The sequence below is a fragment of the Spea bombifrons genome, chromosome 1 (genome assembly GCF_027358695.1).
Source record: "Spea bombifrons isolate aSpeBom1 chromosome 1, aSpeBom1.2.pri, whole genome shotgun sequence".
Taxonomy (NCBI): Eukaryota; Metazoa; Chordata; class Amphibia; order Anura; family Pelobatidae; genus Spea; species Spea bombifrons.
The window spans coordinates 86,212,787-86,356,965 of record NC_071087.1 but is presented as its reverse complement, the minus strand read 5'-3'; the positions used below and the strand labels follow the sequence as shown (position 1 = coordinate 86,356,965).

General features: G+C 39.5%; 2 protein-coding genes across 2 annotated transcripts; one reads left to right on the top strand and one right to left on the bottom strand.

Moving 5' to 3' along the window:
* Positions 1 to 63,261: 63,261 nt before the first annotated feature.
* PCGF3 (polycomb group ring finger 3) lies at positions 63,262 to 102,534 on the bottom strand. The gene is made up of 9 exons (XM_053465805.1): positions 102,352 to 102,534; positions 80,113 to 80,230; positions 72,609 to 72,705; positions 67,068 to 67,123; positions 66,412 to 66,522; positions 65,533 to 65,621; positions 64,592 to 64,729; positions 63,590 to 63,670; positions 63,262 to 63,410 (listed from the first exon to the last, which is right to left on the bottom strand). Exons 2-9 carry the CDS (start codon positions 80,219 to 80,221, stop codon positions 63,363 to 63,365), a joined length of 729 nt encoding a protein of 242 aa, XP_053321780.1. The 5' UTR covers positions 80,222 to 80,230; positions 102,352 to 102,534; the 3' UTR covers positions 63,262 to 63,362.
* Positions 102,535 to 126,326: 23,792 nt separating this feature from the next.
* SLC49A3 (solute carrier family 49 member 3) lies at positions 126,327 to 141,310 on the top strand. Its single transcript, XM_053465804.1, has 10 exons — positions 126,327 to 126,761; positions 128,927 to 129,085; positions 131,499 to 131,718; positions 133,014 to 133,090; positions 134,389 to 134,526; positions 135,519 to 135,635; positions 136,535 to 136,687; positions 137,508 to 137,665; positions 138,696 to 138,808; positions 140,988 to 141,310. Exons 1-10 carry the CDS (start codon positions 126,621 to 126,623, stop codon positions 141,122 to 141,124), a joined length of 1,413 nt encoding a protein of 470 aa, XP_053321779.1. The 5' UTR covers positions 126,327 to 126,620; the 3' UTR covers positions 141,125 to 141,310.
* Positions 141,311 to 144,179: the final 2,869 nt, after the last annotated feature.

Below are 144,179 nucleotides of genomic sequence, written 5' to 3'. Positions count from 1 at the left end.
CAAAAAATAACATATTCTATATTCTAAAAAAATGTATTTCTAAACTGAGGACAAATATGAGAATCTATTTTGCGGGTGTTTTTCATTAGCTTTGGTAGATGAGTAAAAAAGTCCCTTTTTCAATTTTTCACGATATATATATATTTTTTATAGTAAATTAGATGATAATGTTATCCAAAGAAAGCTATTTTTAGAGAGAAGAAAATTACAGCTGTTAAAACAGCAATTATCACTTAGGTTGCAAAGAATAAAATACGAAGGGGTTAAAAAACCTCTAGTTTTTTGGTCAACACAAAACAATTTCAAAATATTTTTTTTTTCAAAACTGGTCATTCTGTCCCCATGTGCTATGTTTGGGTGTGAGGTCTGTAGTACGTCTTACCGGAAGGAATCCGAACTGCAGGAATGAATACGCTTACTCGACGTGGAACACGCACTGGGAGACCTGGAGTTAATAACAGGGCACTTCAGCGGTGTAACAGTAAGTACTAAAATTGGCACTGCAAAACAATGTATTTTATTAACTTTTTTTTGTACATGAGCAATAAATACACCATTTGTAGTTAAGAGATGGTAGTTCAGTAATAACTATTTCTGCTGTGCCTTTAAAAGAAATAGAATTTTGTATCCCTTCTCTTTGATTTAAATCACTTTCAGCTAAACTTACATTTGGGGATTTGTTAGCCCAAAGGGGATATGTAACATCTATTTGACTCATACATACAGGGTATTCATCTGCTGTAATATCTGCAGACTCTGATGACTCACTCTGCTGTAAGGTAATCATATTATGTGACCGCAACAATTAGATGACTTTAGCCTAAATTTGTAATGTTAGTAATACTTTTATTTTAGACTACCTTGATTACTACTGAGAAATGCTAACTAAGCCGCACATTGTATAAGCTATTTGTTTCACTTCTACTGCTGGAATAAGCAGTTCCTTATTCTTTTATCTACTTGGATGCAGTTACAGGATGTGTATGTATTGTGATTTAATAGTATTTTAGATTCACAGGTCTCTCTGGACAATGTGAGTGAGATAGCAGAAAAACATCGCCCGGCTTGAGGTGAATTTCACATCCTGGGACAATAATTATATATTTTCATAATATTTTATGTTAGAAATTACAAATTTCTATTCTATACATGCAGGTTTAATTATAATTATTTTATACGAGTAATAAAATTGATTATAACACAAAATAGATTTTTTTTTATTCAGAAGGCACACATGAGACGTTACATGGTCAGTGTTCTAAAATGTCAAAAGGTATATATTTCCTGAAAGCTCACATTGAGGGAAAAAACACAACCTCAATTTTACCTTTTATTATCAAAGCAGTGAGCCACAAACACATTTTAAAATGTTTGTTAGTGTTTTTATTTTGTCTTACATATTCATTTATTTCAGAATTGCACAGTCACAACTCATAATGTGGCTTCAACTTATAAATGTTCACAGTTGAAACAAAAATATCTTGTCTTATTTTTGATAGATTACTATGATTAAACATCAAAATAACCCTGACAGCATATTTATACCCTGAAAATACATCCCCTGAGCACATGAAAGACAACTAACTACCGTATTTGCTCGATTAGCTCCAGGCTCTCTTTTATGTACTGCTCCAGTGCTTCATTCTCCGGTTCCGATAACGGGTAGGTGCGCCCTTGTGGAGACGTGGTACCTGGTAACAAGTGAATGGCACAGTCGTAAGGCCTGTGAGGTGGTAGACGCTTGGTTTGTTTTTGGAAGAACACATCAAGGTACTTCCAATACTGCTTGGGTACCAGAAGCTTGGGGTCTATCGGCTTGACTTCCAGTACAAGGTTTACTCGTTGACAGGGAATAGAACAAAACTGGGGACATTTGTGACTCCAAGCTAGGATCTCTCCTTTTTCCCAATCGATACGTGTTTTGTGTTACCATGTTTTGCAAACATTTATCAAAGAAAAACTAGAAGAAACACTAAAAAGAGTATACCAAATTTAGTGATGCCAACCTTCTTGCAGTTTTAGTAAAATAAGGGATTTCTGCACAATATTGTTTGGGGGGAGTCTAGACAAGATCACCACCTATATATTATGCAGCAGTGGAAGCTATTGGCTTACAAGAAGGAGGCACAAAATGTGGTAGCTTCCATATTAGACATGTTCGATACATTGCCGCCAGGAGTTGTAAAGAAGGATTAAGCAGTTTGGGACTCCAAATTTAATGGAGTCATTCCCTGTCATAAATTGACTCTCTTTTATTAAGTGTGAATCAGAATTGTATGTCACCATTACTCATGGGCTTTCTTTGCATTGTATCGTCTCTCTTTGTCATTTTGATTAACAACAAAAAAACAACAATTTCATCAAAATAAAATATAGTGCACAGTATTAGGAAAAGCAATGACAAAGTAATCTTAGTGAAATAATAAAATGGGTTTAGTGTCAGGGTATAGGGTTAGATGTTACAGTTAGTGTTGATGATAGATTTTAAGGTAGAGATCACAGCCGTCCCCTGTATGGACAACATCCTCATTACTAGATTTGTGCTTTCCTATTTTGGAGAACATGAAAACGAACAGGAACTCGTCAAACCGAATAACAAACAAACGAGTGTGGAGGCGGATAAACGTACATGAAGACCCAAAGGATCTCTGTTTCTTTGTGTTAGTGTTCATATATATACTAGGCTAGCCTATTTGTTAAGACAAAATCCCTAAATACAAGTCACTGCCTCTAGCCTATCTTAAGCCTTCTGTAATATAGCTGGGGTTAATACAGGAATCATTTTTTCCTGGTAATACCAGCAGCCACCCAAGGGAATGTGACAATAGTGAAAATGCCTGAGCAAGGAAATAAAAATATTTCAATCTAGAAGTTATCTATGCCTGCTTAAATTTTTATCATAACAAAAGTTATGGTGCGTAAAGGTGATGGAAAACCTTAAAATTAAGTGGGTAGTAGAAGCATTTTTAAACACTCATCTACAGACACCAGACAAGCCAGAAGTCTTGCCTTTCCCCTCTCATGGTGCTAATTTTTTCTCCAGAGCAAATGAAAAACTTGATACAAAATGAGGGAATCATTTGCATTTCTGACTGCTTTAAGAAAAAAAAGCATTTGATTGACAACCACAGCAAAGTCTTTTGTCTTGTGCATAGAAGACTTTGTTCCAGTTCAGCTCAGCGGGGGATGTAGCATTCCCTTTATGTATGACAAATGAGTGACTGATGAATTATGTACTGTGCCAATCTTTTATATATGTTAGTTTTTTATATTTTGTGTTCCTCTTTGAAGAATGAAATACTATTTTTAGAGGAATAAGGTCATAGTATAACTCCAATTAAAGAAAGAAGTCATCAATGTAGGTCTGGTCTTAGTACCAGTGTGTGCTGGCAGAGGCATATTCTTCCTAGTGAGACAGGTCCAAAGTGGTGGTAGCCATCTGACTACATTACTGGGGACAGATCAACCTATTGGAACTCATATCTCCGTGCCCCTTTTGAGCCCAGTATGTTTGGTGCAAATCTGTATTCTGTATCCCTAAAAGCAAGGCAAAGCAAAAAACATGTTTATAAATTATTAAATTGGGTAAACACATAATCATTGTTTAAAAACCTAATGCTAGGCAACCTCTTGTCTGAGGTCAAGAACCAGTCCAAAATCTTATTCTGTATTATGTACAATAAAAAAACAAAATTAATTTTCAAAATTGTTTGAAATGTGATAATTGAATGTGATAATTACCTCATCTTAAAGAAAAACATAGATAATATATTAAGAAATAATTTATTGCCAACCAGTCAGTCTGCTAGATTTTCTTTCAAGGCTACATACAGCAATGCATTTCTGTTCAAATGAAAAGGTCATTGTCATAAATTGTCTGCCTGATAACAACATTAGAAGAATGGAAGACCAAGAAATCAATTGGAAAACAAGAGTAAGAATAGAAAATCTCATTAGATAGAACATTTAAAATACAATACTAGTAAATAAAAAGTGACAGAACATAAAATAGCATGAAAGCTTATAGAAATCTATATTTATTTACAATTGAAATAATCTATAGCTGCATATCAGAAGAATGTGTGCAAAAGCAGAAGAGAGATTCCATGCCACATTCATTCTGCTGGTCTGTCTAACCTTTTATAAGCCATTCCAGAATTCATGGAAGAAAGAATAAGACGGATGCCTCTAAAGATGCATGTAAAGTAGCTGTTAAGAAGTACCAGACTAACAGATTCTGCAAGGTGAGCATTTATTTCAGCAAATGATTAATACATCTAGTAACAAGCCTGGAGAACTATTCCATATTATAAGGAACTTAACCACCCAATCTACGCTTTCAACTCAGTCTCACACTCAGAGGAAATGTATAGGAAAATACAAGAACACTTTGCATCCATTCAAAGACTCAAAGAAAGAACCACTGTTTCCAAGCCACATTGCATATTGCCTCCTGAGATCCTTCAAAACACCATCTACCAGTGACCTACTCAATATTATAGCTAAGACCAAGTCAACATCATGCAAATTGAACCCTTGCCCAGCAACCCCCCTCAAACCTTGTGCAGCAGCAATAATTGCACCAATCCATACCCATAGTCTGAGTGTTAATCAAATAGGGGTGCTCCCATCATCAGTTAAAAAAGCCATTACCAAACCCATTCTCAAGAAAGCTAACATCTACTTAGATGTCCCTGCAAAATTTAAACCTATCACCAACATCCCATTTGTGGCTTAAGTCGTTACAAAGGTCATCACAACCCAGTTTCAAAAGCGACATCAGGTTGCTTAATACCATGTAAGCCAGGATTTAGACCAAAACACATAACTTAAACTGTGCTGGTTAAAGTCTAGTATGGCATCCAACATCTCCTGCACAATGGCAAGGATGTAACCTTTATTCTCCTAGACTTATCTGCAACATTTGACACCCTAGATCATACAGTGATAATCAGATGCCTAATGGAGGTAGCTGGACTTTGCTGTTCTCAGTTGGGTAATTTCTTTCCTAACTGACTGCACACAGGCTGTGAACAAGGCACTTTTCAAGCTCTAGTCACTGAAATAATTGTGGAGTCCACCTATTGTGCATCTTGTTTAGCATATGCATCAAACCTATTTCAGACCTCATCTGATCAAGAGGACTACTTTCTACTTCTATGTGGAAGACACACAGATATACCTTGGAGCATCAGACCAGCACAGAAAGCATGCCAACATCAATCCTAGAAAACAATCAATATTGGATGAAGGCAAACCTCCTACAATGCAACCCAGAGGAAACTGAACTTATGGTGCTAGAATGTCCATCAAGCACTAAATCCCAACAAGTAGCAGAACTTTGCCCATCCCCAACCACATGTAAAAAAAATCTAGAAGCAGTTTTCAATACAAACCTAAGATTGTAACCAGACACTAGGTTTACAGCTGACCCTTGTTGCAGAGGATGAGCTGTAGACAAAGCAGAGTCAGCAACAGTAGATTAATGAGGCAACCAGAAGAACAAGACAAGTAATGAATATCATAGTCAGGATACATACCATGGTCAAGAGATAAACAAGATCAATGCATGGTACCAGGGTTAAAATGAAACTTGAAGTTTAGGAATTACACAAATAGCCAGGAATCAGCGTATCCAGTGTCCGAATGAGCTCCTTCCATAGGCAAATGGCAAAGGACAATGGGAAATTAAATAGTGCTATTACATCTTACCAACAACAATGCCCTATATGTGGGCATTTCAAATTAGCTGTTCTCCTCACTACAGATAATCCAGAACACTGCACCCAGAATCATCTCTGGGAAATGGAAATTTAATCGCATATCTGTTGAACTGATGAAATTACAATGGCTATCGGTGAAGCAACAATCAACGTTCAAACTCCTCACAATGATACAGCGGGCATTATACAAATGTGGACCATTATATTGATAGGAGAGGTTCACCCTATGCTCTTCCCCTAGAGCCCTCCTCTACAACTGCAAGGAAAAAAGGAGGCCATTTACCTTCTGTGTTAGGTGCACTGCTCTGGAACATCCTCCATCTCTATGTTTCAGGACCACCCCACATTGAGGCAGAAACTAAAAACTTGGCTCTGTTATAAGGCATTCCCAATCATGACCTCTAATCTCGCTCCCCTTACCCTGACAATCCATCCCCTACTCTAGATTCCTTTTCTAACCCCCTTAAGCACATTGAATCAGATGTTACACTGTTTATGTGCTATATAAGGTCAAAGATAGGTAAGATTCATGTTTAGCTATAAGAAGAGAGCAGGTATGGAAGACATGTGTAGGTAGGCAGATGCTCTCACTAAGAACACAAGCTGTTAGTTGAATTAAGGGTCAAGCTGACTGGCATGACTCGACTTATGTAAAAAGCCCTCAGTAAATTACACAAGAAAAAGCAACTTACAAAGCCACTAAGAATTTTTCATTGGAAGTGGTTGGATGTGCGAGAACATAAAAGTAATACATTTTGAGATGTCCAGAGAAGGCTTTAAATTGATTCAGTGGGTTAAAATGCAGTGTAGTCCCACTGATACAGTTCCTTGGTAAACAACATAGCCTTAGGTGTTATTTGAATGGTATTTGCTGGATGTGCTCTGTTTTGTGTTATATGATCAGTACATCAGATAAATTACCTAGATACTCCATCCCCTCACATGAATATTGTTTTCCGAAATGTACATTTAAAACAAAACACTTTCATGCATTTCACCAACATAAGGAAAAGACTTATTACCAGACTAATTTTAATGTAATTGTAATATATCTGTCTACAAATCTGGGGTCCATAATGTTTTAATGTAGATAGTGAGACATTTCCAGAAATGCACTGAACAAGGGTCCTGATAGCAGGTACTTCCGTGCCATGCAAGAGCAGCCACGAGTAGTCAGAGAATGAGCCCCAAGGACAATGCAGTAACGAATGGTCATGGGAAAGGAATTCCAAATTAAAAACGCATAAAACAGTAATCAATACTCAAGGTCACAAAGTCCAGGTTAAGAGAGCAGGCAGCTCAGTATCACAATCAGGGAGGTAGTCCAAGGGTCAATAAAGGCAGGAAATCAAAACAGTAGTCAAAGGGCAAGCAGGTCTGGAAACAAGAGTCATGTAATCCACAATGACTGCCAACTTGCAAGGTGAAGGGACAAAACAACTAAGCAATGAGCTATGGGAGATCTGGGTTTAACACATATGGGTTATCTGGGTTATGACACACAATGTTTCCAAGGTCTTTTCCTTATACAGACAGGTATAAGATAGAAATATTTCATTTTGTTCAGTTTAAATACACGCTAAACTATATAAAATAATTATAATTATATAAAATAATTATACACTTGCCAATTGTAGTTATGCGGAGATGTTCAAACATATCATCATTCTGTAAAGGTAATCAACAATACATGACAGCATAGGCAAGCTGGCATGTGGGGTGGGGGGGCAAGGTATGAAAGCATCATCATTAGTTATCTTCTTTCTAAGTACTTACAAAACTAAGAGGTTCTTCCTGTACAAAATATCCTTAATTCATCTGTTGGACACCTCTACACATCAGGCCACGTGATCATCATGGTCCTGGTCATTGGGTCCTGACCTTGGCACCCTTTGTGGTAGATACAGATTGTGTAGGGTACAGCATGCCATAATGATCTGGAAGTTTGCATTTTTGTTCTTGGGTTTCTGCAGAGCCTGTTTTACTTATAATAATATATGAGACCTAAAAGAACATCCCCTCATTTTAAGCCCCAAATTAGCTTTGGGTGGGTAAATATATTAATTGATGATGACACTTTTGCTAGTCTATTAATCACATATCAATTCTTATGGGGTCTCTTCCAGATTATTTTGTGACATGATATACTTTCCATTGTAACCCTCATAGACTTGGAATCCAGTCAAATCCATGCAAGTTAGTGTCGGTAACTCACATAGATTTTGAGAATTTTTAGGCAAGCAGTGTTTGGTGAATTCATGCTATATCTGTAACAAGGCTTTAGGAAGTCATTGGTGCCTACTTGGATGATGTTACATTGAGCATTTTGGTCACCAGCTATTTTTTCTAAACGCAATTCCAAATTTGGCTACTGGTGTTATTCCTCAGACAGCACTTTAACTTGACTGTATCCTTTTTGTATTGCTTTAGTGAGCTTCAAAATTATAGGGTATTTGTCATCACTGGGTATTGATTCTAATATGGATTGAGCTGCAAATGTTTATTAATTATGAAATAGTGAATCAAAAATAAATAATTGAGAGTTATAGCAGTCACTATTATTTATTTACAAAATAAGTGGAATTGAAAGCCTCCTTTTTAAGTGTAGATATTCTAAAGATTAGTCTAATTTAATCAAATTAATGTGTTGATTTTACTAAGATGAACACAAACTGAAAATAGTGGGGAAAAAAAACTGAAGTGAAAATATCAGAGTTCTTTTTCATTATGTTAAATTAATGGGGCAGAAATAAGATATTCATGCCATGCCTGGTACTACTAACTACAGATGTCAATGCATTATGTCATTAATTTTTCAGTAAGTGAAAAAAATTCAATATATTTGTTATCTCTATATTAACCCTACAAGTTATACCACAATATTATTTTAAATATATATATATATATATATATATATATATATATATATATATATATATCTTTCATATGTATACATGTAGCAGTAATGTATCAAACAATAGTCATTTTAGCTTGGCCCCCATGTGCAGCTAACTCTGCCTCCCCAACATGACCCTAACCCCCCTACACAGAGAAGTAAGGGGCTCCATGCAAGTATAAATTAGTTAAATGAAAGTGAATGTGCTGATCTAAATTATTGACTCATCCCCTACATACCTATAATCTTACCATTATTACCACACTTTGCTTTGTCCTGTATTCCATTATACCCTTTTATACTTAATAACTAACACTCCTCTTATCATAGCTGGAAAAGAGGCATCAAAACTACATTAGAGAAGTGACATGTTATGTGTTCTCACATAATGTTAAACTACGTGCTAAAAACATAAAGTAAAGCACCTTTTGCTATATGCAAACTCAAGACATTAGTTCTTCTGGCTATTTGCAACCATGAGCGCTAAATCTTCCTGGTCAATACTCCTCGATTAAAAGTTTCCTCAAATTTGGCTAATTACCAATTTACCAAATTTTGGCAAATTCAACAATTTGTGTGAAGCCACAAAAATGATGCCAGGCCCCCCAGGAAGCTGAAAACATTTTCTTCTACTTCATCTTTTCTTTCTCCTCTAGAAGATAGAGAGTAGAGAATATAAAAGCGAAAAAATGAAAGAGAGAAGATGAAGGAAATGGGGAAGCAGAAGTGGTTGGCAGAGAAGATAGACAAACGTTTAGAGAGAAAGTGTACAGGAGTGAGAAAGGGAGTGAATACAAGAGAATGTGAGCCGGTACAACAACTTTAGTTCCCAAAATAAAAATGTCCCCTATTTTCGTTCGAACCGAAGTGGCAGGGAACGTATTTTGTTGTCCAAAAACAAATGGGCCAAAATTGAACCAAAAATTGTTTGAAATGTTTTTTGGCCAATTTGCATACGTTTAGGAAATACTATAGGTTTCTATGTAGTACATGCATTAAATAGAGCATGTTCTGAATTTTGTGAATAAATGCAACACGTGAGCTCACATAGACTAAAGTTTTGAATGGAATGACTTTCCTCCAAAAAATAATCATATAATCTATAAATATTTGAGTAGTAGAGAAACAGAAGAAAATGTGTTTTAGAAATAATAGTAACAAAAACGCAGGATACATACTTTTAAAGTTCAATAAGACAACTGAATGGTTGTTTAGGATATGAGGCACAAGTAAATATAACATTTATAATTCTGAGGGATTAAAAAATTGCTATAATGAAACTATGCTTCACTCTATTATAGAAGTGAAATCCCACTCTATCATAGAAGAGATTTCCCATATATCCCCACTAGACCAACAAGACACTAAACGGGAAAAGTATGTGATGTGTTTATCTAGAGGGTGGTCCCTGAATTTGAATAAAACTTGACAGGGTTCATATTTTTAACCTGAATATGAAATCTGAAATATATGTACACAATGGGCGAAGTATTATAGAAGGAATAGTCATTTTTATTATCAAAACAACAATCTCTTTAACCCCTTCATGAGAAAGGCCGATTTCTGTGCTGCTCCTGTTTAGCTGTAATTTTCTTCTTTCCCGTTTACTGAACCCACGCAAGTTTTTCAGGACAAGAAGGGCTTTCTGTAGATGACATTGTTTTGATTGTATCATATTATTTACTATTTAAAAAAGAATAAAGTATGGTGAAAAATATAGAAAAAAAATGACTTTTTCGAAATTTTACTTGAAAAATCTTTTACTCCTCTATAAAAGGTAATGAAAAAATCTGCTAAAAAGATTCAACTATTCGTCCTGAGTTTAGAAATACCCAATGTTTTTATGGATTTTTTTTGCTTTTTTTCTGCAGGTTATGGGGCAATAAGTACAGGTAGTGTTTTGCTATTTCAAAACCACTTTTTTCCAAATCTGGTAATTCTTCCCCCATGTGCTATTTCGGGTATCTTTGAAGCCGACCAATGCAATTTACCCCATCAAACCATATATTTTTGAAAAATAGACATCTCAAGGTATTTCAAATGAAAGTATTTTAACTCTTTCCCTGCACTAATTCTACCACCAGTTTTTGTCAAACTTTGTGGTAGTCATTTTTTGCGTTTATTTTTTCACACACATTTTACTTCAGGTATGGATTAACAGGTCCTGGTATATGTCACTGTCACAATATGTGTTCAGCAACATTTCCTGAGTACAGTGATACCCGACATGAATGGGTTTGCCTGGCTGTTTGGGGGCAAACTTTGGCATTTGGTGAGCTACTGCCCATGCCGAATTTGGTACATCTTTGAGCCTGGCCATTTCATTGTGCCCACATGCACACATTTGTTTGCAGTAGTATTTTTTGTGTGTATTTTTCCCCACACACCTACTTTAGGTATGAATGTACAGCTTCTGGTATATGTCGCTGTCATATGACACCCCAATATGTGTTCAGCAACATTTCCTGAATACAGTGATACCCCACATGCATGGGTGTTTTCTGGAACTAAAAGGCCACATTTGGGACGTGTGCATTTTTCTAATTGGAAATTAGACGTGTGGCCATCCCCCTGTGTTAATTGGGACATTGTTGAACCTGACCAATTCAATTTTCCCCACGGGCATTTAATATGCCAGTATTTTAACTCTTTCCATACGATAATTGTTTTAAGCTAATGTGCTAATTTTAGGACTTGATCACAAAAATATTTTTTTATAGTTTTTATTTTGTTTGCCTTTTTTATTATTTTTTTTTACATTTTTTTGGAACTTGAAGGTTCCCCTGATGGTGACATCAGTGGGAAATTATTTTTACATTTTACTGTTTTTTTTAACAATTTTTTCTTGTTATTATTATTATTATTGCACTGTGATTAGAAAGCTGGGTTCCATTGACTTGCATGGTTGAATGCAGTACCTGTATTCAACCTGCAAGTGGAGCCAGATTCTAAGGAGGGCCTGGAAAGACTCCTGGAAAAATCACTCGCACTGGCGGTTTTGACGGCTCTCCGGATCGGTCACGGCGCATCCTGGGGTGAAGGTTCGGTGTCGCTGAATGCCTCGTGATTGAGGCATTTCAGCGACACCTTTGAAGTTTAGGAGGCGATCGTTGATCGCCTCTTAAACTCTTTTAAAATGGGCGTCCGCCGCCATACACGTTGACGCCCCAGGGAGGGGCCAGACACGGCCCCTGATGCCGATCGCGCTGTTGCTGAATGCCTCGACGTCGAGCCATAACAGCAACACCGTTTGGGTGCAGAAAAGGCTTTGTAAATAAATGCAAAGAACGCTGTGAAAACCTGTGGAATGAACCATAGAGGAGAGTCCACCAGTGTCGACCTTAAAATGTGAAGGATCTTGATAGATTTTGTATGGAGGAATGGTCTCAGATCCCTTGCCATGTATTCTCTAACCTCAACAGGCATTATAGGAGAAGAGTCAGAGCTATTATCTTGGTAAAGGAAGGTAGATCAAAGTATTGACTAAAAGGGTGCCAATCATTTTAACACATATATACTGTATTTCACAATTTATATTTCTCATATCCATGAGAGCAGAGTATGTTTGGAGAAAAGATCCAAGGGTTAAACCATTTTAGGGTTAGACAATTTTTTACAGCATTCTTTGCTCATATTTACCAAGGGTGCCAATATTACCAAGGGTGCCAATATTTATATTTTAAATGCCAATCAATGTCATAAAAGTCCCCGTTGGTGTAATGGTCAGGTGTCCCAATACATTTCTCCAAATAGTGTATGTTAAGTGACAGATCGGTTTCATTTTATGCTGGCAGAAATTACCTAAATGGATAGACAAGGTTAGTAAATTTTTGTACTCATCCTTTTTTATATGTTAAAGAAATGATTTTACTCAACTTGAAGTTTATATGATTATGATGATATGATAGTTTGTTTTTACTTCAAAGCTTATCTGGCTCTTTTTTCTTGTGTTAAACATAGTGATGTATTTCTTAATTAGACACCTCAAGGTTTTTGTGATAAAATTTGCAATGGATAATTACTTGGCATGCAGAAGCCCATGGCAGTGTTTTTGCAGTCTTCACAGAATAGAACCTGATAAAAAATGTAGATATGGGAAAACATGCAAAAGAAGTCACCTTCAGTTGTCCATGTTCTCAACAAAAATGCACTTTTTGCTAGGCAAGTGAGCAATTATAAAGCATTGATGAACTACCCTGTCACACAGATGAAAATGAATGAATTGTGTTTTATATGTGACTGAACTAGAAATGAGTCATACAACAAACAACTTATGTTACCTTATTTAAGGCGTATTAAATATGTATAAGCAATATTCATATTTGTAGTCACTATACTGAAATAACTATAAAATTAACAACACCTAAAGAAATCATGTCTAGTATCTGCTGATAACGAGGTCACAGGGGAACTCTCTGCACATTATATTTTTGTACATTTGAATGCCATCCTAGTAATTTTTTAATGCATTTTTTCCAGATCTACCACTAAAGATTATCAAGGTTTAAATGAATCTATTTGCATTATGTTGTAGCTCCACCTAGAATTTTAACTTTTGATCCTGCCATTCTGTGGGGCATCCTGAATGGGTGGTCTGCAAGGGGTTGATATATAAGGGGGCTGAGTTTGGCAGGCCCTTGGAGGTAATGTGAGGGACTTGGTTGCAGTTAGTTGAAGTAGGTTCATCATTATAGGTTATAGTTTAACCTATTTATATAATAGGTTATTATATATAGTCATACCTAGGAACTCTTCAGGTTTGTGTTTTCCACAATGTCAAGAGTGCCCCTGTCGTCACCAGGAACAGTCCTGGCTGCGTCCCGCAAGAATAGGTTTTGGTTAGGCGAAGTCCACAAGTTCCTAGGTGTGATGATTGATTTGTATTATTGCATTGTGGTGTTTTTTTGTTTCACATTTGAGGGGAAGTTCATAAAAAAAAAAAAAATGGACAAATTTATCCCGTTTAACAAAAGTACACTTATTTGATCAAGATATGTGTACGTTTTTTTCTGGGGCACGGGGTGGGGGGCGTGATTCACTGTACCTTAGTCATTTGCATTTTATGTGTTAACAAAACAGCTTCTACTCCACTTTGTTCCCCTTACATATAAATATATGGTTAATATGAAAAAGAAATTAACATATTTACAATTTACAAACAGTTTTTTAAAAATATTAAAGAGTGTGAAAATGTTTTTAATACATTTCTGAAAATATGATGGAATTCAAATTGAATTCAGAATATTCAGCACTATGTTTTCTATCACTGCACATAAATTACTGGGTATTAATTGGTATTCATAAAATTCCTTTTATTTATTTATTTATTTATTTTTTTAGCAGCCACAAAAATTGAATAAAAATAACGTTGAGGCCTAACCCTTTGTATAACAGGTGTAGCCTGACAACGCAGACCAATTTGCATATGAAGTTGAACTAATGATGTCATCAACATCATTCACATTCCATTATTTCTATATTCTATAAAGCGATTCAGTGGGAAAACCATTTATAGCCCTTATGCTTCATTTCAACATGACAGTTCCCTAGTTACACATGGTAACTAGGGAAAGAAGTAAGAACACACATACAAATACTGAATATTATTTTTTTATGGAACTGGGTTCATGCTATGATATATATATTTCTGTTAAGGACCTTGGAGTGTCTCAGAAATGCTATATAGAGCATTGGAAGGGTGAGTAATATTCTTTATATGCTTAAGACAGACAAAAAAGGGTTTGTCTGATAAGGCATTCTTGAGGGGGTTCACAATGAGCGAAATATATGCCCAACAGCTATTTTGTTTTTTGTGTTACTTGAGAAACAAAATAGATAGAGGGTCTGCTGGGATATAAGAGAGGAACAGAAGGGGTGGTGAAATTAAGGAGGGCGGTGTCAGCTGCGCTGCGAGGGAGTGATGTGGCCAGGTGGCTTGTTCAGGGAACAGAAAAAATATACAATGTAGTTTTCTTTTTGCTTCCTGTGTAAATAAACCCAATTTGTAATGAAATGTGGTTGCATTATGTTTGCCATACCTATAATAAAGTAGGCAAAACATTAAGGATTTTCCTTAATAGCATACTAACATAGTAGTTAAGGTTGAGATCCAAGCTTATCAAGTTTAACCCTTCTACTTGTCCTGCCTGCTTTTCCAAAAGAAGGCAAAAACCCAATTAAGCTATTTTTTACATTTTGCCATGTAGAAGGAAGAATACCTTCCTAACGCCAAAAGAAAATAAAATTTCTCCTTAAATCAACAACCTCTAAAATATGAATGTTATTATTTATAGCTCTGTATGTTCTGCTTTTCTAAAAAAATACATTTATCCTGACCTTATTTGATGGTATCTATAGTATTTGATAGCACCACCTCTCTTGGCAGAGGATTCCACGTCTGTATTGTCCTTACCGTAATAATCCCTTCCTTTCTTGTCTATGAAATATTCCCCTTTTTAGTCTCAGAGGATGACCCCTTCTTCTTTGTATATTTCAGTTAATGAACAGGTTACTGTTATATTGGTCCTGCACTTATTTTTACAATATTATAATATCCCTAATATGACATTTTCCTCATTTTCAGGGTGAGGCCTTACTACTGATTTATAAAGAGGGAGATTATATCATCCACCTATGTATCAATACTCCTTTTATATGTGCCAATATCTTATTTGCCTTTCCAACTTCTATAATTATTCCTAAATCCATTTTATTATTATTTTCACCAGGGAGATACTATTTAAAGTATATGTTGCATTGTAATCTGTTTCTCTGTTATGCTTAACCCCTTAAGGACAATGGGCGGTCACAAAACCCATTGACAACAATGCATTTTGAGCCCGTATATGTACGGGCTTTGTCATTAAGGGGATAACTAAACATTTGTCTGTATTAAACTCAGTTGCCACTTGCCTGTCCAGTCCTGTGTGTCTGAATCCTCCTGCAGGGATGAACATCAAGGTTAGACTGTATTACCCTACCTAATTTAGTGTCACCAACCAACAATATAAAAGAAACTGGTTTCCTTCCATCTGTAAAACTAGTTTCAAAAGAAAATCTTACCTCCAACCTAATCCATTTATTGACCAGCTGCAAACGATGTCTGGGATGAAAGCAGCAGACCATGTTTTAAGCCAAGCATGAGAAAAACAGCACATAAGAGCATAACATAGCAGCTTAATATTTGAGACTTTTATTTTGGATCTGTATTGAAATTTGACTAAAACATTTATTTTTCTCCTTTCAGATTCTATTACTTAGAGAGCTAAGGCATGCAATAGTTGGCTTAAAAAAACCTTTGTGTGACCCCAGGCGATTATTTAGGACATCCATTTTAGAATAACCAAGAAAAGTTTTATCTTCATCACACAGCCCATAGTAACTAACATGTATTTCTGCAGCTAAATGCAAGTAAATTTGCTAACTAATGCAAAATGATTGAAAATAAAATCCAGTGCTGTATACAGCGATGTAGGTTAACATTGGCAGAAACCTGGTTTTATCTCAATTTGTTCCAATAAACTTTCTTTATCTGCAGACCTGCAATTGTTGTTGGCCATGTAATCTTCACCACCGCACCTATTCTTTATTGCAATGCTAATAAAGTCTATTCATCCATACACTTGTTTTATTCAGAGTGTCCAGCTGGGTGATTAAGACTATTTGATTATTCACCTCAAGAAAATGCGTTGAGAAGTTTTCTAGTAGCATACCCCCCAATAATTCAGGTATCAAAATCTGGCGTGGTAAGAGTTGGCAAAAGAGCAGGGCCAGCCTCAGAAGTAGGGGGGAAGGAGGAGGGTGTCTGCCCAGAAGTGGGTGGAATGGGAGGCATGGCCTCCTCCCACCTATCCTGATTAGATACCAACCAATGCTAGAGCTGCAAGGAGTTGTTTTGGAGCTTCAAAGGAGATCTGTGCTACAATTGCTTTTTGACTTTCCAGGGCAGGTTGGGGGAGGTCAGATGGTCTCCTCAAGCGGCCCATGATACCCATTGCCTGCAAAAGGTTGGACAGTGGGATTGCTAGCCAGGATAGCGGGACAGTGCACGTAAGTTGGTTTTGTCCCTAAGTTTTATGTTGTATGTTTTATATTGCATTGATTTAAAGGTGTTTGCTGTGAAACTTAGTTGACCCTCTAAGAATAATGGGTGGGAGGGGCATGAGGATGGGGAAAATTCCCACCAGAAGATAGGTGGATTTAAGATATACACTCACTGGTCACTTTATTAAGTACACCTTGCTAGTACCGGGTTGCACCACCTTTTGCCTTCATTCTTCGTGGCATACTTTCTACAAGGTGCTGGAAACCTTCCTCAGAGATTTTGGTCCATATGGACATGATGGCATCACGCAGTTGCTGAAGATTTGTTGGCTGCACATCCATGATGCAAATATCCCGTTCCACCACATCCCAAAGGTGCTCTATTGGATTGAGATCTGGCGACTGTGGAAGCCATTGGAGTACAGTGAACTCATTTTCATGGTCAAGAAACCAATTTGAGATTATGTGAGCTTTGTGACATGGTTTATTATCCTGCTGGAAGTAACCATCAGAAGATGGGTACACTGTGGTCATAAAGGGATGGACATGGTCAGCAACAATACTTAGGTAGACTGTGGCGTTTAAACGATGCTCAATTGGTACTAAGGGGCACAAAGTGTGCCAAGAAAATGTCCCCCACGCCATTACACCACCGCCAGCCTGAACCATTGATACAAGGCAGGATGGATCCATGCTTTCATGTTTTTACGGCAAAGTCTGACCCTGCCATCTGAATGTCGCAGCTGGAGTCAAGACTCATCAGACCAGGCAACGTTCTTCCAGTCTTCCATTGTCCAATTTTGGCGAGCCTACTTATTCTTCTTCTATTGAGTGTACACCTGTTTGGCACTGCAAAGTATGTTGGTGTGTATTAATTAAGGATATTTATATGTTATATTGCAGTGAGATTATTTTCAGTTTTTTCTTCATTGGCTGTGAGAAAGCGAAAAAAGAAAAAGATAAATATTTAATCTGCATTAGTATTTTCAAACTTTATTTGGTCTCTTCTTAGACTTGGCAAAGTCACTTTTATGGTGGTAATTCCAGGTCAATTTATTTTCTCAATTATGGCTAGTAATGTATTCATATTTTCTGAAGGCAGATTAGATACACCACTTAAACTTGTTAATTCACTTTAATCAATGGCAGTAGGTTTACACAGTACAGTCAAATTCCTATTTCAACTTTGAATTGCTTTAACAACATAACACAGCGTAACATAGCGTCTCTGTCAATTTGCATTTGATTATGGTTTATATATTTGGAATATATTTCTACATGTGGTGAAATTCCAATCCCAAACAAATAGACTTTTCTCTAGGATAATTATTTACTAAACAGATTAACTGGGGAAAGTTGCAGTGAAATTTTATGTAAACATCATCAACATCATATGTATAAAATCAGAACCATCCCCAGCGAGATTGTCTTGCAAAGAGGCCATTGTTGCATTGTTAATTTTGATTATAGATTATGCATGCCAAACTGGCCCTTCTTAAAACAGAAACTCAGAGTGGGCCCTTCTAAGAGTGGGAAACATCTACCTACCCAGAACTAATTCCTTCCCCAGCTTACAGGTATCCATTTCTTCCCAAGCTGCCTTCTAGACAGCCTTGGGGACCGAGAAGCTGCATGGCAACCTTATGTAGGACAAAACTGCATGAGGGGTGACTAAATCTGCTTGAGGGGTGTTTGTTAATCATGGGAGAAGCTCTTCCACATGGCAGCTGAAACATGTCGCACCCACCTGCCATTTTCACTCTAATAGGCTCAGACAGGCTGTAGCACTGCAGTTATTACTGTTAAGCAGTGTCTTAAGGGGTGCCGAATGTGGGGGTGGGGAGGTACAATAAGTCAATAGTCAATTATTTAGGGACAATAAGGCTTGGATGGGAGTAAATTGCAGAGGCGATGCTCTGTCACTGGTGGTTGTTCGAGTCGCCAAGGGTAATGTAAGAATTAGAACTCTCAGGAAGGAAAGTTAAAGATATCAGCAATGTTAAATTTTTTAGTATGGTAAATTTTGGCTCTTTCTACTTTAAATTAGGTTGCCTTTATGCACATTATTAATAAAGGTGTGGCTATCGGCCTGGTGTATTTTGATATTTTAAAGTAAGGATGGTTGGGAGGGTAGTGAAAGCTTTAATATAGAGCAAGGCAGGACAGGTGGCCGATCGGCAGCCCTAGCACTTTAAGTCCAGGGGCTGCCTGATGACTGAGGCAAATAACTGGATATTTGTGTCAGTCAGAGTATGGGGCAACAATGGCCAGAAGTCCACTGGGAACGTGCCACTCTGCCAGATGGCCAGTCCAGGCCAGGGTCGAAGAAGATTACTTATACCCTAACCATAAGAGTAACACCAGCTATTTAGTCCCGCTAAAAACATCTGATTCATTCTGTTACTCTCACTTCTTCAGGTACTTCGTAACCTTGTGAATGCCAAGGGAGTGTGCGATGTGCTGTTAAACAGCAAAAAACATACATAGCAGTTATTATAAAAGTAAGCAGTAAATACAAACACATAATGAAATTAATTAATAATCACAAACAATAACAGAGTAACATTATTAGTTTACGTTTTAGCATGATTTTTAACTTTTTTGTTGTTTTTTACTTATTCATGAGCTGTGGGCAATGGTACTTAACTGCAGCTGGTTAATAAAATGCATTATTCATTACTCTGAGTGCCAGAAGGGTATGCACCAATTCATCAGTGGGACTGAAAAAAAGTTAAAGAAGAAACTTTAAAATAAAGTGAAACAGCTGCTAAGTTGCTAGATGCCAAAAAAAACTACTTTAAGGGGATTTTCAAAGAAGTGCAGCCTTCCACATTGTTTACTCTAGAAAGACTCTTTCAGTTAATAATGAAGTGAACATATTAACTCATTCTTTTTCTGTGCCAGTTTCTGTCCATTTTAATGATTTCAATACTGCTTTTAGGACCATAAAGCGCCCAAGATGAATCAAAAAGAGTCAATTAAGAACTGAAACCTTTAACTACAAATCCAGTTGCTTATATTTTCATTCTTCTGTCTTTACATATCCATGATATACATAAAACAGTGTGAGCTTTTATAGTAAATTATATGATTGTTCACAAATCTTTGTGAAGCAAACACTGTTTGTTTATTGTGTTTATATTCACAAAAAAGGAGATTTTCAAGGCACTAACAACTAACGAGTTTGAGATACTCCAATTTATTCATTATCAGTGGAGCTCACTGGATGGTAAAGACAGTATTAAAAAATAAATGAATTTGCTGTGGCATTGTAGTTGTAATATGCTTAATGGTAGCCTTCTGTGCACTCTCATACTGCCTCCACTGGAAGGTCACCCAGGTTATAAACCAAGTAAATTGCTTAATCAAAATCCTTCTAGCTCTGGAATTCCCTTGGATAATCAGTTATCAGTTAATGACTCAATCCCATGTTTCTTTGTTAACAGAGGTTATCAATCAGCTTTCCTATTGCATGTAGACTTTTATATGTTTTTTCTATATATTTTTTACTTACGTTATTTAATATAATTTACATAAATTATGAACATATATATATATATATTTCTTGGATATGCTCCAATATTTTAAACATTAGATTATAAACAAAATATATCAAATTCTAGCATAGATTGCAAGGGGAAAAAAAATATGTAATTTTTTTTCATTGCAATCTAGGGAAGGATTGCTATTTAATTACTGTTTTCTCTGTTATTGAATCCAGGACATTATTATTTTAAAAGGTATAACATATCTAAGGATGTGAGCTACTTTGACAAGGGCCACATTGTGATGGCTAGATGAGTGGGTCAGAGCATCTCCTAAACTGCAAGTTTTGTGGGATGTTCCAGGTGTTAAAGTGGTCCATGGGCTGTCAATGGGCGGCCAAGGCTCATTGATGCAGGTGGGGGCGAAGGCAGGCCCGTGTGGTCAAATTCAATAGACAAGCTACTGTAGCTTAAATTAGTGAAAAAGTTAATGCAGGTTCTGAAAGAAAGGTGTCAGAACACACAGTGCATCGCTGTTTGCGTATAGGCATGTGTAGCCGGCGACCAGTCAGGATGCCCGTGCTGACCCCTGTCCACTGCCAAAACCGCCTACAATGGGCACATGAGCATAAGAACTGGACCATGGAGCAATGGAAGAAGGTGGCCTGGTCTGATGACTCACCTTTTCTTTTACATCACGAGGATGGCCGGGTGTGTATGGGTCGCTTAACTAGAGGATGCATCCATGGAAGCCCCACCTCGCAATTTACAGGACTTAAAGGATCTGCTGCCACAGCACACCTTCAGAGGTCTAGTGGAGTCAATCCCTTGACAGGTCAGGGCTGTTTTGGAGACAAAGGGGGGACCTATACGATATTAGGCAGGTGGTCATATGCTGATTGGTGTTTATTTATTTAGTTTACGCCTGTACTAGAAATCTAGACATATAATCTGGTAATGCAAAATAATTTTATTTTTGAGAGGTTCCTATAACCATTTAGTTTAATGATTTGTTGTCTGTATTTCATATGCAAAGAAAAAGAGAAAAATCTATGGGGAATATATTGCCCATAAAAAATATGAGGAAATACACTAACTTATGTATTATGTATTTTCTGGATGAATGTCAAGGTTCATTACCTCACATCTATATCCCAAGATTGAGGCAGATTGAGCTAGTAGATGGATAAAGAGGAAACTCCAAAGTGGAAAAAGGGCCATCCAAAATATGTTTTCAGACAATATATATGTAAAAGTAATTTACAGTAAAAGCAGGGTCCCTGGCACTGATGAACATATACCACAGGGGATGAGAAAAGAATATTTGCAAAATATAGCCATGTACCTCTTCATTGTATGTTATATTGACTTTTACTGAAAGAACAGTCATTGGGTTTATTTATTGAAGTGGGAGGTCAGAGTGATTCAGAGGGAGATGGTAAAAGACTAGCGTGTTAGGAAGAAAACTATGACTTTTGGGGATTGACAAAAGTCAATATCTGACAATAGCTATCAGGGATCTGACAAAGTTAATTTTTAGAAGTTTACTAGGTATTCTATTTACCATATTTGCTCGATTATAAGAAAAAGCCAGAATATAAGACGACCCTATAAAAAAAGGTTTACTAGTAAATATAAATTCACATGTAAATAATTTTTCATATTTAATAAAACCTATGATTGAGAAAATGCATTTTTGTTTTTATTTCCTTTTTATTTGCCAACCTCCCCCCAGTTATGCATATCTGCCCTCCAGAAATGCCTTATCCCCCCTTATATGCCACTCTGCCCCCAGAAATGCCTTATACCCCCCTATATGCCACTCTGCTTCCCTGATATGCCTCTTGACCCCCTATTTGCCACTCTGCCTCCCTGATATGCCTCTCGACCCCCTATTTGCCACTGCCCCCCAAATATGCCTTATACCCCCTATATGCTACTCTGCCTCCCTGATATTCCTTTTAACCCCTATATGCCACTCTGCCTCCAGAATGCCCTTATACCAGTACTTCCCTAGACTTCTCCCCGTGCTGCAGATTCCATGGTGTATTCCATGCTGTATAGTATATTTGCTCGAATGCTCTGAAAAATAGCCATTGTCTTATAATCGAGGTCATCTTCTAATCAGACCTCAAATAGAGGTCTGACTACAAGACTAAGATCAAGATCCCCCCAGAGCTGCAGAGGACCTGGATCCTCCTCTCCAGCAGCCAGTGGAGGTCTGTGCAATGCGCACAGACAACTTCCAGTGCTGCTGCCGGGGCTTCTATGAATGAGCACCAGAAGGTCATGTGACACCGGCGCTTCGTCAAAGAAGCCCTGGCAGCAGCGGAGGTTGTCTGCTCGCATTGCACAGACCTCCACCGGCTGAAGAGACTGACAGAGAGGAGAGACGTTAGTAAAGCGATGGGAGAGGATGACAATTGTATGTCAAAAACTTTGTGGTAACGTTTCAGGATGATTGTTCCCTTGTGCACAAAGCAAGGTCCATGGTGTGAAGGAACTCAAGTGGCCAGAACCCTAACCTTAACCCTGCTGGACACCTTTGGGTTGAATTGGAACACAGATTGCAAGCCATGCCTTCTAATCCAACATCAGTGCCTAACCTTAAAAACTCTCTTGTGGCTGAATGGGCACATTACCACAGACATATTCCATATCCTATTTGGGATATCTTTGAAGCCAGTCAGTTCAATTTATCCCATCAAATCATATATATTTGAAAAAAGCGGCCAGCTAAAACAGTGCTTAGGAAGTGACCCGCAATCGCTTCCTAAGCATAATCGGTGTTGCTGACATGCCTCAATATTAATTCATTTCTAAACAATTAGCATATTTGTTTAGAAGAGTGGGTCACAGCCCTGAGGTTTGTAGCAAAAAAAGCATTATTTTTTTTTCTAAAAAGATTACCGTATTTAAGGCATTCTGGAAAGTGCTAAATAAATTCCAGGTTCAGACACATTGGAAAGACGAGCAGACTTTTTCAAATCAATTATACAAACAGCGTTACCTGTTTAAAAAGCATATTGCTTAGTCCTAGAACAAGAAATTAGCTGTGAAATTACTTAAAAAACATTAAGTAAATATTCCTGTAATAGAAGCTGTTGGTGAGACAGAACATGTATAAACGTGTTTGCTCTTCATATGCGTACTACATAGTCAAATTGTCACAGGCCATTTGCATTGGTGGGCGTGGTCCAAGCTATTCCAAATATTTTCTCTTGCACATGTTGTTTGGCGGGAACATTTTTTCATTTGTTTTGTTTTGTTTATTTTGCTTTTCCCTGGAAGTTGTTGTTTCTTTCCTTAATTTTGTTATTTATTTTGTCTCTTTTGTTTTTCTTTATTTTGGTTACAGAGAATATAGGATTCATTACTTTAGTCATTAAATTGGGAAAGGCAGTCCTGGCCATTTAGTTTTTTTTCATTTTGAATATACAGTATGAGGCAAAGAAAAACATGTGTACAACTGGTTGGAACAGTGTAGTAAATCCCAAAAAGTGGAACAGCACATGTGAAATCTTGAAAATGGGAGTGGAAAGAAATAACAGTAGAAGAGAGATATAAATCATTGGAGGAATGAAGAGGGAAGAGAGTCACAGGAGGGGATGGCAGAATAACTATAAGCTCATTCTTGGAGATGTTGACCATCAGATAATGGGGCCCCATTAATGATACAATTCTAGGAAGACAGTCGGTGAGGAAAGTTAGAAGAAAGAGTGAAAGGTCAGGAGAGGAAATGTAGACTAGCGTGTCTTCCACGAATAGATGATGCAAAAAACCAAAGGGAAATATTAGTTTACCAAGGGAAGAGGTGCAGATTGAGAAGAATAGGGGTCATGAGACCGATCCCTGAGGAACACCTAGAGGTAGCCGAAAGGGATGTGAACACATTCCAGAGAAGGAGACACTGAAGGTAGAGTCGGATAGGTATGATTTTGGTAAGGGCTGTGGACAGAGGGTCAAGCTGGACTAGTAGTTTGGAGGCCCGAGGGGAGGGGAAAACAGAACGTCAACTAGATGAGGACATGGGATCAAGGGTAGGTTCCTTTAGAATGGGAGAGATTATAGTATGTTTAAAAGGGGATGGAAATATGCCAATGGAAAGAGGTTAAAAGGATTGGTTAGGGTTAGAAAGAGACAGGAGGATATATGAGAGGACAGGGTCAAGTGGACAGGTGGTGATTTTGGAGAACACAACAACATCACTAACCTTACTAAGGGTGGCAGGACTGAGGCATCTGAGCTTTCAGAACCAAAAAAAATGTATAATCAAACATATGAAGTAACGCAAGCTGTAGTGTAAGAGGGAGATCAACGTGTAGTGTGGTCTCAAGTAAATTAAAAACTTTTTTCCCAAATCTCAAAAATAGAGGGACACACTTGTACCATCTTCCTGGCATCCCTTCCAACAAAGGGGCGAGCAGGAGGTAAACATGTGTGACAATCTCTTCGGGGTAAGATACCATCTACAGGCAATTTTGGGGGTGGTTACCTGATGTCAGGATGGAGTTATAAGGTCATCCTGAGCGTGGATGTGGAGCCAGTTCGGACCATGAGGACAACATTGAACACTTCTGCCCACCTGCCCGTTTTATTGATAGGTGGTTCTGTCACAGCAGCAGGGTGAGTGGATCCTGGAGGAAGATCTGACTTAAGTTATTGGGTTTGTCTGAAAAATATGGCTGGAGTTAGTGTAGCAGCTGACCAGGTGTTGGTAATGAATACATTTGAAAGGGGGCACTCTGAGCTAATGACGGCAGATAGGGGGCTGAAAAAGTGTCTAGATTAACTTGGTGTAAAAAGTTAATCTCCCTAAGGGTGGAGTTAAACCGTAGCCAGGAAGGTTCCTGCTTGTTGTTAATGTTCATTATCATATTTTAATGCATGTATCTTCAGTACTCACAGTGGTTTGTCCATTCAGTTTTACTTATTCACATTATGTATGGTAATAAAACTGTGGCCATCGCAATCTAAACACGTGCCTTTTGTGTTTTATTTCAAGGGGTTGTGTTAATGAGGGGGGAAGCAAGGTGGTTATGTCCTAATCGTGGTGTTGCAGTTTCCCTCCAGTTCAACTCCAGTGCAACTCTTATGTGTCCACTTAATATGAGTCCAGGGTAGCAACATTTCCAACCAAGTGAGGCCTACGAATTGATAGGACTGCCTTACACGTAGTCATATTAGTCTTAACAATTACAATTAGCTAGACAGGCGGGCGCCAAAACTTAAGATATGGAGATAGCCATAATAGAGACATACCAGATGAAAAACAGGTATTGAAGCAGAAGATGAGAGATTCATGGGTGGACCAGATGCAAGGATGATGCAAGTATAAATGTAAGAGAGAAAGATAATGATTGCTAGGTGAGAAGTTTGAGGAAAACATGAAAACTAGAGATGGAAGTCTACATAATCTAGAGTAACTCATCTATCCACTTATGATTGGTCCACTTGGGATGAGGCCCCTGCAGCTACAGTTCCAAGCAAGAGACCATCTAAGCTTGCACCTACTTGTCATTTTTCACTTGTTGAGTGCCTAGCCTTATACTGTTTATGAAAATCCTACTCTTTAAGTGGGATAACGATATCCATAAATGTTTTATGTGTATATTCAAACAATATATTTTGCATTCTCCAGTGTACCAGTTAGACTTATTGATGGATGAGGTGCAAAAGAAGTTTACAACCTAATATTTATATAATGTGGTCTAGTATATAAATAACATATTAGACCACATCATGTCTAAATATAGGTCTCCAATGTTGCCTCTTTTTAGTTTCTTACTTTATAATCTGTAATTTTATTTATGGGTTATTCACCAACATTCTCTAAAGTCAAAACAAATGCTGTTAGGAAAGTGGGGAATAAATTAAAAGAACTTTATTCTCAAAATTACAAGGAATAATAATGAAGCCAAAACATTTTTTTAACATAAATATATTCTTAGAATAAAAAAAGTGAATAGATGTATGTTTTTTTTTTACATTCAGGAGCTGTCAAGCACTTCTGTTTCTAAAAAAAAAAATTTGTTTCCATTTGCCCTTTTTTCAATTGGCTACAGTATTTTATTTTCAGCCCTAGAACAAGGATCTAGTTTAACTTATTATCTGTAAATGTCACTTACATTGACCTCTTTATGTTACCAACATCTAACAAAGCTTAAAAACTTTGCTTAGAATCTTGACTAAACCTTGTAAGCATTTAAAAAGTGCAAGCATACTTGTAATACATTATATTCCTGTCATTTAAATATCACACTAAATGTAATTCTCCCTTTAGTCTGTGTTTTTGCCTAAATATCTTTATTTTAGTAGAGCAGATGCCAGATATATGCCAAGCTGTGACAGAGAGGCTGGAATGTACAAAATAGTAAACTCTAAGTGTTTTGATCACACAGTGAGGGTTGAGCAGGATCAAAGTGCCTCTTTAACTATAAATTACTAGCTGCATGGGACACTTCAGGGCCCTGACATCTTCTCACTAAAACCCATCCCTGACTAGAAACAATGGAATTAAGGACATTGACACTTATTACAGTCTTTTTCCGATCCTACCTGCTTCTTCCCGGTTTCCTAGTCAAAAACCTTTGAGTGTACAGCCCACCTGTTCCTGCCCTCTCTTTTAGTAATTTCATCTTCTGGGGACATCCCTTCTAAACCTGCCCTCCCCCCCCCCCAGAGTATTTCTATGTGTTCTCAACTCAGTAAACCACATACCTCAACCAATATTGTTGTTCAAGCACAATCTGAACAATCTCATATCTACTGCAAACCCCTTTCCCTGTGCATTCTGAAATACCTGCTCTGTATGTGACAAACTGGCTACCATACATGGCTTTAACCTCTGGATCTCCGCCTCTGACGCTACCTCCTGTGTTGCAACAGTGGACTGTGTACAAATGCTTAACTAACTTCTTTTCCTATAATTCCTTCCTCATCTCTCTTCTGTCGTGTTTTAGACCTCTTCACTTTCCTGAAATGGCTCTTAGAAAATATCCAATGACTTGCTCTCTGCCAAAGGTCACTTTATCTGCTAATAGTCCTGGATCTCTCTGCTGTTTTTGATAATGTTAATCATCACCTTCTTCTTGACTCACTGTCTTCTATAGGTATACATGATACAGCCCTCTCCTCGATCTTGTCATATCTTTCTAATTGTTCTTTCTCTGTCACTTTCTCTGGCAAGACAACTTCCACTTTCTGTCGGTGTCCCGCAAGGATCAGTCCTTGGCCCTCTACTGTCCTCTCTTTATACTTCATCTCTTATTTTGCTTTCAGTATCACCTATATGAAGGTGAAATATGCAGCCAAATCTAACTGGTTTCCTCAGATGTATCTACTTTGCTTATGCCCCATACTACTAACTGCTTGTCTGCTATTACTACTTGGATTTTGCAATGCTACCTGATGCACGTTGACATACACACATACGTGTATGTGTGTGTATATATATATATATATTTATATATATATATCTTGTCTTGTCCATTAAGTGGCGGGATATAAGATGCTTGCAGGAACAGAGTACACTGAAAGGCACAACCATGTACCTGGCATTGTTAACAGAAACATCTGCACATGGGCTAAACCCTCCCAAGTCCAAATGGGAGATTCCACAGAAAGTTGTGGACAATAGCAGGGATAAGATCCTGTGGGACTTCCGGATTCAGACGGACAAGTAGGTACTGGCCAATCAACCCAACATCATGGTAGTAGACAAGGGCCAGAAGACAATGGTGATGATATAGATGTAGCGGTGCCAAGTAACAGCAATATCAGGAAAAAGGCGTACGAGAAGCAGGATAAGTACCAGGGCCTGAAAGAAGAACTAAAGAAGACGTGGAGAGTGAAGGTCAAAGTGGTCCCAGTGGTCATACAAGAACTCTGGGCTGTGACTAAGCTAGGAGAGTGGCTCCAACTCTGTTTAGAAGAGTGCAGTGCTAGGAACAACTAAGATACTAAGCAGAACTCTCAGAGTCCCAGGCCTCTGGGAGGACCCGAGGTTAAGGAAGACACATACCACCCATAGAGATGAGAGGGGATTATATATTTAAGTCAGATAACTATTTGGCCTATCCAGTCTGCCCATTTTTCCTGATTATGGTATCCCATAGTTGGGATACATTTATGCCTATCCCATGCATGTTAAAATTACCTTACTGTGTTAGCCTTCACCACTTCTGCATTTATCTACCACTCTCAATGTAAAGTAAAACTTCCTTACATTACATCTAAGCGTCTGACCCCCTATTTTTAGACTATGACCTCTTGTTCTAACATGTATCTGCCTCTCAAGTAAGCTTCCCTCCTGTACTTTGTTGAATCCCCTTGAGTATTCCAATGTTTCTATTACATCCCCCCCTCTCTCTTCTTTCCTCCAACCTATACATATATATACAAGATCCCTTAGTCTTTTCTGGTAATTTTGTATCCAGCAAATCACTTAACATTTTTGAAGCGCTCCTCTGAACTCTGAAACCAGCACTAGTGCTAGCACTGAAGCTGAGGTCTGAAGTGACAGACCTTGTGTTAGTTAGAGGGTCTGGTTAGAGGGAGAGCCATGATCTCCCCAACTGGTCCTGGTCATCTTGTACAGTGGTGCAGTGCACCTCTTGGCACGGCCTTGTAGTCCTAAACGTAGCAGCCTACCAGTGGGCCATTTTGAGTCTGCTTAAAAGCTATGCTGCCTTTAGCAGAACATCTCTAAAAAAGATCAATTTCTCCTGGACTCATCTAAAGATCTCCAGAAAATAAAAGTGTTAGGCCTACCTGGTCCAAGAGAAAAGGAATCTTGTGCAGGAAGGCCAAACCTTGCACTACCCACTAACTAGAAGGTAGACGGTAGACTGCTAGTAGTGAGCTGAGCAGGGAACGGGTTTTAGAGAGTGTAGCACTCCACAGGAACTCTGGTCCTATAGACGTGAGTAGGATGTCAACCAACAGGCACACCGCAGCAGGAGACCAAGGGTTAACGGAGAACTTGGAAAATGTGTCAGTAGTTTATGTAGTCTCAGAAGCCCCTAATTACCTGTCCAATTTCTGCGATGTGGTCCCTTTAAGAGTGCCGGCTACCCGCTGCACAGGTAAGTATCATTCTTAACATTCCCCTCCTCCTAAGGTGTGGCCTCCGGACATGCCCAGGCCCTTGGCGAGTCGGGTGTCTGTGATGAAACTCTCGGGACCATAACCTTTCCAATCCACCAGATATTCAAGATAACCCCTCTGGATGCGGGAATCCAGTATCTTGCTGACCTCAAATTCTTCTGATCCATCTACTAGGACAGGTGCAGGTGGCAAGGGGTGCCGACTGCGGACTGCCACTGGTCCAACTGACTCAAGGATAGCGAAGGGTCCAATATATCTGGGACCCAGCTTCTTCGAAGGATACCACAAACGCATATTAGAGAGCCAAACTCAATCTCCTACCTTATATGGTGGGGAAGCACATCGTTTTCGATCGGCCGCTGCTTTACTAGATGCTTGGTCTCTTGAAAGTGTATCCTTGATTAGAGTGAATTGGTCTTTTAACAATCTTATCCTTTGTAAAATTCCAGGGACTGAAGAGGTCCTGGGTGGGTCAGGGAGCTTAAGCGGATGAAAACCGTAATTAACCTGAAAAGGAGACATCCTAGTGGTCGAGTGAAAATGATTATTGTAGGAAAACTCGGCACATGATAATAGCTGGAACCAATCGTCCTGTAGGTAAGAGGTGTAACATCTGATGTATTGAGGGTTTGAGGGTAGAATGCAGTAGAGAGACAATGTTTGATACACAGCTCATGACAAAAAGCTTCCCAAAAATGCGAGGTGAATTGGACTCCTCTATCGGACACGATGCACTTGGGAAGACCTTGAAGCCTATAAATCTCTCTAAAAGATAATGAAGCGGTAAATATTGCCGAAGGAATGCCTTTGGTGGGAATAAAATGCGCCATGTTAGAAAAACAATCAATTACAACCAGAATAGTGTGAGGATCTTCAGAGGTCAGAAGGTTGACAATCGAGTGCAATGTCCTCCCTTCGGGGAGATCCAGAATAGTATCGGCCTTAAAATGCCTTAAAATGCACGGAAAGCAGCAACAAAGGAGCACGCACCTCGGGCTCCAAAAAATATAAAAAAAATACACATTTATTCTAACAATTGTCTTTATTACTAAGGTAACTGTGACAAACACAAATTATTATAGGTCACCAAAACTGCATGCACCCATCATGACAAAGTCTGTCATGCAGCCACCAGCTGTATTCCCAAGGAAGGGTATCGAAGGATAAAGATCCATTGTCCTGACTCGCGCTACCCTCAAAATCGGGTAGGTGGGCACTTACACAGTCATATAATAGAAAACTGAATAGGAAAAGGAGAGCTCCCTGACACAAAAGTTAAGCATATATTGGTGAGTATGTATTACTCAGTTTGGAACGTGTGGCTGACTGTGTTGTATTTAGCTGAGTGTGTTCTTTCACAATAATGAGATCGGCTATCAACAGATGAATGTGTCAGTTTGCTGGCCACTAGAAATCAATCTTTTAATAACTACTAGTCTAGGGTATGTGACCAGCAACCTCATGAAACCGCAAAGACTCTAGAACATGGTTACTTGTTCATAAACAAATATGCTTGGAATTGGTGCTGGAAGTGATATTTACCCTTAACCCAAGTTACAAAAGAGCTAATATACTGTAAAATAAATGTAATTGCATATGTTGTGTACTGGATTTTATTGAGGTCTGTAACCTTAACACTGCCTTTTGCAAAAACAATGTTGTGCGATGGCTTCAGTTGGCAACTTGAGACACATCACTTTAAGCATCACTGTAAGCTTTCACGCAAGGAGTGAAAAATCTCTTTTGACTTGATGTCTTATTGTTCAATTTTCCGGAAACTGACAAAATGCCTCTTTCTAAATACGTGCCATGAAATTTTCTGTCACAGCTGCTGTAATATGTGTGCAGTAATGTGGAGAACAAATATAATATTGTTTTTTGATATTTTGTAGGCAACACATTTAATATTCATAATATAGTTCATCTTATTTTCTTTCTATAGCCAATAGCATTTTTGTATTACAGCCATAAATAAAATAAAATATGGAGTGTTGGTAATATGTGATTAGCACTAATGTGAAATGTGGTGCAGTGTATGAACCCTTGTCTGTGTGAAGACACATTGGAGTGAAGACTGTATGGCACATTAAATTAAGGAGAAGGTGTTGGTGGAACATCAGGCATTGAGCAATGTTTGTTTGCGGGGCACAATTGGGCGAGGTGAATTTCAGTGGTACTCTTGCTTATGACATCACCTGGTGGCTTGTTATGCACATTTTCTGTTATTTTATGAACTTGCGTGCAGTTCTGCTAACAGCGTATAAAGCATTTTTTTATTGCCTACATTCACGAAGTAATTAATATTTAAGCGACTTAGTGCCTTTTAGGCCTAGGAAGCATTAAAAAATATTCTCTGTGTGGACACTGCACCATAATAATGAAACCATTTACTATCATTTAGTGTCAACACAATGTTATGACGTGAAAATGTCATCTCTGTATTATGCGGTAAGGGTGGTAAGATGGGAGGCCCACATATAGATGCTTGCCCTGGTTTCCATTAATATTACAGATGTTAATGAAGAGTGCATTCTGAAAACTATTTATTACGAAGGAAGGAGTGATGGCTATTATGAGAAGTCTTAAACCGGGGTATAGATTTGGGGATCCAAGCAACTTTCCCATCATGAAAAGATACTGACCATGAATGATCTGTTTATTGAAAGTAAGCATGTCATGCCAGATGAGAAGATGTTTTCGACCTTTATTCTGGCTCTTATATAAGGCTGAATGCAATGAAGGCACAAAAGCATTTGAACATGTGACTTACAGTAAGCATGTCAATTGAAATTTAAAAGTTTGAGGTCACTTAGAAATTTCATTGTTTTGGAGGTGTTCAGAGGTCTTTTATCAGCAACCATCACTCCTGTGTTCCAATGGCACGTGTTCACTAATCCAAGTTTAAGTTTAAAAGACTAATTGATCATTATAAAACCTTTTTTGCAATGTTGCTAGCACAGCTACAAATGTCCTTGTTTTCCACCAGTTTCCCTTTTACCCCTTAAGGACAAAGGACGTAATATTTTGTCCCTGAAAACAGTGATTGGCAGCATGACCACTGCTGCTGGCTGCTTAGAGATTAAGGCAGACCAGCAGCAGCCTACTGGAGCCTCTGCTGTGCATGCAATTACTTGAGGAGCCAATCTCATGCACATTGCCAACAATATCTGTCAACATTGGCAGTGATCTTTGCGTCTCTCTGCCTCATGACCAGTGTCAGCCAGTGAGAAGCAGCGAAAAAAATGTTTTGTTATTTTTAAATCAATTTGACTTTTTTGCTGCTAGATCATTATATTACAGTTGCCCTTTTTAATGCTAAAGGGTTAATTCTTTACACACAGGGTTGGGGTAGGGACATTTCTTATTGCAGATCCACAGATTTAGGGTAAAAATAAATTAAAAAGCATACATATATATAAAAACATGTATAAAATAGTGTCTGTCTCAGACTCTGTTTTCAAAATTACATTTTATCTATTGTTTTAATTGTCATTTCCTTGACAAATAGCTTGTGTCAATATAATATTTATTACATTCCGTTTGTTCCTGTCCAAGTATATTGATTTTTTTTTGAAAGGCAAGGAATAAGATTAAAAACATGTCTCTGCAGATGCTTAGCTGGGGATTTCATTTATTTTTTATGTTGTGGTGACATTTACAAACTGAATTAAACAGATCTGTAAATCACTCATATGTCCACCTATGTTGAATCTTAACAAAAGCCCCAACTAGTCTTTTTCTGTACCTGGAGGTTTAAAAAGTAACCTACCGTATTTGCTCGATTATAAGATGACCCTGATTATAAGACGACCCCCCAAAATCTGAATATTAATTTAGGAAAAAAAGAAAAAGCCTGAATATAAGATGACCCTATAGGAAACAAGTTTTACCAGTAAATGTTAATTCATGTAAACTATTACATTTTTTAATAAAAGCTATGATTGAGAAAAATATTTTTTTGTTTTTATTTCCTTGTATTTTCCAACCTGCCCCCCAGTTACGCACATCTGCCCCCAGGCTTGCCACTCTAATATGGCACTGTGGCCCACGATATGCCTTTGAACCCTCTATATGCCACTGTGCCCCATGATATGCCTTTTAACCCCCTCCAGAAAATGCCTCCAGAAATGCCTTATATCCCTATATGCCACTCTGGCATTTAGGGGGTTAAAAGGCATATTATGGGGCAGAGTGGCATTTAGGGAGGTATAAGGCATTTCAGGAGGCAGAGTGGCGTTCAGGGGGTTAAAAGGCATTTCATAGAGCACTCTGCCTCCAGAAATGTCCTATGCCCCCATTTAACACCCCCCCCACACACACACACACACACACTTACCGGTGCTTCCAATTTCCTGCTGTATACCGGGGCAGCAGTCTTCCTTACGCTGCAGCCGGAAGGAGGTGTGGCTAGCAGTGGGGGTTGTCTGCGTCCATCGCGCAGACCTTCCCCGGCTGTCAGAGACCAGAGTTCCCCGCACCGGCAGTCTGGGAAGGTCTGCGCGATGGACGCAGACAACCCCCGCTGCTAGCCACACCTCCTTCCGGCTGCAGCGGAAGTTGTCTACGCGGATCGCGTGGACGTCAACCCGCTGCCCCGGTATACAGCAGGAAATTGGAAGCACCGGTAAGTATGTGTGGGGTGGGGGGGAGTGTTAAATGGGGGGGAGACAGAAGGATCCAGGTCCCCTGCATCGCTGCGGGGGATCTGGATCTTAGTCTCATAGTCAGACCTCTATTTGAGGTCTGATTATAAAACGACCCCGATTAGAAGACGAGGGGTATTTTTCAGAGCATTTGCTCTGAAAAAAACCTCGTCTTATAATCGAGCAAATACGGTATTTTTGATCATGTTTTATGCTATCTTAATGTAAAAGCAAATATTCATACATAATCACCACCTGTATTGATAATTAAGCAACATGAGTGAGTAATACATATAATACAATAATACAAAAATATACAAAACATATAATCTAACGATCAATTCTTTCACCTAAGAAATAGGAATCTGGCCACTTCTTAAATTTGTAAGGCTGACAGTACTGGCTGGATATGAGCAGCCAATGCTACGTAAGCATAAAACATAACATGCTAAAACTAAAAAAGTGTCGAGACATTCCTGATGTTACTGTATTCGGTAATCTGTTAATTTGCAAGTGAGTTGTGGTTAGTTGAAACATTTCAATTCACCAACTTGATTTTGTTTTATGAAAGGCAATGGTATTGAGAAGGATTGCGCTGGCGCTGTATAAAATACAGTTAAAATTTTGAGATGACATTAAAGATATGTCTCTGCCTAGTTGTTCATAAAACAAGTGGTGTATTTGTAAGTAGCCTGTCCCAGGGCAATGTCCCTGTACCTAGATCCGCAGCCAAAACCATTGCACTAAGTGCTGGCATGTGATGGACGCATTACTAGAGTACAGTGCGCCATGACAATTTAAAAAAATACTAAAATAGAAAGAGGGAAATTAGGGTACACAGAGACATAGTGAAAATGCTTTTTCTCTGTAAAATGCTTTTCTTAAGAGGGTAAACATTAGTACAAATTATTAGGTGTACTGAAGTATAAAATGTAGGATTTGGAAATGTGAGTGATCCATATTAATAATTCATGTTTTTAACTGCAACATATGAAAAAAGGGATTATTTATATTTTCTACTCTGTCAGATTAAACTAGTGTTGTTTCTATGACGTCGCCCAATATGTGCTCCTCATCATTTATGTTGCTAGCTGGTGGGATGCACCTGGTGCTGTGGTGACCTTGGTGAGCTGTTTTTGGGATCTCTGAATATATGTATTGTAACAAACTCCTTTTCAACTGATGACCTATAAGTCCGTTTCTAGGGTTTTAAAGCATGGTCTTATAGGTCAATAAGGATCAAGAACAGCAATATTTTGGCAAACCCCAAAACAAAATCATAATCAAAGCCTAGTGTCCAATTGGAGCCCTCTCTACACTTTGCTGACCCAGATTCACCAGCTAAAATGGTTACTAAATTATCCCTGGCAGACCCAGCTAGGCCAGACCCTGGAAGACCTCCCACAGGCATTGGGAAAATAATACTATGTATGTATATATATATATATATATATATATATATATATATATATATATATATATATATATATATATATATATATACAATCACCAGGAGATAGCTCATGCACATAACCCATTTAGGAGATATGAATACATTAAACACTGCAGTGGGGAAATACGTTCATCATGTATTTAATTATAGTCTTCTTAATTCATAATTTATGTGATCATGATTGAAAAACTCCAAATGTGAGAACAAATCACTATCTGCATTATTAAACCTAAGACAATCAATTAATCCAACGAGTTGCATCTAACTTAATTCCAAGAGTCTAATCTCAACTGATAAATTAACACTCATATACCATGATCCAAAAAAAAGGAAAAAAAGAAATACTGGGGTGAAATTTTTTTACCAAATGACCATTTACATATGCACAGACTACTTGAAATAGTAAAATAACATCACAAAAAAATGACTAAGTTCCGAGACTCTCCCTACTTAAATGTAGCCTATGTAGTCTACTGCCTATGTAGTGGCGCCACTCCAAAAAGAAAAATAATTTCATCGATCCATGATTATAATAAATCAGTTAATCAAATCCTTAACAAATTCATAGAGAAAATTTAGTTTGGGTAGTGTCAATGTTGTATAAACACTGACTACATTTCAAACTTGTGTCCAAGCCACAAACATAACAAAGTACAAAGTGTGCTATACTAATGCTGAGGTCTCAGCGTGGGGCATGCCAAGTAACTAAATGCAGAATTATCTCACCTATTGTGCCAGTTCATTGAGTGGGAGACATCTGAAGTACCATTTACAGGGAAGTGTTCGTGTATTAGTCTAGATATAGTCACTTGTTCCTAAAGGCATAATAAAGATGCTTCCCAAACAGAGGGGGGATAGGCACTAAGGCTGCGCAGATTGAATAGTGCCATCCTTCACAGGTTTTTTAATCATGATCAAATAAATTATGAATTAAGAAGACTATAATTAAATTCATGATGAACTTATTTCCCCACCACAGTGTTTAATGTATTCATATTTCGTAGCTCATAATTATTTTATTTTGTTCCTTTATAGAGAGCAGCTCTCCTAGGTATTTGTCTGTTTGCAGCCTAGAACACGTTCATTTTGAGCACACTTGCACTATGTACTTCTGAACCCTTTCATAAACTTTATTTTTACCTATCACTAGTCCAGCCTTTCAGGGTGGTATAGGACATCTAGCCTTAAATTGACACTAAAATTATTGTTCTTTGCATTTCACCTTTTGTTGCACAGGACATGTGTAATATTTTTCATTTTTTAATCACGGAAAATTGTCATGTTGGAAACAGATATCACAAAGATTCAGTTTTTTTGGTGAGGGAGGTAAGGTACACTATATGGACAAAAGTCTTGGGACACCAGACCAATATACCAACAGGGACTTTTATCACATTGCATTCTAAATACATAGACATTAATACGTAGTTGGTCAGCCCTTTGCAGTCATGCTGAAATAGAAAAGGGTCTTGCTGTGCTTCCTTCTGCCCAGATATCAGCGATTAAACCCTTCAGCGACAGACAAAACCAGCGGTGTAGAGACTGTCCGTGACTCCGTCGCGGTGCCAGCATTTCATTCTGAGCGCCGGAAAATGATGTCATATTCCGGCGCTCAGCTGTGAAACACGCACCGCGGCAGAGCGGGAAGACGGACGCCTTGCGGCCCCACCACAGGACTCCGGCAACAAGGTAAGTAGGGAGAGGGGGTAGATAGTGAGGGGGGGTGCAAAGAGGGGTTAGATAGTGAGAAGTGGGAAAGGGGGTACATAGTGAGAAAGGGGGGAAGGCAGTGAGAAGGGGGAGAGGGTGTAAATACTGATAAGGGGGGACATAGTGAGAAGGGGCAGATAAGAAGGGGTGGAGTAGATGGGGAGAGGGGGTAGTGTGAATGCGTACGAGAATGAATGAATAAATGTGTGGATGAACTGTGTGAATGCGTACGAGAATGAATGAATGAATGTGTGGATGAATTGCTTGAATGATTTGTGAGACTGCATTAATGAATATGTGTAAATGATTTGTGTGAATGAGTGAGTAACTGTGTAAGTGATTGTGTCTATCATGAATGTGTAAGTGATTTGGGGAAATGCAAAAATGGTACATGAAGGGTAGGCTGTTTGCAGACAAAGATGTTTTACACTGGGCTGTTAGGGGACAAAATTGGCTCAGGCTGGGCTGTAATATGTGTGTAATCTGGGTGCTGATCAGGTTCTGTGTGGGCAATGTGGACACCAGGGCTGGCTTTGGGATGTGCAACCTGTGATCTACGCCTGTAATTTATGGGGTTATCTATACCTCATGCTGAGTTTATATGTGAATTCCAATTGATTTATAGCTGCAAATCTGGGTGTCTATACATGCAAGTGATGTTTAAATGTGTTTGATCTATAGTTCACAGGGAGGAAGGAAATGAGAGGGATGGCTTAGTGAATGAGGGACAAAGGGACTGGGAATGATTTCAGGGGAGAGGACCTCTCAAAGTCATGGTCAGGGTGAAAAGGGGGGAATACTGCACCGACTCTCACAGTCTTCCCCTAATCTGCAGTCAGTGTGGCATTTTTTTTTTGGTGTGGTAGCGGAGTGATTGCAGCTAGGGAGCATGGAGCAGGGCTCAAGGAAATGTCAGTGTGGCAGAGCCTGTCCTGGTGTGTGTGTTTGGGTGTCGGTGTGGCAGAGCCTGTCCTGGTGTGTGTGTTTGGGTGTCGGTGTGGCAGAGCCTGTCCTGGTGTGTATTTAGTCATCTGTTTTCTGGCCCTTTACTTTCTGTAGGAATAAACTGAATTATTTAATTTTTACTTATCCAGAGATAAAACGCCCTCCTGCATTTGTATTCACTTCAGAGGACAAAACATTCTAGGCCCAGAAATCAGTGAGAGCAAAAGTAAAGGTATTGTGTTATTTACACTATTTCAACGTGTGTATCTTATTAAAAAGGATTAGTGGCACTAATATGTGGCTTCAGGGGGCCCATGTATGATGACTTTTGCTCCGCCCAGAGGATTGGCTGAGCGCCGCAATTCAGTTGGGGTGGTCTGAGTTTCTTCCCTGCTGTGCTGTGAGTCTGTGACTGACAGACTCACTCGTCGTGAGGGTGATCTGACCAGCCAAGGCCCAAGGACTGCCACTAGTTTTTTTTCTAAGTACCAACTAAATGGTCAAAGATAAGTTACTGTTTTGAATCTTTCATTAAAGATATAGCGCTTTATAAATTGTATGGCGTTATGATTCATTTATTATATATTTATGTAATGCTAATTGATTACAGTGACAAAAGCATGCTGAAATGTAACTAATAGACAACAAGAAATGGTATATTAAATTTGTCAGATTTTGGTTTAATAATAAAAAAAAAAAAAAAAAAAATGGGCTGCTCAGTCTTAAATGCCCGGGCCTATTTTTTGTCCCAGTCCGGGCCTGACCGCTAGGCACCTCCAACAGCAATGAACTGACCAATAAGTTGGGTTATTTTATTGGCCTGCTGTTTGGACATTGACCCCCTGGAGTGCAATGCCCCAAATTCTTCCAGGGTGGGCTGGACATATTGCAGTGCTCTAACCTGCTTTGGTCTTTGGCTGCCAGCACTAGCTGTAGCTGCTATTGGCTCTGAAGCAGCTCTTGGGGTTTTTCCACTCTCTCTGGAGATGGTACTAGTTGTTGTAGTAGTAGTACCATGGCCACCAGCTATGCTGCCTGCCCTACGTTTTTCTGCCTCTTTCCCCAATAACACTGCATTATGTTGAGTGCTGAGGTGATGCTTCATTGCAGTGCTGGTGAAATGTCCACTTTCCCTCTGCTGATTAGCTTCCCACAATGCTTGCACTTTCCATAGTGTCCTTCTTCTACACTTTCATAGTGCTCCCAAATTGGGGCGCGGAGAGCCTTGGACTTGGACTGCCCTTTTAGGTGCTGCTTCTACTGCTCAGGTGTTCTATTTATTCCTACAGTAAGTAAAGTACCAGGAAACAGATGACCAAATACACACCAGGACAGACTCTGCCACACCAACACCCAAACACACACACACCAGCACAGACTCTGCCACACCGACACCCAAACACACACACCAGGACAGGCTCTGCCACACCGACACCCAAACACACATACCAGGACAGGCTCTGCCACACCCCCACACCAAAAAAACACACCAGGACAGGCTCTGCCACACCGACACCCAAACACACACAAATTCAGAGCACATTTGAAAGAGTTTTAAGTTCACAATTAGGCAGGAGAAGGAACACGAGTTTTGCATTAAAATTGACTCCAAGCAGCAATATTTTAACATCTTTCAGAACATTTAAAAGTTACATTTACAACCATGGCCCCTGTACACTATACACATATTGATGTTTTTAACACTAACTTAACACTAAATAATAAACAAGTATGAACTTTGGTATCGGACTAATGTGATAAAATGCTCCAAGCTTTAGGACCTGAGTAGAAACAGACCACATCTTTACACTTTCTGGCTATTGCTAGTTTCATTACCAACAATATGTTAATTAATAATTTCTTAGGACAAAAAGACAAAAATTCTCCAGAAAGAAATTGAGAAAGGCCAACTCTGTTGGGGAAGGCAACTCAAAGCTCAGGATTGAGGGTAAACATTTAAACATGACCAAGTTGAAAGGAGCATTGGGCATGACCACCACATGTATCGTATCTCCCTTTAGGCCACAGTGCCACCAACAATGAGAGGATGCCCCTGGGAACATTGCTGCTAGCTGAGTCTGCATTAAGTAGAACCTATTTAATATATTTTTGTGTTATTAAAATAGGTATTTCCTTTCATGTTCTCATCTGCTTCATACATTGCTGTAAAGGGATACCCTGACTCAAATCTAGCCCCCCCCCATGACCTCATATGGGAGGGGTGCTTACAACAGAGGCTTTCTATGATAAATGAGCAACAACTTGAAATATTTTTCTTGTTCTCTGGAGCCTTTTTCACATAAGATCATAATTAAGTTGGAATATATCTCTTTGCCTTAAAACCCCTAATATAGAACGTATTTGAAAACATGAAAAAGTATCACATAATGCCTGTTGATGTTTTCTTTACAACCCTATCTCAGACCTCTAATGTCAGGCTCATGGTAGGTGGTATCAGAAGACTGAGGCCTTTCCAATTATTGCACCACAAAAAGCAGTTTTACAAAACAGTTCTAGTCAACTCAAGAAACAGTACCTTCTCTCGCATACAAGGATGTTGCTTGAACAAGAATAAGTGTAAGGAAACCCTAGGATACCCCTTGACCCTAGTTAATGTAATGAGGGTGTTTTGAATCTCCCTAAGGAGCATTTTGGGGATTCATATAGGGATTGTAAGCATAGCATGTAATAGGCAGGTGTCACGGTTGGTGTAGGAGCATTAGAAAAGGAGGTGCTACCTTTTTTCAGGCAAGCTTACTGGGTGGACTGCAGTTGTAGGTAAGCAAAACCCCGTAGATAGGAGTAGAAGCACGAAGGTGCAGATAATAAGGGTTTGGCAACAGTCCAAATGGTCCAGGCAGGCAGCAGTCAAAGGAGAATATATCAAGCAGAGGTCAAGGGTACTGACAAACAGGGCAATCCAAGAGACAACAAGAGGTCTGATAACAGGGTAATCCAAAGACACTGTAGCAGGAAGAGTAGATCTGGAAATTGGATCCAAGGATACAAAGGAACCAAAGTTCTGGAACATTGGAGCAAGGTAGAAGGGGTCTGTGGGGTTGTTATAGTGCTGCAGGTTTTCACTCCACCCCTCATCAGACTGGATGGCAGAGGGATGTACTCCTCTGCCTCTTTGACTGGTGGCAGTGCGATTGTGAAGGCATAGTTTCTAAGTTGTTATCTGCATATTGATATGGTACATATATATTCTTGTTATAGCAGTATATAGCTCCAACCAAAACAATGTATTACTAGTATCAGATCTTCAATGTGTTCAATGCACATTAAAATCAGAGATTTTCACAAATAATTCTTGAGAGATCCAACTGGCATGAAATTCACACATCTGAATAAGGTTGTTTAAAGTTGTTGAATTCCAAACAGTACATTATATTAGCACAGCTTCTGATGAAAATAAATGCTGCATCCATTCACATGTTTTCTATAATGAAAGTGGTAATATCTAATTATAGATGCTTATTCACAACCTGAATGCTGACTTGTTGCCCTCATCTGGGTGTAAATGACACCAGGTTATATATATTCAGGGGAGGGCTTGCACCACTAAAATGCCAAGTGACCCTCAGTGCGGCAGCGCCTGCCTGTACTTCCACACACGCTTGAAGAAATCAGACCAGTCCATTTCGTTACACTTTGCGACAGGACGCCCTGTACCCCAACTGGGTACTCCTGCAAGGACACAAGTGGTTAACCCATGCAGCGCCAGACAGAACCAGTGTTGTAGAGAGAAATGCTGCTGCACTGGAGCTGAGTTGGGGCTGTGGCTAGCCGTAACTTAGCGTATTCAGCACATGTGCTGTCCTGAAAAGGACAGTGGGTTATTACACCAGCCCACCCCAAGCATCAGACAGCACCAATGGTGAGGTGAAAACAACACAAGAGTTTTATTAAAAACAGATCCTTAACCTCCCCTATATGCCACTCTGTCCCCTAGATGTGCCTTATACCCCCCATATGCCACTCTGCCCCTTGATATGCCTTATACCCCCTGTGACGGGACCGACCTGTACCCCGACTGGGTACTCCGCCAAATGTTGCTTCCTCCTGCCGGGACACCAACAAGTAACCCCTTCAGCACCAGGCAGAACCAGCGTTGTAGATAGAAGGAGGGACGGCGCTGCACCGAAGCCGCATTGGCACTGTGGCTATCGGAAGCTTAGCTACACAGCGTGGCTACAGCCCACCCCAAACATCAGGCAACACTCATGTTGAGGTGAAAGCAGGACTCATTTATTAAAGCCAAATACAGAACTATATATACACAAGTAGAAAAGGGGCAAGACAAATATCACATGATCTAATTACCATGGCAGGAAGGAAGTAATTAGATCAAATCCTGCAACACAATATCCGGGAGAAGGACAGAATGACATGAGACATAAATAATGACATTAATTGGGGACGTAGACGTGGAATGACGTTAGACATATAATTGGCTTAAGACAGACAATGGCCAGGACACAGGGATAACAGGAGCTTACAGGATTAACAGCTACCTGTTATGTAATGGATAATTAGGTATGCAGCAGTGACACATAGTCATACCTACAGGGGTCTTAAAACAAGGGCTAACTCACACAATAACAGGGGAAACACTTCACACCTATACAATTAACAATGCACAGACAATCAGCCTTCTTCCTACCGCAGGATGTCCAGCTGACGTTACAGTTCTGAGACTCTGAGTGCTAAAACATGGGGTACATCAGCAGACTGAACCCCTGTATCCATACACAGAAGTCTCTACAAGGCCTGGGCCCATAGGGACCCCAGTGATGGAGGGTTCTGTCACACCCCCTATATGCCACTGTGCCTCCCTGATTTAACACTCTGCCCCCGAGATATGCCTTATACCCCCTATATGCCACTCTGCCCCCAGAAATGCCTTATACCCCCCTATATGCTATTCTGCTCCTCAGACTTACCAGTGCATCCCAAGACTTGTTCCTCGTGTTTCAGACTCCTTGTAGTCTAGTGGGGGTAGCTGATGGATGTCTCTGTGATATGCGTAAACAACCTACGCTGCTACCGGATTCTATGAGTGGCGGAAGGTCATGTGCTCCATCATAGAAGCCCCAGTGGAAGTGCATGGATCCTCCTCTCTGGCAGAACCAGGCATTAAAATATATAATATCGGGGAAATTCGGTCCTGATCCCCTGGGCTGCATGTGCCTGCGATGTACCGGTGTCTGCCTGCCCAGGCCCCGTGCTCTACTACTACTGCTTCTGCACCTCTTTCACTGTCTTTACTCTGGAGAACCTTTTTAAAATTTCTATAATGAAAGGTAAGTCCACAAAGTGTCTTATGGGAATGCCCCCGAATGTCTTTCCAAATCAAAAAAGACCTCCGGATTTCATCTGTAATGGCCAGCCGGGAAACTAAATTTGATGCCTGAAAATGAACGTATATGAACACATATACACTGCACTTACAAATGCCCACCACACATCTAGGGGACATTTATTAGCTGTTGCCCTGCTAATTGCTTAGTGGGAATAGGCTTTCCTGTTACTCGCTAGGTTACAGCATCCTGGCATAGAAGCTTAGCCTTTTCAGAAATCTATGACTTCTTGTAGTGATTGTTCTTTAGTTCTGGTTTGATGTTTAACTCTTTCTGTCCAGTTGTTTTTCCTACACAAGTTGGCCAGTTCTGTATACCCCTCCTGTGTCCTTGCCTTCTTAATGACTTTATTTGGTGCATGTGTTTTGACCAGCATTTTTCTTTTCCCCCTTTTGAGCCATCTTATTTTCTCTGGTCTGTAAAATCTTGTATATGTCCAGGGGTGACATAGGTTTTCCGCTAAGCCTGCTGCATGCATGGGTAACATTATATTGCACGTGCCTATCACACACACACACACCCCACCACACTAGCAGAATTAGGACAAATCTTTGACCACAATAGTCTCCGGTAGTTTTGCTATTTCCTACTAGCTGTTGCAAGGTGGAAATTGTTTTCATTAGAACAAATAAGATTTCCACAACATGGATCTGTTTTCTATGCTGACCCAATAAAGGATTACAACCTTTCACTAGAGACTTGTTCTTAAACATGCAAAAAAGAGGCTGGTATGTTGTAATAATTTTATAGAACAAATTAGTGAGTCAATGCTAGCAAGACAGATTAATTCTGTGTATATCAACTGTTCTATTCCAGTCTGTTCCAGTGTAACACAAAAGCTTCAATAGCAGTTTCGAATAAACCTAAAAATGTGCAGATTATGTAGAAGAATAATTATGATGCAAAGGGTAAGCGGGTGCAATCGCCATAGCAACAGACGTTATGTATTCAAACCTTACAATGCAGGGCCATTCGTTAATTCTCTGGAATATTTTGTATTTTTCTTGATGACTACTTTTTTATCGTTTTATGTATTTTATTGATAATTACCAGTTTGTCGCACTAAAAGCACATTATTATGATGAACATCATGTTCTTCTAAAAGAAATATATTCCTACTATGAATTCAAACATTGTCATTTATAAAAGATTAATAGATATTCATGTGGGTAAACAAAGGAAGCCAGTCATTTATTCATACATCCATATTAGATGTTGGAACAATAGTTTGAAAAACAAGCACTTGTTGAATACCTAGAATTGTATGTTTTTTCGAAATGGATGAATAGAAATTTTAGGTAATGAAGACCTGCTGTGGGAATCAAAACTCCCGCACAGAAGACTGCATTATAGAGAAAGAAAGCTTATTGTATTTTAAAGCTATTAGTGTATAATTTATTTTATAATATAGAAATATAGAAAAATAGAAAAACAAAAGCACCTATTTTTTCCCCAAGGGTGTGTTTGATTTATTACAGCTAAGCGGTCAAACATGTTTGGCAAAAGCTGATAAACCTATGAAAGAGTGGCTAAATTTGAATTTAAGTAAATTGGACGAGAGTGTGGTAGCTGCAGTTTATTGTTGATAAATGTAAAATAATGCACTTGGCATGTAAAGGAACAAAAACAAAGACAAGATATAGCATTGGTGGCTCTGTGTTTTCAGTGACAACAGAAGAGAGGGATTTAAAGGGAATAAATATTAAAGTGTAAACAGTAATCCTTGAAAAAAGCAAGCAGGTTGCTGGGTTGTATAGCGGGAGGCATTAGTAGAAGAAGAGGGAGGTGGTTATGCAGCTTTACAGACCTCTGGTCAGACCTCACCTAGAGTATTGTGTACACTTCTGGAGATCAGGAGGGAAGTTTATTTCAAAGAGTATTCTGCACCAATTGCTCTAATGCCCCTGCGTTCTGAGTGGTCCATACCTCTCACCTATCCAATGAAACAGCAACCTTACCAGGTCCCTTTACGTATAGCAATGATCCTCCTGGCTGCAGGCCACAAGGTACACACAGGAAGGTGGAGTATGCGATAAGTAACACATTTGTTCGATTATAAGATAAGGTTTTCCCTGGGTAAAAAAAGAACTCCTCACAGTCGACTAAACCTTTAGGCTTTTAACTCATGCTTTCTCACTCACTCTCTCATGTTTTCTCACTGTTTCAATTCCTCCTTACCTTCTCCTCTAACCGCTTCCGTGTCCGTGTCTTCTTTTCTCCAGCTCCATTTGTTCTCTGCCTCTTCTTGTTCTTCTTTCTTTGTCCACTTCTTTCTGGTATCAGCTCCTTTATACAGATACTACTGCAAAAGAGCACAGCACACCCTATCTCCTTAATGGCTGTCCCCTTGTTCAGAATATTACAGACAGATTCTGCACCTCTGTTTCTTTGTGGAATGTGCCAGCAATATTCTGGATTCTAGAAGTTGATACCAGGGAGTAGTGGACAAAAAAACACAATTTATTACTCTCACTCCTGCACATCTTTTAGTCACATCAATGTGTGTATGAGTGAGTGGCAGACTGTAAGTGTAAATACAGTATGAGTGCGTGGGAGAGTGTAAGTGTGCCCATGAGTAAGTGACAAACCCAGTGTGTGTATATTTTTGTATTATATTTTTTTGTATTGTGTCTATATATGTATGTGTCTATGTATACAGTCATGTGTGTGAGTATGTATTCAGTTATGTAAAAAAGAAACTACATCTGCTTTGAATTTTATGGTTTTACATATCAGGACATAATTACAATCAACAACACATGGCATAACACACAGTGTCATGTTTTATTCAGCAAAAATAAAGCCAAAATGGAGAAGCCATGTGTGAAAAGCTAAGTGCACCATTACTGCTTCCATAGGATTTAAGATGCTAAGTAGCAAACAGGTGCTGCTAATCAAATGCCCTTGATTAATTGATCATCAGCAAGTGCAACCACCTCTATAAAAGCCAAAGTTTTGCAGTTGCTTCAGATTTGTTGGCTGCACACCCATGATGTGAATTTCCTGTTCCACCACATCCGAAAGGTGCTCTATTGGAGCTCTAGGAGAACTAGTGACTGTGGAGGCCATTGGAGTACTGTGAACTCATTGTCATGTTCAAGAAATCAGTTTGAGATGATGTGAGCTTTGTGAAATGGTGCATTATCCTGCTGGAAGTAGCCATCAGAAGATGGGTACACTGTGGTCATAAAGGGATGGACATGGTCAGCAACAATACTCTGGTAGGCTGTCGCGTTAAAACGATATTCAATTGGTACTAAGGTACCCAAAGTGTGCCAAGAAAACACAATCATCAATGTATCTACGGCATAGGACCAGATTCATGCCAAATCCTATGGCGTAGATACATTGATGATTGTGTTTTTTTAAAATGCAACTCCTCAAGTGTCATTTATCTAATTGAATGTCCATGTGAATGCCTCTATATAGGAAGAACCAAAAGAAAACTTAAAATCAGAATTGCTGAGCATATTAGAAATATTAAAAGGGATTTGAGAGTCACAATCTCTCCAGACACTGTAAAGAGTGCAATTCAGCTAATCCAGATGGTCTTAAATTTATGGCTATAGGGGCAGTGCAAACACACTGGAGAGGGAGCAATATAGAAAAAGATCTTGATAAAATTGAAGCTAAATTGATTTTTTCAATGAAATTGCCTAGAGCCATGTAGACTAAATGTTGATTTTGAGCTCAATGCATTTTTATAATAAAGTTAATAATATTTTTATGAATAGTGCAATAGTAGTTTATTTTTTAAGAATTCTTACTGATTTTGCACCTTAAACTATATCTTTGAATTTATCTCCTGCTGTTTATCTATATATATATATATATATATATATATATATATATATATATATATATATATATATATATATATATATATATGTGTGTATGTCTTATATTTATATATGTATATATTCCTTAATCACTTTTTCAATATTCAGTTTCCCCAAATGAAAACTGTATTCAACTATTAATGAAGGTTTTCCATATATCTTAAATAATTTATATGTCCTCACGATTTCCATCAGCCTTATCTCTAACATACTTGCTGCTACACTATGTGTCTCCTTTTATTAAATAGAAGTTTCGATTTTGCAATTTAATTATTTTTGGTCACTTAGTGCTTTTGTCATTTTTGGCCCTTCCCACTTGAACTGTGAGGAAGGGTATTTAAATCCCTTGTACTGGGAGTACAAGTACATGCCTCTGATGAAGTTGAGTTTCCTCTACGAAACGCATAAGGCGGACTATCACACACACAGCATGAACCAGGCAGGTGCTGCAGAGTCAGCGTCCACCTCCCCACAGAGAGACTGAACCAACACTTGGGATCCTGCCGCAACTCCCGGACGAGCCTGGAGTTTAAGCGGATCCAGAGACTACTGTGTGGGGCCCTGTTTCTCACCTGATTTGTGAGTGTTCTTAATCTCGTTTTAACTATGCACTTTTGTTTTTGATTCCAGGTTACCTCCTGCTCCTAGATAGTAATTAATATTAATCTAGGTGTAATGATTGGGTGAGGAGGACCCCAGATGGCGCAGTGAGCCAGGCAAACAGGAACCAGGAGTAGCCAGGAGAGCAGGAACCGAGAATCAGGTCTGGTAAAACTAGCAAAGTGGGAAGCCGATTCAAATCTAGAAGAGTAGTCAAACAAGCCGAGTCGATACCAAACGATCAGAGAACAGGAGCCAAATCAGTAAACAGGAGCGAAGTCAGCAAGCCGGGTCAAACTAATAAATCAGTCACAGTAACTTGCACAGGCAAACAGCAGAATATACCAACCAAGGGTGACGCAGAAGAGGAAGTCCAGGTAAAAATAGGGAGAGGTGGAGGCGTGATCTGCATGGAGAGGTTATAAGAGTTATTAAGTTAGCTGTGTTACCAGTTTGCTGCGAGGTCAGGCACCCGGTGAAGACGCCCCCTGGTAGCGGTGGTACTTGCTGCCCAGGAAGCCGCCTGAGGAGGAAGCGAGGCGGGAGCAGCCACGGAGAGGGACCAGAGAGGCAGGTAAGTCCTTACAGTACCTCCCCCTCGAGAACCTCCCGAATGGGTGACCAGGACCCCTGCCAGGCCTCCCGTCGACCTCAGAGGCAGGCACCCAGGATCTCTCTTCAGGTCCATAACCCTTCCAGTGCACCAGAAGATGCGGGAATCAAGGATGGAATGGATCTCGTAGTCCTCCGAAGAGGTGACAGAAACGGGACCAGGACTGGCCAGAGGATGGGTAAAATGGGAGAACAACACCGGCTTCAGGAGGGTAGGAATACGAAGGGTACGTGGCAAGTTCAGTTCATATGTGACTGGATTAATACGGCGGAGGATGGTCCAATATAGCATGTTGCCAGTTTGCCACGTGGTCGGCCGCGCGGTGAAGACGCCGCCCGGGTAGCGGTCGTACTCACTGCCCGGGAAGCCGCCTGAGGAGGAAGCGTCACGGGGCACCTCTGGTCTGAACTTCTTGGACTTTTTCTCTTAGTTTTACTAAGAGTCAGCTCTATATCAGCAGGCATTTGAATACACAATTACTTTGCCATAAACTATATTGCCGCACATTTCTGCATATCTTCAAAAGTTTGCATAACATTGTTTATTGTATCCTGAAACAGCTGTGGACACAGTGTAACACTTTATGTTACTTGCACATCTATTTATATCCATGGCTGTTTATATTTGACTATATTAATTATCTACACGCTAAAGCACTGTTTGAATGCTTCTGCTTGCTGACATTGTCAGGAATTTGATTTTGTTTTTTTTTCGTTTTCTTCACTATATCTGTGCAATAATTCACATAGAAGGTTATTATATAATTTTTCATTCTTTAACCTTTTTTTGAAGCAAGCTTGATTCTATCACTCCTGCCTCTTCAGTATTTGTTTCCAAATACACATTCCTCAGTTTTTTCATTTGTAGGTTTTGTGGTTACCTCATCAACTGAACGAGTGATCTTTCAGCCACTAGCCCCCTACTCCTCCCCTCCTGTGGTTTTCCTTCAGGAATTTCTCTGTTCTTATAATTGAACAGGTTACCTAATTAAGTGGCCAGTGAGTATATATATATATATATATATATATATATATATATATATATATATATATAGTGTGTGTATGTGTGTATATGTTTGCATGTGTGGGGCAGAATACAAGTAAGAAAAATGTTGAAAGAAAAAAGTGAAAGAAGATGTCAGCATGCGAGGTGCAAATAAAATGAAAGGACAAAAGAAATTGAATTGGCAAAGAGGGGCTTGCTATAGAGCTTGCTAAAGGCTGGAAATCCAGAGAAGGGCCACTTCCTGAGTAATTGGTCCAACGCTCAAAGCTCCTTATTCCAGTCTTGGATCTTAGAGCCAGGGACATTGTACTTACTACTTTTAATCACAGAAAGAGTTCAATAATTAAAGCCAAAGGTCATAGCCAGAGTGTATTGCATGCAAAACAATGGTTAAGTAAAAATGTACAGAAAAGTATTATTGGTTTTTTGAATTATTTTTATGTACAAATAATATATAATGAGCAATTTAGAACAACAAAGAATGATACTACTTCATGCTGAGAGATATTTTCAAGTTTAATTCAGATAAGATGGGCATACAATATTAAATAAATGTGTTTTCATTAATTAAAAATATTGATGGTGATATGGAGACAGGAAATTAAAATACTTCTTATTGATGTCAGAACCACTTTTCCAAGATCATATTTACCAAAAGCGTTACAAATTCATACTAACTAAATGAATTGTAGTCAATGTAAAGACTAGATTAAATATCATCTAAATCAGTTTAATATTTTCACACACAGTTCTCTCATGACAGAATTACTGACGTGCTCTTGGCACATGTCTCACACAGTTAATGAGTTTACTTAGATTTAGGATGACATTTTTAATTGTGTGCATGTTGAAATCCCATATGCAAAGCACTAATAGAATTGAACTCCAAGCCACAGAACACTTGGAGAATAATGAAACTCAATCTGTCTTATAAAAACACCTGTTTATAGTATAATATATTTTTTTTAATGTATATTATCGTTATCTGAGAAATTAACTCTACGAGAATTGCTGGTTTCCTTAGGTTTGAAGATCCACACGTTAACAACCAGGGAGTCATCTTCTAGTTATTTGGTAGCATACAGGTAACCACATTGTTTTATGAAAATGCTGTGTTTGTAAATATATCTTTATATTGAGGTCCAGACTAGAGCCCTGCGCAGGACTACTTTTTTAATCCCGCTCCCGCTGATTTTTTGACCAATCCCGTCCACTCCCGCAATGTGGGTGTTCCGCTCCCGCCACACTTGTGGCCAATCCCGCCCACTCCCGCCAAATTTGTGGCCAATTAAGCCCACCTCCTCACCTGAACTGCAGATTTCCTGCGCAGTCCCGCAAGGCTGCCCTCGAGTTTCTCCCTCACAGCGTCTCTTCTCTTGCTCCGCCCAGGAACAAGGCGGAGTCACGGGAAGTGATGTTACATCACGTGACCCCATTTTGTTCCTGGGCGGAGCAAGATAGGAGACACTGTAAGGGAGCAGCGAGAAGGCAGCCTTGCGGGACTGCGCAGGATTACTGGGACCCGCAGGTACAGTGCCTGACCGCCCGCAGCACCAGCAAGACCGCCCGCGCCCGCAACTTTCTTGGCGGGTCCCGCGGGACTCCCGGGACCTGCCTCCCAATGCAGTCCTCTTGTCCAGACTGATGGTCAGGCACACTAGACAAAGGTGTAACATGCACCTGATGTAAGGAACAATTTTACTGCTCCAGTCCTGTACTGGGTTGACTTAATTTTTAAAAACTATGAAAATTGGCCCAACCTCCCAGAGGCAAAATATATTCCAAGCCCTGGTACTGGAAAGATAATTTAGATCAATGTAGTACTGCTTATGGAGAATGATGAGCCGAGCCCAAAATTAATGGTAGTCCCAGTTACAGGCATACCACTCCGTATGGACCTTCACTTTAGGGACACTAGTAAGTAAAGACAGTTACAGCACAACCATCCCCCTGTTTATGTATGCTCGCTACGCCAGAATGGACACAGCATGATGCCAGCACGTCTGTTCATCTTTTGCATGTCTTTTGAGAGTTTTGCGTTTGTGAGGGAAATGTCCTGAAGCTTGCAGTGCAAAAATTGCATCTGTATAGATTCAACTTAAATCAAAAATATAACAGGAAAGAGTAAGTGCAACAACATATTTTAGCACAGAAAGAAAATTCTCTCAAGTATATGCCATTATAGATGATTCCGAGTGTGCTACTGCAAATACAATCTCCTAAACATGGAATTTTATCGACAAATGGACAAGAATAATAAGGATAACTGTAAAACCCTTTTTCTGTCTACATCTATGAAAATGGATATATTTTAAGTGTTTCCTAAAGTCTCATACAACTGCAGCCATGCTGTATAGCGAATGTGGCTTTTTTTTTTTTTAAACTATCCCGGCCTTTTATTCTACAATGCCCTTTCTATTTCAGTAATGTAGTCTTTTTCAATTTTTAAACATCTCCCATATTTTTTCACCACTGACAATTTTTCAATTAAGTGTTCCTTCAAAATAGCTTAGCAAGCAGTCCATTCAGGCACAGCAGTTTTGATACATAAATTATTCCCTGACACATAGAAATCTATTTCCCTTTCAGTAAATTATATATATATATATATATATATATTATACGTACACAGTATATCACAAAAGTGAGTATACGCCTCACATTTTTTATTTTTGTAAATATTTTATTATATATTTTCATGTGACAACACTGAAGAAATGACACTGCTACAATGTAATGTAGTGAGTGTACAGCCTGTATAACAGTGTACATTTGCTGTCACCTCAAAATAACAATACACAGCCATTAATGTCTAAACCTTGGCAACAAACGTGAGTACACCCCTAAGTGGTGTCCTCTTCCACTACGCCATGACCACATCACAGAGCTTCCGTTTGATGATGCCCCACAGATGCTCAATAGGGTTTAGATCTGGAGACATGCTTGGCCAGACCATCACCCTTTACCCTCAGCTTCTTTAGCAAGGCAGTGGTCGTCTTGGAGATGTGTTTGGGATTGTTATGTTGGAATACTGCCCTGCGGCCCAGTCCGATGGGAGGTGATCATGCTCTGCTTCAGTATGTCACAGTACATGTTGGCATTCATGGTTCCCTCAATAAACTGTAGCTCCCCAGTGCTGACAGCACTCATGCAGGCCCAGACCATGACACTCCCACCACAATGCTTGACTGTAGGTCTTTGTACTCCTCACCTGGTTGCCGCTAAACACGCTTGACAGCATCTGAACCAAATAAGTTTATCTTGGTCTCATCGGACCATAGGACATGGTTTCAACAACAATCCATGTCCTTAGTCTGCTTGTCTTCAGCAAACTGTTTGCAGGCTTCTTTCTGGGATGACATGCAAACCAATTTGATGCAGTGGGCACTGATAGACTGACCCCCCCCCCCAACCCCTGCAGCAATGCTGGCAGCACTAATACATCTACTTCCCACTAAAAACAGACTAATACATCAGTTTTTAGTGTATGTGTGATAGCATGGATGTGTAAGTGAGGGGCATGGCCCAGGGTGGCTGTAAGTGATGTGCAGACCCCATACTGCTGGCAACATCAATACACAAGGGGCATCTAGTCAGGTTTCAGCATGTACTGGCTGATTTGGCATGATAGGAGTGTGATTGCTCACAGCAACCACAGTCCCATCATGCCTCGGTTTCAGCGTTTACTGGTTGCCTGGGTATGATAGGAGTGTCAAATATAATCTAATGTCACGCGCACACACAGAAAAAAAAAAAAAAGGAAAGTGACTGTCCCTGCGCTCTCCCCTTTATACCAGCAACACCTTAATTATGTGGTTTCTCATCTACATACAAATGTGAAAATCACACAAAATAGCTGTTAGCAATCTCAGGCATACAATATATATATATATATATATATATATATATATATATATATATATATATATATATAGTTATTCCATTTTTCGTACAATTTTGGTGTGTAACTATTTCATTTTCACTTATCCAGAATCCTGAATTTGTAGTCACAAAACTTTCCAGGCCCAGCAATCAGTGAGAGGAAAAGTAAAGGTTTTGTGTCATTTACTTTATTTTAATCTGCATATCTTATTAAAGGCTATATTTTCTCACAGTGAAAAATGAGTGCGCCCTCGCACATATACAATTCTGATGAAGTGGCCCACTGCAGAAAAATATTGGACACCCAGATGTAGAGCAACAATTCTTTTATTCAGATCCTCAGAGAGTTCTTTGCCATGAGGTGCCATGTTGAACTTCCATTGACCTTTATGAGAGTGTGTGAGAGCGATAACACCAAATTTAACACACCTGCTCCCCATTTGAGACCTTGTAACACTAACGAGTCACATGACACTGGAGAGGGGAAATGCCTAATTGGGCCCAATTTGGACATTTCCACCTTTTGTTGCCAAGGTTTAGACATTAATGGCTGTGTGTTGAGTTATTTACACTGTTATACAGACTGTACACTCACTGCTTGACATTGTAGCAGAGTGTCATTTCTTCAGTGTTGTCACATGAAAAGATAACACAAAATATTTAGAAAAATGTGAGGGGTGTACTCACTTTTGTGAGATATATATATTCCACAGTGCTGTACAATAATCGTGAGAACTTCCACCACTACTATCATTAACAAGTAACACAGTTTTTTTAAATACTTGGAGGCTTGGAGCCTTGCAAAAGTAACTTTTCAATACATGAAACAGTCTCCAAGGGAAATGCTGCTTCCCGGATGCGCTGGGTTAGTGTCATCAGTCTATAGGCCAGGGAGTAGAGTTTGGCCTTCCAAATATACCTTCAGCTAGCCACACCCCTTCCCAGACTCTGGGCGACAAGCCATGAAAACATCCCAGTTATGTAAATACATGTATGTAGTTTATTTTTAAATCTGTAAATGCTATTACATAGGTATAGATAGTGTTGCCACATGTAAAATGTAGAATTTGCAGAGAATTAATGAACTATTTCAATTCTTCTATTAAAACTAAGAAATCAAATTTACACACACACACACATTATATATATATATATATATATATATATATATATATATATATATATATTATATATATTGTGGCAGATATGATTTTGTTATTCCATGGTAACCAACATCAATGAAATTTTGAATATTCATGGCACTAATCTCTTTAAGAAAATAGCATTTAATATGCAATGCATGGATTAAAGGAGATAAGTGGGCAAATGGTCCAATCAGCAGTAGAATTAAAATTGGGTGCTATGGTAAAAGCCACCTTACAAACATTGCACCATAATCTTTTTTTTCCCCACCTTAACACACATCCCTTACTGTCTTTTTACCTAGATTTGTGCTTCTAAAAGGTCATCTTATTCTCTGGTAGAATGGTAATGTTCCAATGACAAACACATAACGAGCAAGCGGTAACAGAATGATTTACTGATATAGCCATAATCAACAGGATAAGGAAGAGCCCCCATTGTAATGTGGAACACTGTTGAAGTCTCTCTGTAAAATGTCAGCTGAAATCAACCTGTTCCAGACACAATAATTAGGTAAACTTCAGTCTGTAAATTAAATTCCTGCACAGACTAATATATATGTAGTCAGCATAAAGACTACTGGCAAACAGACGCTGACAGATGAATTAATGTTACCACTATCTAGCTAGACAAATAAGGGAATGGGACAGCACCTTAATGATTAATTGTGTAATTAAAACCAAAGAAAGAGTAGAAGGCATTTGTTGCCATCACAAACTCTTACCAGAGTTTAAGTGAACTGCCTTACCTACACTGATGGTGAAAACTTAGCAGGTATTACAATCTAAAGGGGATCAAGTTTAGCTGTTCGGGAATACAATAGGTTTCCCTTACTCTCGATTGTAAGCTTGTTTGAGCAAGACCCTCCTCATCTGTTGTTTCTGTAAGTAAAATTGTTATGTCATATACTACTTTGTTATGCCTTGTCTACCCATTGTATAGCGCTAATGAATATGGTGGCGCTACAGTGGGGCAAAAAAGTATTTAGTCAGCCACCAATTGTGCAAGTTCTCTCACTTACAAAGATGAGAGAGGCCTGCAATTTTCACCATAGGTACACTTCAACTATGAGAGACAGAATGTGGGGGAAGAATACAGGAAATCACATCATATATACACTGTATATAAAATGCTTTGCAGTGGTTTATTCTAGCCTATGTCACTAGGCCTAAAACAGGGGATCTGAAGGAGGCAGCAGCCCATTGGCCCCTTTACAAAGATATCCCTTGAAAGGGAATTTATACTTTGTAGGCCTGGGCAGACCTCTGTAACATCTTTTATGAACAGCTTAATTTAGAGCATTGAAATGCCTGGTCGGTCTGGGGGGTGGGCTTTGGGTGTAAGGCCCTAGACAGTGCCCTCTCTAAGTGAGGTATTTCGGCCTAAGGTGGAAGGTCTGGGTGGGCTGCTGCCCCTCTGCTGAAAAAAGCCAATTGTCCTCAACCAGCCCATTAACACTACAGAGGTCTGTGCTGAGTTTGCAAAGCCTCCATAGTTCTAGAGCAGAAGTTATTTCCCAGCTTCACAACATATGTTGTTGGTTTAGTAAATAAGTCACAAATATCAACCATCTGAAGAAGAAAAAGAAAAAAAGCATTTGTGAATAACTTATCTGTGTAAGCTTGCGAGCAGGGCCCTCTCTCCATAATGTATAAGTTTGCTTATTCTGTCAATTCTAGTTTTGTCATACCCTCTTGAATATATGTATCGTTGGAAGTGCTGTGGAAATTATTGTCACTATATAAAAACATAATAACATTCTAGTTTCAAGTAGAAAGTCTCAATACCCTATAATTCTTTGCAAGGAAACGTGTTGCCTTCAGTTCTATTTGTGCAACAAACTGATTTTGCACTCTGTTTACACCAAAGTCCATTTTTTCTCATACTCAGCTATAAAGGTCACAGTCCCATTCCAATACTTTTTAACATACTCAAAAACTACTTCCTACTTCATTCCCTGCACTTGTTCTCCCAAAAACACTGCTTATCAAAAATGAATAATCACCAGATTTAAATTCATTAAATCTTAACGTAAAGTTAACATCATGTAACTTTACAATTATGTGTAGTCAATTTTCTCATGGCTGAAATACAAATAAGAAAAAAACTCAACTGTACACTTTTTTGCTTTTATTACAAGCATATAATATTAATTGGCAAAACACAGAATACAAGCTTCACTGTGGTCAAATTAAAACATTAAGCAATATAACCTCACCCAAAAATTCAATAATTGTTACAATTTTTACACAGTAACACAAAATTAAAATGTAAACTTTCAAGGAAAAACTTAATTTGAGTTATGCAATTAATTCTGTTATTTGTTCAGTTCATAAAATTCCTCATTTTAATGGAAGCAATGGTATTTCTTCTAGGAAAATTCAGTTGGAATAGAGGTGAAAACCGTAACTCATGTATCCTAAACAAGTTCTTTAATAAATTAACACATTGCCCTTTTTACAGTATGTACTCTTCAGATTTGGAAAGTGAACAAAAGAATTGGATAGGATTAAATATATCCAAAGCTCTTCAACTTGTTCATAGTAAGATTTTGTAATTAATCAGAAGTAAATGTTGATGTGCATTTAGCAAACAAACATTAAGAAATGATAATTTGCACCATGTTCTATATGTCACAAAATAAAAACACAAATGTGCCATTAACTTCATATTTTCTTACATAAAGCTTTCAATACTAATCAAACCTTTACATGCTAAAGGGCAATGTGTTACTCACCCTTGTGCCACTCAAAGGGCTAAACTGGATTTTCACATTAAAAATATTGAGGATTTACTACTTAGTTTAACAGTCTTTAGTAGTTGCCTGTATGAATAATAATAATAATAAAAAAAAAAAACCCTAAATAGACGAATTGCTTCTCTGTAATGAACTAGTTTCTCATAGTATAACGTGATGCCCTTAGCAAAAAAAAATCTATTTTCCTGCTTTAGGACAGAGTTTATCAGCAAGCCACATAATTAAATATTAATATTCACAGATACATACCAACATAAGTGAACGCAAAAAGGTGCTGTTCCAATAATACAGAACATTAATTGAGCTTTGCCGCATATAAATAAATGTTAGCTGGTCATTTTATACCTTAGATTTATTCAACTAAAACTGCACAGAAACTGGGAAGTCCCAGGGGAGAAAAAAACCTTTCGATCGTAAAATCCAGTGGCGTATACAGTAATGTAGGTTAGCATTGACAAAATGGGACAAGATGTGGTTTTATCTCATTATGTTCCAATAAGCTTCCTTTATCTGCAGACATGGAGGCTGTCATTGTGTCAATCATGTACTCAAACACAGAGGAGATTCTTTTGGGCAATGCTGATGAAGTGTGTCCCCACCTAGACTTTCATTTTGCTGGGTGATTGAGACAGCTATTTTATATTTAATATTATAGGGGTCCACAATCTACTTGTGTTTGTCTAGTAGATTGTCTTAAACTAGAACACATGCAAATGGGAAATATGCTGCGTTCTGAAAACTGTAAAATACTAAATCTGTTAAAAAATCCCAGCACATTACTTAAAAAAAATGTGCTTTTTTTCTGTAATTTTTTTGTAGGAGTTCCCATACATAAGTTTATATGGTATCTTATTGTACCACATGACAAGTAAGTCCTTAAATTTCTTTCCCTATGATTAAATAATTATTTCTGTAAAAGGTTTGAGTTGTCGGCAGTACTAGGAATGGAGTTTTAATGATGCATTTATTACATTCTGTGGAATAGGTGAAACAGCACCTTTAAAATGGACAAAAAACATAAAACCATATAAAACATTTTATGTTAACCCCCCAGAAAACTGTACTATATTTATATTCATTCATACACTTTTTTCTTCAAAATAATTCATGTAAGCGGAATCCTACACTATGAATTATTTTTACTAAACTTGTTAAGTTTCATGTAGTAAAAAAAAAATACTTCTAGTACAGCTTTCTGTAACACGTAAAAAAAACAAAACAAAAAATTGGTTGCCTACATTAACTGGTTGTAAACTCCCACGTCATTCCCAGAGAACTGGCAGATCAATACAAATGAAGCAATTCATAAACCTATTGCACATCATGTTAATGCTTTTAACCCGATTTAAAATATAAAATTAAAGTAAAAGAAGCTTGTTGATCATCTTACAATTTCATTTTATATGCCCGTAAATAAAGCTGGTCAATTAACCTTTTTAATGGTAAAATAATATAGAAACCTTAAAATAGAATAAATAATTTTTATAAAGTTACTTTTTAACCCCACCAGTCCTATTTAAATTTATTATATATTCTGTCAGACGTTTCTATTTTCAGTAAGAACTATATTAAATGAAACTGCATACCCGGCTATTTCTGGTCTCAATGTTGAATAACAAAACAAAGAAACATGAGCATTTTTGTGGATGAAATAATGGAGGCAATATCAGAGCCAGATTTACATTCCAAATAGCAATAGGCACAAACACCACTGCCCCCCCCTTTTTTTTCTTTTTAATAAAAAGGCTCTGTAGGATGAGCATGGGTATAATTACCAAGGTATAAGGGAAAAAGAACAATGAGCAGACTGAACGTGGCCAAAATTGGTGCATGGCTAAAAGTGGGCAGGGCCACCAATAAACCCCACCCATCTCTCTCCACACCTCCATTAAACCCCACCCATCTCCCTCCAAACCTCCATTATAGCCTAATGGGAAATCTGGCCCTGGGTAACGAGGGGGGTTAACTGTGCCAACTAAGCTTTCACATGACCTAACCATTACATTATATAACAAACTGAAGCGCAGATTATCATATTGTGAAATCAGTTTTATAGAATGAAATATATTAATCACACAGTGAAATTGTTATATCACACAGCGGAAAAGACACTTGTTAAGTTGTTGCACAAAGACAAAAGTAAAAACAGAATAAGAACAGTTTTATACATTGAAATACCCATAACGTTACTTAAAACCATTTACAATATTTACCGTTGGGTATGTTGAAAGCCTTTTCTGAGATAATTAAATCCAGGCAAATACAATATACATATATTGTATATCACATTGAATAAAGTGAACACAGTTGTGTTGAAATTATTACTTCTCAGATTATATATGTTTTTAAATTAAAACCATTTTATTTAAAAAAAATTAAATATCAATCGCATTATCATGACCATGGCTGCCCTTAGAATTTATGATTATGCAATTGTGGTATGCAAGTATGGGAATATGTGCTTCTCAAAACCTAGTGCTCTTCACCAGCTGTATTAGTGACAGGAGTTGGTGGTGGTGGGGGTGATCCCAATGCAAAGGTGCAAGGCCTTCCTTGATAAAATAGAATATAAACTATAAAATTCATAGATGTGATTCTGTGTGAGGCAGGAATATGCATCTGGAGTATACAGATTGCTAGGGTTTGAATGGAGCACAGAAATTCTTATCATATGGCCTGGTGGTTCTCATGGGAGGATCTAGAGTCATCTCCAGCTGACTGTACACCAGGAGGAATTACTTGTGCCAGAGCCATTAAAGAGCTATTGTGGGGGTATAAAATAATTAGTGATCAATTCCGAAGGACCTCTAATGTGCAGGGCACTAGGCCCATTCAGAAAACGCCCTAATACTAGCCAGTTTCCTGTGGCTAACTCAATAGTCAAAGAAACCGGATTAATTCCTATCGCTATGAAATTCTCTAAAGACCATGGTCATTTATGTAAGTGCCTCTGGTACAAAATGATTCATTAGAAATGAAATTCATATGATTGCAACCTCTAGAGCTAGTTGCATATCAACTCCCTTCTGCCCCTGATGGATGTCTTAGATGGTAACCTAGAAAGTGTTTAGTGTAACTAACTTTATTGGCAATACAGAGAGCTTGTGCTTTTTTTCCCCTCCCATGTCATTGTTTTGGGGGGATATTTAACATAAAGGGAAGCCAAAGTTGGCAGACTACCGTAAGTTTGTTTCCTGTTCTAAAGCCCTCAACATTGTTCTTAGGTGGAACAAAAATGTAACAATGTGAGGAATTAAATTAGAAGTATCATGCAAATCCTGAGTCACTGCTCCTTCCGATATATACATGTGGTTGGCTTCAAAACACACAGCACATTTTATTCTGTATATACCACTATACAGATTTAGTAAGCCATCTCAAAGGTAAATGTAGGACCTGAGAAAATGGTAGATCCACTTCCGCAGACGTATCTCCTTAACTGCACTTTCTTTAATTAATTATGTTTCTAATGCTTGTGAACCCTCTTGACTCTTAAAGCCACATGGATCTAGAACATACATCAAACGTTTGTGTTGCCCATTGGATCAATAATAGCCATATCAGGGGGCATATTTGTATGTGTAACATTTTCTACTAATTACTAACGAGGCCCTACGAAATGCATAATTAAATCACCAACTGAACTATGCATTATGCATCATTATCTCTGACAAGGTTCTCCTGGAAGGTCTCAGCAAGACCTTCTTGCAGGTGAACCTTGTCAGAGATAACTTGTCAAAAAACATAATGAAGTTGGCAAGTTGAACCTTTCACACAGGAATTTGTAGTGTGTGTCTACTGGGTAGCATTGCATTCGTTTTTTCTAAGCCAAAAGAAATAAGCACCAGGCTTTATACTTTCCAAAATACAATGAAAACTAGAAGACACACCTTTAAGAGAGGCTTTCGTGCTAAACAATCAACTCGCAATACCTTTCAAAAATCTGTTTCATTCTATTACATACGGACTTCAACACATAACATTTGGATAATCAGTTGCATTACATTATATATCACTTCCAGTATTTGTAGAAAGGACATCGATGGTTATTTAAGCAAACAACCCTTTTTACTATTGCTTTCCTTGTATTTTTTTCAATTTTCTGCATATATATCAATATTAAACAGTTTCATTGTGTGACGTTCATATTTCATTCCATAATATATAGTATTTACCTTATGATCTGTGCACTTAAATATATACCTTTCATTACATAATATAAATTGGTTTCGTGAGCACATTGTTCTTCTTCTAGAACCTAATTATGCTCCAATCAACCCCTCAGAGTTTTAAATAAAATTAAAAAAAATCCCCATTGTCAACACACATTTCACAGAAAATAGGCTAAATGTGAATATCAGAACAGCACCAGGTGTATCCAAATCCGACAATAAAAAGTGCTTTCTAGCCTACTCTCAAATGTTACAATTACGTGGATTTTTTTTTTAGGAGTAATACTACACTGCACCTCACAGAGGTTTCCTTTAATCCAGCATATCTCCTTCATTTACTATATCTGCAGTGATGGATTGAGCCATGTAGGAAACACGCAGAAAGCACTTCCAAAGACTTAAAATAAATAGATATAGCAGAACCAAGAAATTCGGACAGGGTATCCTTAAAAAAAAAATATCTATATTGCCTACAGCTGAGGTTGTCATGTTAACACTTCGTAAAAGGCAGAGCTATACAGTTGTCATAATGAAAGAACCCGCTGTGTCTGTGAAAATTAGGAGCGTATCTCTGTAAGCAGATAAAGCAAGAGTAAACCGTATAAAACCATTTTGAAGCTGATGAGAAAACAACATAGCATGTCACGACACACCAAAGATTAAAAATTCTTGAGTGCCACATGCATTTGCAACGCAATAAGAAATAACACATGGCTCACCTCCAGCACTTCAAAGTATTAACGTAGCACCATAGCAAATTCAAGTGATCCCAAAGAAAGTTGCAACTGTGTAGATTGTTTTAGGAATGCACATTCATTTTAAAAAGGAATTTTCAACTCTGCACTATTTATGATCCATTTCGATTATATTACTACTCCGAAAAGACTTTAGATCAATTATTGCAGGTCCCAGTGTTATTCTTTTTCTAAAGTTTTATTCATCAACAAAACTGTGATAAATGGTTTACTCTACCTTGCTTACCGTTGCATAAATACAACCTGCCAAAGGAAACAAAAACAAACAAAAAAAAAAAACGTGATGAGATAACCTTAGCACCAAGATCTCAACCTGCGTCCTGAAGCGAACAGGTTCACTAATATCAGAGCCTAGCAAACGATAACATAGGTTCAAAACAGTGACATCCAAATTGTGTGCCATTATGAAATCAATGAAGAGATAGAATTGCTAAGATTTACAGTAACCAGTATTCCACTTGGTGGCCTTGGTGCAACGTTAAGGGAGTAATATTGCAGCACAGGGTCAGAAAGTGCACAACAAATCACGATTAAAACCATCCCAATGTTGCGTTGTACGAACTGTCCAAGAGGTTTCCACGTTTTTACAAGATATATTTTTTCTCCAGAAATAATAATATGGCCTAGTAATGCCGGGAACAGCAACAACAGGATTTCTATATTGTAACTCAGCACAAAAGTCTGCTTGGTTGAGAGCCAGGAATATAGTATTCACTTGCATTGTATAATTAAATACAAAATTAATCTAAAATTGTTTTTTAATTGTGAACAATTATTAAAGGTTTCACAATTAAAAAGCAGCCTAAGGTGATTTGGTGTCTATCTTTTAATTCTTTATATATATATATATTTATATATATTTATACATATATATGACCGTTAGTACATCTCAAAACCAATTTGGATGTAATTTGCAGCAAAGGTATGAATTATGAAAAGTGTTTTCAGTATTTGTAAACGTCATGCTGGTAGTGTCTTGAGCTGTGAAAAACTATTTTTTTTTTTTGTACAAAAAGGTATAAATATTTTCCTGTCCAGAATTCTGGCAACAGTGATCCATAAGTAAAACATTTCTGAAGCGAAGAGGGTCATCTGTGAGACAGCTACAATCTTCTGGCTTGAATCCGCTGGTTCTGGTCACATGTGGTGAGGAACGTGGCGCACTGTGGAGGTGCCCATGATAGTCTCTGCAAAATCTCTGCCCAAATTGGACAAGGAAGTTCTTTTTACAGCAAGTCCATTTTCGGTCTGTAATGCAGAAGGAGTGGTGCTTTCTGAAAGGAAGAAATGCACAACTGAAAAAAAGCAGGGTACTAAGGGAACAACGATGAGGAATTTTGGTGCCGAGTGGTTAAGCAATAAAAGGCGCACTAACCAAATCCATAAAGCAACCAACCCCACTTTGCTTCGGGGGGAGTTTAAATGTAACATACAAGCAAAGCAATACAGATACCTTAAATCTCCACCGTGTGACAACAACAAACTTGAGTGTATGGTCCTTGCCAAGTATTTCTTCATTGCATAAAATGTCCAGCTAAAAAATAAAAAAATAAAAAGACATTGTATACTACACAAAACATTAAGATTCAACAGAGCACCTTTAGGATGTGGGGAAACCTGAGATTCGCATCATGGATGTGCAGCCGACAAATCTGCAGCAACTGCACAATTCCATCATATCAATATGGACCAAAATCTCTGAGGAACTTTTCCAGCATTAAAAAACGTAGGGTAATATGTATGGGATGGGTGATGGGATGGGCTGTAGAACTTAAAAAAACGTATGTGGGGTATTGCTGTAGTCAGGGAATGTTGCTGAAAATAAATTAGGTCAATCCTAAGAGATTGTATTTGCCCGAATATAGGCCACATTTTTTCCCACCACTTTAAGTCTTTAAAGTGGGGTGCCCCTATATTTGGGGTTTAGCGCAGGAATGCGCAATTCACATCGCCCGACACATGGGACATGCAGTTCCGGGCGCCGGGCAGGCAGCAGGGTTAGGATACAGATCCCCCGCAGCCCTGCAGGGGACCTGCATCCTACTCTCCGATACGCTGAGACAGCCTCCCCTGCCAGCACTTTCCATGGGGGGAGTACCGGCACGGGAGATTGTTAAAGCACATTGTGCAGACGTGCTGGCAGCAGAGGTTGTTTATGCTTGCATCGCCGCAGCCGGTGAACGTCTGCACGATGCGCTTTAACAATCTCCCTTGCCAGCACTTCCCACCCGAGAGTCTGCATTGGTAAGTCGGGGGGGAGCACATCTTGGGGGCAGAGTGGCAGCATATCTATTACACTAAGAATCAAAAATTTTCTTTAAAAAAGCACCTAACTTTTAGGGTGCAGCCTATAATCGGGTGCAACCTATAATAGAGCCAATACGGTAATCCTTTTTGCTACCCTGGACGACCGGGATCGGGCACAGTTGATTCAAATTGGGGGGGGGGGTCTCACCTCATTGAAGGATGATAGGTTAAGTTTTTTGGCTATGAACTTCTTGAGATGTAACACTGTCGCTTGTGCCGAGCATCGTATCCATTTTCGCTTAAGTCCACGCAATTTGCTGCTGTTGCATTCTAAGCATATGCTCACCTTTAAGGGACAGGAAGAAGACACATCACTCAATTTTCACTGTCACTTTAGGATTGTGGAAAAATTAACCCTGAGAAAAGAGTCTACTGCAAAAAAACACCATGGCTTTAACTCACTGTTCACCAGAGGAATCAGCTTAACCAATAAAAAGATGACGTAGATGTCAATTTACAAGCCTCAGAAGCCTAGCAGATCGTACCATACTTGGCCTGTTATTAACAAAAGAATGGCCAAAGGATGCAACCTTAATTTGTGTCAAAATTCATGTTTCTAGTAAAAAAAATCTGTACTTTCCTCAAAGCACCAGCTATATATAGAAAGCTGCCAGAGAAATGAAAGCATACGAACATGAACAAATGCATGGGTCACAAAAATGTCAACCTGCATTGTGTCTCCCTCTAGCTCATTAGAAACGCGCCCAGGTTTTCCATTCTAATGGCTGTTATTTAGTTTGTTTTGTGTCTTTATTGAATCTTTTGAGGAATAATGGGGACAATGGCATAGAAGAAAAAAAACCCCTATATTTATAAAAGTTTATTAAACAGAAAAAAAAGTTGCTGACCTAAGTCAGCTGTATTATTTGATACAAGAAAGGTTTTGTTTCCGAGTACAAATGGTGACTACCGGCTTAAGTTACATGTTACCAGCCAGGAGGAAAAGGTTTGTATTGCATTTAATGCTTTGAAAAATTACTTTTAATCTTTTGAATATCAATTAGAACCTTAAATGAATGCCTAAAGGTTTTGTCTATGTCTAATCCCCTTCTAACCCACGCCACTACTTGAGAAAAACTGCTTTTGTACCTGTTCATCACTTCTGTGGTAGTCGTGATCTTCCTCTTGTTTTTCCTCTGTTGTATCCTTAGCTGTGTTTTCTTCTGTTTTTGTTTCTCCTGGTAGCAAACATGTAAATATATCCAACAAATGGTGATTTCTTGAATCAAATCAGTATTTCAGTCTTAATAACTGAGGTAACTAAACCAATACATTTGAAAAGAAGTTGATTTTCTCTTGCCCTACATTGGGAAGCTGCCACCTGCATTACATGTTCACACTGCTGCTCGCCTCAATATATTTATAATTGCTTTACAGAAGAACGGCACAGTCAGAAACAATTTCAAGCGTACAACGCATAACTAAAATGTACAAGGAGCATATATTCAATCTTTCTACATGGGCTGATAGGATTCCAAAGCAACTCTCCCTGAGGAACTATGATTAGATCAATTAACATTTATTGCCCCAGCTATTTCATTGGCTGATGTCAGAGCAGGGAAACTTACATACTAATAACTTCAAAAGTTAGAGAACTTTTAGGTTATGGTTTCACCTCAGATGTGACAAGTCTCCTTAAAATGTACGTGTGCGTGGCAAACAAACACCAGGATAGCCTCCATAGGCTCTGTGTGTAGGATGTTTATGAATGCCAATTATCTTATTCAAAAACAAAATGTTATCAAGTAAGGGTAACCTGAGTTTGAGAACAATGGTTTATACGAGGTGTATTTATGTTGTGGGGCTTCCTTGGGCCTATAGGGGACAGTGGTACTTTGTCTGTAATTGCACATATGAAGCAGATAGGGTATGTGATAGTATGAGTATGGTCAGCTGCCTTGCCTTGTTCTTGCAGTAATTGTGGTACGCGGGACTTCTCCTGACCCAAAGTCTTGGGGTATTTCTTACCATTGCGGATGGTTTCCACATGCTGCTTTGCCGTACAGGTTTCAGCTTTGATATCTCCTGGAACTTCCAAGCCAAGTTTGTGATAAAACTCTCGCTGTTTGCGAATTTCCTCTGTAAAGAAAGTGGGAATTTATACACTAAGGACACATTTTGTTATTGTTATGAAAATATCTTAATTAATGGATATTGTATCAGGGAAGAAGATAAAAGATTGTGTTTTAGGGCTATTTTCTATCGGCTGAAACAAGGTTACCACCAACTGTAGGCTCATCATCAAGCAACAAGCCAATCATTTAGCTTTAAAACGTCCAGACTCCTTTTTGCCAGGTAAAAAGATCTTACCCACATAAAAAGGTTTACTGAGGAACGTTAGAATTTTTTTTTTGGACGTTTTCTAGCCAAGTGTACTTAACAGGCATATTAACCTTACATTAAAATGTGCGCCAATCACTTTACAGAGGAGCCATTATTGTTGAAGATTCCCTCTTATTGGAATTACTGTACTTGAAACACATTTAATCACAAGATATATGATTTTTAAGGCGTTTCATAACATTTAAGGCAGCAATTTAGGTTATTTAAGGCAAAAACAAAGTGCTTTTGACAAACCATGCCAAACATTTTTGATTTTGAACAAGCAGGAATGCACAGCCTACCTTCTTGGAGCCCCGGCACAAGTTTGTAAACAATATCTTGCATTGTTCGGTCATGACTGCAAGGGGGAAAAAAATACACAAAATAAATCTATTCAAGAATATAGCTAAAAGTATTTCTAAGCTCTGTGTGGCATTTCGATTAGGCAAAAATACGATCTCCCAATATAAAATCTTCCTGATGTTTATACCTTGCTTAAATGGACATTCCAGCCATCGTATGCACTTGACTGCTGAAGGGTCTTGGTAAATAATGACAGTGTCACCTTCCAAAGGCATGGGGAGATTCTTTCCCCAGACCCCCGCTATTTTCTATGCAGGAGATTTGTTCGGCTGAACCGAGGAGGGTAACTGCAGCACTGTAGCTGCAGTTTCTCCCTAAGGTATGAGATTTAATTTTACAGAATGCATAGAGATCATCCATATAACACATTAAAGTACTTTAATTTGCATGTTTTCACTGGTGAGGCTGGCTAGGACATTATACTGTCTCTTTAACTTTAACGGGAAATTTGGGATTTCAATTCCTGAATGGACTTTGTTGGCCGTACGAGAAAACATTCAATTTAATCTTAATAGGAAAGCAACTTAATGCGCAAGATGTCTGGGACCTGCCTTAAACACATGCTAACATGGCTTGGCAGACAGAATCAGTAGATATAACACTACTGGGATCTCACTTCATACCTTTAGTCATATTTGTCAAGTGCAATGAACATATGAAGCATACTGACATTATACACCTTGTGTGTTTTATTGAAAGGTTACTCCACTTTACCACTAACCAGACTTGGCCTTATGGGAGCCCAAGAACTGAGTAACCGTTTCTCATCATGTTCATCCTCTGAGCAGTCTCCATCCACCAAAGGACTCGTGTGAGAAGTAAAGCTATTATATGTTCAGGAAATCATGAATAATTTACTAACAATGGGTTGTAGCGAGATAAAAGATCTTGCCAACATAAAAAGGAAATGCATGGAGAGTCAACACAACAGAGTATATCTCCTGCGTGAAGGTGAGATGGGCTTGCGTAATGCACGATAAAAGCGGTGCGTTGACACGTTCCATCTCATATGGTTCACACTTCTGTGAATAAACCTCTCAGCCGTGAGCCGGGCTACATATCATTTGCGTAAGCTGCAGTTTTCCAATATAAGAGCGCATTTGAAGGCGTTACAGAACAGGCTGATTTTTGTAATTTAAGAATGTCAAGCAAATTAATTTCCTCCATGATTGCACCTACAAAAGTGATGAATTAAATCGTATCCATATAACTATAAACAGCGGATTCAGTAAATAAAAGGATTCCTTAACTTGAAAAACTGAATCGCACAATTCTAAAATATTTCAAGTAGGGCTGCAACAACTAATCGATAAAATCGATAATAATCGATAATGAAATTCGTTGGCAACGAATTTCATTATCGATTAGTTGAATCGATTATTATCGATTATAAAATGAGGGTTTTTTCAGAGCAAACGCTCTGAAAAATCCCCCTCATTATATAATCCGTTTAGTCTGACTCACCGTCTCACAGCAGCAGCTCCTACTTACTCCCCCTCCCTGTAATCACTGTGACAACTGGCCCCGCCCCTTCCTTCTCCAGGCCAGAACCACATGGCTGTGACACTCTTCTAACTGTAAGTATATATATATATATATATATATATATATATATATATATAATGTGTATGTATATATATATATATATATATATATATATATATATATATGTATGTAATATATGTATGTAATATATATATATATTTGGGCTACTGAAAGTTAGGGGAGGTGGGGGTTAATTTAGGGGCAGTTATGGTTAGTGGGGTGTTTAGGGTTAATTTAGGGGCAGTTATGTTAATAGGGTGTTTAGGGTTAATTTAGGAGCAGCTGTGGTTAATGGGGTGTTTGGGGTTAATTTGAGGCAGTTGTGGTTAATGGTGTGTTTAGGGTTAATTTAGGGGATGCTGTGGTTGATGGGGTCTTTAGGGTTAATTTAGGGGATGCTGTGGTTAAGGGGGTGTTAAGGGTTAATTTAGGGGCAGTTATGGTTAATGGGGAGTTTAGGGTTAATTTAGGGGAATCTAAATCCTGGGGGCAGTGAAGTGACATATCTGGGGGTATAAGGCATATACAGTATATAAGGCATATGTGGGGAGGGCAGTGTGGCATGTCTGGGGAGGACGGAGTGGTGTATCAGGGTGTATAAGGCATATCTGGGGGTAGAGTGGCATATCTGGGGGTAGAGAAGTGGCATGTCTGGGAGGCAGGGTGGCATGTCTGGGGAGGATGGAGTGGGGTATCAGGGGATATAAGACGTATCAGGCACAGTGGCAGATGTGGGAGGCAGCGTGGAGTGGCAGATGTGGGAGGCAGCATGGCGTGGCATATGTGGGGAGGGCAGGGTGGCATGTCTGGGGAGGATGGAGTGGTGTTTCAGGGGGTATAAGGCGTATCAGGCACAGTGGCATGTGGGAGGCAGCGTGGCGTGGCAGATGTGGGAGGTGGTGTGGTATATGTGGGAGGCAGCGTGGAGTGGCAGATGTGGGAGGCAGCGTGGTGTGGTATATGTGGGAGGCAGCGTGGAGTGCTGTGGTAGGCAGCGTGGCATATGTGGGGGGGGCAGCATGTCATGTCTGGGAGGCAGCGTAGCAAGCCTGGGCTCAAATGTGCATATATTGGGGGGCTGGTTGGGAAATAAAGACAAGAAATGTATTATCAAAGTTTTTTTATTCTGCTGTTTGTATTTAACATCATTTGTTTAGTAAATTATTTTAAATAAATGAAAAATTTACATTTTTTTATCCGATTAATCGATTAATCGAAAAAATAATCGGCCAACTAATCGATTATTAAAATAATCGTTAGTTGCAGCCCTAATTTCAAGTGAACTCATCGTGTGATAAATAAAGCAAAATCAACCCTAGCGCATAGAAATTAGTAGTAATTCCCACATAAATATTTGCAACAACAATGAAATGACAAAAGGACGGATATTACTATATACCGATTCAGAAAAGACTTCCACTTCAACTGGCAAGGGACTCTTAAAGGGAAATAATTAGGAATGCTGTACAGCATGTGTTTGATACGTTCTGACAAACAATATGAGAACGCAGCACTAGATTAAAACAGGGAATGCTGGAAGACTGCATTTGAGGTTATCAACCAGATGTAAGGGAAAGCTTCTGCCATTTTGGTGCCTTGACAGCTTCTGTCACATAATGTAATAATACTGCACAAGACATCAGATAATGTTATATCCGACAGCTGCATTTAATGCTTCCAGAGAGAGTTCCAGTAATGTCATGACTTTTTATGTAACTCCACTGCGTAATATAAAAAACATGGATAGTACTATATCTCTCTCTGTTGCATGATCGTGAAGCGTACTGCTCACATAGCTTAAGGGAAATTATAATTGAATGCCTATAGTTTGCATTTTTCGTTTTCCAATCTCTATAATGGTTTTGGAAATACTGTATATCCCCATGTATAAGACGCACCTTTTTTCAAAAAATGTGGGGTCTAAAAACTGGGTGCGTCTTATACACAGTGGTTGTAGTGTGCAGTTACTACTTCCCAGTAGCTCCCTGCAGTCACACTGATTGGCCTTGCCCCTTTCTGCACCCCAGTCCCTCCCTGCACTCACTCTGATTGGCCCCACCCCTTTCCTTATAGCGTCCACACTGCTCAGCAACTCATCTAACAGTAAGTATAAAATGTATATTTGGGCTGCTGAAAGTTAGGGGAGGTGGGGGTTAATGTAGGGGAAGTTATGGTTAATGGGGTCTTTAGGGTTAATGTAGGGGCCGTTATGGTTAATGGGGTCTTTAGGGTTCATTTAGGGGCAATTATGGTTAATGGGGTGTTTAGGGTTAATTTAAGGGAAGTTATGGTTGATGGGGTCTTTAGGGTTAATTTAGGGGCAGTTAACGAATGAGATTGATGAGGATGATGTGTATGAATTTTATGATGAATAAACCTTGAGTTAAATAACTTTATGTAATACATTTTTTTTTTCAAATTCTGGGCCCCAAAATTAAGGCGCGTCTTATACATGGGGAAATACGGTACGTAGTGTGTAAGTTCACATCATGGAAATTTAAGATTGGCAGCAACCTGTGTGGGCATTCTCCAACCAATTTCCCGTCTTCTCGTCTCTCCCTTCTCCTCCCCTAGCTTTACAAAGGCTGGCCGAGCCAATTAAGAACAACTTATAACAGGGAGGAATAATCATGCAGATCATTAGATCAGCATTCCCATGCAATACACATTAGGTAGGATTTTGCACTTACATATTGTTCATTTTAATAACATTTTGATTAGTGTATGGAACAGTAATATGTACAATGATAAATCTGCTGTGATCTAATGTACTGAGGAAAAATCACTCTCATACCGAACATAAATTATTCATTAATAGAAAGTGTTTTATAAAAGCATATTCAAATGAATCAAAGTACCAATTCACTCTCTATAGCAATAACCATGGCAACCAATGGAACGCTCATCCCAACTGCTCCATTTTTACACCTTCGCAAAAGGATGTCTCTTTTAACATAATGCATTGCTAGAGATTTCACTTTTCACTTTAGTAAGAATGCTAAGGTCAGCACTAAGATATTTTACAAACTGATGAAGCCTTAAGGCAGGCTGTTAGCAATTAATATGCTACACAACTACTACAACAGGCTTCTGTTCCTTTAAACATATTTGGCATGCATGTTGTTGAGGCTGAACTACTGTACAACAAACACTAGCAATACATTCACATGATGGCTTTTAGCAATAGCTTGAACTTGTAATACCCAAGTCAAGATTGCAGTCTGCCCAAAATAAACATTGTTTAGGTAAGGATAATGACAACAGTCTGATGCAACAAATCCACATATAGTGCATCAGTGCCCTCTTTTGGTCATTTCGATGAATGTTTTGCCTCCCACACATTTGTAGCTATGATAACATTTAACCAGTAATACATGTACCTAACTACCCAAGGCAAGGCCGCAAAGTAATCCTTATGAGCATAAGCCTTACTGAAAACTACAAAGATGGCATTGTCAAATCGAGCAGACAGGGAGCAAATAGCTGAAAAGATTCTGGTTACTCACACACAGCAATTTATAGCTGGGAAAACAAAAGTCGACTATCTTTGTAAATAGGACATCACAACTTTGGATGTAGCGACCTCCAATCTAGAGGAGACTTGCTTTACAGTTAAGGTGATTTATAGTGTTATAACGATAGGAAAGTAAATTATGCAATGATGAATTGGGACTGATTATTAGACAATTAGAAATAAAAGAAAAAGGAAACTAACAAAATGAGTGGCTAATAAAAATGGGCGCGGAATCAGATGTGCCAATACTGAATTAATATACTAATCACTCAGGCACGGTAATTACCGACGTGTCGGTTCTAAAGCAGTAAACAGAATGCTTTTCATCTATTTTATGACCTATGTGAAAGGCAGTAGAATCCATTTTTCTCCAAGTCAACGAAAAGATGACTGGATCCATCCAGTCCCAGCTCTTACTTACCCTATATACTGTAGCGGATGGCTCTGGTGGATGACAATTCTACATGTGGGGCATGTGTTATTTTCTTCTAAATATTTCACCAAGCAACTTCTACAAACTGGAAAGAGAAGGACATTTTTTACTCAGATGTTTTCATTTTCCAAAGAACAGTACAAACATTAGGCAACCATAAAAAAAATCATAATGCTAATAGCATATGTAGTATTCCAGATAATTAGGGATACATTTTCAGCGGGGTTTTTTCTTCTTCTTCTTCACTAAAAAGACTAATTAACAAACTATTCCAATTAAAGCTGCGTCTTTCCTAGCTACCATCTGTGTTTATTTCCCCTGTTTACAAATGTTTTTAGGAAGAATTTCCCCTTATTTTTCTTCTTATGAAGCACTGCCACCTAGCTGAAAAATAATAATTCACACTTCCAACTTCATAGCAAAAATATCTAGTAAAATGCATTAATTGAACTAAAATACATTTTTTTTTTTTTTGAAGGGTCGCTGAAGTCTTATCACTTGGGCACCCTTTATGGAATATAAAAAAAAAAAAAAAAAAAAAAAAAAATCCAGGATCAAAGTCAAACTGTTTTTGAATTAACACCCTAGTGAATTCACCCTAAACATTTAAAAACTATATTAAGGAACATATAGAGAGACCCGATTTCTGTATTAACTAGCAAAGTTTATGTGACATATGTCCTAAACTACGCCATTAAGTGCAGCTAAGGACCTGTTTGATTATGGTACCACAACTACATCTGTACTTGTCAGCATAACTCCGGTGATAGATCTTGAGGGACAGAACTACAAATTGGTCATGCAGAAGTTTACATGAACAAAATAGTATGATTGTCCCTTTCGAGGAAAATAACACTGTGTTGCAGCAAACATAACAAAATGGTTACTAAATACAATGGGCACAGATCGAAACACCAAGGACCAAACCAAAAGAAGAAGGTCATTGTTCAACAAAGTAGAATCCAGGGAAGTTACAAAAACAAAGGAAAGTATTACAGAATTTGATATAACAAGATATAATGACAAGAAAGTGCAAATGCATGAGGGTCATAGCCTAGTGCTCAAGGAGTGACATTTCCAGAAAGAGGTTATTCGCACAGGCAGAGAGAGGTGGCACTCCTAAGGCAATGTGCTGCGAGTCATGTATAACAGTAGCCGGGCCAGCTGGTGTCAATATGTTAATCAGATATGCTGTGACAGAGAGAAATCAAGACTAGCAGCTAGGGAAACAGAATTAAACAAAATAAGAAGATGCCAGCAGCCGAGACACCAACATAATGCCCCGCAGAAACTGATTTGTTCCAATAGCCCTGGGGGCAATAGAAAGACAGGCATAAGAAATTATTTGCTGGCTTCAGAAATGGAGTATGCTTTGTCAATGTTATAAGAGGTTTCTTTCATATCCATTAACAAAAGGGTCAGTTTGTAAAGCAATGCATCACTGGGATCCATCAAACACAAGTTAGCATGGTGCAAACTAGTAGAGGGTTACAACAGTGGTGGGTATGTGAGCAATAGAGTAACATGTAAAACAATATCTATATCTTCAGAGGTAAACGGCAACATCAAGGCCCCTATTCACCATCGTTTAGTGGCAGAATTCCCTGTTGGGTTTGCAAAGAGGTCCCCCCTCACCATAGGATCTACCATCTTATAAAGAAGACCTATTTGAATGCAACTCACACGAATCCCTCTTCATCATACCAGGGCAAACTCGGAACATACTGACAGATACTTAGCTCCATGGACTCAAACAAAATAGTCACCCTTAGCCAGACAGATGCAAACTCAGAAACACCACTCTCGGGCAAACTAATGCACTCCATATTCTAAGACAAATAATCTGTTGCCACTTCCAGGACACAAGATGTTAATGATGATCCATATGCGCGGAGAATAGGGTTGTATTACTGCTTCTTTAGTTTACTTCTGCCAGTTCTTGGTGTTCTGCGCATGCATGTGCTCCCAGTACCTTCGCCACTCGCAGTAAGAATCAGCACCGTGCCAAAGATGGACAAGTCTGAATGGATCTGCTTTAGGAATATTCCTTCTTTAGAGGTTCTGTTAGGGGTCAAAATATCCCTTCAACAAAAAGCAGCGTCATGTAAGCATTCAAGATCTCAAGATGACCGTCGGTCATTACAGTAAACATCTGAGCGTGAATGATTAAATGGCTGCCACTTATTCATTGAATACGCTAACCCGTTAAAAAGGCAACACAGGACTGAAGTCTATCTTGGCTCTGGTGCTAATGTAGCAATATCAATTATAGTGTAATTATTCCTCCAGGACGATCATAAAACACATTTTTGCATTTCACTTTCACAGTTATTCTAACCATTTCGATGCTTAAAGAACTCAAAAATAAACAAGCCGGACAAACCCCACTTTCATCGTTGCTAGTAAACTGGGCATTAATATTTGTTTTACTTTTTATCCCCGGTTGTACATCCTTATCCATGTCAAAGTGGATCATTAACCTACAGACTGAAAGCAAGTCCCAATTAACAAGGCATTAACAGTTAATGAACAAGAGCTGTCACGCACTTTGACACTCCATTAGAGTCCCAATGATATTTCCATTCTGCGCTTTCGGAGACAAAATAGAACAATCTTTGATGTGGTAATAAAAACGCTTAAAAAGGAAATTTAACAGTCTGTAATTCTTTCAGTAGTCTAGTAAATTTGGTCGCTTAGTTTAAAAAATAGTTTAAAAAAAAAAAAAAAGGATTTAAAGGGCTCTGAAAATATGACTTATTGAATTAACAATGTTAAAAGGAGCTGGCTTGCTACAAAAACTTTAGAGAATAACGTTTTGAAGATCTAGTAATATTAGAAACACAAGATAATCATTATCTAAATGAACATCTCAACGGTCAGCTCCCTTGTAAATTCTAATCATAAGGAATATTAAGATGGAGCGGAATATAAGTATAATTTCATGCAATTCCTCAAAGTACCGCCGCAACACCACACTGTTATTTAGCCAAACTTCTTGTGAAAAAGGCGTAAGAATCAGGTAACTTTATACTTTATACGATCACCTCGTCGACGGCAAAGATGCCGTATCAAAAAACGGTAACAGGCTTTTTGTAGGTTAGGTTTAAGTGACAAAAAGTCCGTGGTATCCTAAACAGACAAGGGAGAGATGTGTGTGTGTCTGTATATCACACACAGTTACATCATAAATATTGAAGGGAAATATAGCTGCCAAAGTGCATTTGTCACATGTGATGTAGTTCCTTGTCGCATGCAATAAGAAAAAGTAACATTTTTATGCGCCATAAAGCATGTAAAACACAGTGTACTGACAAAGAGGTCTCACGTAACCCCTTGTTGACCTGGGATGTTGACGTCTCTGATGACGTCCAGTAGATGATCAACGTGTGATTAGAGGAAGGGGCAGGTAGTGAGAAGAAAGGGGGTAGGTGGTTTCTCTATTGCAAATTAGTAAGTGAATTGTCTAATCATTACACCTTCAGGGGTTCCCATTAATGAAAAAAGGGATCCCTGGGGGTCACAGAGGCCTCTAGTTCTCTTTTACCGCACTCTGAACAACACAACATAAAGTCATTAAAAAAATCAAACCGGACCAATAAACAACGCAAGAAAACCCCTCCTATGGGCATAGGGTAGCACTTTGGATATTTATTCTCCTTCAAAAACTATGCATATGGCGTATTACTGTAGTCACAGGATGTTGCTGAACATATTAATAAAATTATTTTAGCAGATGCACTAAACCTGTAGAAGACACCCTAAGCCAAACTGCAAAGGATGCGTGAAAAATGCAGTTTCATATTTTTGGCACATTTTTTTTTTTTATAAAAGGGTCAGGGGTAAATAGCTGCGCGAAAAGTGGCACACTTTAGAAATAGCCTAGGCTTTCTGCTTTTCAGAACCACCTAGCACTGAGGCTGTGACCAAAAACTGTCCATTTTCTTTCTTTTTTTTTTTCCAGTAAACACTGTTTTTTAAAGCAAATTACATTCATTTCCTTAAGGAGACCTGCCGTGGTCGCATTTGGAACCACTAACTCCAGCTTAAAGCAACCAATAAGTAGAAGCAAAGTGCTACCAATTAAATAAAGGTTGTTGTGTGTGTGTGTGCCAAACACATCACCTCCAAGCTAAGGAACAAATTATTTAAAAGGACCGCTCAGCCATCATATGAAGGTTGGCCTGTCCTTTGTAAAAAGGGAACAAATGACCATCTATTATTATTATCTTTTATATAGCGCCAACAATTTACGCAGTGCTTAATACAATACATATATTCAAGGGGTATGTCAAGGCGAGAATTGACAGACTAAGATAAACCGATACGCAAGCTTACAATCTTGAGGGAATGGGGTGACAAACATAAGGCACAGAGAAAGGGTGAGAGGTAGTGTGGTGGTTGTATCAGTGACAAGGAAGTTCTAGCAGCTAAGATGGTGCGGCTTCTCTGAAGAAGTGGGTATTGAGATGTTTCTTGAATGTTGGGATTTATGGAGGAGCAGTGTTATGGAGGGCCTTATATGTTTGTACCAGGATTTTAAATTTAATTCTAAAGGTAATTTGGAGCCAGTGGAGGGTTTCACAGAGTGGGGAAGCAGAAGAGGAGATTAGCCTAGAAGCAGCATTTAGGACAGACTGCAGAGGAGAGAGTCGAGACAGTGGAGTGCCAACCCGAAGAGTGTTGCAGTAGTCAAGACAGGAAATGATAAGTGAATGAACCAGAGTTTTTGTGAATGAAGCGATGGTTACATTGCCACATCGACAGCTTAACAGTATGCCAGGGAGTCAAAGCACTGAGCAATGGTTCAGTGAACACCACAAGAAAGGGCCTATTTGGACCCCTGTGCACATGCATTGAATTCACTGAATCATGTGTGTATATTAGGGCTGCAACTAACCATTATTTTAATAATCGAAATAATGTAATAAAAAACTTACAATTTACACTTTCATCTCTATCGCAATGGCCTCTCTCTATTCACCTTCTTATTTTACTGACATAATAAAAGCTACAAGAACCCAAACCCAGTGTTTCTCAAACTAGGTTTTAATACAAAGTTATTAGTAAATATTAATTCATATGTTAACAATTTTTCATATTTAATAAAAACTATGAGAAAAAAGCCTTGTTTATATTTTCTTTTATTTACCAAACTGCCCCCAGTTATGCACATCTGACCCCCAGCTTGCCACTCTGCCCCCAGATATGCCTTATACCTCCTATATGCCAGAGATTCCACTGTGCCCCCTGATATGCCTTATACTCCTTATATGCCAGTGATATGCAACTGAGCCCCGATATACCTTTTACCCCCAGATATGTCTTATGCCCCCCACTCTGCCTCTCCCCCCCCTCCCATACACCACTCTGCCTCTCTCCCCCCTCCCATACACCACTCTGCCTCTCTCCCCCTCCCATACACCACTCTGCCTCTCTCCCCCCTCCCATACACCACTCTGCCTCTCCCCCCTCCCATACACCACTCTGCCTCCCCCCCCCTCCCATACACCACTCTGCCTCTCTCCCCCCTCCCATACACCACTCTGCCTCTCTCCCCCTCCCATACACCACTCTGCCTCTCTCCCCCCTCCCATACACCACTCTGCCTCTCTTCCCCCTCCCATACACCACTCTGCATCTCTCCCCCCTTCCATACACCACTCTGCCTCTCTCCCCCCTCCCATACACCACTCTGCCTCTCTCCCCCCTCCCATACACCACTCTGCCTCTCTCCCCCCTCCCATACACCACTCTGCCTCTTTCCCCCCTCCCATACACCACTTTGGCTCTCTCCCCCCTCCCGTACACCACTTTGGCTCCTCCCCTCCCATACATCTCTCTGCCCCCTCCCATGCATCACTCTGCCCCCTCCCATGCATCACTCTGCCCCCTCCCCCTCATCACTCTGCCCCTCCCCCTCCCATACACTACTCTGCCTCCTGTCAGCAACGGAGGTTCACAAGACACCAGGGAGCCGGGTAGAGAGGCAGAGTGGTGTATGGGGAGGGTGGCTCCCATACACAACTCTGCCTCTCTCCCAACTCCCTGGTGTCTTGTCCGTTGCTGACAGGCACTTTCACTGCAGCTTCATAGAAGCCTCAGTGTAAGTGAAGGGCAGTAACGGAGGCTGTCTCACATGTTAATTTTCAGTTAGTTTTGCAATTGAATTGTTCACATTATAGGCCACATACATATACACACACACACATACGCTAGTGGTAGCACAATGTGTTAATGACGCGTCACATTTTACCTGCAGTGAACCCTGACATCAATACTCTGTTTGCACTGTATAAATAAAATGCAATGTAATCTTGGTCTACTTTTAAAAACTTTTTAGGTGGTATTCAGGAACTTAAAGCTAGTCGTTGGGGGAAGGGTGCCATTAATGCCTGTGACCATGACCTGTGCACCAAAAGCCCGCAAAAGTGCTTATCGCCACTTGCCCATGACTTTCCATGCAGTCACAATATTCTTTAAAGGCCACCTTGCTCTTCATAGCATGAAAAGTCATGAAGATGTGAAGAGGTTAACAATGCCTAAAAAAAATAGTATTTATGTTAATATTAGAACAACTGCATTACACAGTACAACGCATGAAAGCATAATTTTAGAAAGCAGCCATTGCCAAAACAAACTCCCAACACAGTATGGAAGTAGTGTTCTCAACATATAGACAAATGCATTTTTATATCGCTTTTGGAAGTGTGAAAGAAAACGGGGGTGATAAAAAAAAAGTTATTCTAGTTTGTGGTCTTGTCAACACAGCAAATGATGGAATGGTTCATTCAGCGATAACAACTTATTAGTTGCTATGGTGACAAGATCACTTTAAGTAGTCATTTCTTTGTCGCAAACATCAATGTCTCCTCTTTCTCAAAAAAAAAAACTTGTATATCATGTTGCGATTAGGAAAGGCAATGAAAAAGCCAAAAAGTATTTGTGTATGTTACATTTACAGTCTATGCTTGCAGTTGCCTGAACATAGTACAAAACACATTTCAAAAGCTTAAGCAGGGGTACAGATATTTGCAGAACAAACAAAAGTTCTACAACAATCTCTTCGATGTCCGATAATCCTACAGATTTTCTGCATACATGGTGCCCATAACCACGAGACTGTAAGCACTTGGGAGTATCTGTAACATCACTGCAGCCTAGTCCATCCATAAATACACTCCAGCATTTCATTCATCTTATTTAAGGCCGACAAACACACACACACACATTAGATTAACCCTTTCTTTCATCTACGTTTATATCAACGTGGTCACTTTTTTTTTTGCCCAACACGGCCAGTCGTTCGTCTCACCACCTTGGAAACTTGCCAAAAAAAATTTATTTTAACATCCAAAAGTATGCTACAGATTTCATTAAAAAAAAAAATCTAAACGAACGGTCATCATAAAATCATCTGCGACAGTAAAATAATACTTCTACTACTTTATGTGCCATCCTTATGTCCATATAAGTTTTGCACACACATACTTACAGGTGTGCAGGCACTCGGTTACGGTAGTAGCATCGATGAGATATCCATTGCACAGGCGACAAGTGATATGCGCATTGATGTCCCAGAGCTTTATCTTTCTGGTCAGCATCTTTGGTGTCTAGAAATATAATAGAAAAAAATTTAGTTTTAAAAATATACAAACACTTAAAATGTTTATATGCACCTATGCATTGTTACAATATATTTAAGCTATATATATATATATGTATACATATATATATATATACACATATATATATATATATATATATATATATATATATATATATATATATATATATATATATATATATATATATATATACACACACATATACACACACGCTAACAAAAAAGTAAACCAATTAAGAAGACCCATAATAGTTATGAAGTCAATTTGCAAACGTGTTGAGCCTGTTTTGATGGGATGCCATGTTTTATATAGTATGCTGGCGATGCTGTAAGGGATTATGAGACAGTCATTGCACAGAACACACATACAAGTTACTTGTGTCCATCACTCCAGGCAGAGGGGATGAATGAATGAGTGGCAAGGACGGGGGGGGGGGGGGGTCGGGGGATATTGGGTTACACAATTTATTTAAATACATTTGGTCGAAGCCAATGCGCCCTATTGTTTACAAGCATGCATTGCAATGACTTTTAAATGCATTTACTAGCAGCCGGGGAGGTACGGGAAGGCACCAAGCTATGCTGTATAGCCGTACGCCATTAAAGTACCGCTGAGCACCGCTTTAAAATCTGCAGCCCCCCTCCCTTACTTGACCGTCCGGAGTGGGGAGCGTGCGCCGGGCTCAGCGAGGGTTCAGGCAAACCGGTTGCCCTTTTTTTCTCTCAATTAACCTACAGCGCATGCTCACTAGGCAGCACCGACGTCGGCAACGAAGGGGTAACGCGGTGGGGGGCGGCGCAAAGCGATATCACGCACGCGCCGTACATTTGAGCTGGGAAGTAAGAGAGCGGTAGACACGGCCGCGTGGAAGTGGAGGCGATGGAGTGTGAGGGAAGGAGGAAGAGTAAAAGAGAAGGATAAGAAGACCCGAGGCCCAACAAATAAAGAAGGGACTGAGCTGTGGGAAGTAGGCTAGGGCGTCTAAACGTGACCATCGCAAAACGAATGATCTTTCTTTGAGAATTAAATAGTAATGTATTCAATGATATCCGTCAACATTCAATAAAGCTGGTTTTATTTTGTCCTGGAGGTTGCCATGGTTGCGAGTTGTGATATTTTAAATTACTTAAACACCACACTGAGGTGATTCTTTATGGCAAAGTCCCTTTCTCTATAGTCTTTCATTAGCCAAGGGGTCAGACTGAGTGATTCAGATTAAGCTATTCTGTTTACTGCAGGGCAGTATGATAAGGAGTCTGGGTTTTTCTACTTAAGTGAGCCAAGATAACCAAGCTATGACAAATGGTAACATAATATGCGGCTGCCTGAAAACATTATTAAGGGTTAGAAAAAGATTTTGAAAAATCATAATAGAAATTTCAGCCTTTTTATTTTTATATTGATAATGCCTGTATATATTATATATATATATATATATATGTATATATTATATATATATATATATATATATATATATATATATATATATATATATATCTCCTCTGATATTCCTTCTGTTGTCGTCGGGGATTTCAACATCCCAGTTGACACCCAATTGACTCCCATGGCTTCAAAATTTCTATTACCTCCTCTTTTGATCTCCAACAACATATCAACTCCCCTACTCATGATGATCGTCATACCCTGGACCTTATTTTTTCTAGCATGCGTTCGCTCACTAACCTCTCCAATTCCCCTTTCCCCCTCTCTGACCACCACTTCCTTTCCTGTTCTCTTGCCTCCTACTCACTCCCTTGCATCCCAGCCCCGCCTAACCAGAGACCTCAGCTCTATTAACCTTAAGAACTTCTAAATCAATTTACTCTCTCTCCTATCTCAAACATGACGTGCACTAACAACACTACCTCTGTCTATAATTCCACTCTTGAGCATGTAGCACCAGTTACTTCTCTCTCCTCTCGACGTTCTTGCTTCCAACCCTGGCATACGACTGTCACTGAAGACGATGTACATGATCTTCTTCTTTCCTCTTGTCCAACCACATGCCCCCTTGATCCGATCCCTTCCCATCTCACCCAGTCTCTTTCATCTACCCTTGTCCCTACTCTAGCTCATATCTTCAACCTCTCCCTCACTACTGGATCTGTCCCATCCTCCGTCAAGCATGCTACCATTACTCCTATCTTGGAAAAAGTCCTCCCTTGGCCCGTCTGATCACTCTAATTACTATCCCATATCTCTACTTCCTTTCACCTCCAAGATTCTGAAAATAATTGTTTATACCCAATTAACTAAGTTTCTGGATTCCAACTCCCTGCTTGACCCTCTTCAATCTGGTTTTCACCCTCAAAACTACTGAGACCGTCCTTACTAATGACTTACTCACTGCTAAATCCGAGGACCACTACTCCATGCTAACACTATTGGGCCTTTCTGCTGCTTTTGGCACTGTGGACCACCCTCTTCTCCTTCTTGATCTCGGCCCCCATGACACCTTCAGCATCTCCGTTTCCAGTAATACTTCCCCTCCCTCTCTCAGTTGGGGTACCCCAAGGCTCTGTTCTAGGACCCCTTCTGTTCTCTTTTTACACTTCCTCGCTTGGCAAACTGATCTCATGCTTTGGCTTTCAATACCACCTGTATGCTGATGACACCCAGATCTATCTATCCTCCCCTAATCTCTCTCCCTCTGTCTTAGATCGAGTAACTAACTGCCTTGCATCTGTCTCTACCTGGATGTCTGCACGTTTCTTGAAACTTAACTTCTCCAGAACAGAACTTCTCTCATCTTCCCTTCCGCCAATGCTAATTCCCCTATCAATTTCCCTCATTGTTAATGGTGCCATCATCTCCCAGTCTACTCATGCACGCTGTCTTGGTGTCACCCTTGACTCCGACCTTTCGTTCACCCCCACATTCAGTCTGTTCTAAAAACGGTCGTCTCCATCTTAAAAACATTGCCCGCATCTGTCCCTTCCTAACACAGCATGCCACTAAAGCTCTTGTCCATGCCTTGATCTACCGTCTTAATTACTGTAGTTTTGTCTTAACTGGTCTCCCTGTTAACAGTCTCACCTATCTACAATCCACCATGAATGCTGCTGCCAGACTCATCTTCCTCTCCCATCGCTTTAATAACGTCTCTCCCCTCTGTCAGTCTCTGCCTGTGTGCTTCAGGATTCATTTCAAAATACTCACTCTTACTTTCAAAGCCATTCACAGCTGTTCCCCTCACTCATCTCTAAATACACTCCTAACTGGTCTCTCCACTCATCCAATGATCATCCAATGATCTCCTTCTATCCTCTCCTCTGATTTCTAGGTCCCATGCACGATTACAAGATTTGTCCCCTATCCTCTGGAATGCCCTCCCCCGTCTATCCTTCACTCTCCCTGCCTTCAGTCCTACAAAAAAACCCCTCAAGACCCACTTCTTTAAGGACGCTTAGCTTCTTAGCTCACCTCACCTAGTCCTTCCCTGGGGACAGGTTCACTTTTGAAGCTGGTGGAAAGACCAGAGAAGTGCCACATATTTTATACATAAGGGTTCCTTTATCAGAACGTAGACAGTGACATTTACCAATAGTCTGTATCTGTTAATACCGTTTATTGTATTGTAGAATTACATAAGCTTTTGGGACCTCAGATCTTAAGATGGAATCGAGAAGTCTGCCCTTAAAACGCAGGTAACATTACCTTTCTGCCCCAACAAAACCTATTAACTCCAACCAAGGATTCAATTTTCTAGAGAAAACCCCAGATCCAGATTTGTTTTACTGGCTTATAAGAATGGTTGGTACCTCAATAGTTTTCAAATTGGGAACACACATTTTGGAATGACCAGATTTTTCTTGCTGTCATGTTTAAGTAAATGACAATTTGCTTCTTTAAGAGCAAATTAAATGACATTTTTCTGTACTGTGCTTCATGCCACTAGATGGCAGTATTATCAAAGTTACAGGGCAAAAAGTAATTATTTTGAATGCTTGGCCACAGACTGTGTGCTTGTGGTAAGTAAAAGCTGCTGCTTGAATGTGCTGTTGGCATCCCATTACACACATAAAGATGTTTTACTAGCAGAGGGGGGCGCCAACACATACGGGATATGTGGCACCCTATGTCGTCTTTGCCAACAATTTATCACATACATGGTTCAGGGCTGAAATGGTTAAACAGGAGGTTTCTCGTTTCCTAAGACCATATAAAGCATGGGCTAGAAACAGCAGAAGTGTCATTCATGTTGGGTATAGAACTCGCTAACCTCACAAACTGCCTTATAATAGTACTACAAATGTTTAACCTATTTTAGACCAGTACCATTTTACTATACAAGGCATATGAACTTTTGTCATATTAAAAGTGTTAAATCAACGTGCAGCAAATATGCAAAACCTAAATATCTCGGCTTCATTTTAGTTTTGGCACGTCACTACTGAAAGTAGTATACCCCATATACCAACCTATTTCATTTTGGACATTCATTTGACACAAAATACAAATTTGCAGTAGTTCAGTATCTAGTAAAGGTGTGATGTGTATAAAGCAGAGAATCTACACAAAACCACATTGTGAAAAATAACAATTCAACCAATAAATAACTAAAGGGAAGTCATAATGATATTCAAATTATAGATTGTATTCCTGCAATGCAGTAGATATTTATTTTGACTGAAATAGATAAAATACACAAAAAATATTTTGATATATTGATTCATGTACAAAAGTATTGATTTCTTATATTAACCACCATACGTTGGAACTTGTTATCAAAGACAGTAACATTATCAAAAGCTCTACTAAAATATGCCTTCATCTGGCACTTGCACTTCCAACTATGTAACACATTGGGGTTGGGGTTTACTCACTAAAAGGACAAGTTGTGTTTCAGGACCTTCACTATAATTTAGCACTGGCTCTATATAAAAGTATATTTATATTCCTGCATAATAATATATATAGATACAGTAACAGATACCAAAACTTGCTAGTGTTGACCCTTCATAATGGTTAAGTGAGAGAGTTCACACCAAAAAATTCTGCAACTCTGCCTTTAGTGAAGAAGGGGATATTCAATAAGGAGAGTCTGCAGGTCACTTATATATTTCAAATTCCTAATGTTGCTCTGTAATATCACGGACAACATATATACTCTGGTCACCGATTTGTGGAATACGATGGCTAATGCCAAGAGACTCCATAAAACACTTCTATAGGTCTAATAGATACCTAGGAGAGGTTTAAAACATTTTTTTCTTACTCTTCTCTCTCATCAGATTTTTTAACCCCCCCCACCCCCGAAAATACTACTCACAGCCCACCTCAACCCTATACATATCACAATCCATAAGCCCCTCTCCTTACTGTATACAACAATATCTGCCACAGACTTGGTTTGAATTATTCTTAATTCTGGGCAGGACATACATGCAATCATAGCACTTCACTTTAAGCCCTGTCCATTGTATCTGACAATTCCCACAGTACAAGGCTTTTATATGTATGGAGATGTTTGGCTTTTTCCATCCATCCATAATATGCACCTCAATCCATGTGTATTTGACGTTTTTCCCTCCTCCACCTACAGGCTTATATGATCAGTCAAAAACACATTGCGTCTACTGCCTGTGCCCAATTGGAATATTCCCTAGCACTGGCTGAATGACGTTTCCAAGGGCAGATTTAAAGAGATCCCCCATGCCCACACTGAAAATGAAGGCTCTGCACCTACACCTTCTCCTAAAGTTGTTTTTTTTGTTGTTTGTTTTTTATGGAAAACAAAATAAATATAAAAATAGATTGCAATCTCCCTCAACATAAACATTTTTCACTTTTGAGTTTCACATCATAAAAGATAGAATCTGTGGTTTAAGAGATGTAAAATTAATAGTGAGATCATAACTCTCAAAGTAATTCTTTGACTGAGAATATTATCATTTTAAATGGCTACAGGACAATATAATGAAATTATTTTCATACCGTATTACAACACTACACCATCATACTACGTATAAAAAACAGTGCTTTGAGAGATCATTGGACAATCGGGGAGATAAGATACTCTACCCAAATCATCCCACTCTTTCCTGTTGAAGAAGAGTGCCAGCATTTGACATCATATGCCAAAGGTAAAAAAGAAAAGTCACATCCAAGCAACATCTTTGGAAATGACAAAACAGAAAAGTGACTATTACAAAACTTCTCAATGACCTTGTTACCGTGGAAACAAAAAGATACCTGAAAGTCATGTAAGATGCTTGCTGTTTTTTTTGGTTGTATTTTTGTAATAGGTTGAAACATTTTACAATATTAATACAGGCTTGGCAGCAACTACATTAATTTACTAATGAAAGCAAAACAAAATAGACTTGTATGTGCAGCAGCATGGATGGCCAAGGCAAAATGCCAGAAAAACAAACCAATTACAGCTTACTTAGTGGAACTCTCTGGAATGACACTGTGAAAGCTCCCAGATAGAAATATGAACAGAAAAAATAGTTTGGGCCAGTGATTCTGCAGCATGCTTGCCACAGTAGGTACTCCAAGGCCTCTGTTATGGCAGGTGGCCAGGTTGCCGATCGACCTGGTCATTTTTTTTTTTATTATTATTTTTTTAAAATCGGCCCAAAATAATGGCAGAGCAAGATCTGTAATACAGACCTTTGATTCACTGCTCCCTCGCAATTGATGCCAGGATATGATGTATATATGTGTTTTCATAATGGACTGTATTTGCATGTATGTATGTATGTATGCATGTATGTCTTTAAGAGTATATGTCTCTGTGTGGTTATGTTTTTTTCTACCAGGGATAGTCACCAACATGCAGCATTGACACTTTGAGGTCTGCAACTTGATTTCATGCAGAAAATTGGGTACTCAGTGCTGATTGGGTGTTTCTGCAATTAAGTTGTCAATTAAACTAAATCCATCTTTGTGAAGCAGTAGAGGTACATGGCTACTCGGAAAGAATGTAACTCAAAAAAGTCCCTTTTTTCCAGTGGGACAGTCCCAATTTTCAGGCACTGTTCCACTTCTCCCAAAAAGAACAGACCTCATTTCCCAGCATTTGCTTTTACTTCCTCGCAGGGAGCAATCTAGGTGCCACTAGTGCTGCCCCTACACTGTCCCTTCTGCCTGTAGCCCCACCACCAATGAAAGTGTCCCAGTTTGGACACCTGAAATGTTGGGGCTATGAAATCATATTACATCATATAATATTAAATATTACATCATTTCAATTGTAAAAAAAAATCCAAGTAAATCTACAATAAAGATACTAAATGACTGCAGATTAGAAAGGGTTCTTATGCCAACTCTTAGAGATACAGTATAACAATGTACATGCCAACAACATTATTGAGAATTATATCTGATAACATGATAATATGCTCAATGGAGGAGGGGTGGGTGAGACACTTGCCACTGTGGGAGGTCTAAGCTGAAAACTATAAAGAGAATCTGTCACGTTTCCCAATTCTACACTTTACAGTTCAACACTCTAAATATACCTACTTAGTAGCATTTACAGAGTAAATGAACATACATATATGTCTATACCAAAGGTTACTTGCTCTTCCACCCCCTTCTATCCCCTCTGTTGTTGAGTATCGGATTGTTGTTAAAGTACGTAAAACTGTTCCCTACTTTGAATCTAAATACCTTCAAAACAGTTACAATAATTGGCAATCAAGAACACAAAGTATAGGTAGTTTTAATAAATATCTTTAATCTCAAATCTGTGCATTGGCATGCCAGCCAATGCTGGTCTGTATGGTGTATGAATTGGAACGTACAGAGTGTGTGGCATTTGAAGAATACATGCTCTGCATGCCATCTTTTACATGTATGATGTGTCAGTGTCATGTGTGTAATACTGCTTATTTACGATATACCTATATTATTTTATTTAAGTAATATGCTGCCATTTTTAAAAACAATAGGCATTTTTTACTTGTGTGTCAAAATATGCAACAGTTAAACTATTTAAAAAAATAGAAAATAAAAATGAAATTGCAATGGCTGGATACTATAGAGATATTCATTTTTAATAGGGACACTAATACCACTAATAATATTTCATAGAAGCTATACCCAACAGTAGAGAAGGCCAATGAACCTATCACAGGCAAACATAAGGATGTGTAATTAAAGTAATTTTTTTATGTTTTGGCAGAGGAATATCTATTAGACTTGTGCAATCGTATTCAGGAGAAGACAAAAATGAACACGAATGGTGTGTTTTCATTGTTCAAACTGAATACAGAAGCAACTAATATGGCAGCGAGTAAACGTGTTTGTCTTCGTAAATATCTCCTAGCTAATCTCCATGGTCCCTTCCCCCCATACAAGTCACTGCCTCTAACCTACCATAAGTCTTTGTAGTATAGCAGGGGTTAATGGGAATCCTTGGAATTGTGCCAGCTGTTAAAGGTCCGTAAAAGCGACTCTATTTGTTGCCGGGAAGAGGCTGGTCTGGCATCAACCAATGAAGGGCAGCTCTTATGGACCTTTAACTCCTGGCGCCAAAGCCATTGGTCTCCCTAGGCCAAGTTGCTCTGAGGTGTACCTTGTCCTGCCTTTTACCAGGGGAAGCAAAATCCCTGTTCCTCCCAGGCCAAGTTGCTCAAAGCAGTTGTCTCAGACTCAGACTCTTATGGACCTTTGAAATTCTGGCTCCAAAGCTGCCGCTACCTGCTCCAGCGTTAACCCTGTATCAATCCCTGCTTGGAAACGTATGAAGAACATATATGAATATTTGCCCAAAACAAACACTGGAACAGGCAAAAATTTGTGTAATACATAGTTGTGTTTTTTCCACCGAAGACGAACAGTGGCCTAGTCTAGTATCTATTGTTGGACATAGGTTCGCCATATTGACCTTTTTTTCCCCAAACACATCTTTTATGACAAGTTTTACAGGTTCCTCACAACTACCTATAATGCCAGCACTGCAGGATACAAGATAAACTCACAGAAGGAATAATCATGCTTATACAAGTAATGCTTTTAGTACACTGAAGATCCACAAGCTCCATCAACCTGTAGGAAGAGAACTGCAGACAAACCTATGCCCTGTATTCTGTAAGTATAAATTGTTAATTTCTTGGTGTACTACTTGTTATTGCTCTTAATTCTAAGTTAACAGTTATAGAGGAGGAACTGCCACACCTAGGGAAACCCCTAGGCTTTGTGGAATTTTAGCTTTTTTTTTATTAAAGATCATAAAACACTTCAACATAACATATATCAGTTTCATAATTTTTTAATAATGCATTTCTCTGTACCTTCTCTGAAACTCATTAAGCTTTGGGCATTTTGGGCAATGGTCCAAACCACCTTTCATGTTGTCTTCTACACAGTTGCAAATGTTTAAATCCTGTTAAGATGAGCAGCCGTTCAGGTAGATTGTGTCAGATGCATACATTATCACTTCTGTATATCAAGTATATTTCAAGCTACTCTACTTTAAATGTATTTTTAACACAACATATAGTTGTTTATGCACACTGATTAATGATCTCAAATAGTACGTGTCACAGAGTAAAGTAGATGTGGCAAGAACAGTGTATGACTAAATCCAGTCCACCCAACCTACAGACCCATAAATCAATAATACATGTGAATAGCATATAGGAAGAATTGATGATGAAATCACTGAAATACAGCATCTGAGCAATTAAAATTTTTACCCTCAGTAGTGCAATAGTTAACCCCTCGGGACGAAGGCATTTTTACACTTATATTTACATTTCCGCTATGTCCTTGTTCAACCATAGATTTCCTCTTTCTCAGTTAGTGTACCCACATAAATTTCAAGGCAAATAGGGCTTTCTTTTAAAACAATATTTGTCTATATAATCCATATTTTAGCATTAAAAAGACAAAAAACAACCTTTTTTGGTTTTAGTTTTAACCCCTTATAAATTGTACATAAGGTGTGCATATTTTTCTAAACTGTATTATTTTCAAATACTAGACAACCCAGGGTATTGCACTATGGACACTTTTTTTTTTGTTTTACATATTAAGTCTATTCATCTTCCCAGCAGCACCATTCAAAATTAAATTAACCCTCATGCATGGTGTGGCACGTTTTGGGGATGTTACCGGCCAATTTTAGAACATGCACATTTGTTTTATTTTTTGTTTTGTTTTTTTTGCTTGTAAAAACAAAAAAAAATAGATTATTTTTTGTATTTATTTCTCCACAGCTAGAGATCCCATATGGGATTTTTTAAAACTCTGTGGATCTCTTTTAGATTACATCACTATTGGAATTTTTCATGTGTTACCAAAGTGCACTGTAAATACATTTTTATTTTGGTAGAGAGAGAAACTTCTCCCTCTTCTCATAGTCCTGTAGGCTGCTGCCACAGAGCCTGCAGCAATCTCTCTGCCTCTGATCAAACAGGGAAGTCTCTCACATTAAATAGCTGAGCTCGGGGCCATAAATTGTGGCCCTAACTGGAAGGGGGAGACCAGGCTGTCAACTGACAGCCTAATCTCCCACGCAGAATATTAGTGCAGGTTCCTAAGGTTTTTGGACTATCGTATACACATGCGGACAAACCTTTTGTCAGAACAGGTTGGTTTCAAGTCATTTTGATTGCAAATTTAAAAGCCATTTGGGCCACTTATGCAATCAGTGAAATACTCTAGATTATCAGAATGTACTGTTCTAGCTCTAGGATGAACAAAACTCGATTTGGTATCTGAGGAACAGATTATTCATATGAATCTCCTCCAATGTTTTAGCAACTCTGTTTAATATTGTAGCCTGTCCCTTTTCTCATCCTCTGTTTTGCCATTATGCCCATTCACCCACTGTAGTATCTTCTAGTCACTTCTGCTGTAAGGTTGTTCCATTTATCTACTACCTTCTCATGAAGAAACCTTCTTGCATTATATCTAAAGTGTTCACCCACTTATATTAGCTGACAATGTCAGGTAAAGAATTATATACTTGGTGCTGAGCCAACAGAAGTGGCTGGCTGAATCAGGCACGGTGCTGACAGCATAAACCAGATTGTTAGGACTGCTCTAGCAAATCTGTGACCATTTTCATGTATGAGCTATAAAGGACCAAGTGTTACACGATTCATTGTTCACCTGCTTTAACTTGCTAAAAAAAATTTTTTAAAAAGCCACCCTGAAATAAATAATAATAGTATTCAGTCGGTTTTGGACTTACTTTGTATTGGCTTATTAAAGCCAATCATAGGATTATACTTTTTCTCATGGAAAATATTGGAATAAGCAGTTGTCATATGAACCAAAGTTTTTGCAAATAGCCTGTAAGGGGGTCATTAAACCCCTCCTTTGTACGTAACTGGTTCCAGCAAGGCTCCTGAAAAAGTCACTGCTAGTCCACATAAACCGTTATACCCCTTGACATGGAATACCAGCACAGTCCGGGGTTTCTATATAATTTTGTGAACTCAAACGTTACAATAAAAACCTACATAGCTTTTAAACAGAGTTGCGTAAACACAAGCCAAGTTTTTTCATATCATATATGATTAGACTGTTTATAGAAACATAAAAAAAATACATTTTTAATACGTTTAGACAATATTATATTTTTGATTTATTTTCCAACCATTTGGTGGAACGGGGCTTGAAAAGCAGTAACTCTGCCCAAATCCACTTCAAGTAAGCACAGGGAGAGTATGTGGCAATAAATTCTAGATTCATAGATTCTTTTGGCCTGTAGGTCCATCTATTTTTTGTTAGCTGAGTAACTTGACATGGCAGGTGAGCTTTGGCCAAACTATAAAACCAAAGCCTCGTGTTGATTTAATGTATTTGTTTGCATTTTTGGATCAGAGCAAAGACATAATGTGCCCCTTAAGTAGCCGTGTTCTATACCCATTAATATAAGCCAAGGACCATAACATTCAGACAACAGCAGTCAGACACAATGGCAGCATTTACAAGGACATATGAGCCTCGTTATCCTTCATATCATTAGAATACAAAACACTAATATCTGACTTCATACAAACTCTTATATCATTTTAGTTCTGAACATCATGCGAGTTTGCACACAAGCTAGCCTTGGACTGTGAAGGCAAACGCCAATTTTTCATGTGCAAACAACAACAAAACATAAGTAGCCTTTGATAATACGATCTTAGAGGCTCTGCATTGCCACTTTATGTAATAAATTACACTCAATGATTAGTAAATTCATTAATGCACAAAACAATCAGCCAAAGCTATACAGATTGCACTGCAGATTTTCCTGGAAATCAAAGCCGAGCCATTAGAACGTTGCCAATTCAGACTCGGTTCAGAGTGTTTTGGCTCGGTGTACGTGGGACATAAATGCCATCCCTGTCAGCTTCATTGGCAGCACACTCTGCGATTCACAGGTTAGCCACAATGTGTTCTGACCTGCCACTGGCATTAGGGAACAGTTACTGTGTGCTCGATGACCAGTACACTCTCTATATAGGTTTCATGGACATCTAATTTAAGTATAATCCAAGCTGGAAACAAAATATCCCTCAGACACTCCTCAAACACTCACATGCCACTCCTCAGTCATATAAATTCAAACAAGACATTGCTTCCAGATTAATCAGTGGCTCGGTCTAATTGATTGGTTGAATTTATAAGTTGATTATCATTACTATTATTCTGAATGTTATTTTTGCAATTATTTATTAGCATTGCTCTTCCAATGACAGGGAAGTTATTCTTACCCCACAAGACCTCAAGCTTTACCATTATTATTATTATTATTAAGTATTATTAGCACCGACTCAAGGAACGCTGCATGCGGGTGTCTGTTTAGAGCCCCCGTGCGCGTGTGTGTGTGTGTGTGTAAAACCCCATTGATTACAATAAGAGCACTTTTCTTCCTCTGACTACTTTCAGCAGTGACAAGAACAGTCAGATCACAGAAGAGGAGGACAGGTGTTGCAGCACAGCAGAGTACTTAATATGCATTCTTCTATAGTGGAGTGTCAATGGCAGCAGTAAAACACAAAAAAAGTAACAAGTTTGAAAGTATCAGTTTCTCAGGTACTAAAGTAAATACTGTAGGTTGAAATCAAAGCTCGAAGTTGCAACAGTAACAACTAAACAAGTGCAAATGTGAGATGTTCTGTTCATCCACAGGGTTTTTACTCCTCATGGGCAAGTATATTTTTCCAGCCCCCAGTATATTTGCTTATCGTAAGCTTATTAAAGAGAGGCCCAAATGTTTTTATTTTAGGGATCAATGACACAAACCAACAAGCAGAAGCTGGCTTTGTTAATTCTTGTGAAATCCAAGCAGCGTTACACATACAACTGCTGCTCATTCACTTACCAAGTGCCTGCAATGAACCCAAGAGTTACCCTGATAAATTGGCACACTAGGTTCCCAGACAAGCCGAGGTGACTGGTGACCAAAGAAGAGGAATTTAACAACTTGCAGAGTGTGTTACATAGAACTACTCTGCTAGACACAGGAAAAATTCAAAGAAAAGACTAGTTAAGTCCAAAAAAGGAAATGTGTGTTTTAAGATGTAAAGTAAATGTTCAAGAAAATGTACCAACAAAGTAGTAATAAAATCTTTCATTTCATGAAATATTAATCATATTGTGTATGCTGTTTTTCCCTACTCTACTGAATTTAATAGTTGTTTACCTAAATGTAGCATTAGATACATCATTCCTGGTACTAATGAATGCCCAAATCCCTTTTAAGCAGGTATTGAAAGCAGACATTGATAGGTTGTTGCCATAGTAACTGCATACATTTCTTGAAAGCTTGTTTTTATATGAGGATGCTTTTTTTGTACCTTCCGCGACAACATTTTTTGCGGTGTAGATGGTTAGCTGTATTTTTTTCTCTCTCATTTAGTGTACTCACGCAAATATATTGGTGAAAACTGTATTTTTTAAATCAAATCTGATCATCCTGCCCCTAGGTCCTAGTTGGGACTTCTTTAAAGCCGTCCAATTTTTTTTATTTTTTTTTTGTTAACTAGACACCCCACAGCATTTCCCTTTCCATGCACTCATTTTACCACTAGCCTTTTCCAAAGTTTGTGGAAGCATTTTTTTGCGTGGTGTTTTCACACACATTGTAATTTAGGTATGGGTTTACAGCCCATGGTATATGCCACAGCCAAACACTCCAATATGTATTTAGCAACATCTCCTGAGTATAGCGATACCACACATGCTTAGGTGGGTTTTCAGTATTGCTGAATGTCTCGATACCGTTGACCACCTCCTAAGCTCTTTTAAAGCAGGCAGCAGCCACCATATTGTATATAGAGCACGTTGAAAATCTGGGGAGCGATCACAACAGGTAGCAGTTTTCAGTTACAGCAACACCGTTTGGAAGAAGAAAGATCTTTGATTGCTTTCCAAGTCTGCTTAATAAGTTCATGACGTGCCGTACACATCAATTGTCGTCAAGGACTTAAACTTTAAGAGTAGAAGAACACAGTAGATCTGCTAAGGTTTATTTTCTTAAAGTATTTAGTTATCTAAGTGGAACAGCACCTTGAAAAAGGCAATAGCATTTGAAAGTGTAGTTTATCAAATTAAACTTCTCAAAAAAGATTAACCATTAAGGCATTTGGTTTTGTTTACATTGACCGAGTAAAATGTAAGGTCTTTAAAATATACTCTCTCTCAAACACAGCAAAACTAAAATGAATCCAAAACATTTTTTGTCCATTTACACAAATTAAAAGGACTATACGTATATCACCATCAGTACAATTCCAGCGATAAAGGTCATGTGTAAATAACATGAGCGTCACTTTAGATTTCTGCCAAGAAAAAAATATGCTTCATGCAAAGAAGAAAAACCGTGCTGGATTGTAAGGTCTGTACCAACATCTGCTACATATAAGATACAGTCAAATAGCGGGCTACATGGAACAAACCGGGAGCCCCCTCAAACACTAATGAATAAAACTTTACATTTTATAATTTTCATAACATTAAATGGTAAAATAGAAAAATTAGTCGACATTGGAAAGTTTAGGCATACACCTAAAGCATTGTGGACTAGTGCTAGAAGACTTATCCATAGGCTTGGATAGGGTATGTTTAATTCATTTTAAAAAAAGCAAGAATTTTACATTTATATATTTTTTTATTCATTAATGACCAGTGTAGCCCACTAGTTGACTACATCTGTTGCTTGGACATACAGTACACCCTGCGTGAAGAACCAGATGAAATATATCAACAAATGACCCTTCATCTGTTATTTCTAAGACGAATATTCTGGTGCTACTGTTAAAGTTGCTATATCTCTCCTTGTTTAATATGTTTTCAAAGCAGCAATAAATTTAACAACATGAGACTCAAGACAGTATGAACACAAGAGGCTGGTACATAAATGAAACAGCCTCCCAGCAAAAGTGGTAGAGACTAGTACAATGAGGGAATTTAAGCATGTCATAAAGCTATACTGAATCTAAGACAAGCCAAGGGACTGATGAATGGTTCTTATCTACCAGCAATTTTACCGAAAACCACAAAATTCGTTCACCAAGGGAGGTAGCATAAAGGGAGAACAGAGGGGTCCTAGAACTTTACCTTTGTATACACCAAATGAAAGGGGAAGAGGGAAGAAAGAGTTACTGGAAAGGAAGATGCTGAAGCCGTGATCAGAAAAGGAGGGTTTGAACTAAAAAATACAATTTTCACAGAGATATGATGTGTATATTCAAATTATAATGGTACATAAAATATTGTTGTTCTGACTCTGTATATTAGATTACGTTCCTATGGAATACCGTAAGGTTGGCATATGGTTTCTGATTTATATTCAGAATATATTGCTAATTTTATTTTGCCTACACAATTGTACAGGTTATAGAGAGTCTGAAGCTATGCGTTGTGGAAAAGCGGCAGATGTGTTTCAAGATGGACACGTCATCTCCAGCGTCTTCAATAGAATCAGAATATGTATGTCAAACTTCAAAACGCTAGACAAAGTTCATGTAGCTCACAAATTAATACACAGACCTGGAAGGCAAGTCAACACTAATAGCATTACATCCTCTTTAATGAAGATATCGTCTGGCAAACGTCCACAGATAATGAACAAATCTATTGGTTCCTCAATGTTTCTATTTCAGAAACATGCAACTCTCAGACACTCAAGGTTTTTGGTGTAAATCGATTGGCCTTTACGCGTTTCTGCCTTAGAGATTTTAAATGTGGGAAAACAAAAAAGGCATATGCAATCATTTCAACTGAACCCGCCAAACAAAAGTATTAAATATTCAAAAGAGAATTCAGGCAGGTTATAAAGTAAAAAAAAAATAGTAGGTGCTGAGGTTATGGAAATAGAGATATAATACCTGAAATTAACAAGCATTTCTAAAATAGAAAACTAGAAAAGTTCACCCCAAAACAAAGCCATTAGGGCATCTGCTGCTAAATAAACCTCCTAGGGGGGTTTTGTTTCCCTGAGGCCAGAGGAGTGGGTAATACATTGTTAGTTGATTTTAAAAAGTGAAATAAATTATGCAGGAGAAAAGTGACCTGTTCCTTTAGTGTTCTGTTTTACCATGAAATCAACAGGAAAATACAAAATGTGAAATAAACTACCTAATGTAAGTGGTTACATATAAACAAGAAGACCTTACAGAAGACAACTAGTTGCCACCTTGTTAAGAGAGAGGTTTGCATATCTTAAATGTTAATACCATGTCTTAAGTAGAAAAAGAAAAAAAAGCTTTTTTGTGCTTGTTACTTAAGGTGTAATATCTTAACGCTGTAGTTCCAGATATTTAATATAAAGGGAGATTTGTTAGAAATTAAAATACCCCTTTCTAGCTTGCATTGCCAGCAAATCCCAGCAAAGCGATCCACTAGATTTCCAGCTTTTGGCAACTATAAATTAAGCTGCTACCAGAATATGTAAACATATTCTACATTTTGTATTTGGTAATTTTGGAAAAATTATGATGTAACAGGGCTAAATCTGAACTAAACCTTAGATTAATTTCACATAAATCAGAGATCTGTTTTAATCTCTTTCCACCAAACGTAGAGGAAATGACCCTCATGCGCCCCACTTCTCCAGCAAATATCGAAGACCCCGGGGTACATTTTAGCTAATCGATTTGGCACAAATAAAAACAGATAGTTCCTTTCTCCTTCCTTTTAATAGACGGAAACGTGACATGTTTAAGACCAAAAACAAGATTAGACAAAATAAAAACATAACAAAATAAAGTTTTGTTAGGTTATCATAAATAAGTAACACACCTAAACTTACTAACAAGTCTGGTTTACGTCGCTGTAAGTAACTCAGGAAAAAATGCACACTGTAAACACTTTAAACTTCTTTGGCTACTTTAGCGATATTTAACTCCTCAACTCTCTGGAAGACATTATATTTGGTGTCATTGTACTTCATAACAACATTTAATTGGCTCCGATATCACACTAATTGGCTATTACAAAATATATTACAGACAAGGATTACCAATTACTGACCCCCCTCCCCAAAAAAAAAAAATCCTCGTCTGAAACCTCTCTTTTTTGTGCGGTCCATCTAACTGGGATTTTGCAGGAGAGATGACCATTTAAACTCCCTGATTTCAATTGCATTATAAAAAAGTGATCTCCACTGATATTCTTTAGTGAAAAGGATGATACATAAATACTGTACGGGTATTTTAAGGCCATATTACTAATTTAACAATGCATTATACAAGGCAAGGTCAGTCACTGTCCGCTCGTGTTGGCTCTTCTCAATGGAAATTAACGTTAGGGGTTTGAAAGGTTTAACTCTTCTGCAGACATCTAGATTAGTTATATGACCAATACCATCCAATGCTAAGTTTTGCAACTTTACATGGTTTGCTTTAGGAGGATGCTGTGCTGCATAACCATGGTTAACACCGTACTTGACCATAAAAGTGTTTAAAGGGGATTGATGGCAGAGCCAGCATTATAGGACCAGTTTCATGTCTTGTACTCACCTTTTAGGCCAACTGAACCAGTTAACAACAATCATTAATACACAGATGAGTAAAGATAACATAATGGGGAGGAATAATCACGCAGATCTCCAGAAGTTGGTTATGAGACGGACCCCTGAACCGTGGAACCCACCGGTGCTGGGAGAAGCACACACACCTTACTTAAAAGCATGAGTTTATGTGTCCTCACGGAGTTAAAATAAATCATCACAGTATGGAATGTCACTATGCATACAAAGATGTTATTTCAAGCATCAACAGACTGGGTATGTGTCTATAACAGTATTAAGGCACTTTTAATCTAACTAGATTTTCACAACCTGTAAGGACTGGGGGTGGCAAGGTCTAGGTTTTCTCCAGATGTACTGGAGCACTAAATTATCGGTTTTAAAGTTTCCTGGCTTTTTATTGGTGAATTTAATAAAGCAATGGTAAAATCTTCAATAATAATAGAAAATTTCTGAGCACGGAAATACCAAATATTAAAGTTGGTTACTAAGGCACATTCTACACTAGCAGTAGATGGATGTCAGATAGACCATTTCTGAACAATTTCTCTAAAACCGCAAGCACAAGCTATAAAACATAAGCAATTTATGAGTTTCATAACAGCAGTACGACATATAAGGTTGAAAAAAAAATGCCTGACAAATAATGGTATAGAGAAGAAGGCAAAACAAAATTTGTGCCAAAGAAAACAGAACTTTTCAAAATCTAACAGAAGAGCAAAGAGTAATATTAATTAAGGCCCTCGTGTTCTACAGCACCTCCACGAATGGATGTAGGAGAAACAACTTGGCCGACCAGATAAAACAAATAGCTTTGATCTGCTATCAGAAATGATAATTACCACGATGCCTAGGGAACTTGGACATACATTTATCACAAAAATATAAATTAATCATATATATATTCTAAATACATTTAGAATGAATGTAATCACAGTTTGCCTGCATCCATATGCATTGTGTAATAATGCCATTACAGTTTCCCACATTATGAGATCCCAGCACATATAAAGTTATTTTGGGGATCTGCAAGCACCCTGTCTTACAATTGCCAAGCTCCAGATATATGTCCTGAATGAGATCTGTGAAGTCATTGTGGGAACATGTCATCAACCAATGTGCATACAACATCAGATTCAACAGACATCAGATTATTCAGGAACAGATGGCAAGTGGGTGACACAAGATCATTCTTTAGCACTAGTTTACAATCCTAATATCCTAATCCAGTTAAAAGGAGATGAAGATCTTCAACACTATACATATCAAATACATTACATTAATTATTTGACCCTCAAACATTTCAATAATATTTTCTGTATAGAGTGTAAACTATAAGGGTCACTGGAAGCCATAAGTCCCATGACTCAGGATTCCCTGACGCCTCTTTGCCTGGTGTCCTTCATCAGCACCAATCTCTCTTCTCATGCTCCTGGGTGGTTGGAACATGTAGACAACTAAAAGCATTGAGTTATCATATGGTATTCCTTTCACACATGCTGTCAAGGTGCAGATGAGAGATCTTTGCTGATAAAGAATGCAGTTGCACAGCTAGACCACACTGTATACTGTGAGCTACACAAATGGCAACTGGGCCACAAAATATTCAGAACATCAATTCCACCACTTCATGTTTACACTATTGCCTAAAAGAGCAGAAGAAGTTGAGAAAGATGATAAAAATTGAGAGAAGAGAGAAGAAACAGGAATGATCAAAGGGAGTTTAAAAAAAAAGGAAGCTCAGCAAAAAAGGAAGCTCAACAACGACCAAGCAGCAGAAGAATGAAGGAAAAAAATGACTGGGGCATTATAATTAAAATTAAGAGAACCACACAATTTGGAAATAAAATATTGTGCAGATACTAGCAGAGAAGATGAAGATATATAAACAATGGCAGAGGGACATGGAAACAGGGAGATGATCTGAAAGGCCAATGTTACAGAGAAAGTTTCAAACTAGAAGACAACGCGGAGGTGGAATTCTTAGGATTCTGACTGTGAAGTCAAAATATGGCACTGCTGTCTTAAAAGAAAAAGTAGCACATAGCTCATAACTGGGAACCCACCAGAGGAAAAAAACAGAGCTCACTGGATAACCAACATTAAAAAGTGCAACAATGATTCACAAGAAATACAAAAGTATGGGAAAAGAGCTAATGGGCCTCATCATTTGTAGCAATGATTGAAGGAATTGTTTATTGTAGAGCTTGTGGAAGAGCAAGTGTGGTAGAAGAGCATGAGAAAGGCCATACACGTTAAAGCTGATGTGCGGAAAAAGTTACAGAAAACTCACAAAAAAGCGTTGACAACACAAGAAGAAATAAAGAGGTCGATATGATAAATGTATTACCAAATGGAGCAAAAGAAGAATCAAATCAACAGAACTGGGAAAAAGAGACATAACCCAAAAACAAAGGCTTTAGAAAGTTAACACGAACATGGTGGAAAGATCACTAGCTACGAGAAAGCTATGGAAACACAAGACAAGGTGAGCTGTGAGCAAAGCTACCCCAGCTTATAACTGTTGTGTACAGTTCGCATCTCCTGAAGAATATCAATAAATTGGAGAGAGTTCCAAGGAGGGCTACCAAAAAAGGTGAATGGCTTGCAGGATACAAAATATCTGAAAAGACTTACAATATGTATAGCTTGGCAGAAAGGGATGATTTGAGAAAGTTTAAATACTTAAAGCGATTTAACAAAGTACAAGAGGGATGTTTATTTCAAAGGAAGAGAAAGGTTAGAACAAGGAGGTCATAATCTAAAACTAGGTCAATAGTATAGATGTAAACTAAGCAAGTTCTACTTTACTAGGAGGGTGGTAGATAAATGAAACAGCGTCCCGTTAAAAGTTACAAAAGCTAACACAGTGACGGAATTTAAACATGCATGGAATTGGCATAAAGCTACCCTGGATCAAATACAAGAACAAGGGCCACATAAGGACAAATGACCAGACTAGATGGGCCGAACGGTCCTTATCCATGCCATTAAAGTCTTTTTCTATATGGCGTGACGCTTCCCTCGGCCCTATAAAAAGGCTGTGGCGTAAAGTTTCCCCCGGCCCTATAAAAAAAGGCTGTGGCGCAAAGCTCTCCTAGTTAGTCCCAAATATATTGCACCACAAAGTTCGGCAAACTGCCCATTGACCAAAAAAAAATGGCTGTAGGTTGCTTAAGGCACCCAGCTGATAAGTAAAAAATAAGGTTGAAACTCAAAGTGCCCCCTGACCTAAAAAATGGCTATGACAGTAAGCACCCCCTAACGAAAAAAATAAAGGATGCAACGGCTCTCCCCTTCGCTAGATGACGCACAGGTTGCTACAGGGACCGTTCCTTCAAAATGAGACCATGACCATGGCCTGTACTTGACAAGACAGACTACACTCAGGAAACTTGACAGCAAGCATGTGGACAGAAAAGTCAGTTCCGAAGGATCCCAAATTATTATGAATTAAAAGTGACAGGACAGTCAGTTAAGTGACTAAAAGACAGTAAAAGCGCATGGAAAAGCTTAAAAGTTGGTCAAATATTTACATTAAAAAAATCTACATAAATGAAGCGAGGAGGGAGACACTGATGTCCATAAGAAGAGAAGAACATAGACCGGTGGAGTTAGGGAGATTAGGGGTGATGGTATGGATCATGGGAACCCACAAAAGTAATACTATGGGCATGTCAGTGTCAGGGATAGGTAAAATGGGCTGCTAATTTTCAAAGCTGCAACACCCTAAACAACCATTCACAGGGGGTGGTAAACACACATAAAAGACAGTAGAGCAGCAGGGCTGAATGGGGGTGGGTTGGATAGAAGGACTGGAGAAAGACCTAGAGGCCATAAGCTGGGGGGTGGTGGTGGAGGTAAAGCAGGCAGAGAAAATAAGTAAAGGAGGGGGTAAAGGATTAGGGATAAAAAGACAGAATGGGGAGATCCAGATATGACCAAGGGCAGGCATGTGGGGGGGCTGTAGCGTGGCTGAGTTGTCTGAGAGACAGGAGCTCCTTGCTTATATACAGAAGGGCATTAAAAGGAAAGAAAAATGTGCTATGAGAAAGGGGAGGGCATAAGGAGGAGAGGGAGTCATGATCTTCACAGTAATACCCACTCTCCCCATGAATATGATTCCAATTCTCTCTGATCACCACATTCTCTCACTTTGCAGTGAAATAATAACACTGACCTGCAATCCTTATTGTTGAGAGGTGCTGCTGCCGCCGCTGCCCGGGTTACTTGCTGTGTGTGGTGTATCTCTGGAGATGAAGCTGCCGCTTGCTGGAGGGGGGTTTCTCCACCGGGCAAAGCACAGACACACAGGGCAGGGAGAGAAGCCTTGCTGTGTTTGTGCATATGTGTGTCTCTAATGCAACTGGGGGGGGGAGACCAAACAGGGAGGGTATGTGTGTGGGTGCAAAATCCAACCTGGAGGGGGGAAGGGAAATTATGGGGGAGCCTCCGGCTCCCAACGAGTCACCCCTTAGTTCAGAAAAGAAGACAAAAAAACGAGGAGGAAAAAAAAATTCCAGCTGGAGTTTAAAACAAAGAGGCGGAAATAGCCGATCTGTGTCGAGGAGAGCCGAGCCTGAGAGCTGCGCCTGTGCTGGGTAGGAGGAGGGGGGGGGGGAGAGGACAGGCAGGGAGGAGGAGGAGGGGAGAGCTGCAGGTTGTACTCTACTAATGCAGAGAGAGACAAGGAATGCAAAGAGGTGATCTGATACACAGCGGGGTCCTTTAAGATCATCATTCCATGTGTTTTCTTACCTGTTAACACTTTGTATATGTAGATAAGCTTTTCAAAGCTGATCAGTTTTCTCATGACATTTGTCAGCATCTGAACCTAAGAACCAGGTTACTGTGACAAAAAAAGTGAAATATAATTAAAAATCTACAACTTAACCTGAAGCACAGGACAGTCATTTTAATCAATTTATTATTATTATTACTATTATTATTATTATTATTTTGATTATTAAGCGGCAACAAATTACACAGTGCGGTACAGTTAAAATGGGGCAGTTAACACATACATAACAAATATACATTAATACATACAGATATATGCGTAGCTGAGAACGCCACCTGTGAGCTTGCCATCTAGCTTTATGGTACTTTTATACAAAGTTCCTGGCATTTAAGGGCACCGCTTACAATCTAAGGGAGTAGTATAGATAAATAAAAAGGGTGGTGAAAAGAGCGAGTAGTAGCAAAAAAAATATCTTTTGGACAATGATAACTAAATAAGATATTGTATCTATGACCCCTACCTATTTGCAAGCACGTCTAGCATGGCAAAAGCTGAATGCCACACCACAGGTGAGTGTTAGAAGTCTTGAATGATGGATAGGTGTGATGTTGTAGCCCAGAGCAGTGTTGGCCAATGACAGATAAACCCTGACCGCAGTCTGTGTGATCTGTCTCTCCCATCATGCTCAACCAGTGTCTTATGGGAGCTGCCGAAAAGACTCAAAGTGTCCATGTAATCTGCCCTTTTGAGACACTTTTTACTTGTTGATTCTCTAGTATAAGGTAATGCACATCCCAAGATTTCTGTGGAACACAACAACTGAGCAAAATGAGGCAATCACTGTGGTTTTAGGCCACTAAGGCTTGCTCAAGATTGAAATAAACCTGAAATTCTCTGAACTTCTTTACAGTATGTATGCTCTAATCACACATGGAGATTTGCACATTTCTTGTGTACTCAGCACAAGAATGCTTCTAACTTCTGCATTTAAATGTATGAGCTTAGAAGTCACGCTTTAATTTTAAAGGGGCACTTTAGTGTTTCAGGCAGCCTCCTAAATAAAGATTCCTAGTAACAGTAACCGCCATCAGTTGGGTACAACTATTACAGTTGTCTTGAGGGTCCCACTAGAGGATACACTTTTCTAAAAGAAAACTTCTTAACCACTTCAGTCCCTTATGGACGTACCTATACATTCTAAAAAGGTATCCAATAAAGCCTTTTAGGAAGTATAGTGGTACGTCTTGACTTTCTTCATTTGACGGCCTGGACTCCCCTCTGTCAGCAGAAGCCAGCATCGCTTGCTTTCCGCTAACTGATTGTTTGTAACAGCTGCTGGGGCGAGCGCCGCTAAGCCATTATATAAGGATTGCCTGATCACGTGATCGGGCATTCCCTTCCGGGAGACAGCAAGAATTTTTAGGTCTTTACTTACAGGGGCAGGCTGGGCAGGGGAGACGCCATTGCAGCTGATGCGGCTATGAGTTTTAAAGCGGCCATAATGCCTGCACATTGCCGCCCAGTGCCTCATTGAGGCTCCTCGCCACGCCCCTTAGAAGCCGCTCAAGGGGGCGGGCTAACACGGAACAGCTCCTTGTGACAGGGAGAAGAACACGTCGGAGGAGAGCAGTCTGTGGGGAAGGCAGCAAAAAAGTAATCAGAATTATTATTTTTTTGCTGCGATGTTTCAAATGAATGCCTTGTTTATGTGGGTAGATCAAACAGACAAAATGGAATCTTAATTAAACCCACACGTGTAAAAATGGCAAAAAAGCTCTGGGACATAAGGGACCAAACCCCCCTGTGACTGAAGGGGTTAAACATTTGAGCTAGGAAATTTGATATATTTTCAGTGGGATAGAACCTGCACATGATTTTATTACTCATTAGACATTATCACATTTTTATCAGCTACTTCATAGCTATCAACTAGCGATGCCCATAGTCCCTAGACCAAAAATGCTTAAGCATTTTTTTTCTGAAAGTACAAACAAACAGGTATTTTCACAAATCTTTGCTGACAATAGATTTATATCAGGAGGGTCCACTTCGAAAAAAAGGTCAGGTACATTCTAATTCTATTTTTTATTACCATAAAAGCTAAGAGATCTATTGGAGATGTGCACCTTTTCTCTTTGGCATTACGTCACAGGTAACGAATGGGAATTTCATGCTAAGTATGCAACTATTTGGTCATAACTAGACTGATTTGTTTTCTTTTTGGCCACTGTTCATACATCAGACAGCATGTGCCCTTCTAGTGGTTTGTGGCAGCTGTGTGCTGTGGCCACCATTCTAAAAACCTTCACATCTAGTAGCTATCATCATAGTTTCATGATGATTATATGGAATGAGCGAATGAATGATATTGACTTGCCAGGCCCTCATGATAGATTGTCAGCTCGTTTGAGCATGGCCCTCATCACCTATTGTTTCTGTAAGTGAAATTGTTATGTTATAAACTACTTGTTATGGCCTGTCTACCCATTGTACAGCACTACAGAATATGATGGTGCTATATAAAACAATAAATAATAATACGATGGACATGATGTCATAGTGGGATGTCTAAATGACACTATTGTGGGGCACTGCTGCTATATTCATAGTGTAAATAAAAATGATAAAGTCTCACTTCCTGAAATTCTAAGTATCACTACTTCCCATTTTAGCCCTAGACATCTCCTTTATGCCTTGCAGGAAATAAAAAGCAACATTTCACTATTGCTAAGACTGCTTAACTTAATTTCTCGAATAGAGGTATCTGGTCAAATCCACATTTAAATCATTAATGGAAGTTACAACTCCATATTTTTGTCACTACGAGGAGACTACTTCTGCCGTTATTTTCAGGACACATTCATTTTGGATGAATGTGTAATGTTTTGCTGTGTCGTATGGGAAATGTATAAAGTCACAGAAAGGAAATCTGTTACTCAGTTATACTTCTTACATACTGCATTATTTTCACACCTGGGAACTTCTCGGCTCCGGCTACCAGGAGCCTTCCCTTGCGGGACGACACCCTCAGCTCCCTCAATTGGGATCTGCCGCTGGGGAGGGAGGACAGGTTCCTCCGCTCCCAGACTGGTGAGCTGCCGCTGGGGAGACTGTCTGGCTGCGCCAACTCCTGTGCACTCACCCAGCCACGTTGCTCCGGCTGCCGCTGGGGGGAGATGGGCCGGCTGCCGCTTCTCCCTGGTTATCTGTCAGCCGCTGAGGAGGAACGCCCTTCCTCCTATAATTGGTGACGGCCGCTGGGAAGAGCCAGATGATGGGGGTGTAGGCGGTCAGCGACTCTCTGCCCGGTTGCCAGCACTTCTGCTGGTGTGGGGAACGGTGCTGGGCAGAGGATAGCGTCACTCTGCCCTGTGGCGAGCTTTTCCGCTGGTGGGGACCCTTCGCTGTGGGGCGGCCAGAGGCACTTCAGCCAGAGCGATGATTGCTGGTGCAGGACAGAGGTCAGCGATGCTCTCTCCGAGTGCCAGCGTTTCTGCTGGTTGGTCCTCGTTAGCCTGTGGGGACAGTGTGCTGGGGGATGAGCAGAGGCCAGCAGCACTCTGCCCTGTGGCCGGTCTGGCATTTTGCGGTCCTGGGCAGATGATCGCATCACGCTGTTCTCTGCCCTGGTGGGTCCCTGCTAGCAGGCGGGGACCCTTTACTGTGGGGCAGGCAGGAGAGGTGCATGGTGCTGGACAGAGAACAGCATCCCTCAGTGCTTCTGCCGCCTCTAGTGGAGACCCATGGACAGCTGCCTCAAATTCCGGCGACTGCATGCGGTCCATCATCACCCGGAAGACTTCCTCCCAAAAGTGATCTCCCACTTTCACCTCTTTGGGCTCTGGCTGCAGTACCAGGGGCAGAGCGGCTGAATCTTCAAGTCCAGAAGCTTGCCATTTACAGTCGGCGGCCTCCAGAGCTCGCTCTGTGACATCTGTGGGCTCACACTGCAGGGCGTAGTGCCCCTCGAACAGTGCCAAGTATTCTGCCTCGAGGCACCATTCTCTGTCTACTAGTCCCTCCAAAGTCTTGTCTGAGTTCACTTGTTGCAGTGGGCGGCAGGGCTCTCCGGCGCTTGTCACTAATGTCCCACCATCGGTCCATGTTGCCATTGCCAAAGCCATCCCTTTCCTCGAATGCCTCCCACAACAGACCAGGCCCGCCGACATCCATCCCTTCCCGGAGAATGGGGCTTTCTGGATTTTCGCGGATATATGGCTTGGTACTCCTCTTCGAGCCCAATCTCTTGTCGGACCAGCCTCTCTAGCTCCGCAACCTCACCTGGAGACGCAGGTCCCCCGAACAAGTAGAGCCTCCCATTCACCTGACCCCTGACTCGTTGTTTTAGGGTGGGCAGGTGTGTACCTTTGTGGGCGCTCCACTTTTCTAGGGCCGCTCTCCATCTCACGAGCCAGGCTTGGGTCTGTCTCTCAAACTCCCATACTGGAGTCTCTGATTCGAGGGTCTCCAGTAAGGGGTCTCTATTATAGTCTGTGTAAGGAGGGGGAGGATGCTGGATATCAGATCTAGGTGCAAATACTGGTCATAGAGGTCTCTTTGGATTGAGATAATGTGGCACTCCTTACCAGGGCCCATAGTCTGTAGGGAGGAGGCTGGCACTCAGTCCCCTCCAGGAGCCCATGGCACGGAGGCTACCGTGACAGGATATTATGGACAAAGGGACAGTAAAGTAACCTTTGGTACTCTAGAGGTTGTGTACTATAATCCCTATTATGCATTTGCATGTGTTATAGCATAACCTTCATCAGCATACATTTAACCAGACATAGATAGGATACAGTGCAGCTAATAGTGAGCCTGTCATATGTTATACAGCATAAATCCCATATAGTGATCCAGACACTGATGGTTGTACTTTATAACTCCCGTCATTATATAGTGAGGCAGACAATGACAAAGGTACACCACAACTCACATCATTACATAGTAATCCACTGAGGGTGGTACACCACAATTCCTATCGATATATATCCAGAGACAGACGGTGGTACAGTATGACTCCTATAATTATAAAGTGATCCAGATACAGATGGTGGTACAGCATAATTCCTATAATTTTACAGTGATCCAGACACTAAGGGTGGTGCAGCATAACTCACATCACCAGGGTCAGGGACTGATGATGTTACACAATATCTCCCATCACTATATGCTGAGCCATACATTGACAGTGGTACACCATAATGCCCATCACTATATACTGAGTCAGAAATTGACGGTGGTCCAACATAACTCCCATCTCTTGTCATCAATTTTGTTTGCATTTTGTTTCTTTTTCACTCAGGGGGAATTTTTTAAAAACAATAACCTGGTTGCATAAGTGTGTACACCCTCTCACCCTCTTATAACTGGGGCTGTGGCTGTGTTCAGAATTAACCAATCACATTGAAACTCATATTAACTAGAACTCATTACACACCTGCCATCATTTAAAGTGACACAAATAAAGCTCAGCTGTTTTAGTAGGATTTACCTGACACTTGCTTAGTTGCATTACAGAGCAAAAGCCATGGTCCGCAGAGAGCTTCCAAAGCATTAGAGGAATCTCATTGTTGAAAGATATCACTCAGGAGAAGGGTACAAAAGAATTTCCAAGTCATCATCAAGTGGAGACAATATGGCACAACAGAGACATTACCAAGAACTGGATGTCCCTCCAAAGTTAATGAAAAGATGATAAGAAAACTGGTCAGGGAAACTTAGAAGAGGCCTACTGCAACATTAAAGGAACTGCAGGAATTTCTGGCAAGTACTGGCTATGTGCTACATGTGACAACAATCTCCTGTATTCTTAATATGAATGGGCTATGGGGTAGGGTGGCAAGACGGAAGACTTTTCTTACAAAGAAGAACATCCAAGCCCGGGTGAAGTTTGCAAAAGCATGTGGGAAAATGTGTTATGGTTTGATGAAACCAGGGTTGAACTTTTTGGCCATAATTCCAAAAGGTATGTTTGGTGCAAAAACAACACTGCACATCACTCAAAGAACACCATACCCAAAGCGAAGCATGGTGGTGGCAGCATGCTTTGGGGCTGTTTTCTTTCAGCAGAAACCGGGGCCTTAGGGTGGAGGGAATTATGAACAGTTCCAAATACCAGGCAATTTTGGCACAAAACCTTCAGGCGTCCGTTAGGAAGCTGAAGATGAAGGAAGTTCACCTTTCAGCACCACAACAACCCAAAGCACACATCCAAATCCACAAAAGCATGGCTTCACCAGAAGAAGATTAACATTTTGGAATGGCCCAGCAAGAGCCCAGACATAAATCCAATTGAACATCTGTGGGGTGATCTGAAGAGGGCTGTGCACAGGGGATGTCCTCGCAATCTGACAGATTTTGAGCACTTTTGCAAAGAAAAGTGAGCAAATATTGCCACGTCAAGATGTGCCATACTGATAGACTGCTACTCAAAAAGACTGATTGCTGTAATAAAATCAAAAGGTGCTTCAGCAAAGTATTAGTTTAAGGGTGTGCACACTTATGTAACCAGGTTAGTGTGAGTTTTTTCCCCTCAAATATTTCAGCAGGTCACATTAAAGGTGGAAAAAGTTCTGACATAATTTACCGTATTTGCTCTATTATAAGACAAGGTTTTTTTCAGAGCAAATTTGAGGTCTGATTAGACCTCAAAATGTCCGCTGGGGCCATGCTGCTTACCGGGCTTTGGTCGTGAGCAGCAGGAGAACAGGAAGCTAGAAGAGTGTCACATAACTCTGCCTCCCCCCTCCTTCCTCTGGGGGCGGGGCCAGAGAAGTTGCTCGCACAGCCGGGCCCCTGCAGAAGTCTTCGAGTGAGAGATCTGAAGTTCAGGTAAGGGGGTGGGGGAGGGTTTTTGAGTATGTGTGATTAATGGAATGAATGAGTATTTAAATGTTTGTGAATGAGTGTGTGTTAGTATGGATGTGTAAGGGGGGGGTGGTAGCATGGCATAGGGAGGCTGTACTCAGACTCCTATCATCCCCAGGTTCCAGCATGTACTGGCTGCCTTGGCTTGATAGGAGTGTGATTGCTGTTAGCAGTTACCGTATTTGCTCGATTATAAGACGAGGTTTTTTTCAGAGCAAATGCTCTGAAAAATACCCCTCGTCTTCTAATCGTGGTCGTCTTCTAATCAGACCTCAAATAGAGGTCTGATTATGAGACTAAGATCCAGATCCCCTGCACCGCTGCAGGGGACCTGGATCCTCCTGTCTCCCCCCCCCATTTAACACCCCCACACACACACACTTACCGGTGCTTCCTGCCGTATTGCCGGGGCAGCGGGTTAACGTCTACGCGATCCGCGTAGACAACGTCCGCTGCAGCCGGAAGGAGGTGTGGCTAGCAGAGGGGGTTGTCTGCGTCCGTCGCACATACCTTCCCCGACTGTCAGAGATCAGAGTTCCCCGCACTCTGATCTCTGACAGCCGGGGAAGGTATTCGCGACGGATGCAGACAAACCCCCGCTGCCAACTCCACCTCCTTCCGGCTGCAGCGGAAGGAGACGTCAACCCACTGCCCCGGCAATACAGCAGGAAATTGGAAGCACCGGTAAGTGTGTGTGTGTGTGTGTTAAATGGGGGCATAGGGCATTTCTGGAATGCCTTATACCCCTATTTGCCACTCTGGCACTTAGGGGGTTAAAATGCATATTATGGGGCCGAGTGGCATATAGGGAGGTATAAGGCATTTCAGGAGGCAGAGTGGCGTTAAGGGGGCATTTAATAGAGCACTCTGCCTCCTGAAATGCCTTATGCCTCCCTATATGCCACTCTGCCCCATAATATGCCTTTTAACCCAGAGTGGCATATAGGGGTATAAGGCATTTCTGGAGGCAGAGTGCTCTATACAATGCCTTTTAAACTCCCTTAATGATTTTGAAGTGCTTCTGTGGAAATTTCTGCCCATTCATCCAGTAGAGCATTTGTGAAGTCAGGCATTGATGTAGGAGGTGAAATCCTGTCTCGCAATGTCTGTTCCAGTTCATCCCAAAGGTATTCGATGGGGTTAAGGTCAAAGCTCTCTGCAGCCATTCAAGTTCTTCCACACCAAACTCAACCATGTCTTTATGGACCTTGCTTTGTGCACTGGGACTCCCCAAACTGTTCCCACAAAGTTGGAAGCATAGCATTGTCAAAAATGTATTGGTATGTCTCCTTCAGCTGTGTGAAATATGTTAAAAACCAGAAGCTCTTTGTGGATATTCGGGAAAGAGACCGCAGGCTGGATCACTGTGAAGAGTAGAACATCTACGTAAGAAGACACCTTGTGCTGCTTACCTGGCAGGTCAAACCATGGATATCTGGGTTGGATCTGATGGCCTGAAGCAGTGGCTCTAATGAGAAAGCAAAGGGGACATCCCTGTTGGGTGCCGTTGTGAATCGGGAAAGACTCAGACAAGCCTCTATTTAGCTTTATATGCGATGATGGTGAAGAATGCAGCGACCTGGTCCAATTTAGCCATAATGCACCGAATCCCATACACTGGAGTGTCTGGGCAGGGCCGGCCTTAGGTGTTCAGGCACCCTGTGTGGACTATTTCTCTGGCACCCCCCTCGGCAAAATAGAAAGGGAAAAGGTCTTGTAACAAACAACTAGTTTTAGTTAGAGATTATTTATGTGCAAGTGCAAACAAGTACAATGAAATATAACTGGAAACACTGGTAACAGTAATGTACCTTAAATACATTAAATATAGGAAAAAACAGCTAACAGTGCAATCTTTGTAACAAATTTTTTCCTTTAAATATAGAAAAAAATTGGACCCCAGGCAATTATTTCCTGTGCACCCCCTCCACGCACCCTAGCATGCAATCACTCCCTCCCCTCCCACACCACAAAAAAAAATATTTGCCACACTGACTGCAGATTAGGGGAAGACTGTGAAAGTCAGTGTAGTCTTCCCTCCTTCTGACCCTACCGTGACTTTGCAAGGTCCTCTCTCCCATACTCTTCCACAGAGTCCCTTTGTCCCCTCATTCAGTAAGCCACACCTCTTTTTTCCTTCCTCCCTCTAGTTCAGGTATAGATCAAATAAACAACACATGGAAACAGCACTGCAGGTATAGATCAACCAAATAAGATATACAAACCCTGTATTTGCAGGTATACATAAATAATGTATGGAAACATAGCATAGCAGATATAGATCAACAGAATAACACACAAACCCAGCTTTGCAGGTATAGATGAACTGGAAACCACATATAAACTCAGCATTAAAGGTGCAGATAAAAAACCCTAAATTACAGACATAGATCTAGGGCTGCAACTAACCATTATTTTCATAATCGATTAGTTGGCCGATTATTTTTTCGATTAATCGGATAAAAATAATCAATATACAAATTTTTCGTTTATTTAAAATAAAAACTTATAATTTACATTAAGATGTGTCATTAACACTTATCTCTTTATCACAATGGCATTTATCTATCCGCCTTCTTATTTTACTGACATAATTAGAGCTACATTTTAAAGCTACAAGAACCCAAAACACATTATTTCTCAAACTAAGTTTTAATACCAAAAAAGGTTTTAAACTTTACCCCAGCCCCACTTTGCCCCAGCACTTTGCCCTGCACTCCACACTTTGCCCTGCCCCAGCACTCCACACTTTGCCCCAGCACCCACACTTTGCCCCAGCACCCACACTTTGCCCCAGCACTTTGCCCTACACCCACACTCTGCCCTGTACCCACACTCCCACTCTGCCCTGCACTCACACTCTGCCCTGCACCCACACTCACACTCTGCCCTGCACTCACACTCTGCCCTGCACCCACACTCACACTCTGCCCTGCACTCACACTCTGCCCTGCACCCACACTCACACTCTGCCCTGCACTCACACTCACACTCTGCCCTGCACTCACACTCTGCCCTGCCCCCCCACCCCCACTCTGCCCTGCCCCCCCACCACCCAATCTCTCCTTCACTCCCACTCCCACTCTGCCCTGCACCCACACTCTGCCCTATACCCACACTCACACTCTGCCCTGCATTCACACTCTGCCCTGCACTCCCACTCCCACTGTGCCCTGCATCCCCACTCTGCCCTGCACCCCCACTCCCACTATGCCCTGCATCCCCACTCTGCCCTGCACCCCCACTCCCACTTTGCCTCGCACATAGACACTAGCACACAGACACTAGCACATAGACACTAGCACACAGACACTAGCACATAGACACTCGCACATAGAGACGTACTTACCTCAGCTATGGACTCGTTCCAACCTTCAAGTAGTTTAAAACATTATACAGCAGACCAACACCATTTCTTAATTCAAGCGCTTCAAATCCGGTGCTCAACGAGGTCACGTAGCTCATTGAATGCGGAGACTGCAGAGCGCGTAGCAGAAGCGGATAAACGATTGCGGAGGAGGTAAAGCGAGCCGAGTGCTGCAACAAGGAATCGCTCACTCGATTAATCGATAACAAAAATCGTTGACACCGATTTCCGTTATCGATTATTAGCAATTTTATCGATTTGTTGTTTCAGCCCTACATAGATCACAGGTTGCACCCAGATTACACTCACACAATTACAGTCATCTTTGTCCCAAAACAGCCCAGCATGAGCCATTTTTGTCCCCAAACAGCCCAGCATAAGACATCTGGGTCCCCAAATAGCCCGCCCTGTGCCATCTTTGTCACATAAACACCCTGCCTGTGTCATCTTTGTCTCATAAACACCCTACCTGTGCCATCTTGGTCCCCAAAGCTCAAACACCCTGCTTGTGCCATCTTTGACTTTCCCCAAATCACATCTATGATACACACAAAACACTTATACACACTCCTTTGCTCTGTCATTTATGTAATTCATTAATGCATTCTCACAATTCATCTGCAGATTTATCCATGCATTCTCTAATTCATTCACACAATGTATCCATACATTAATTTATACTCTCACTCATTCACTAATTCACTCATTATCTCACTCATTCACACAATTCATAGACATGTCACACATTCACACAATTTATCCACACATTAATTCATTTATTCATTCTTTCACTCATTCACACAATTCATCCACACATTACTTCATTCATTATCTTACTCATTCTCACTCTTTATTTATTTCAAGATTCTTACTACCCCCTGTTCTCACGATCTCTTCTCACTATCTACCCCCTCTATCCCCTTCTTACTATCTATTCCCTCTATCTACCCCCTCCCCCCCTTTCTCACAATCTCTTCCCCTTCTCACTATATACCCCCTCTCCTCCCCTACTCACTGTCTACCTCCTCTCCTCCCCTACTCACTATCTACCCCCTCTCATCCCCCCTACCCTGGTGAAGTCCTGTGTGGGGAACACGAGGCCTCAGTCTCGCTGCCCTGCCACGGTGAGCTTCACCGCTGGGATATGATGTCATATTCCAGTGCTCATCATGAAGCACCGCACCGAGACCTCGCTCTCCCACCACTGCAGTCAGGGCAGTGGTAGGGAGCAGAGGAGACAAGGGGGGCCGAGCGGTTGCTGAAAACATTTTCATGTGCGACCACTCGGCGCCCTCTTTCATCCTCTCCCTGTCACCTGGGCTGCCTCGGTGCCCCTGCTGCTATAGCGCCCTGTGCGGCCGCACAGCTTGCACACCCCAAAAGCCGGCCCTGGGTCTTGGACATGAAGTCCCAGTCCACCCTATTGACAGGCTTCTCTGAGTCCGTGGACAGGAAAAGGAGCAAGCACAGATAAAGGAGTAGCTAAACTAGAACATGTTAAAAGTTGCTTAATGCAAAGTACAGTATTTGCTCAATTATAAGACGACCCTCCCAAAATAAGAAAAATATAAACCCTTCCCTATAAGAAAAAAGTAAAGTAAATATGAATTCACATGTAAATAATTTTAGGAGCCATGACAGCTGTATTCAATAACCATCGTAAAAGGATATACTGGAGCGTAGTCTCAAACAAGCCTAGGTCAGTAGCCAAGGTCACAACAAAGGCAATAGTAGCTGGGAGGACATGCCAGGGTTAATAGCCCAGGACAACACAGAAGATATTAGCAGGGAGAACTGGAAGAACAGGAGAGTAGTCGTAAACAAGCCAAAGTCAGTAGCCAAGGGCATAATTACAAGGGGTCAGGAGCAGTTCCAGTGTACATGTACAGTGAATAAGAGCAAGAGATATGGGTGAAGTATTCAGACACTGAGTTGCAATTCCAGGTAGAGCACACAACTGAGCAAATAACCATGGCGGCAAAAGTATTTTTATTGTTAATTATGGGTGCCAGGTAATTGAGTAGTGGTACCTTTAAGACAAATATTCTTTATGTGTGTGCACGTGCTTGTGTATTGTGATTTACTCTACCGCAGAGAGCACCAGCCGTCCAGAGGATTCTTCCCAGTTGTCGGTAGAAAATCCCTGCTGGGCGGCTAATCAATGCTGCTGAGCATACACCATGTGTAGCTTTGCTTTCAAATGAGCCCTTGATAATTGGTGATGAAATTATGTCAACAAGGGAAATACTGGAAATGGGCAAAAGCTGGTAACAGAGGAGTGGTTACTATATGGCAGGACAACACACATAAAGGAGAAGCAGGCAATGTGTTTTACAAGGAGACAGAACTATATGTCAATGGTTAAAAAGATAGCGAAAAGAAAAAAGTAAATTGAGAGAAAAAAGATAAATGGGTGAGAGATGGTAGAGAAAATGGGAAATATGTCCAAATTATAGGAGAGGGATCTGGGAAAGTGAATGTGTTATGGAGTTAAAAATGGGAAATGCTATCTTTCCAAGTGCTTTGTTCTGCAATGTTACATTGAGAGACTGCATGTGCAAGTTGAGACACACAAGGGAAAAAGAAAGAGACCTGTTTCATTTAGAATTTATCAGTTCATAAACCAATCTCACATCCTGAGTCACCTAAAGAGGTATGGCAAGCAGGTAGAGATGTTTATATAGAAGAGACCAATTCACGTATGTTAGACTTAAACTGTCAACACCATTTATGATAGCTGGATGCTGCAATCGGCTGCCACTCAGGAACACTATAGCACATTTATGTAGGCACACTTCCTGCTTTTGGTAAAGGATGCCAAGTAGAGGACTACAGATGTCTCACTTTCTAACCCCAATAAATAAGAAATGCACATGCTGATTTCCATGCAGTAAATTGCGAGATTGCAAGAATTGCGAGATTGCGAGAATATATATTTTAAATGAAATTAGGAAAACTAGTCCCAAAATACTTTTGCTGTTGGGTTTCATATGCCACCTTGATGTCTAATGAAATAAACTCCAAAGAGAATCTTGCAAAGAGATTCTGCTACAATAGCTTCGGTCAAGCAGCCATGAAAGTAAATTTCAGACTGCCATCACTTTTTAATATCCATGTCTATAGTGCACAGGCGAGATCAGACTCCATCCAATTTGCAGGTGTTGATGTTGCATCTGAAGGAGCTTGTAAAATAAATAGATATTACATTAAAAAGTATCCACAATATAAGTTGTTCCTAGGGCATGAGCAATAACTACCCTGAGACATTTTTCAATTTTTCATTATGCCCAGGAATGTATCCTGCCGAGCAACCTATAACCTAAGAATATTAAATGTGATAAAAATTATTTGTTTCCTTATGTATAGCAGACAAAAAAAGCTTAGTTGTATATACACTTATTATGCATGTTTATTTTTAATTCCACAGTTTTTAAGCAAAAAAGTGACACAAAGCCTTCACTGTACAGACCACAGCAAGCCCAATAAACGTATGTAATTGACATATCTAAAAACAATATTTCTCTGAATTAAAAAAACAAAGCCACGTTAATCCCTTAAGAATGATGGCTCTTTTACAGTTGAGGATAAGAGTCTTCATCCAACAGTATTTTTTCTCATTTAAAGTATATATATATATATACTTGTATTTTTAAACATCCTCTAGTACAGTTCACCGGGCTACTAGAAAAAAGAGCATTGAACAATGTACACATAGCTTTCAAAACAGCATAAAATGAAACTACTTTTTGTGATGTGACAATAAATCTTAAAGCTGAAGTAAGCTCCATGATGGTAAGTAATCTCCCAAGATCATTTACTTTTTCGTATCGGAAATATTTACCAGGTAAAGCTCTAACACCCATTGTCCCAAAAGGATTTTTTTTTCACCTGGACCCCAGGATAGACCCACCCCAAACTCTCGAGAAGGAACCAACATATCTGATAAATGCAAGGGTTAAAAGCCGTGTATTGGGTACTAGACTTGTGCATTCGTATTTGGGCGAACATGAAAATGAACACGAAGGGTGTGTTTTCATTGTTCAGCCCGAATACTAAACAAATGAACAAAACGTATACAAAGACGAAGACACGCAACACAAAGAATCTTTGTGTTTGTCTTCATTTACTAATCTCCCTGGTTCCTTCCCCATCTAGCCTACCTTATCTACGCAGCATCGCAGTGGTTAACGGGAGCGGAAGTCCGTAGGTTCGCCGTCAGGAGTTAAAGGCCGTGCAAGCGACTCTGTTGGACGCCTGCAGGGGCCTCCTTATTTTAGATAACATTTTTAGATCTTAGTTCAAGAGAGATATTGGCCAATAAGAGGAAATTATTCTGGAAGCATTAAAAATCATAGGACGGGCCTTCCTGTCTAGATTATTATAAATTTCAATGAGATATAGGGGCATATGCATAGAACAAGGCCATTGGGACCAGGTGTCTCAGTGTTTATTAGGGATTAAGACTTAATTTCATGCCCCTATCCTGTTGGGAAAGTTTAGGGATTTTCGCTCTTCGAAAAATAGAGCTAGTCACTTTAACGTTTCTGGTTTATAATTTCTTTTAAAAATTCAGCAAACATGCTACTATTTTTTTTCATGGCCTGTTATCAAGCCTTGACTCTCATCTTTTAGTTGTAGTTGCTACAATAGCTTCTCCTCGGACTCCCCACTGCGCTCCTCCACATAGGCCATGACATGTCCCCTCATGACCGCTTTGGAAGCTTCCCAGGATAGATTTATGTCATATAGATGTTTAATATTATCATTCATGTAATTATTCAATTCTCTTTCGAGAAAAGTTAGGATAGTATCTGATTAGTGGATAGTAGATGAGAACCTCCAATTGGAAGAAACCTGACGAGATTTAATTAACATAGGATCCAGCCAGATAGGGGCATGGTCCATTATTTACATGTCCTTGGTCCTGTACAATAAAGTGTTTGGGATCAGAAAAAAGTCCTATCTAGAAAATTAGTCATGCGGGTGTGAATTGTTTGTCAACAGGGTTAGATAGATAAAAAAGCTCTAACAAAAGTATTGAAAATAACTTACTACAAGAGGTCAGGGTGGATGTTTACAAGTTTGTATTTGGCACCAAGTTAAAATCCCCACCCAAAATAATATTGGATGCAGACATTTCTGATATACATATCTGGGAACTTTCCTGGTATTTAATTGTTATATTTTTTGTTTTCATTTAAGCAACAATCCCATTTGTAAATCCCAGAGATATCTATTGTAACTAAAAGGTTTTCTGGTAAGGTCATGGTGACATCATTGGAGACACCTTAAACATTAATTAATTACTACATTTGATTACTTTTCATTTTAAGAATTGTGTAGAACTTTTCACCTTACTTTCATCTCCTTGCAGGGATTATTGAGATTAGCCTTCAGTAAAGAAAAAATTGCTTAATTGTAGCACTTGCTATGCCCCTCTTGCCAACTCACAGAGGGCATCACAAAGGCAATTAATAAATTAATGAATTGTTATATGGCAAGAGCTTAGGTGCCAATACTATAAAAACATAACGAAGTAGTAATAGTAATTTAGCAAGAGTTATGTTATTTAATTGAAGGTTAAAAAGAAATAGGCCTCAGGACTGACCAGGTACCTCTGGAATCATAAAACGTCACCCTTCCACAATCAGGAGAGTGGAAGAAACCTCTGAGGAACCATAGCTGGTTCGATTGCCTTCCTTCTAAACATTAATTGGTTATTATTGTGGTTATCGCTTTGGTTTTACTACCTGTACAGTAGAAAAGCACAAATGTTAAATAACCGGGCTCTCAACATGGAGTCACAAAGCCCAGCTGAAAGACTAGTGGTTCCACTATCAAGCTTTTTTTTTTTTTACCAACATCCCCAGATGTTTACTCCTCCACTGTTTCTCAATTCTCTTTTTCGTTTGACTCCCCCTCTTCTCTTTCTATTTGTTCCCCTCTTTTTTTCCTGCCAAATCCAGGTTGTCCCACTCTACCCCCCATGAAATCTTGTCCCCTTTAGGGTCAGATGTTACATAAGATTCCCTGGACACATAGCAAGAGAAGCCCCTTTTGAAGGGTGCTTTCAGAGTCCTGCTCCTGTGTCCCTTAAAAGGCCAGTTACAAGGGATATATCTGACCATGCCTGATCAGTATAGCCTCCATAGCTGCACATTCTGCACCCAATGCTGTGCCTCCTTTTGAGTTGCAAAACTAGGCATGATGTCTTATCCCTGTGCTCGGTAGAAAATATGGCATCTGCACAGGAAAGTATTGGGGTCCCTGAGTGTTTTGAGCATTGAGCCCATTTTCAGCTTTCCTTTTATACTAAAAGAATCATTTTCAGGTTTTTCTATGAATTCAAAGTTGATTATGGAGACCTACAAAAATCTACACTCATTAAAGGTTGTAATATCTAAATAATGTTCTCTGCAAATAACTGTTTTCCAATATCTTCAGTCTGGTTATAATACATAAGGCATTTGTGCCTTCAATAATCCAACAAATCTATAGCTTATTCAATGTTGGCCCAGACTGGCCATATGGCATACTGGGCAAATGTCTGGTGGGCCACTGGACAACACTCACCTGATCTATGCAGTCCACCACTAACCATCAGGCAGCCAATGGCCTTAAAGTGCCAGGGCCACCCCGTCGTCACCAGTCCAGCCCTGATTGTATCAAATGTTTCCCTTTCCTTACTTTAAGTAGGAGCTGCACCTGAAGTGTCTTAGTTTGTCTGCATCTACAACTAGTGCAGACTTAAACAGTGGGCAAAGAATGGACAGTCGCCCTGGGCTGAAGCTGAGGTGATTAGTATCTACCCATTGTTAAAAATATAATTTAGCAAATAAAACCCATTCTCTTCATTAAAGAGCAGGTTCTTTAGCTATATACAAATACGGTAGCTATAGCCATATCTGGGGTGAGTTAAAGACTAAAAAGTCAATGTAAAATTATTATTATTATAATTATATTTTATTTAAATAGCGCCAACAATTTACGCAGCACTTCTTACAATATCTTAAAGGGTATGAAAAAACTAGAATTGACAGAATAAGACAAACCGGTACATTAGGTAAAAAGGGGCCTGCTCGCAAGCTTACAATCTAGAGGATAAAAAAAATTATGGTTTGCTATTCAACTACCTGTCTTAATTCAAGCTTGCATTTAAATATAGACTATGAGTGCTAAAAAAGGCCACACAGAGATTAAACTGAAATAACAAATTCTCACTTAAGCGAGGCAAAATGATAGCATGTCCTAAATTGATATTTTTTTTAACCTAAAAACCTGTTATCATTGGCTATGAAAAATTCACCATTCAGTCGGTATTCATTCGGTGAAAATATTTTCCATCTGGAGACACTTACAATTTACTATAATATTGATTATTCATTGGTTGGGCTCCAGGGGACAGAAAAGTGTCCCTTTAACCCCTTAATGACAAAGTTCAAAATACATTGTTTTCAATGGGTTTAGGGACCACTCATTGTCCTTAAGGGGTTAATTCCAGTTACCTGGGTAAGTATTAAATGTACATATAATAACTATATACACATCTGCACAGTCATTACGCCTTGCCTCCATTTGGACCTTTACAAGGTACTACATGGGGCTTATGACAAGAGGTGACCGTTTAAGATGCATCTTTGAATAGCAAACCATCAAGTTTTCAGCACATTCAATTGGAGCGTTTAGAATTTCACTAAATGTTGTTAACCGTGACAGTGTATGAGTGTGTATGTCCTCAGTGGCATTATTTTCTGGTCCTCCTATAATTTTATTTATTGAATTCTCAGTGACTGAAACAAAGTTATTATCCCCCCACCCTTCTTGGTTCAATTAAGAACAAAATAACTTGCGATCTTGGTTTATTAACTCAATTATACTTCCAGAGGGATTCTGATTTCAAGGTAGACACATTCAAAGACTATATTATTGTAAAAATAAGCACACAGAATGTGGGCCTATTAATTTCTGACACATTCTTCTGGGAGAAATTCATTTTGTTTGAAAGAGTGCAGTTTTAATTTAGAATGCTAAATGATCTTCTCAAGAGAAGGTACAGTTTGACGATGCCCCCCCCCTTTTAGGACAAATATAATCCATAGTGCACAAGTGCCTTTTGAATCCGTGATTGTATTGCACACCCACAAACAAGCTTTGTCTATAGTTATGTGATGAGTTAACATATTCTGGGGGTCAAGGGCTTGAAGGGTTAACTGCCCCATGCAGAAGTTCTTTGGGGCCATTAACATAGCAAATAGACCCCTTTTCACAAACAAGATGAAGTATACATAAGAAGAAATTTCACTGGTCTCATTCCTGACCTGACCACTATTTCTGATGGAAATATGCTTTGGTGTTATTTGGTTTTGCCATATTTGGTCATATATATGTATATATGTATGTATATTATGTATATATATATATATATATATATATATATATATATATATATATATATATATATATATATATATATATATATAGATAGATATATAATTTATTATTACTTGATTTTGGCAACCTCCAACAGCTGGGTCTATGTCTCCTTACCTTTGTTCTACTTTCTAATTTTGTGTTTAGATGAGCGTCCTGCAAAGCTTTCTTTCCTAAATCAAATACAGATCTTCAATTTAGATTTAGATGTATTTGCCTGATTTGCCTGACAGCAGCTAATTCAAAAGTCTTGAACTGGCCACCTGAACCATATAAAATGCTTATGATGTGCAAGCATGGCCGCATAGAAAGGCAGTGCCGAAATGGCATGTAGCTTCTCTCATTTGCTTTGAGATGGGTGCAAGCATGCGCCCAAGGAAGATGAGCCATGTAGCTACTGAAGCCCCCACATTGACATCAGAGTAGCAGCAGCTAGCAAAACAATGTTATTAATATTGTAGATTTTAGAACTCCGTTTTCCTACTTCCAAGTAAGAATAAAGAATAAATGAGGTGCCATAAAGCTATATTTTTAGCATGGTTGGGCATATTGTTTATGAGAAATGAAACTATGATTCATTCACTCAATCGTTTCAGAATCCGAAATTTGATATTTAAAGGGGAAACTGTCACAATCTGTACAATTCCTGATTTCTATTTTTAACACCAGAATAGAACAGCATAATCATGCTTTTTCCCAGTATAAATATAAAAATGAATTCTAACATTTCATTCTTCTATGTCATCTGTGAAGATGGCGGAGGGAGCCATGTGTCCGCATAAGGCCATAGTGGAACACTGGTTTTTCAATCTTCCTATTCTGGGGTGTGGTGCCCCTATGGGCAACCCCTACGTTCACTTTATATCCAGTAGGCTCAAAGTAGAGCTTGCTTGTTTGGCCCAACCTCCAAGGGGGAACCACAGAATTTTTCAAGTGGAGGTGGTGGCCAAAAGTGTAGCCCATCTCCCCAAGAATAGCCAATCTTCAGCACCTGGCACCACTTTGGCATTTCCAGTGCATGCTCAAAAACCATGGCAAAAATGTACTCAATCAAGTTTTACACATGTCCCGTGCCATGTCCAGCATTATAAAATTAATCCATTACATACTTGCCAAAAGGCCAGGCCAGTAAGAAACAGAACAAAAAGGTCAAACTCTCACTTACAGATGCCCAGAATGGGCCACTCACTGAGGTGTTAGGTGCTTTTTTAAAGAAACATTTTGTAATAGATAGGCTGCCACTCTGCTCCCCCAGATATGCTGCCACTCTGCCCTCCCCCCTAGATATGCTGTCACTCTCTCCCCCCGAGATATGCTGCCACTCTGCCCCCAAGATGTGCCCCCCCTAGACTAACCAAAGCAGACTGCCGGGTGTCTTGCGTGGCACAAGGAAGATTGTTAAAGCACATCGCGCAGACATTCACCGGCTGTGGCGGTGCGAGCGTGAACAACCTCCGCTTCCGATGAACGTCTGCTCAATGTGGGAAGTCCCGGCAAGGGATATTGTTAAAGCACATCAAGCAGACGTACCAGCAGCGAAAGTTGTTTGCGCGCAACGCCGCAGCCGTTGAACGCCTGCGCGATGCGCTTAGACAATCTCCCGTGCTGGCACTGTCCCCGTGGAAAGTGCTGGCAGGGGAGGCTGTCTCAGCGTATCAGAGAGTAGGATGCAGGTCCCCTGCAGCGCTGCGGGGGATCTGTATCCGAACCCTGCTGTCTGCCCGGCGCCCGGAACTGCATGTCCCGGGTGTCGGGCAATATGAATTGCGCATTCCTGCGCTAATCCCCGAATATAAGCCCCACCCCCACTTTAAAGACTTAAAGTGGGGGGGGTGCGGCCTATATTCGGGCAAATATGGTACACCTCAGGCTTCATGCTTCCTCAGCCTCAACATCAGAGGACCAAATGTTTCCCTCTCTCACAACTACTATACCTAAGAAATGGAATTATACATAGGACTCACTGTTTGCAAAATAATTCCTTAATACACAAAAAATAATACCACTGTTACTTCCTATTGTGTTACTTTTACAGTTGGCAAGACCAATATGTAGGAATTGAAAAACTGATGTCACAACATCAGCATACCTGAAAACACTCTGGCTTTGACCCGGATTCACAAGGTAAAGCACTGCTTTCTCTGAAATCACTTTCATTATTCTCTGGGCAGAGGATCAGTGTTTGGTCGTACCCACTCCCACTCCACTTAGCCTTCCACTCCCACCCCATTTAAGGCTCTTAGGGACTCGCCACTCCCCTGTACAAGGGTAATCCTGCCAGTGTATGACTAGCTCCACCTGACCCATGGCTGACCCCACACCTCACAATGCCACTCACCCAAAAGAGGCAGAGGTCTGTATAGCCTACCCTTGGTAGTTCCCTGACCCAGAATGACCACTATGATGTTCTCCTTCACTGTCTCTAGAAGCTTTTTTTAAGCTCCCTTTTGTCTTTCACATCACCAAAGAACCTAACCATACTGTTTGCTTTACCCTACAATGACTTGCCAACTGTTAAAGAAGACTGCTCAGGGAGACCTAAAGGAACCACAGAACATAAATGAGGAACCTCAACGATATGCACTGTTCAAAGAACCTCGTCCACTGGGCAGTTGTGTGGAATCTGTTTGGCATATAAGGCCACGTGTTCCCCATATGCAATTGAGCAAAGACCATCATAAGAGGCCTCACTGTCACAGACACCATATTAACAAGAATGACTATATAGACACAGAGGTCTTACATCTCTTTTCTCCTGCCAGAGAAAAACATTATTTGCCAGCTACTACTGTATTTGCCTTACTTACGATCATTAAGTCACACTGTTCTAAGTGTATATGTTAGGAATAGCACCCTTAGCATTCATATGCGATGTTTCTTCTACAATTTGTGCTTCAGCGACTTGCAAATTGTTCAAGGTGCGTGATGCATTCTGTGTGCTACCGTTAATATCATCACCTCTAAATCAATTGGACTCTTTATGAAACACATTACTTAGTGGTGACATTCTATTCCATGGTACATCAATAGCTGATGTGTTTTGGCCTGTACTATTGTAATGTATTGTATCGTTTTTTGTTTTTTTTATCGTTGCTAGTCCACATTGTAACAGTTATAGATATATAATGTATTGAAATGTACACATCAAAATAACACAAAATAGCATCCTAGTTCTTAGTCTGGACGCACTATTCAAATTCCTGACGAGCTAGTGACGGACAGCGTTTCAAATTTACCGTCCTAGGGGTCAAAAGTGTAGCCTGTGGACAAATGCATAGGGTTTACTGTGCCCGTCTGGTACTGACCAAACATTATATATATGATGTTAGGTCACATGACTATGAACTATGTTCAGTTAAATAATGTACTACGTGAATAAAATGATGTCCAATAAATACTGACGTCATTAACAACACTGGAACAACAGTGTTGGGTAGTCTGTGTGGGCAGCAATTGAATTGCTGTTCTACTTAGACTTCAATGGAAGACATTTATAGCCAAATATATCGTATATAACACACAAAAACAAATTTAAATATTCATGCCAGAGCCCTGTTTCATGGTCACTCGGTGATGAGCTGCTGTGGGAATAAAAGTGTGAAAAAATATTTTTAAAAAATGAAAATGAAATATATTCACAACCTTGTGGTGCCACCATGACATCATAAGGGGTACCATGTGGATAAAAGGTCTATAAAAACCTCAAGGGCGACTCCAGTTTAAAAAGTGAAAATATAAAACAAATTAAATGTGCAAAAATTAGATGCCCAAACCCCTTCCAACTCTTCCACTAGAAATATATCTTTCAAAAAATCACTGCCCCAAAGCCAAAGTTTTAAAATGAAAACAGAATAGATACAGTAGTGAAACATTATACACGGTGTACCATATGTATGTAATGCATGTAATACATCAGGAAAGAAGGTCCCAGCCCTGAATCAAGTCTGTTTCTATGCTAAACTCAGCAGGAGAGCTGCAGTTTCAACTGAGCAACCTTACAGTTACTTTTGAACCGGCAATCCCAGTGAGCTTTTCCTGCAAGAATTGTGGATGCTTGTGATTCTGGCAGTTTTGTGAGTATACAAAAGAAGAGTGCGGAGGTGGATATCCAGCTGTCGGCCGCACCTATATCATCTGGCGGCTGCTGGCCTTAAAGTGCCAGGGTCACATCGCGATCGCCAGTCTAACAGGCAATGCCACCTATATACTGCATCATTAAGTCAGTAAGATTTCTTGATATGCCCTTTACCTTACTGAAATATGAATGGACAGCTGCACTGTCTTTTTTGTATGAGAAGCTCACTGTGTTTGTCTTCTTACAATGCCTAAATAGATTTTGATGTGCAACCACAATTCCAGCCAGCTTCTGCTTTACCTAATAAAACCCAAGAAGACATGGATGTATCAAAGCACAGTTCCATAAGGAACCATAAGTGTTTGAAGATGATCTCCACCAATATGTCTTGCTGAAGTGACAGCACACACACAGTTTAAGCTGCTAATCTTTGGAACAGAAAAGGAGCAGGAAGCTGGATCTAAACTAACAAGAACAATTCTAAAACTAAGAAAAGAAGCTAAAAGTTCTCTTTTTTTAAGGTGGCTATGAAAGAGCCAGCTCTGTTGAGTTTCTCTTGTGATTTGCACAGCAGTCAGCTCAGCTGGCATGGGAGGCTGGCCTTAGATTTGTCATTTTGTGCTGTGTGAGGCTTCCTCTTCCTCCCCAGTGCTCACACAGGAGGAGTGGCCATGCACAGTCTATGTGAGTCAGCCTTAGTGAACAACAATGACTTTTAAAGAAAAGTAAGGCTAACTCGGTGAAAGGGGATGTGATCCTTGCCAGGGCCACCGCATACCAGTGAAGAACCTCAGAGCAGATTGCAGGCTTGGTCTCCACGATCAGCTGTCCATGTGTGAGGTCCGGAGTTTGAGTGGTGCTACTTGGTCCTACACTGTACCTGGCACCTGCTTTATGGGGATGCTGGAGTGCTGATCCTTGGAAGGTAGTGGATCTGTATCAATATCTGACAACAAAGACTCAGATATGGGGGATGATGAAAGAGATCGCCTGGACCCTGACTCGGAGAGGTGCTGCTTACTAAGAAAGATCGCTGACTTCAAGCTGTACAAGAGGAGATGGCTCATCCTTGGAGCGGTGTGTCTCCTAAACTGCTCCAACGCAATGGTAGGTGAAGGGACCCTACCAGGAAAAGTCATTCTTCATAGCACGTTATTATCATTATAGTAATATTCGTTATCAGCGAGCTCTGTGTATGTTAACATGTTCCTTACAATAAAAAAAGTCCAAGAGCTTACAATCTAAACTGGGAATTCATTGCTGGATTCCATGGAGGTCATGCCATACAGTCCAGAGTCAATTCAGGTTATCTTTTAATCTGAATGGCTTGTGAAGCAATCCATCAAAGTTTGTTTAGTTGGAAAATCTTGAAAAGGTTAACATGCACTTTAACAGCAGTTAAGTAGCTCTTTCTGTTTGTCCACTTTGTAACCAGAGTACATGTGATCCGACGGTTTATATTTACCCTGACATTATTATAATAATTATTATGGGTTATTGTTTTCTATAGCGCCATCATATTCCGTAGCGCTGTACAATGGGTAGACAGGACATAGCAAGTAATGTATAACATAACAATTTGACTTACAGAAACAACAGGTGAGGAGGGCCCTAGAGCTTCCAGTCTAGACATATATTTAATTAAAATGTAAATTCACTCTATGTTTACATGCAATGTAGTGATATTTTATTTAGTGTGCTTGGCTATGCTTTCATTGAAAAAAAATGTGCTGGTTACACTATGACTATGACAAGCTATTTGTGGTTTTATTTCCTTTTTTTCCTGTTTTATGTACCCACACAAATTATGTTTTTCTAAGAAGTAGGGCTTTAAAGTATATATATATATATATATATATATATATATATATATACACACACACACATATAAATAGTCTAAATATATGAATATATGTATATATATGTATATATATATATATATATATATGTAATATTTCAAAAAAAAACTAAAATATAACAATGAAAAAAAGGATAGTATTATGCTTATCCCATGCATGTTTAAGTTCCCTCACTGTATGCGCCTCTACCACTTCTGCTGGGAGGCTGCTTCACCTCCTCTCTTACTAAACTTCATTAAATCACCCTTCTAAAAACGTTCTTCATAGGTTTTTACATACCACACTTTTAATTTTTTTTTTTTTTTTAAAAAGGGTTTCTTTATATTTGTATGTGTTTTGATACTTGTTACATTTTTTTTTTCTTTTTTGTGACTGTATTATTACTATTATTATTATTTTACTTTATTAACTCTTTGACCAGAAATCTCTTTGGTGTCTTGATAGATCTTTCTTGTAAACAGATGATACCTCTGATGATAAAATGATGATGTCACTGGATTTGAATTATTATATATATATATATATATTTTAACGTTAAGTTCTAAAAAAATCCTCTTTCCCTTCATTTTATGGCTACATTTTGCCAAATACAATGTATACATCTTCTCTGTTTGTCATATAAATAATGTCCTAGCATTTCATTTTTGAAAGAACTGTTCATCTTATGCATGTCAGTTCCGGGTAAATTTATTGTGTGCAAAGGAACTGATCGGTAAATTGTAAATCCAACACGTTATATATGTATAAAACATGACCCATGCTATAGCTAAAACATATTTAATAATTGTTATATTAGATATTATGCAATAACTTGTCTACTGTCCAAATTGTATAAAAAAATTGGCACATACAGTATTAATATCTGGCCTGAGAGCAGCACTACCAGATGCCCCCAGGACCTACCTACTCTTTAGCATGTAGTGAGTTCTCTGTGTAAAGTATCGGGGCATAAAGTCATATCAGGGTGAGGGGGACATACTATGGACACTGTGCCAGCTGAAGCACAGCCCTGTAAACGGGCCAGTTACAAGTTATGTCTCTGACCTCATACCCGGTCCCCTGATCCATTAATAATTGGTTACAATAATGAGCGACAGAGGCTGCTGTCCTCAGACCTGCTGCCCTAAGCCTAGCCACCCTAGCCAAGATATTCTGCTGATCACCAATAATGCTTACCATTTCTATTGCGGCTCATTCTCTGGCCAAATAGACAATGTTCAGCCCTCATAATGGCAGCTTTAAGTACTGATAGAAAAATGCATAAAGCTCAAAAGAAAATGTAGTCTTTAAGCTAAAATTTACTTGGTGTGTCAGTAGTTTCATGTAGATTGGACCTCTAACATACTGAATTACTGTACTAAATACTATATATATATATTTCTGATTAATATCTCTATACGTTTCATATTTCAGTTATGGATCAGCTTTGCACCGGTGGCCGACTTGACAGCAAGCTTTTTCAATTGCACGCTTGATGATGTCAACTTTCTTTCTCTTGTATATGTAATTATATCTATACCATTTGGATTTGGAGCGTCATGGTTTTTGGACACGCTTGGTTTAAGATCGGCTGTAAGTACACATTTATATGACAGTTTTTTGCTCATGATAATTTACAGTGAGTATACCATGCCATAAGGTATATCTGTAGTGACATCACACCCTTCTTCCCCAAGTGCGTCGTATATATTTGTATCCCAAGAATACCGAGAGCTGGAATGCAGGGAAGGAGGCGATGGGGGAATCTGCAGAATGCCTTCACGGATTTGCAAGGGGAACCACATGAGAATGTAAAGGGACCTTTCAGGTTTCATATGCATTAAAGTCCATGCAATGGCTGGAGTGTCCCTTTAAGTGTAAAACGTTTTCCCCAAATAATTGAAGTCTGTCTAGCCCCTCACTAACCTGTTTGGTGACATATCAGGTCACCTGACATGTCATGGCAGGTTCAATCCTGAACCTGGTCTCCAGGGATAATGTTGTTTATTTACATACAGTTTGCATACCCTTGGAGAACTGGTAATATATGTACCATTTTTAAGAAACACATGAGTGAGCAGTCAAAACACATTCCTTTTATTTTTCATTTCCTATGGGATTCATATTCAACTGTAGGGGCATGCCTAGAGTATTTGGCACCCGGGCAGATCCCGTATGTGGCACCCCACACACAAAAATGAATTTTGGCAAGAATATTTATTTCACAAATTTGTAAACTGTATGTCAACTGGGAAAAACTAAGAATCTGAAAAAATAAAAATAAATTGTGCCACCTCTGCCCCTAAAATAGCCTCCTCGTGCCACTACTGCCCCTGAAGCAGCCTGCCTGCGCCACCTCTACCCCCTAAACAGCCTGCCTTTGCTACCTTTGCTCCCCTAAACAGCCTGCCTGTCTCACTTCTGCCCCTAAACAGGAGACTGTGATGGCCACTCCAGAACATTCACGTTTTTCTGCTGTAACCACGTTTCGCTTCAGGCCTTGTTGACCGCTCTCCAAACATAGCGCTTATGGTTGTGACCATAATGCTCTATTTTGGTCTCGTCACTCCAAATTACAGTGTGCCAGATGCTGTGAGGCCTGTCAAGGTGTTGTCAGGCATTTTGTAACTGGGCTTTTTTGTGACATTGGTGCAGTAAAGGCTTTTTTCTGACAACCCGACCACGCAGCTCATTTTTGTTCAAGGATCATCGTTTCCTGCTCCTTGAAACCACCGCATCTTTTTCCCAGAGCAGCCTCTATTTCTCCTGAGGTTACCTGTTGGTTGTTTTTTGCGTACCAAACAATTCTTATGGCAGTTGTGGCTGAAATCTTTCTTGGTCTACCTGACCTTGGCTTGGTATCAAGAGATCCCCAAATTTTCTACTTCTTAATAAGTGATTGAACAGTACTGACTGGCATTTTCAAGGCTTTGGATATCTTTTTATATCCTCTGCCATCTTTATAAAGTTCCATCGCCTTGTTACAAATACCTATAATTCTCTTACACACATACACACACGCACTGCCAATATACACACTGCCCATACACACACCAGTTTACAAACACACACATATATACACATCCACTGCCCTTACACACTGCCTTTACACACACATCTGTCCATAAACACACATACATGCTGCCTTTACACACACCTTCCCATTAACACGCATATACACGCATACACTGACCTTACACAACCCTGCCTTTACACACACATATACACACACCAGCTTACAAACACACAAATACCTACACTGCTCTTACACACACACTGCCCATACACACACACTGCCCATACAAACACACTAGCTTACAAACACACTAGCTTACAAACACACACATATACACAGCCCTTTCGTCATATCTCTTACTTTTCCATCATCTTCCATCCTGTCATGGGAGTGCGAGGTCTGTGACTCCACTCTACTATCGCGCGCCCTCATCACTATTAGCCCACTATTAGCCAGCGCTCTGCAAAATTTCCCGGCGCGTAGTGATTAGGGAGGAGGAAGCCGAGGTCTGAAGTGACAGACCTCGCGCTCCCTAATGTTGGGCCTGTTAGAGGGGGATTGTGATCTCCCCAACCAGCCCTGCTTATCGGGCGTGCACTGCCCACCGGGGCGCCCGCCGAGCAGTGCTGGTTGGGCATAGCACAATCGTGCAGCTGGCTCGACACTCCCTTGGAGACCATCCCAGGGGAAGGGGCCTCTCTGCTCACCCCCTCCTCTATAGATACGCTACTTTTTTTTTTGAGGCTGGGCCCCTGGGCAACTGCCCGGTGTGCTCAATGTGTTTGAATGGCTGCAATAAACAAGTGTTGAAAGCAGCCCAGTGTTGTATGCATTTCATAACAGTGGGGTAGTTAGGACTCACTATTTTATATCCCGGACACTGCTGGGCTGGCAGCGGTTTCCAAACAGAAGCAGATGTGGCGTTTAGCGGAGTAACGTAATGGCGCATGTGTTAGTGTGCTTCACTAATTCTGTGACTTTATTTTCCAGGTTATTTTGAGTTCCTGGCTCAACATGTTGGGAAGTTTAATACGTTCTGCCAGTATCATATCGTTTCTCAATAAAGGATCAAGCAGTTTATATTACTTATTTGTGGGCCAGTGTCTGTGTGCCACGGCACAACCACTTGTCCTTTTTGTTCCTGCCAAGCTTGCTGCTGTATGGTTCCCAGAGCATCAAAGAGCAACAGCCAACATGATAGCTTCAATGTGTGAGTAATATTAGGAATACAATTTTATATATATATATATATATATATATATATATATATATTACATTTCCCAGGGAATCATGGAAACATTTTGTTTTGCAGTTTATACACATATCATTATTATGTGGTAATATAATAGATTACCAAGAATCATTGCATTTAGTTTATTTGTTAAATGTTGGGGAAGACTTGGTGGTGGAGGTGATGGAAGAAATGATGGAAGGAAGAGTGAATGGAAGAGGCTGAGATAAAGGGGCGTGCTGGGGTTTACCGAAGATAAGAAAAAAAGAGAAGAATATTAATTTAAAAGGGGAACTCCCAACAAAGTATTTACTACTAGAATCAGATTTTTGCATAATATGTTTTCAGTTGCACATCTGGCAGGCAAACACCCTGTCTGTGCCAAGCAATAGAATGGCTCAGTCTTAATCATCCAGTTCTGACACCCTGACTAATGAAAATCTGTGGAGCAGTGGGCTTTTCTTATTTGGTTTGAGTCCTTGAGCAATAAAATGAATGTTTAATGTTTGCATGACTAATAGTATTTCACATTTCCCTTTGTATAGCCTCGCACACTAAACCCCACCAAAAGTACACCTACTTCCATACCTCCCGGTGGTCCCAGTTTTGTGGTAAAGTTCCAATTTTTTTAAACTATCCCATTGCCCTGTTTTTGAGGACACTGAGGATCATGGGTCAGCTGGGGAGGTCCTCTGACCCAGGGAGTTGTAGACTCAGCTTCCACATAACCACAACACACTGTACCTAAGCTCCACAAGATGGCTCTTTCTTAAAGGTGGGTGAACATGTCCACTTCTGGGACTGTTCCTGCACCCTCTATCTTTTGCCACATCCCTCTCCCATATTCGTCCTGATATGGATATATTTGAAAAAATTGAGTCACAGCACAAAGCTGTGATCAAAAGGGGAGTGGATTGCTCTAGAAGGCACTGGGGGCTGTGGTGTGGTTAGATTGATACTACGGAAGCTGGGAATTTCCACTCTCACCTCAGATCAAATTGAGGGAAAATAGGTAAGGAGTGTCTGACAAAGTGAATGCTTAGATTGCCTCTTCTGTATCAGGAACTGTCAACTGGTAACACTACATCCTAAGGGCTTCAGAACAAAAAAAATACATATAGAAAAACAATGCTTAATATCAAAATACTTCTTATCTAAAAAAAAAGTAAGAGCATAAAATGTAATTTGAGGCATCTGAACTCTTTGAGTTAGCAGAAAGGACTGTAAGCGCCAGATCAGCCGATGCCATAATCTGTGTATTTATTTTTCTCTAGCAAATCCCATTGGCATACTTCTTGCCAATATATTATCTCCGACTATTGTACAAGATAAGGAATACATTCCTCTTATGGTAAGTGAAAAACATTAGTCTTTTCAGTATGAATAAAAAAACGTACTTCTAAACAGTGGTGGGATTCAATTTTTTTAGTAACCACTTCCGAGATTTCGTATTAAAAAATAAAAACCTCACACACACTCAGGCAGTCTCTCTCACACACACACACACACACAGACTCAGGCAGTCTCACACACACACACACACACACAGACTCAGGCAGTCTCTCACACACGCACACGCACTCAGGCAGTCTCTCACACATGCACACAGACTCAGGCAGTCTCTCTCTCTCACAGACGCACACAGAGACTCAGGCAGTCTCTCTCTCTCACACACGCACACAGTGACTCAGGCAGTTTCTCTCTCTCACACAGAGACTCAGGCGGTTTTTCTCTCACACACAGAGACTCAGGCAGTCTCTCTCACACACATATATATATATAAAAAACAGTTAATCAAAGTTAATCGAAGTCTGGAAAAAAGTATGCACTGGGCTTTTTAGATAATTGATTGTGAATTGTTTATGTGACAAATGCTATTAATAAAACAAAGAGCCACTAAACATTTTTGTAAATCTTTTTCCTGAAAACAAGGTAAAAACTGCAAGAAACTATTTGACCTCCTTTGATGGCAATCATCTAAAAAGCACCAGTGCATACTTTTAATTACCATTAGATCCAAGTCCCCTGCAGCGCCGCAGGGGATCTGGATCCTAAACCCAATTATAGGCTGCACAACCACTTTAAGTGGGGGGAAAGTGCGGCCTATAATAGGGTAATTAAGAAAGCAATAAATATGAAAAGTAAATCACTGTTCATAAGGTCACCAGTCCCACCAGTGCATTAGAACCCAATGCAAAACACCAGATGAGTCTGTCTCTTCTCAACTTCTGTAGACACTGCTTGCCACAACAGAAACCTAGGCAGATCAGTTGCCTACCTGGGATCTCTCTGGAGAACTTTGGGTTGACACCCGAATTCTCTGGGGCATGGGATCGGGGTAGTACATGTAGTACATGTAGAATTATACTCCCTTCTTGTGCCATGTACAACACAATTTCTATGTGTAAATACAGCATACCAACCATTTTCTTTTATTCACACTAAAACAGTAGACAGCCTTAATAAAAATTTTGCCATGAAACAAGAATATCAAGACATGGTAATATGGAAAGTTCTTTATAATATTGCAACCATTTTTTTTACTCCAAGCAGAGTGCCCAGACAGATATTGCTAAAAAAAACAATTAAATATACACTATATGTCTCGTTTTTGCTAAATTACTAATTCTCATAAAATTGTGTTTAAAGATGGGAATATTTGGCATCCCTGCTGTAATAGCCTGCATCCTAGCAACAGCAGGGATCTGGGAAAAAGCTCCGCCGACTCCACCATCAGCAAGTGCAGTAAATGCTGCTTCAGAGCCCTTTATTTCTGGCCTAAAAAAGGTAAGCCACAAAAGACCCTGCACAACGCCAACTTCAGTTATCATGTATCCAGTATTTTGTAGGTCAGGTATAATTAACAGGTAACTTTTCAGGTGTTGTTGAGAAATTCAAGTCAATTTATGTCAATATGTTGGCAGATGTGTGCTGGGTGAGGATCGTGGAACTTGAAGATCAACACCTGCTGGAAAGCTATGTGTAGGCCGCACGTCATAGATCATTTAGAGCAGTGTTAAGCATTGCCAATACACGAACACTGTAAGCAATTCAAAAGCAGCTGTGGTTAGCTTGGCACATTGTTAAACTACAACTTGTTTCAGTGAGAGAACAGGTGAACTGAAGGCAACATGGCAGTACTTGTGGTGATGTCATCTCCCCGAGCCTCCAATCCGGGAGAAGACATAAATGCAAGCGCCGTCATATTGCCCTCATTTGACACTTTCGTTGACATCCTCTTGCCCAATTGGAGGATCGGGGAGGTTGTCGTCGCAGCATCGCCAGTTTGGCAGAAGTTGCTGGGTTATGTATACCCATTATATATACTTGAGGAGTACCTCTTATTTTAGATCAGGGTTATCAGGATAATCATCTGGCTGCAGTGGTGCTAACTCTGCCTACCTACAGCTATGTGGGCACTAGAATATTCCGTGCTTTAGTAAAATTCAATTGCAAAAACTGAGTTGTGGACAGAGCTGTTGTGGACATATAATGTATAGATTTCCACAGTAACTAAATTTCATGACATGTCCACCGCACGTATGAAGCTTGGCACAAGTCAAACATTAAGCAGTGCATGTTGATGACTTTTAGTAGAGTAGATACGATTTATTGACCACCAAGAGCTCTGTCCGTTCATCAGACTAAAGTTTCCTTGGAGGACCATTTCTTGTTTTTTCTCAACAGGAAGTTAAAAAGTGTGTGTTTTACAACTTTATATATATATATATATTGTTTTGAAGTAATTTATATTCTAATCTTATTGTTTTAATTTACAGCTCATGAAAAATAAGGCATACGTCATCCTAATGCTGTGCTTTGGGGCAGGACTTGGCCTCTTCACAGCATTTTCTACATTTCTGGAGCAAATTTTGTGTTTCAAAGGATACCCGAATGTGAGTTTTTACATACTTGCTTCAAACTAATTGTAAAATTGCATTATATTTGAAAGTTTCTATCCTTTAACGTTATTTTCTTGGAAAATCACCTAAAAACAAAACAATGCTTTTCTCGGTAACATCATGGTCTGCTTTTCAGCAACATGAAAAATATTCCCAGCTAAATTGTGACTAACACAACATTTTATATGATTAAAAGTTTTTTGGAACAGTTTTGGCATTTAACAGTATTGCCAATTGTATTTCTAATGCTACATTTAGTTATAAAAGTGTCAAATTCTTTTAAGCAAATGCATGCTCATGCATCCACATCCAGGAGGCCTAGTTGTAAAGAATATCTTTTCTAACCATTTCTGTTTATTGCGCCACATTAACTCTTCATATGTTCCAATATTCTTTATCAAAACAAAGACAACGTATTGAAAGAAACAAGTTTAATACTTTTAAATGCCATTTTGCTATTTAATACTATTTCATTCAGGGTAAAATATATTGGCATCGGCCAGAGGCAGCCTGCAATGGGTTCTCCTATGTGTTTTAATAAATAAGTAAATAAAAAAAGAAAAATAAGTTATCAGTAAAACCTTCAATTATTTATTTATTTATTATTATTATTATTAGCTTGTAATTTGTTCTTCTTTGTTTTTGAATGTATTGCTGCATAGTCTGCCCCTGTAATTAATTAAAAAGCACCTATATCATTAAGGTATACCGAATAACATTATTATGATTTTGAATTCATGTACCGTAAATATATGAAAAAAAATATATATGTATATATATATATGTATATATATTCAAATACTGTATATATAGCAGAAACACCTGTGTGGGGTCCCAAAGTAAGACTTAATATGGTGCGGCTACCTGTGCGTTTCTAATAATAGGTTTCTTAGTTTTTTTCAGGCGTGTGTGGAGCCCTCCTTATTTTCTTCGGGGTTGTTGGTGCTTTGGTATGTGGGCTGTATGTCGACAGGACAAAAAAATTCACAGAAGTTGTCAAGATATGTTTTTCCCTGACTGCGCTAGCAAATATTGCATTTGCAGTGGTAAGTTCATCCTGTAAAAATAATGTATTTTTGTTTAAAATTTTCTGGCCTATCCAATAATTTGAGCAAACTATAAATGTATAAATATTATAAATTAAACCATCTAATACAAACATTTCAGCAGTGCTGGATTAATGGATTGTGGGGCTGAAGCAGAACATTTTGATTGGCCTAAGAATGGAATTATGCAGACAGCAAATACAAAAACTATTTTAAAAAAAAGAGCAGAAGTAATGGCGTACATACCATGGATGTGGCCATATAAATAAGCACATACATATAATCAGTGATGTAAGGTGGCAGGTCAAGGGGGAGGCAGTCCACCTTCTTTCTTCCAAACAGTGAGGCAATCAGCCCCTCCCCCCAATATCCCGCTGTTCAATGGGAGATCTTTTGGTATACTAAATCAGCCCATTTACACAGCTGCCTTTTAAGGTTTCCACTAGGGGGCGCTACTTCAGGTCGGGAGCCCAGAATGTAAATGCATAGCTCCATAAAGTAGACTTTTATGAGATACACTTGGCAACACGCAGCTGTGCTTATAAAGCACAGCTTGTATGGGAAATTTCGGGACTGTTGGCATGTATGCTGTATGTTAATCTGGCCCTGAATTTCTGGCCCTGACCGGAGTGAAGATAAGGGAAGTAAATGATTTATCTAATTCTAGCTCCGCAGTATTAAAACATTGGTCATTAAATAAAGATGTTCTGTGTAACCAATTACATTAATAGTATATTAGTGGTGTTATCAGTAATGGGTTGAAATGCATTCTAGAAGAAGGATTTAAATTAAAGCTTTGGAATATCCGTTTATACCACAGGCGTCTAACTTCAGGAACCAGAATATCTTGCTGGCCATTATATGTTCGTTGTTTGGATTTTTTGGATTTGCCATTTACCCCATTGCCATGGAGCTAGCTGTAGAGTGTTCTTACCCTGTTGGAGAAGGAACTTCCACTGGCTTGGCTTTCGTATCAGGGTAAGCAGGAAACCGTGAATATAATATATGAATAAAATACTAGATAACCATAAGCCCCTTATGCTGTTTTTGATCTGTGTTTATAATAATAAGTCAAATTATATCAAAATTTGATTTAATATATGCCACCAACACTTTAAATAAATGTATAGACTGTGATTTTTTTTGTACATGTAAGAAGTAATGCCATCTATTTTGTTTGCCTGTCACACTGTTGTTCTGCAGCAGTTTTCTACCCCTGCACTACCTGCTCCGCTCCTGTTTATAGCTTCTTGGGGGGCAAGCCCTGCTTAACCTCCTCCTCAGCCCTGCCCCTCCCTTTAAAATCAGTATGGGGAGAGCATGAGTAGGGGAGAGACCTGGAAAGTTCTCAGTTACCATGTATACTCGCGGGTAAGCAAGGTTTAAAAATATGCCCAAACAACCCAGTAGTAGTAGTAGTAGTAGTAGTGCGGCAGCAATGCATTGAAGACAGTGAGTAGCATGTGTGTGTGTCTGGGTATGTTAGTGTTTGTGTGTCTGTCTAGGTATGTTAGCATCAGGGTGCCTGGCTGTGTGTTAGTGTGAGTGTCTGGTTATTTTAAGTGTAAGTGTCTCAGTGTGTGTTAATATGAGCATCTGCAATTAAGTACAATGTGGTTCTTATGGTACAAGCAGTACAGTACAAGCAGTGCCTGCAAACAAATGACTAGAAAAGGAAAGCATTGAGGTTTTTCATTCATAGTAATGTAGTTTTATTAATTTGTTGTAGACTGTTACTGTTGCACAAATCAAAAAGGAAGGTGATTAAGTTAAATATGTTATTGAATATTTGCATCTTTTCCGTGTCCTCTAATTAGATGAGTCCTTAATTCTTTACAAAGCTACGATCAGAACATTTATTATGGAATAAATAGGTACTGGAATAATAATGTCTGAATAATACTGTCGCAATTTATCCTAATGATACAGTGTGTACACCAATTTTGTTCTTTTACTTCGTACTTACAAAAATAATCTCATTAACTGTGTTTATTATTCACAAAACTAGCCAGATCCAAGGATTAATCTACATGCTGCTTTTTCAAAGTCTCACTAAACCGGTTACTGCTTCTTCTTCATCTTCATGCGGCACAAATCAGATTGAAATATATGACTGGTCAGGTAAGCGTCGAAGCACAACATTAGTAAAATCTACCGCCATTTGTATGCATTTGTGTAAAGAAACCACATTTTTAGCAGTGTTTTTCATTTTAAGTCGTATAGGTGGTGGTTCACAGAGACCTTTTAACTTCCCTTACGAAAAATTACTGCAGTTTTTCTGAAGTAATACTGCAGTTTTTTGGACATGAAAAAACTGCAATACTGCACTTTTACTGCAGTATTACTGCACATTTACTGCAGTATTACTGCATTTGTACTTCACTGTACTGCAGTATTACTGCACATTTACTGCACTTTTTTTTATATTGCAAACCTACAGTTGTACTTCAATTTACTGCAGCTTTATTGCATTTGTACTTCCGTACAAAAATAACTGCAGTAAAACTGCAGTACAGTGAAGTACAAATGCAGTAAAACTGCAGTAAATGTGCAGTAATACTGCAGTAAAAGTGCAGTATTGCATTTTTTTCATGTCCAAAAAACTGCAGTATTACTTCAGAAAAACTGCAGTAATTTTTCGTAAGGGTTTGATCAGTTCTTAGTCCTACAGTATATTGAATTTAGATGGTATTTACCTCTCAGCTTTACAAACGAGTGCCCTACATTACTTTCTAAGGTACTGATGTTATCTTGTTTTTCCCCTGCAGCAATTAGTGAATAATACCACCAAGTGCTACGTTATTTATGAGGTTCTTATCCAAGTGTTTCATAACAGTTACAGTTCTATGGTTAAGCGGTAGTATTTTTGACAACTTTGTTGAATGATGTGCCAGGACTATACTTCCATTTAATCTCTACATGTAAGCCTATCCAAAGGAAAGGGCAAACGTGCTTCAGAAAAAGCATCATTAAACCATGTTACTAATGTGCTCTGCGTTATTCCGTTTCTATAGTAATGGTGACAAAAAAACATTGTCCTTTTAACATAAAAATATTATTTTACCATAAAGCGACCCTGTGTGCATATGTGACCACTTATGTAATTATATAGTCAGTGAAAATAGTCCATTTAGCAAAATAAAGCATTGATTGTGTTAAAATCAATTGTGTCCACCAAGATTATATGGTTGGAGGTCACATATTTTCCACTAGTTTGTTAATGTAAAATTGTGAAGTTTTATAAAGCCAAGGCCCTTGAATTCCATGTGCTATAAATCAGACAGTCTGCTGATGAATAATATAGAATTATAGAATGATAGAATTTGCCATTCTTATAGTGTTGTGTTCTCTAAGACTCTTAGACACTTTACAGCAATATAAACAGATATAAAAAAGTTCCTGATTGTCAGCTGTCTGAGTGACTGATAAAATAGGTGGGTCTCTAGCTTTTTTAAGTCTGTAATGATGGTACCCGACTCTGACTAAGCATGATAAAGAGTTCCAGAATTTGGGGGAAACGTGGCAGAGTGCCCAGCCTCTGAGTTTGTCTTTATCTTGGGCACTGACAGGAGTGATGCGTTGGCTGACCGACGTGAGCGAGATGGAATATAGGGTGTGAGGAGTTCTTTCAGGTACTGTGGGCCTTGATTGTTTAAGGCTTTGAAGGTCAGTAGGCCAATTCTAAAATATGTTCACATTTAATTGGAAGCCAATGCAGGGAGTAGAAAATAGGTGTTGTAAGTTTGACACTATGTCTTGGGCCGGCCCTGGGTCTGCTAAGCAATTGTTGATGAGGTATGGCCAGTGGTAATCTTCTGGAATCTCAATTGATAATCATTGAGATGTCTGGTAAACAGCAGCTTTGTCACATGTTCTGCACCACCTTCTCAGATGGTGCTACGAAGCCGTGGTGCATTGTTGTGAGTTTAGATATGCATGCTGTGCTATGCTCTCTCTCCTAATGAGCAATGTTTTACCAGGTTTTAAACTTGGCTTCTGGTTCATAGTGATACAATGGACAAGTGTGTGGAGTGGTGGTCTGACCATATTACTGGATTTACAGTCACTTGCAGATTTCTCATTGGATAACAGCTAAATATGAAAACCCAAGACTGTGGCTTAAGGTCATAATGTGTGTTACTTATATTTAATAAAAGGGCATTTTCGGTTTCGGCCAAGTACATCCTGAATTTCGGTGCATCCCTACTGACAATATCGGACACCAAATCATGTGAACATAGTACTTATGCAATTGTGTGATTTATGGCGGTTAACCTTTTTCTTTGTCTATTTAAAACAGTTTCAACTTTGATTATGGCCGGTTTGAGCAGCCTGGGTTCTTGCGCCTTTGTCATCTTCTTTAATACGGACTACAAACGTTTATTGGCAGAAGCCAACACCACCAGGTCTGATGAAAACAGTGAAACCCCAGAATAATAACATCCACGACAACAGACTTGTGACACTGCATACCCTCTTTGTTTCTGTTTACCAGGCACCAACATGCACAAAGCGTTGCAGCTGCCTTTCATCATTTTATAAATGAGACAAGCCATATGGCATTTTTTTCAATTTGGGAAATAGAAGCGCTGCGGAATATGATGTCAATATATAAATCAATAATTAATAAAATAAAAGAAGCTCTGCCAAAATGACACAGAAAAGTCATATCTAACAATAAACAATACTGGCACTAAAATCATTGGGACTTATTTATAAACTGTAGTAAGATTTCATGATAAAAAACATTTTTGTTGTATATATCATAATACTAGTTTTAATGTTTTATTCGTTTTTATCCTGTTGTACTTCTAAATGATTTACATGTTGTTCTCAAGAGGTATGAATTACCTAGGTAGGTAATGTGTTTAGGTGTGATATGATCAGAGATTTTCTTCTTCATCTTTTCTTCTTCTCCTACTTTTTCTTCTGCTGCTTCTTCTATGATCTGCATCCAGGATCACAAGATGCAATACCTCAATAAGTGAAAAACAATTAAGTCATGGACGTAAACTTTAGTAGCGCAATATAGTATTTTAATATGTTACTTTTCTATTTTGATAAGAGGCATCAATTGTTTTCTCATTTAATTTATTACTTTGTTTTCATATTATACACATGCATCCTGAGCAGACTGTTGGAAGGAATGTGCAAAGCCAAACTCCACTCCTACCTAACTGGAAGCCAGACACAGTAACATGTATGTGTTAAAGTGTTTGCCCCTGGGACAAAGGTGCCAACCTTCCATTGCTGATTTTATACTGTCCACAGGATGTAGACATTTTGGACACCTTTGGCGTGAATCCCTGACACACAGATGTTTACAATTTGCTGCCTCTTAGCTATTGCAAGATGATAATATTGTGCTGAAACAGAGCAAATTATTGTATATTTGCCATATTGTGTTAGTGTTTAAATAACTTTTGCGTTGATGTTTTATTTTAAGATAATATGGTACTTTATTTTCTAAACAGACTTGAAACGCTTCAAAAAAAATGTATACTACATGTCTACAACTACAATTAAAATCTATAACACAGTTTACAGTCTTTTTTGTTCTTTTTTTTTGTGTCACAACCATGTTTTTTTCCCTGTTCATTGTCACTCTGATATGCCTATCTAAGGTTTGAGCCCCAAGATAGAAGACCAGAGACTTTATGATCCCAATAGTGTGGTGCCTCAAGTACTAGGTTAGCGATAACAAAGCACTTGCCAGGTGGCCAGATACTAGTATATATAGGTGATGCCACAGGTAGAATCACTGGACAGGTACCCACACAGTACAAAACTACCAGACATGTGACCATTTGCCTCAAGCAGCTTCAGGGTCTTGTCCACACACTCGTGACATTCTCCTGCTGAACGATCGCTCCATGTGAGAGCGACCATGCAGCCTCAACCCCGTCAATGCCAGAATCACGATATAGATGCCATTGCAGGACTGAAGGGGTTAATGTTGCAGAATTGCTCTCGTGGAGGCTTATGGGGACGAAATGAAAGTATGTCCTGTGCTTCTATGGCACACCAGCATTGACTTGGTTAAAAATAAAATAACGTCAGTAACAGCAATAACCGGGAAGTCATTAGCTGTCAGTTAGCTCTTGTCAGGGTCCACCCTGCCTGCCAGGACTATGCCGTTATTATTTCTAGGAGAAAAGTAAAGTTAAAATGATACCATTTATTGGCTAACTGAGAGTGTAACGGTATCATTTTAACTGTACTTTTCTCCTGCTTTCTCAACGGCTAACATGGTACAAAACCTTTTTATCATCATAATTATTTCTAATATCTACCTGCAGCCACTAGTGGCCACCCTTCCCTCTCTGGAGCATCCATATCCAATTACTTGGGACAGCTGAGCCTTGTTAACTGAGTTTAGCCCTTTATATACCTGCTCTGCATTTCAGTCTGGGTCTTTGCGTTGTTTGGCTTGGGTCCCTGTTAGTCTGCTTGCAGCTAAAGATCTGAATTCGTGTGTATGACCTTGGCTATGTTCTTGATCCTGATTTGTGTACCAGACCCCGGTGTGTCCCAGACTTACCTACCTTCCAAGCCTAGTCAATGTGTTACGATTAACTGAATCGTGTTTATGCTTTACTCTGCTGTATATACCAGTCTTTTTCCTGTTCATCAATACAATCTATTCTTGTATACCAGCCTGGTGTGAGACTGTTATCTCTTGTCTGTATTTACCTGTCTGTCAATATGCATCTTGGACTACAGACAGAGCCTCAGATATCCCCTGCATTTGGGCTCCTACCCAACCTGCTGGCCCGGGTCAGAGCCAATCAGAGGTATGCTGATGGTGATCTGCTCTCCTGACCAAGAGGAGTGATCTGATCATTATGACAACCACTTGACCCCTCCCATCATTGACAGCTGTCAGAGAGAGTGAGGTCGTTTTAATCATAGCAGTAAAAAAAAAACCCCATCCATTATAAATACATAATATAAAAATAAAAAACACCTTAGGTCACAAAATATTGATAAATCTCGCTGAACAATATCAGTTCCTTAAACCCGACACAGTTGTTTAGCAGTAGTTTTCCCCTCCAAATCACAAGGCGCATATTTTTTAAACCACCTTGCACACGATATGGGGCATGTTGTGACTATGTAATGTAACACACATGTGGTATCATATTAAGCAGTAGACTTTTTAGAAATACATAATCATATATCCTTAAATGGTCACGGTTCACACCCTAGGGGTTAAAGGTATCCTTCTCTAATATGTTGTTGCCCAATATTTGACAACAATACCAGCCTCCAAATGTTTCTAAACAGTCTAAAACAACCCATTTATTTTCATTTGCATGTGTGCTTTGGATCATTGTCATGCTGGAGGACCCATGATTGTTGTTTCGAAATTGGGTAGCACATTTTGGTGTTAAATACCTTGGTACTCCTCTGATTTTCTAATTCCCATAATACGTTCAAGGCACCAACATTACTGATCCTCCCCCATATTTAACTGTAGGTACTGGTGTCC

Bases quoted from the DNA above. Each gene is read 5' to 3' on its own strand.
- PCGF3 (XM_053465805.1), bottom strand. From the start codon at position 80,221: ATGCTGACCAGAAAGATAAAGCTCTGGGACATCAATGCGCATATCACT. The intron at 67,124-72,608 runs GTAAGTAAGAGC...TCCCCCTTGCAG, and splicing joins CATCCGCTACAGTATATAGG to TCATGACCGAACAATGCAAG. The intron at 65,622-66,411 runs GTAAGAAATACC...GTTTGCTACCAG, and splicing joins TGTGGAAACCATCCGCAATG to GAGAAACAAAAACAGAAGAA.
- SLC49A3 (XM_053465804.1), top strand. From the start codon at position 126,621: ATGGGGGATGATGAAAGAGATCGCCTGGACCCTGACTCGGAGAGGTGC. The intron at 133,091-134,388 runs GTAAGTGAAAAA...TTGTGTTTAAAG, and splicing joins AGGAATACATTCCTCTTATG to ATGGGAATATTTGGCATCCC. The intron at 137,666-138,695 runs GTAAGCAGGAAA...TCACAAAACTAG, and splicing joins GGCTTGGCTTTCGTATCAGG to CCAGATCCAAGGATTAATCT.